The sequence below is a fragment of the Rhizophagus irregularis genome, chromosome 3 (genome assembly GCF_026210795.1).
Source record: "Rhizophagus irregularis chromosome 3, complete sequence".
In the NCBI taxonomy this organism is placed as follows: domain Eukaryota; kingdom Fungi; phylum Glomeromycota; class Glomeromycetes; order Glomerales; family Glomeraceae; genus Rhizophagus; species Rhizophagus irregularis.
This window is the reverse complement of record NC_089431.1, coordinates 323,165-467,343: the sequence shown is the minus strand read 5'-3', so window position 1 is coordinate 467,343 and position 144,179 is coordinate 323,165. Positions and strand designations below refer to the sequence as shown.

Here is a 144,179-nt window from a genome sequence, read left to right as displayed (position 1 = left end):
TTCGTTCAAAGAAAGTCTTCCGCCATACATATAACTAAAATATAAATAATATACATTATTAATAAAAAGAATATTATGAATATAATTTGTTTTTAAAATTATTACCTTAAAATTATTTGGAATATTTTAATATTTTAGGTGATATATTAGGTAATTTAATATGTGTCAAAGTTCCATCATTTTTCTTTTTATTGGTTGAAAAATTCTTTGCAAATAAAGAGATTTTATCATTCAAAATTTCAAGTAAATTTTGTGGTAAAAATTGATTTTCACCCATTTTTTATAAATTTTTAACGTTAGCGAAAGGAAAGAAAAATTTAATCCAAATTCGTAAATGTTCAATTATATATAATTAGCCGTTGTATTCTGTGCGACATTAAGTTTTTTAAAGCAACTGACTTTGAGGTCAAATATAAATTTCCGGATTTTTGATAGTCAATAGGTTTTTTAAAGAGGCTTAGTAGTTTATTCAAAAATCATGTTAATCATTTAATTAGATGTCACAACTCACAACTCACAACATAATCGACGATTTGCCGCAGGTCCATAAATGTCGATTGTATATATTAAAGATTTAAGAATTATCAATAATTTGTTGCATATTTTATCTACATATTATGTCGATACGTTTATACAATCGCATAAAAGTTTCGCACCAAATTTTTTCTTTTCTGCAGATAATTGACTCATAATTCTCCTCTTAAGAAAGATCTTGAACGCATATTTTAATTTAAACTAAATTAGCCACTTTACTGTCAATGCATACAGTACAACTACCCTATTATATTCAGGTTCTGTAATAGTTGGTGATATTCCGGCTATTATACTAGTTCAATTTATATTAAAACATTATGTTGTAAATTATATATAATTTACACAAGTGAAGAATCCTATCATTATAGTTTAATAGATATGGCCGTTTTCAATCGATTTTGGTCAAGTTTCAATGAACCTACATATTAGTACGTTTTAATACTAGCTCTAAACCATATATCCAGCATATCTCCCAATTGTAGATCTCTGTGTATTGTGTATTGTGAGTATGCAGATCTGTGAAATCACTCATATTATACAGTCGGCCGAACCTGAAACTTGTTGTGCTGAATCAAAGTTCCCCAGAACGAATTTCTTATAATTAATTACTCTGGTTATACCGAATATTCATAATAAAATGCTTTTACTATATACCGAACTCACCTTAACAGCCCAGGTAGCATGCAAGTTCGATTTTTTTATTTTTATTTTTATTTCACAAAGTGAACGAGGCAACAGTACAAATTATATAGATTTTTAGAGAAAAATCGAAAACAATTCTAAAACTGAAAACCAAATCGCTACAGGGGCGATGTCACCTTTCTAAACTAAAGGACGGGTGATCAACCGGATTGTAATATACGAAAAGTCATGTGACTATAGTCTACTAATCCTGGCCAAATTTATAGTGCTGACCAGAGTAATTAACGAAATACAATTCTGGCCTGCACTACAAATTTGGCCAGAACGGAAAACTAGTTCGGTATATTATATAACGAATTCACTTTATATCGAACGAAAGCGGAGGGTTGTAAATTTTATATTATGTGATTAATAATCTTGATTTGATTGGCTAAAATCTGTATCACGTGAAAACGAGACAAAAAAACCAATTTCTTTTTACAAAATTAAAATCCATTTACAGGATCGAATTTTATTTAAGTTTTTAAGTTCCTATTTTAGAGGTTCTGCACTGTATATTACGCATTTTGCGTAAAGGTAGTACTAATAAGAACTTATACATGGATGGACACGAATTAGATTAATTAGATTCATATCATACCAAAATATTATGGTATCGAATTATTTGATATGTAGGTGAATGAATGGTCATTCAATTTAGTTTGAATAAGTTGTACTATTTATATAGCCCCGACCAAAACGATGATTACAATAATAATGGCGAATTCTGATTACAATCAGCTAGTAATTATCGTTATACTGTATTTCTCATTAAGAACACTATATATATATGATGTTGTAAAGTGTTCGTTCCTGGCCACCAGATCCCTTATCTAAATTCACAATAATTATTGAAAAATAGAAAACAATCGCGTGGGTATGTATTAAATATATGTATCATATAAATTATATACAATTATGAATACAAATAAGTCCGATTAATTTAATGGATCAAAACATATTTCATTACGGATATTAATCGTCGTAGACATCCAATCGGGGTAGGAGAACATTACTAAAGGAAGTGTAATTAAAAATGTTAATTTGTATCTAAAAACCGTTTAAAGTATTTGCATATTTTGGGTTTGATGAAACTTGAATTATTTTTTCTTTTCATAATAAAAAAAAGTTGACTCAAAAAATTCAAAATTAAAATGGAAATCGTTTTCTATTTTTGATTTATTATTTCTTTTGTAAGTGTCTCAGTTTTTATTAGAAAAAAAAACAAATAAGTGAAGTAAAATTATAATAATCATTAAACATAATCATAATTACATAAATACATAAGAACGACTATATCATAGATAATAATAAAAATTGGTAATATCTTATAGTGGATCATAATGGATGGAATAGAAAATCAGGGGAAGATACATACAATACATAACACAAGATTTTAGGGTTCCTTTCATTTTTATTCCATTCCCACTTCATCTTTTTCGTTCCTTTACACTATCCTTTATCATTTTCATTTTTTTTCCATTCCCACTTCTCTTTACACTACTCTTTGTTCCTTTCATTTTTTTTATTTCCTTTGCTCCATTTTGTCCCCCTCCGTTCTTTTCATTTTTTTCATTCCCACTTGATCTTTTTTGTTCCTTTTGTTTCTTTCACTCCCCCTTTGCTCCATTTCGTTTCTTTTATTCCCTTTTACTCTCCTTATTTTTTCATTCACCCTCATTTTTTTTGATTAATAATAAACTTTATAATTATTTACTTATTTTATATTACATCAATCTTAAACTTATAACCAACTTAAAAAAACTATTTGAATAATTAAATGTATTAGAATCTATTCATTTCATATATTATTATTCTTTTGGTAACTTAATTTAACTAAACCAGAATAAAAATCTTTACTCAAAAATCTGGTAGTTATTTAGAGAATTACGGATATGGATTTGGTTATAATAATCTATTATTAAATCAACAATTTCTTCAAAAAAAAAATTGATATTTTTACATATTTTATAATTAATTGATTGATTTTATGAATTTGAAAATCAAACTATTTATCCAGCGTTCAATTTAATTGAAAAAATCTTACTCATCTTTCTATCAACGTCGGTCAATTTTCCTATATCTGATATATTAAATTGATTTTTTTTAAAAAAAATAATATTTTTATTTAATATTAAAAAAAAAAATTAAAAAAAATTTGAGGGGGAGAAAAAGGATGAAGAAAGAAATCAGTTTAAAAAAGGGAAATTTCTGAAAAAAAAAGGAATCCGAAAAAGAAATAAGTACGAAAAAAATTCTGAAAAAAAAAGGACAATAATCCGATCCAAAAGAGCGAAAAAAAAAATTTTTTTTAAAAAAAATAACAATACGGTCTAAAAAAAAGATCGAAAAAAAATAGTTAAAAAGACCAAAACAATGGGGATTATTTAATAAAAAAAAATATAATTTTTTCAGTTTGGGAAAAAAAATTAAACCTAAACGGGAAAAGAATGAAGAAAAAACAAATTTTTCAGGTTAAAAAAACTAAACTGAAAGAAAAGGGAGAAAAAATTTTTTTGAAAAAATTTTAAAAAAAAGGAACCAAAAAAAAAAATATTTGAAAAAAAAAATCGGATAATAATCAAGGTAAAATTTTATTAACTAAAATTAATAGTTTTTTATCAGGCGGAGGCATGTCACGCCGTCACGGGTTTTAATTATATTGGCATGGGGATTTCAAGTTACACAATTCAAATTATTTATGCAGATGCGTTACTATTACTAAATAAAATAATATATACGTTTACCAAAAAAAAAAAAAAAATTATTTATGCAGAGACTAATCCAAACTCCAGACAAATTTTTTTTAATTATATAGGTTAGTCTATTATTAAGTTTGATACAAAAATGATATTACCTATTATTAATAAGAATCAGCGCCGCAACATTCATCTGATCATCGATCCAAACCTAAATAGTGAAAGAATGTATTTTGGGAAAAAAAATTCGGTTTGAAAGAAAAAAACCAAACCGAAAAAGGAAAAGGAAAAAAAAATTTAGATCGAAAAAACCAAAAAAAAAAAGTATTTAAAAAATTCCGATTAAAATTTCATTAACCTTAGATGTACAACATGACTTGCCGATCAAGAGAGTCTAGAACATGGATCAGCAATTCATCTAAACGTTAGTCACACAAACACTTTTTTTTTAATTATATAGAATATAGATATAGATTACAACATGTATCAATATAATGTTTTTACATTTACAATATCTGTGTTTAAAATATTAATGTTTTTATACGTTTTTACATTTATAAAAATAATAAATAAAAACCTTTTTATTAACCTTAATACAACAATTACAATGTATATCTTAAAAATGTATTTATTGCATTGGTTACATCTATATGATCAAAAATAAAATTAAAGAAATAAAGGTTAATTTATTTTCAACTAATTTCCTAAGACAAAGCACTTAAAAAAGAATTAGTAAAAGTTAAAGGAAAAAGAGTGAAAAAAGAAAGGCTACTCACTTTATTCAAATCAAAGGGTCGCGATTAACTCACCGACACCGACAATCATTTCACGACAACCGTTTCACCGACAAATATATATAAAATTAAATATAAAAATTTTATAAATATTTTTACATATATTTTTATATGAAATAGGGAATTTTTATTGTTAGTAACACGTATTTCTTTGTTAGATTTAATAAAATACAAAAAAACTACTATAGATTTCCTTAGGGGAATAGCACGTACTTTTCACTATATTTTTTTTTAATAAATGTATTAATGTTGTGATGATCAAAAACTAAAAAGGTTAATATATATATGTTTGTTATTTCTTTATTATTTTAATGAAATTTATAATAATTTATATAAAAAAAAAATAAAAAAAAAATATAATAGATATAACTATATGTTATTCTATCTACTAACCCATCTATGATGAAATAACTCATATTCAATATTTATTTTTTATTTCGGTGAAATGATTGTCGGTGAAATGAACCAGACCCATAATATTAATCTTTTCGACTATAAGGTTAAACGACGTTTCGACGTCAGTTCCATTCTTCAATATACGGTTACACCTGCGCTATCAATTCTGAATTCTACAACGCTAGACACACCTTCATTGTGAAAGATGTAGCCAAACAACTCAACGCTGACATGCAATACGTAATTTCAACCAAGGATAAAGAAATTATCAACAATACAAATATGTTTTTTCGGAGAACACCACCTTGGACAATGAATCCAATACCATAATGAGTGACTGATCATACATATCTGCTGCCAAATCCATAGCAACTGTCATAGCCGTGTAGGACATGACTAAATCACCTCCATCTTCAAAAACAACAATAGACCTATATATACGCCATCATTCCACATCTGACAGTATTTACGTGTGGCATCAGTCAACAAAAGAAAAATACGGGCGTTTAAATTAGTTTGAATTAATTTTTAGATTTCTTGTTCGCTTTTTTATTCATTGTCTCTTTCTGGTGGTTAATCCGGCTATGCTAGGATTCTTGTGAATAATGGGCAGGGCGACTCCTTTCCCAGTGCTTTGGGGTTAGACGAACTCGCATTTTGTATCGTTTTTCTTTGAATTTCGGAGAAACTCCCTATTTATATAAAATTATGTGTCTGTATGTCAGTGATATAATCCGCAGTTCGATCAACTAACTTCTTCAAATTTTTTTTTTTTTACATTTTTTTTCATTCTTCCCTTTCCTTCGTTTGCCCTTTGTACCCTTCCTTCGTCTCTCCCTTGTTTTTTACTTTTCCTTTCCTTCCTTTTTCCCTTTACTTTTTCATTTTCCTTCTCTTTCCTTTCTCTTTTCCCGCTTCTCTCGCACTTTTGTTGAAGAAATCTTAAGCGTTTCTCTTCTTAGGTGCAAATTTCCGGTAAGTTTGTCTTTTTTTAAAATTTTTCATTTTAACGAACGATTTCTAATAGTTATTTTTCTTACTTTTTTTTAGACTTCGAGTATTTTGACGTGTGGGAATATGGTGGAAAAATTTTTTCTTAATAATCTATTTTAATGAAACATTTTCTAACATTATTTCAAATTTTTTCTTTTTTTTTAGATGCTTCTTACGGTCTAATTGTTCGTTTTCTTAACTTTTTTCAGATGACTTGGTTCTTCGGCTACTTTGACGAGTAAGAAAAATTTTTTTTTTCCTAATTATCTATTTAACGAAACGTTTTCTAATGTTTCAGTTTTTTTCTTAGGTGGTTCTTTCGGTCTTTTTGGACGCGAAATTTTGGTAAGCTATTTAACTTAATTGTTTTTGTTTTTAACGAACATTTTCTAACAATTCATTTACTTAGGCGTTTCTCTAAAGTCACTTTGAGAAATGGGATTTTGGCATGGTAATTCTTAGTTTTTTTTCTTTGATTATTTTATTTTAACGAACTTTATTAACAGTTCGGTTTTCTCAGTTTTCTCTCCTTTTAGGATTTGCCGATTCTCCCTGAAAATGGAAGTGGGTGTCATTTCTTCTGGTCTTTTTGTCTTCGTTATTAACTTTCTCCTTTCTTTTTTTGTAGGTGTAGGTTTCGATTTCTTTTTTCTTTTAGGTTTTGGCGGCTCTTTCGTGTTTTTTTTTAGGTTTTGTCAATTTCTGGGTGGGTGTTCTATTTTATTCACATTTTATCTTGTTGTCTTAATTACTAACAGTTGTCCTTTCTTTGTAGGTTTCAGTGCTTCTTTTTTTTGAGATTTTGGCGGAAGGAAGGTTTTTGTCTTTTATTGTATATTTATTTTTTATGACGTCTTTGATACCAATCTTTCTTTTTCTAGATTTTGACTTCATTTCACCCTTCGGACACGTGGGATTCAGTGAGAAATCAGAAGTGTCTATGCTGCTATAGATTTTAATGAAACGTATACTAATGTTTCAATTTTTTCTTTTTTTAGATGACTGAGACTTTGGACGCATAACAATTCGGTAGGTAAGAGATTTTTTTGAATTATTTTTTTGACGAAATGTTTATTTAACGAAACGTTTCCTAACGCTTCAATTTTTCTTCTTTTAGGCGGTTCTTCAGTTCTTTGGACGCGGGACTTTGGTGAGAGTATTATTTTTGTTTAATATCTTTATTCCGTCTTTTAAAAATGGTTACTTATTTCTTTTTCTTTTTCAGGCGGCTTTTTGGTCTCCTGGACGTGACACATAAGTTTTTAAAATTTTCCTTTAATATTAACGAGCAGCTATTAATAGTTCTTTTTTTATAGATATTTCTTTGAGTTTTTTTGGATGTGTAAGATTTCGTTATGGTAAGTTTTTTTTTCTGTCTTAGTTTATTTATTATAATGAAATGTATGTTGACGTTTCAAATTCTATCTTTTTTTTTTAGATGGATCTGGACACATGGGAAGGAAATCGGAACTATATTTTTTTTGAATTTAATTCTTTTAGCATGAGAGTTTTTTTTTAAATAATTTTTTTTTTTTGGCAAAATGTTTTATTAACGTTTCACTTTTTTTCTTTTTGTTAAATACCAATGAGGTACCGTTTTTTGACTTAGGAATATCGAAGGGTGTCATTAGAGTTAATTTAATCCAAGTCAACCTCGGCTGTTGATTGGACTAAAGACGAGTACCCTCTATACGGTACACTTGTACTATTGTTTAAGATCAAGACTGAATTCAACAATCTATCTTTTGATATTTCAAGTATGACCTGGACGATGGCTGGACACTGGACGCGTGGGATTTTGGTTAGAAATCGGTTAATTAATTTCTCTTGTTTTTCTTTAATAAAATGGTAGAGAAATAAACGCTTATGGGAATGCAAAGTGACGGCACGAATGTATTTTTACAAATTAAATTTACAATTTATTTATAATTAAATTTTACAATATATTTTACAATAATTTGCTATAATTTATATAAAATATACATGAATAAATTAATATTACAATTGATGTTATATAACTATTGTACGATGTCCCTACAAGACCAATAACGAGTATCTCAACAATAATGTACTGTAATATTAATTTACAATACATTTAAAAAATTTTAAGTTGTTAGCAAAGTGTTATCCCGGAATATCTAAAAAGAATAAAGGACTACATGGGAACTTAAAAGATATAAAATGAGTGAATTTTGGAATTAAAAAGAGGCGTAGTATTTTAATAGCATATTGGGAAATAATCGATAAATATTAGTAAGTGGGAAAATTAGGAATATTTAATAATGATTTTATTGTTCCGATAGCATTTTATTAATGACTGCATTGAAGCTGCAATGCGAAATAATATTTACTTAGGGGAAACTATCGAAGTTCGAAGCATGAACTCGGGTTATTAATGGGTTATTTTGTTTTTTGTTGTTATTAATACAGATTAAAAATGTTCAAGGTTGGATGGCAAACGTGATTCATCACGGACTCAGCCTTACAGTACTAATTCAGTCGATCGTTTACAAAATAATCTCACAAAATTCCCCTTACGTTTTAAATCTGATTTTGTCAGAGGATTCATAATCCGGATCGGGACCCGTGAAATTGTCATGTGATTTTGGTAACACCTAAATCTATTTATATTCTAACCCCCTATAATTTTATATATATATACACGGATATCAATTATTGTTAAATGCGACCACAATGGACACTTATTTGCGTATTTGTACAATTAATAGTTCTTGATAATATGTACTCAAACGTTTAACCCTATTTATGTAATAACTAAAAAGTGAATAATACGATACTTGAAACGTGTTTCATTTTCCGTTATAAATATCTATTACGATAATTATGAAAAACAAAAAAAATCGAGAAATAGAAATATTTAATATATGTGATTGTATTTTAAGTGAATAAATCCAAAAAAAGATATCAAATCAAACATTTTTTGAATCTTTCGTGTTATATTATGACGTTATATACTCTAAATTGGATTCAAACTCGAGAACTATCTATTATTCTTCGATATTGATTTTAAAATGAATATGGGTTTATTATAAAATTTATTTTTAAAAAAATTCTAAAATTAGTTCTTTTATTATTACAGTATTATTATTATAAAACCTCGCTTGACCCAATTCTCATTTAGACGTTTCGTAATCATTTGAAACGTGTGTGTTTCATGATTGGTTTTATAATATACAGTATATATTAGTTATTACTTATGATTTTCGAATGTTCATAATTAATCAGTTCACCAGATATGTACATACCAACATTTTTGATAATATTTTATCCGTGTTGAATCAACTTTAGCTAAAAAAAAAAAATTTTTGTTATTATTTTAAATTACCGAATGTAAAATCTACAAAACAAATTTAATTATATGGTTTCTTTGGTTCATTTAATTCGATTTTCTAAAGCATAAATAATGATATATAATATAATTTGATTATGACCGCTTGATTTATTTATTTATCAATAATAATAGTTCTATTTGTAAATAACCTAACACGCAAAATTTTAATTTCTCAAGCATTTAATTTTTCATTCCTCCAAAGAAGGCTACGTACTGTATTGACGATTTACTTCTCTATGGTTAATACTGTAAATTTGATATACTTTAAAGCAACAAATTTGCTGTAATATGTGAACATTTGTGTCAACTAAGAAATAATAAGCCATAGACCTAACTTGGTAATTACCAAAAAATTCATATGCATGGAGCAAGACTATAGTATCTATTGGTAGAAAATTTTTATTTTAAAATTACAAAATTATGGTTCTCTAAAGCATAAAAGAGAGATTAAAATAATATAAATTTAAAAATTATTAATATTGAAGGCATGTCTGAAATGTGTGCCAGGTTAATGGCGCAGTGTGGCGCTGCGATTTTTTCCAAAAAAATTAAATTGCAATTTTTTTTATTTAAAATAAAACCTTTAAATTCCTGCATTAGGTGTATTTTTGTCCGCTCTGCAAATTTACTTAGAGCATATACGGGTGGTTTAGAAGGCCATTTTCGAGTTATTTAGTAACAAAAACTGTTCTTTCGACAAATCCAATTTTGGAAATGATCGGCAAAGACGATAAAATCGGTTGTTATATACTAAAGTCAAAATCTACTTCCAAAACCTCCTTCCATTTATAAGTGAATTTTGTAAAACAGATGAAAATACATCTAATGTGTAAATTTGAAAGCTTTACATTAAAAAGAAAATCTTTAACTTAAATCTTTTTGAAATTACTGCGCCACACTGCGCCGTCAACCTGCACACATTTCAGACGTGCATATTGAAGTAATGATGACGTCACATTGATAATCAAGGCTTACATCACTAATTTTTAGGGTATTCAATATTGCACAAATACTTATATTTCTCAAAATTTATGCAGTTAACAATATTATACTGTATATCAGATATGTAATTTTTTTGTGCAAATTTTTTACAATATATCACATAGAAAATTATTCAATATACATATTATATATATTAAATATGCAAATAATGTGCATTTTCAGGGTGTGCAAAACAGATTTTTCATGCACGAAATTTTGCATATTTTCTACACAAAAAATTTCCTGATGTACGCTCATAAAAAAAACATCTTTTAATTTATAAATTTACGAGCGTAATATTCATTTAATTTATCCACGCAAATCAACTTTTTTTCGAATAAATGACTGAGCGGTTGTTCCTTTCATTAATAAACGCAAATATGTAATTATTTAATTATAAAATTTTAAATTCTCTTTTGATAACTTAAAACTTTATCATTAAAATTTATTATGGGTGAGTGACCAACCAATTTCTGCATGTAATTAGGTTAAAATAAATAAGGTTCATTTTCCTGTTCATTTTGATCACTTGTGAGGTTCGTTCATGATGGTCAATTTTTATTTATTATCAATATACCCTATGAAAACACAATTTCCGTAAAATATATGTAAAAAAATGTTATTTAACCATATATTATTCGAAATATCATTATTTGTTTATTATTTAAACATAATTTTATTTAATGCAATATTGAATATTCGTAAGTTGTATTGTAAATATAAACAAGCACTAATTTAATGTACAAATAACGTTCAAATAACATGTTTAAACATAATGCGAAATGCAATTGTTACATAATAAGGTCAATTTATGTATAGTAAATTCCTATTGTAAAAGTTATGACTTTTATTTCCTTTTATATTGTCATTTTTTGGCAGGTTTGCTTGAATTATTACCTTCATCAATTGGACGTTTTTCAACATTTGTCCTTTTACGAGAAGATCTACGAAGTGTTGGCTGCGGTGTTGATTTTCTAATGTTAACAGAATAAATATTAATAAAATCAATTATTTATTACACATTTAAAAGATACATACGAATTTGAAGATTTATTTGGCAATTTATTCTGTTTTTCAATTTGCTGTTTTTCAATAGATTCTTTATTTCTATTGTTTCGTCGTGGATTTGATTTGACATTCCTAATATTTAAAGAAAATATCTTCATTATTCCAGTTAATTATTAATCAAATAAATTTATTTTATACATACACAGAAGAGTCATCCAATTTATTAAATTTAGTTGAATCACGTAGTACTAACTCATCATCATTTTGCTTTTCATGATCTTCACATTCTGAATTTCTTGCTTCGTCATTACTATTAAAATCTTCTTCAGACTGTTCAGACTGCTGATAGGTATCTTGTATTTTAGGCTCTTCAGTATTATTGCCAAGTGTTTTTGCGTATATAACATTATTTTTTGCACGTCTTTTATTAACTGGTTTATTTTTCACAGCTCGCCTTTTGTTCGTATTCTGACGGCGGATATTATCACCTATGAAAAAACAATTCATTATTTAGTAAATTATATTTATTACAAATGTAAAAATATTAATTATGTAATATAATACATACGATTAAAATTTATTTTACGACGCATAAGATATATTAAGGCCCAATCACCAATGCAATTTGGAAAATGAGGATTATCTTTCTTAAACTTGCGAATAATACCAGCTTTAGTTTTTTTATCAAGGTTTTTATATTGTACTTCAGCAGAAGTATGCCGATCAACAAGGTTATAGAAAGCAGTCTAAATTAGAAAAAAACACATTAAAAAACAATTAATTAATATTTGATAATTAATATTATACTTTATTAAATTCACCTTATAACTTTGATATACATTCTTTTCTAAGTTCAATTTTGAATGCAAATTTGTAAAGTTGACAGGTTTTGGAATTGGTAGATCATCTTTAATTTTACAACCTTCATGTGAAGCATCTTTAGTCATACAATCTTCGTGTGAAACGTCTTCTTTAGTCTTACAATCTTTATGTAAAATATCTTTTTCATATACTTCTGCTTCTGTATCACTATCTGATTCTTGTTCAGAGCTTGATTGTTCTAAGCTGGATTCTGCATGCTTTTTGGACGTCAATTTAGGCACCACCCTATCCATTTTTTGAATAAATTTATTGGAACCGGACTTTATAATATTTGAAGTTTCTTTATTTCTTGAACTTGAAACTGATGATTTATTTTTTAATTCAGCTTTCAATGTCTTATTTTCATTTTCTAAGGCAGTAATACGAGTTAAAATTTTTGATAACATATCTTCTTTTTGATTATCATTATTATTATCTGAACTTTCAAGGTTAGAATTGTAGTCACTTTTATTATCAAACTCTTTTGAACTCTCTTTAGTAAATTTTTTTTTTGGATATTTTTGAATGATATTTTTGGACATATTTATAATTAAGAAGATAATTAATTAGTAGTTTTTTAATTAGTTTGAAAAGATTACTTAAACTTTACGTATTTATATCTTTAAAAAGTTAATGTAAAGTTAATCAGGTATATATATAGATAAGTGTATTACATCATAATATTGTAATATTTATCATTTAAGTCAATTATATACATTTAAGTATAAATATGTAAGACAATTAAGCTATTTAACAAATTGTTTGTTTTTTCAATTGGATTGAATTTATATTAAACATGTTAAATCAAACATCTAAAAAAGTTCTTTGTACATGTTTAAAATGTCGTCAAAATGACACTGAAGGAGTTGGATGTTTAATTTCAAAATCTACAAGAACTAGACATCGCAAACAAGAAAAAAAAACAGCAGAAATAAACTCAACTTTAAGTTCAACAACCTCAAGTTTAAGTATTTCAGATATACGTTCTAGTTCTGAAAGTGAATCTTCTATTCTTATGGATCAAGATGAAAATATTGATTTTTTGCATTCTAACGCTTCTGAAGCTAATATTATATCTACAAGTATCGATAGGTATATTTTTTAATAAATTTTAGTACTTCAATTTTTAATTTTTAATAAAATACAATTTTAAAGGCCGGAAGAAAATGGATTAAATGAATCATCAAGTTTATTGGATAATATGGAAAATTTATCTTCTGGACGAGATGATTGTTTTTTTAATATTGATGAGTCTGATATAGAGCAAGAATTATCTCCAAATGTAACCGATGAACTTTCTGAATTAAGTGAATCTTCTGCAGATAATTCAGGTACAAAAAATATATAAGGATTAAATAATTTGAAATATTTACTCAAATCTAATTCATTTATTTAATTTAGATTTTGAAGGAGAGATACAATTAACTGAAGAATTAATTTGTGCTTTAAGATTATTTCGAGTTAAATCTCAGTGTAACTTAACGGATAATGCATTTCATCAAACCATGGTAGCAGTTAATGGTAATGATATTAGTTTATTTCAAGTTAAAAAAACACTAGAATCAATTGTTCCAATAAAACCTACATGGGTAGATACTTGTATCAACTCTTGTTGCGCTTATACAGGAAAGTATAAAGACAATGATTTTTGTGAATATTGTCAAACATCAAGATTTCAGACTAGAAAACATGTTTCACGACAACAAATGGCCTTTTTTTCCATTAAAGACCGTCTTAGAATTCAATATCAAGATCCAAAACGTTCCAAAGAGTTGAGATATCGTGCAAATTATACAAGTCATCAAGGATTTGGTTTAGATGGAATAATTGGAGATATATTTGATGGCGCTAGATACCAAAAACTTTTATCTAATGGATATTTTGAAGATGATAGAGATGTTGCATTAATGGGTTCTGTTGATGGCTACCAAATCTTTCAACAAAAAACAGATGATTGCTGGGTTGTCCTTATAATTAATGCCAATATATGTCCTGAAGAACGTGTCAAAAAAGAAAATCTCTTAATAGCAGCAATTATTCCAGGCCCAAAAGAACCCAAAGACTTTAATTCATTTATGTATCCTATAATTAAAGAATTAAAAGAACTGGAAGGTAATTTTTCTTTGATTTAAATTTTTTGATTTTATAATATTTAGTAATATTTTATTACTTTTAGATGGGATAGATTGCTATGACGGATTAAAAAATGAAACATTTTTATTACATGCCCATATTTTATCATGGTCAGGTGATACTCCAGGATTGACCAAACTCATGCAATTAACTGGCCATAATTCATATAAGGGGTGCCGGTTTTGTGATATTCGTGGTATTTACTTAAATCATGTGTATTTTCCTACTAAACCACCTATGGAAAAAGAAAATGAATATGAAAGATATGATCCTGAAAATTTACCTTTGCGAACTCATAGGCAGTTTAAAGATCGAATTTTTCAATTAAACCAAGCAAATTCAAAAAGAGAAAGAAAAGAATTAGAAACTGAATTTGGTATATATAACTCTTAATTAAATTTTATTGTTTTAGTAATTTTAATAATTATTTATTTATAAGGAATAAAAGGGCGTAGTATACTCTTTAACCTTAAAGCAATTCATTTTCCAAATTCTTTTCCGATTGATCTAATGCATCTTATATATGAGAATATTGCCTATTACATGTTTAAATTATGGACTGGAACTTTTTTTAATGATAATAGTGATCAAAATATTGGTGATTATATTCTTAGCCAATCTGAATGGAAGATTATCGGTGAAGAAATGCATCAAGCACGGAAAGAGTTTCCAACTTGTTTTGGACGACCACCACGCAATATAGTATTATACCATAAAGGTTATAAAGCTAAAGAATGGGCTGCCTGGATTACCATGTATTCATTGCCTCTTTTGAAAGGTAGAATGCCACAGAAACATTACAAAGGATGGGCAAAATTTGTTAATGCTGTACGTTTATGTCAAAAATTATCATTAACATCTCAAGATATAAATGATATTAGATTTTTATTTCAGCCTTTTTATGATTATTATGAAAAGTAAGTAGTTTATTATCAATTTAATTTCAAATTGTATAGTATAGTCTTGATATTTAATTTATTTTTTATTTTAGAGAATATTATCAAAGTTTGGAAGAGTGGCTAAGTACAATGAAATTATGCTTTCACAACCTTTTACATATTGCCGATAGTATAGAAAACACAGGTCCATGTTGGGCTACATGGCAATTTCCGATTGAAAGAGTCTGTGGAATGTTACTTCCTTTAGCTCGTTCACGGTTACACCCTTACAAGAATATAATTAACAATATACACGTATGGGAAATGTTCAATCATTTACAATTTTATCAAAATATGCATACAGCAATATTTCCTTTACAAGAAGTCAAGCACAATTCAAATAATCTTGCATATTCTCAACCTGATTCTGAAGAAGTATTGCGATCTCCATCAAAAAGGCATAATCTTAGGCAGTCAGAATTAAAAAAAATTAAAGAGCATTTTTCCACGACTCACAATGTTAGAGGCCGAAAGTTAATGGTAATTTCAAATTTTATATGTGAAAATTTGTTTAAAGGACTTTTTTTTAATCAAATAATTTATTTTTTTTAATTCATAGTCCTTTTCTTCATTTGGCATGAAATATGGACGCCTACAGACAAAAAAGGGCCATCAGATTGGATCCAAATGGGCAAGACAAAATCAAGATTGGGCTCGCAATAATTACTCAGTTTTGGTACATGTATTATTATATTAATTTATGTTATGAAATTGTTATCATTAATCTTATCTGCTATGATAAATTTATAGGTAATTATGGAAGTGGATAGATGGTCTTCATTTCCTCGGAAAACACCAGAATTTGTATTGAAAAAATTTTATGGACAGGTTGAATATTATCTTGCTTACGAATTTGACAAAGTAACTTATATGTTAGCATATATTCATTAGACTGCAGATGTTAGAGAAGATAGTGCAGGTCTTATTTCATTTCAAAAATTTGGAGCGCATGAATTCATTGATGCATTTGCTATAGACCATTGTGTAGGGTTTTTTCAGATTAAAACTACTTATTATGTAATAGATAAGGATGTAGATTATACAGATGAATAACTGATTGAATGGGTTAGTGAGAATAGTACATTTAATAAACAAATAATTTACATTTAAATTTCAAACATAAAACGGATGGGCTCATTTTTCCGTATATTTAACGTTTAAAATACATATATAAAATAGTTAAATTACTAGACAACTATATGACCATTATTTATCAATTATTTACTATTACATTTTACGGACAATTAATTTTTATAGGGATATATATATACACTATTCGTTAGTAGTTCTTTCATTGGTAATAATAAATAATATTTATGATGAATGATCCTTCGACTATAACCCATTATTTAAAAATTCATTGATGATTCTTTGTGAAATAAAGTTCATTGGTTCGTTTCCTTTCATATTCTTTTTCTCACCCTTTTTATTCAATTTTTTGTTGTAAAGATAAGATAAAATAAAGTTCAGATTCATTTATTTACCATTAACAAATTGTAGATCTTCTTCAAATGAACGTCTTAATCGTACTAATGTATTTTCCAAATATGAGGCAAATAAATAGCTTATATTTGTTATATTTGGTTAATAATTTGTAGACCATTATCGTCTATTTTTTTGAATCAGAATAAAGTCCGCATCGATTTCACGATATAAAAAGATGTCTTATCTCTCAGGGAACATGTGTTCAATCAAATTAAGCGCAAAAGAAAGGTTCTCAAGCCAGTCTTACTGTGTACATGTGAATTGATGGAGCTATTGAATTTTAAAAATATTCGGAAATTTTATACTGTACATGCCGATTACCGCAATCGTTAATACAGCAAGGTTCGTGCTCACGTGGATGTCAATCATTGATTTTCCATAATAAAAATAATAAAAGAAATTATCAAAATGAAACCCAAAGGATACTATTCTTTTTTCTCATTTTCATTTTCCTTCACGAGTTTGGAACCATGAAAGCGAGATTGTGCGATATATAAATTATGATGGATTTACAAGTTATCAGTCACCGCGCATGTAACATGTAGATCAATTTTATAATAATAAAATTTTGTGTAACCATAATTGAATTACATCATTTAACAATTAATCATCAATTATAATATACAACACCATACCAAATAAAGTAATTTAATAGATTATCATGTGCTCTATCAGTTTCTTAAATTAGTTTTTCGTTTTACTAATAATTTTTTTTTCTTACATATACATGAAGTTTATTTTAAAAAACACACTTTTTTTGAGATCCTTTTAAAGGTAAGAAGAAAAATGTAGTTTTAACAACAGAAATATATGTAATTTTGCGAGAAAAGAAAGTTTTTCTAAGCTTCCAATATTGGTTATTCAAACAGATTTTACATAAACTTTAAAAAATCAAAATTTTATATTATTTCTTAAGTACGCAAATTTTTTTAAAGTAGTAGTTTTAGCAATTTTGACATAAACATATCACCTTTATATATTAAGTAAAAATTGTTCAGCGATATCAAAACTACTTGCAACTCAATTTTCATTAAATTTCATTTAATAGTTTGTTAAGTTATTTGTATTTTTATAACATTAAATTTGTTATTTTTTCCGTTTAGTAATTTTAGAGCGCATTTAGGCACTTTATTCATAAGCAAATCGCCTTTGTTTATTAAGTGTAAATTGTTCAGCGAGGTCGAAACTACTTGAATTTCAATTTATACGAAATTTTAGCCAATATTTATGAAGCTACTGATGTTATTCATAACACAATTAATTTCAATTTTTTGCACACAATCAGTTACTTCAGAACGTAATTTAGACACTTTGGTCATAAGATAATCACCTTCGTGTATTAAGTGATAATTGTTCAATGAGGTCGATTCCATATGTATTTCAATTTTCATAAGTTTTTAATCAGTACTTATGGAAATATTAACGTTCATTTATTATCTATTCATTTAATACATTCAGAGCGTAATTTAGGTACTTTTGTTATAAGAGAATCGCCTTTGTGTATTAAGTGAGAATTGTTCAGTGGGGTCGAAACTAATTGTGTATTGAATTTTGTTAATTTTCGTTTGATATTCGTGAAGCTATTGATGTTTTACGTAATGGTATAGATTTTCGAAACTTTATTTTCTTTTATTTGTAATATAAAAAAACATTAATTTCAAATGAAGATCCAACTTGAAAACTTAGTTTGAGTAATGAATTTTTTTTTAATAAATCTGTAGAAATGATCAATAAGTTTATTTTGCTTTTTAAATTAAAGTGTTATATTATATAAATATAATGTTACATTTGACATGTATTTTTCTAAATTTAATTAAATTTAGGCCGGAATTATGGATTTGGCCAGAATTAAGAAAATTTTGGCCGGAATTACAATTTAAAAATCATCAATTTTAACCAATTAAAATTAATTTAACCGATTTTAATATATATATATATACTATATATTCAATAAGTAAGCTGTGTCACAATTTTTATTATATCAATCATAATAACAAAAATTAGGGTGTTACATGCGTACTGGTTGTTATATATGTTGTGCGATTTGCGTCAGCTGACAGTAACGTCATCTGATGGCTGGCCTAGTAATGCTGGCCAACCAACTTAAGGCATTATAATATTGGGCAAATAATGTAGGCCGGCGTCATCTGACGCAAATCGGAATAGTATATATTTATTGCAGTTCATCGATTTTAATTATTAATAATATAAATATTTTATAAGTTTTTTTAAATAATAGTACTATTAAATTCTTCTTGGACAGTAATAATAAAGTAAATATAATTACTTTAATTTTTAATAGTAATATCATCATTAACTATTATTCATAAGAACATTGATTATGTAAAACGTTGGTAATTTCTGGAAAACTCCGTGAATATGATACATTTACGGGAAAATAACTTAAGCGACTTGGATAATTTTCAATGTTTGAGGCTATAAATTCCGTGAATATGATACATTTACGGAAATAATAAAAAAACACGGAATAAATTTTTTATAGGGGTAATAAATTGTCTCTAGTAAATTATTACATATTTAGATTACCCTGTATAAGTTAATTTTGAGTTGTATTACTGTAACGTGTAGCATGCCTCCGTAATTTATACGGATTGTCATCTTAAAATAGATTGGGTTTAACCATTAATGATGTTGATTATGTTGATCATGAAAATCAAACAATAGGAATGTCTCATGTTACAATGATGCCCTTAACGTTAACAATACATTTTTTATGCTGTGTTACCGTTTCTCTATCATTGTTTTACACTAAATTAAGACAAACTTTTATGCAATACTCATCAGAGTTGTCTATGAGGAATAATTCATTTGTTTATTGCGCAATTTTGTATCCAGTAATCATAGAAAGATAAAAACATAGCAGAGTGATAGAAAAGGAGTAATAATATATGTCAAAAATTGTCAGCTTTTCTGCCAGTAGTGATATCATAATTTTATCACTAAAACTATAATAAATTTAATAAATTTGAAGAATTTAATATTTTGTTCATTATATAGCTTGTCCCCAGAATATTATTTGTGTGCATAATTTACTATATGGTTCAAGTTTATTGATCTCAGTGCAAAGCAATGGGCTGTTGCTAGTATGTATTAAAAAAAAATAAAAATTAATACATATCTAATTGTATAATCCAAGCTAATGTTACACATTTTTTTATATGATCCTAATTTTAAATTTTGATGAATGATGAGGCAAATCATTATCATTTTCATACAATTATATTCATCATAAATTAGGCATGTAATGGACGTTTCACTAGTAACTCCTTTGATACTATGCATGTGCATATATACCAAACACTTGTTTATATTGGACAATATTAGTGTCAGAAAATTTTCAGGCATTACATTTGTTGCACGTTTTTTTACACATATGAATAAAACAATGCAGATCAGTTTTTGAAATACAAATTTGGTAGTATAATTAATATATTTTTTTATTTTGAAACACATTCTAAATGTTTGATTAAAAGAAAAGTTATTAATAGTTAGTTAATAAATTACAATGACAAATAACATATATAAATATTCTGTAATCCCTCTGAGTAAAAAATTTAAAATTTTTCAAGTCTCTAAGTTTATTTCCACATTTTTCACACATATTACCCACCAAGTCTCTAGTAAAAATGTTAAAAATGTTCAATTTGGCAAAGATGTTGACCATCTTTATATATTTAACCTCCATCTGTTGCTTTCTTGTTTCATCTCAAAATGTATTATCTCGAGATATATTATCTCAAAATGCATCATTTCCAAATACACCACCCCAAAATACATCAGATCAAGATATATGGTACACTTATGAAGAACCTATAGAAGGTCTTAAACTATATGAAACTTACACACTTTCAGAAGGTACTTTGATGATTTGGATGGCCTTTGAAGATAAGGAAGATCCATCATGCATGTTACCTTATTTTCATTTACGATTGATAGAAAGAACAGGACGAATAACATATATAGACCTTAATTACACTTTTCCTCCAGAAGCAGTTTGCCCCATTAATATAACTTATATACCTTTAGGTTATAATTACATAATGATAATTTATGTTAAATCAAACAATGGTGTTAAGGGAAAGTATGGCTTGATAATTAATTATAATAGTGAGATTATAAAGTAAGTTTAGATGTTGTTGTATCTTCATTTATAAAGGGCAATAATAATTTATTTTATTTTTTTAGTGAAATCTACTTAGGAAATGTTAATGACTATATTATAGATAGTGGAACATCGGGAAAAGGTTTTATTCGTATTGAAGAACATGATAAAAGAGGATTAGCAGCATGGCATTGGCTTAGTACCCCGTAAGTATTTTACAAGTAAATACTTTTTAAATATTTCATTGTTCAGTTGAATAACTTTTTCATCTTTATTTTAGAGATATTACAACAGGAAAAGTGGTGGAACTTGGAAGTGGCGAGTTTAGTGTACCAAACCTATTATCATATACTTTTGTAAATAGTTTTAATTTTAGTTTAGTTGATGGAGGGATTGGATATGCATATATTCTAAAATACGATGAAATGGGATCATCAGCAACAAATGATCCAAATATTCAATACTGGAAAATTTATGTTTCATTTTTAAGAGAGGAAACATATTCATCTACAATACCTTCTCTTATCTACCAAACTACTACAAAATTAAATAGTATAGCATTTAAATCATGTTTTTATAACAATAATGCAGGATATATATGTATTGTATCATTAAACAATACAATTACAAATAAGGATCAATCAAGAACTGAAGTGAATTATTATCAGTTAGAATTTTTAACAACTGGATCCTTTGTACAATTTGGTATGGTCCCTAAAGAAATAAGTAATACAGGCAATTTTGATTTGTCAAGTTTAATTTATGGAGGATTTCTTGTAGAAAAATATTATACAAATACAAAGGCAATGAACTTTTATATTTTAGATAATAATGGAAATTATAAATCAGGGGGATCTTTTGGCCCAGAGTTTGTTATTATTAGTTATTTCAGAAAAAATAGTACTTTATTGGGAGTAAAGGAAACTGGTAATAAATTAGAATTTTTATTGAAACCTTTACTAAGATTGAATAATCAAGGTAAGTTTTTAATTTATTTTTTACTTTTTAATTTTATTTTTTTTTAATAAAAAAATTTTTTGATTTATAGGAGCTGGATATGATAATCCTGCAATTGAATCAACAAAGCCAGCTATCAATGAAGTTATTGATCCTTTATTAATCAATGAAATTATAATTAAATATAGCATTCCAGTAAGGTTATCTACTGCAAATATTTCGATATTTCAGTTAAATGATGACCCATCCAAGCCAAGATTATTACGGCAAACAATCTCAGGAGATTCCAAACTATGTACTATTGGAAGTGATAATCATACTGTGCATATTCCAATTTTCAGTAGTACATTTAATCAGCCAAATTCCTCTTATAATGTGGTGATTAATAATAATTTTGTCATTTCTCAAGAGAGAAATGAACCTTTATTAGGAATTAATAAGAAAATTTGGATGATTTCAACAAGTAATATATATATTTTTTTTAATTTTTAATTTTTTAATTTTTTAATTTTTTACTGATCAAATAAAAAAATTTATACTTCTTTATTATATTTAGAGCCATTTAAGACCGGACAACATTCAGCTTCAGTCACAGGGTTACTTCGATTGAATGAAGAAGGGAGTTCAAAATTTCTTCAAACAAATCAGTCGGAGTTTTTCAACAATATAATTCAAGAATTTTCCAAAATAATTCCGGTAGATGAACAGAGGATAACAACAAATGGTAAATGGCAAAATGACCCCACTTTCCCCAAAAAAGTGTTGTTATCATTTACTATAAATGAAGCTAAAAGTGCCATGGAACCAAGTTCCAAAACAATCTTTGATAATTTGGGCACTTTGATTGAAAGAAAAAGGTTTACTGCACTTTCTAATAATGAATATTCTTCATTAATTGATGAAAGTGCATCCTTTACAATAACCAGTAAGTGTTGTTCATTAAATATTTTTGATATTTGTAAATAATTAATATTTCATTAAATTTTTAATTCTATTATTTTACAGGTTATTTTGGAAAATTTTTGCCACTAATTATAATATTTTTAGTAAGTATGGTAATATTAATAATATTATATTTTTTGGCACGTTGGAAAAACCCTGAAGGAAGAAATATTGCCATATTTGAGACTGCATTAATAATGCAGGATTTTGCTGTGGATTTAATATTCACATTATCAAGGGTTAATAATACTCCACACTTGGTAATTCCAAAGTAAGAAATTTTGTTTAATGTTATGTTATTTTTATTATTTCAAAGATTCATTAATAATTTTCTTATTTATTATTATTTAGTATGGTATTCCTTGTTGTTCCACATGTAGTCAGCTTCTTATTGGCTATAAATATTCTTTTGTCTGAAGTAGCTATGAATCCAATGTTCTTTACTTGGTTTTCAGAGCTTCCAACACTATTGTCAATTTGTACAATATTTTCAGCCATTGATATACTAGCAATAAATACTTTGACATCAAATTTATTTGGTTTCAAAATATTTTCAGCCCCATTATCACAAAGGTCAAGAAATATTATACTTTGGGGTAGTTTCATAAATATCTTTGCTGAAGATATACCACAATTGATTATTCAGATATTATACTATAATAGTGTTGTGACGTATGATCTTATTCCATCACTTGTAATTATATCTGGTGGATTAGTTATAGTGAATAAACTAATTTTAAGATCGTTTCACTTGTTAATAAGATGGTGTAATCGGCATGATGAAATTATAGATTTTAATAGAAATAGACATTTATCAGCCGGTTCTATAAGATCAATTAGGTCAAATGTTTAGCATTTTACTACAGATTTTTATATGTAAATTATGATATTATTTTTACCATCAATTTAATAAAATATAATACTTCAGACTGTGCCATAAAAATGTATTTGTTTTTTTTTTTGAATATCGTTTATTGGATGAATATGAAAAAGATGATAATCATTAATTTCTCTGACCCAACAATAAATATTTTTCTTTTTGGTAAGCTCTAGTTTTAAGCTTTCAGACAAGTTATATTATGTTAAAATTGATGCATTATTGAAGGTTTAATAAAGAGTTTTCGGAGGTCAATTTTTTTCTTAACACACAGTAAATATGTTTACTGTATAACCCAGTAAAATTATTTGCCAAACGGATTTATATGCAGGAATTATTGATTATTGTAATTATTTTTTCGCGTACTGTATACTATTCCGTTGCAAATAAATAGTATTAAATACTTTATCATCGAATTTAGGCGACACAAAGTGGTAAAAATGGTTTTCATAGTCCGGCCGGGTCAGTTTTGTTAAGTCTTAAAAAAAAATTTTTTTATATTATTACTATGCCGGGTGAGAATTTTTTAAAAATTGAAAAAAAATTTTGCATATAAAATTTTAGAAAAAAAAAATTAAAAGCCTGGTTGCCGGGTTATTGATGAAATTTTTATATTATGAAAACCATAAAATCAAGTTTGTATGGCCTTATTTGGTCTCAAAATATTTTCAGTTCCGTTAACTCGAAAATCAAGAAAAATCCTGCTTTTAGGTGGGTAGTTTTATAAATATTTTTATCGAAGATAATTAATTATTCAAGAATTATATTTTAATAGTGTTATAAGTTATAATATATGATTTTCTAGTAAATTAGTTATAGGAAATAAGTTAATTTTAAGATTGTATCATGCGTTAGTGAGATGGAATCATTGACACAATGAATTAGAAATTTTAATAGACATGGACATTTGTCTGTTTATTTGTTCTTTATATAATATTTGTCTATCATTTCTCAGAGTATCCAAATATAAACAAATATCAAATAATATCACCATTTTATTAGTTGCAAAGCACAAAATTACATCACAATTAAATAATCATTGATCAAATAAACTTTTAACTAAATAAGGAAATGACTCTAATTCTCAACTACCCACAAAAATTTACAGTGGGAACTCACTTGGACCTGCTGTTAAAAATAAAATTTTACGAGCAGAACCACATAATAAAGATATATCCTTCACTCCACTTAAAATTATGTGGTCAAAGAGACAGAAAAGAACTATAGCATGCTACTCTATAGGACTTCCTCTGTGCTCATAACACTCTCAGGATGGTTTATGCTTTATAACCGTCGGAGGAGTTAGGAGAGACTTATGAAAATTGGCTGCAAATGGAGCAGTCCGTTCTCAACTCGCGGGCCCTTCTCCTTGATACTTTATCCTTTAGTAACGACCTGCGTAGGAAACTGGTCCTTAGGAATATCTCTGCAAATTATAAAAAAACCTAGTAATTCAGAAAGAAGTGTCGCGCAAGAGCCATCGAGGTTTGAGTCTGCGGCACTCACGATAACCGCTGGGTTAGAGTAGCCATCAATGGGCCGGGTCCCTGGCAAGAATTTTCGCGCAAAATTAACCAGACGAAATTTCCCATATAATCATACCAAATACTATAAATACCAGGTGCAAAAGTGTTTCTTTTTCAGAATGATTTCGAGAGCTATGTAAAGAAGATTTCCATTAGGGTAGGGAAATAACCTTTATAAAAAAAATATCCCGTGACAATCTCAAAAATTAATTTTAATTAATCGCACGGGCGATGCATCATCGAAACATCACTAAATTGCAGTGGTTTTGTATAAACTTTTATATTCAATTCCATTAAATATTATTATTCAAAAAATATTTATATTTTAATAAGTTATTAATAATAAAAAAAATCTATATAATATAATAAAAAAATACATGTCGATCTTCTAACGTTTAGATTAAGTCTGTATAAATAATCTTGAATTGTGTAGCATGATTCAGTGCCTGATTTAAACTTAAAAGTTAAGGCCATTTATTTGATCGGAAAACGTATAGATTTTTTTAACTTAGCTAATTTTTGATCGGTTAAACAAAATTTTATTGCGAAGATATTTTTCAAAAAATTTTTTTTGCAAACATATTTATTCAAATAATCTTATTAAATGAAATTTTTAAAATTTAAGTCACACATTTTCGATTTTAAAGAAAAAAATCACTGTATTTATTTTTAATGAAGTGATACAATAAAAAAAACAATAACAATAAATAAAAAAGATAAGTAAATGACAATGATCAAGGAGAAAGATGCTAATAAAAAAAATGAAATAACAATGGAGTAAAAAGGGAGTAAAAAAGAGTAATGAGAAGTGATAGGAAACAAAAAAGGAAAAATAGGACATGATGGATGATGAAAAAGAGTGATGGGAAACGAAAAGGAGTGATGGGAGATGAAGAGGGGTGATGGGAGACTAAAAGGAGTGATTGTAGACGAAGAGAAGTGAAAAGGAGTGATGGGAGACGAAGAGGAGTGATGAGGGACGAAGAGAAGTGATGGAAGACGAAAAGGAGTGATGGGAGACGAAAAGGAGTGATGGGTGATGGAAAGGAGTGATGGATGACGAAGAGGAGTGATGGGAAACAAAAAGGAGTGATTAGAGACAAAATGGAGTGATGAGGGACGAAGAGGAGTGATGGGAGACGAAAAGGAGTGATGGGAGACGAAAAAAAGTGATAGAAGACGAAAGAAGTAATGGGAGACAAAAGGAGTGATGGGAGACGAAAAGAAGTGATGAAAGACAAAGAGGAATGATGAAAGATAAAAAGGAGTGATGAGAGACGAAAAGAAGTAATGAAAATGAAAAGAAGTCATTGAGAGACAGATGAAGATGTAATAGAAAATAATGGGAGACAAATAATGAGAAGTAGTATAAAGCGAAAAATGATGAGAGACAAAAATAAAAAAGTGATCATGAGGAAACAAAGTAAAAAATAAACCATAAAGTAAACAAAAAATGAAGTTAGTAAGAAATGAAATATAAGATAAAAACGAAATAAAAAAAAATAAAAAAAAATAAAAAAAATACCTTTATTAATTGTAGAACTGAAGAACTAAAATATCTGAAAAATAATAAAATAAATTAGTGAAAAACGAAATATGAAACAGAAACAAAATAAAAAATAAAAAAATGAGTAAGAAACGAAATGTAAAGTGAAAAACTGAACCTTACTGGAAGAACTAAAGGACCTAAAAATGATGAAATAGAATTAAATATGTAAATTAAATAAATTATATAAATTTATTAGTCTAATCTTACCATATTGTAAATATTTATTATCAAAATACTAAGAAGTTTTATCCCCGGCGCAGCGCGACGGGTTACACCTAGTTTATAATAAAATTTTTTATTATGTAACATTCTGACCCGATATCTTTATATTTTTCAATTTAATCTGAAACATTTTTCAGGTTACAGGTTGGGTCAAGTCAAATATAGTAACCTGATTTGGCCCAACAATTCGGACGAATCTTTGTGAGAGGTGGGATGGTGATGAAAGTATGAAAGGTACAATAATAGGAGATGAGATGAAGAGAGATTATTATATGTTCTGTCATAAGGTTGAGTAGTGTAGCGTCTGAACTCTGAACCTACCTAGTGAATTTATTAATTGTGGGGCGTTGTATTATATTTAGTTAACCCTCATATCAAATAATTCGATAGATTTTTTTGTGCCAAAATGATGATCATATCCCGGAATGCATTAGATCATTGACAATCATATCTTAAAATGAAAAATTATGAAAAATTGTGAAAAATTGTGTGTTTTTATGGATTAGTTAGTGCATTTTTATGGATTAGATTTTGCATTTGATCTAACCATAAGTCCAAATTTGGATGAAAAAGTCTCAGATAATTTTATATATATGTTAGTATAGCGAAGCTAACGTTTTCCTAAATGGAATGGTGTACCAATAGAATTAAGTTTAAGAAAATTTTTAAAAATATATACAAATATTTTTAATCTGGAACAATTTTTAAATCTTAATCGAAATTATAAATATCGAAAACTACAAGTAGATTGGGAAATTACATTTTATCTACTACAAGGAGACCAAGGTACTATGCATACAGATTTTTATGAATCTAAGTTAAAGCGAAAAAAGGTTCAATTTCTTATTGAAGAAATACCTACAATAGAACATATTAAAAAATCATGTTTTTCAATTTTTAAAGATCGTTTTTGTCCAATATGTAATATAGAAAAAGAAGAATTTAATCATGTTTGGACATGTAACCAAAGATCAGAAGACAATTTTATATTAATTCAACAGATAAAACAAATTTTAATTGATAGTATTAATGATCATATAGAAAATCAAGCATTATATGTAGAAGATATTGATTTGCCAGATTTACCTTATATTTGGGATAATTCAATTAGAGAAGATTTTTTTACAAGTATTGATATAATAAAAGGAATAATTCCTTTAAGTTTATGTAAATTTATTAATGGAAAATTAAAAAATTATAAAAAAACAAAGGAAATTTTATATAATTTCCGGAAAATTTCTTTCAATTTAATTAGAGATTTTTGGAATGAACGATGTTCTGTCTATCATGAAATTAATATCGCATTAGGAATTACAAAAAATGTTTTAAAAGAACAATATGGTAAAGAAAAATGTATAACAACAAAAAAACCTCCTACAGATAAAAAATATAATGATACAGAAGGATTAGTTAATTACATTAGATATGGAGGAAAAATAATTGATTACTATAATTGTTGTGTACCATAATAGCGTAGCTCTTTGTTATTATGTTTATAGAATTTTTAATTTATTAGTAGTAGTGTAGTTAATTAAAGGTGCAGTAGGTGTTAGTGTAGTTTATAAACGCTATTAAGGTTGATACGTCTTCCAGTAGTCCATCAAGTAGATGGGTGAAAGTTGTTTATGGGTCGGCAGTGGGATTTAGATCATCTCGTAGAGCAATTAATTCTTATCCCCCCCACAACTATTTAGTAACTAGTTAGCTAGAGCTTTATTTTTGTAACTCGCGTTTTGTATCTTTATTCTAAAATTAATAAATATATGAGTTGAACCTTAAAAAAAAAAAAAAAAAATAGCGAAGCTAACGTTTTTTAGATTTTTTTTTGATTGAAAAAGGAAATAACTTTCCATTTTTACTTTAATTTTTTCTCTTTTCGTAAAAAACTTTTTTTTTGTTGAAAAAAAAAATCAAAAAAATTTATAAAAATAAAAAAGGAAATACCCTACCATTTTTGATTTACTTTTTTCTCTTTTCGTTAAAATTTATTTTTTTTTTATGAAAAAAAAAATCAAAAAAAAATTATAAAAATGGAAAAGGAAATGGGTTTCCTTTTTAATTTATTTTTTTTCTCCTTTTGTAAAAAATTTTTTTTCGTAAAAAATCAAAAAAAAATTTATAAGATGAAAAAGGAAATGGGTTTCCTTTTTAATTTATTTTTTTTCTCTTTTGTAAAAATTTTTTTTCGTTGAAAAAAATTTATATTTATTTATTTATTTTATCTTTATATATCTTTTTATCTAAAAAAAATTTTTATTAAAGAATTCATAAAATTTAAAAAAGGAAAATACTTTCAAAATAATTTTTCTTAATTAATGATTTTTTGATTTTTTTTTTAATAATAATTTTACTCCATTAAAAATATTTTACTAATAGGAAATTTACAGTAACTTTTAAATATTTATTAATATAAAAAAAAAATATTATTATATTTTCAAAAATTTAGGTTATAGTACAATTTAGCATTAGTTTATTATTATTTTTTTTAATAGATCACTAATATCACTGATTTATCGTAATAATAATAATTTTTTTTTTTTAAATAATTTTATGATACGAATTTGCAGATCACTATATCACTATTGTAGTTTAAAATTGTATATCAAATGGTACGAAATGACGTTAAACTATATAATAAGGAATCAGGTGACTACGTCCTGAATTATCTGTTATTTAACCAGGATAAATCAAGTGATTAGAAAATCAGGTGATTAATTGGTAGATCATGACGAAAGAATCTATAATTAGAATACTTATATTAAAAGAAATGGTTTGAAGGTCAAAAATGAAGAAAAATTAAAAGTTTAAGAACATGAAAAATAATATGTACCAATACTTGTAGTTCGTATGAGCAGAAATTTTATGAGATAGGAAATTACAGGTTTTTCAGTAAAACATAGTGTTAAAAGGCGCAGAATGTTTCTTTAGGAGACTATTTATAAAATCATATATAAAGGCGTAAATATTGAAATTAACATTACAAATTTGGGAATGTATTTGAAAATTAGGATATTAATTTAATTACTATTTAGTATTATTAAACCAAGTATATTATTGTATTTATTTATATTATTAATAAAGTGTTATTTTGTTAAGTCCTAATAAGATACCAAAACGTTTCGTTATACAGGCTTAGGTCTTACACTATTTACAGCTGATTTATCGTTCTTAAAAAAAGTGATTAATCTTAATAAGGAAATCATTTTCTTATTTCAACCTAGTAAAAAAATTCTTTGAATTTATGAAAAAAAAAGATTGTAATAAATTTTAAAAAAGGAAGACAAATATCAAAAATCAATATAATATATATATATAAAATCAATAATCTTTTGATTTCGTTAAAAAAAAAGAAAATTTTCATAATTATAAATATTATATAAAAATTTTCTGTCATCTTTTTCATAAAAATAAAACAAAATTGTAAAAATGGCTGCTACTATGAGCGTATTCTGTCTGGTAGAAACCAAGTTTAATGATTCAAAATCTGGAGCAGAGTTTGGGGATGCAGTTTTCAAAATAGGACCACAGTCTTATGAAAAATTTAAATGGAAAGTTTTTTATAATACACGCAAAGGACCTCATTCAAAACAGTGTCAATCCTTTAACGAAAATGACATTGTACATATGTTTGGAAAATTTACATTCATCAAAGTAGAGGGTATTGAAACAATTGCAGTTAGTTATCTACTTTATTTTGATATCTATTTTATAAAAAATTTTTTTGCTTAATTTAAAATTTAACTATTTTGCATTTTTTTTAGTTGGTCTTATCAAGTGCTTATACATTTAAACGAAATGAAGGTGGGAATATGCGCAAAGACCTTCCTGATCAAACTCCTGTGATGTCTTTTTTCTCACGACCTATTCCAAACTCTCACCAAATTATTGACACTGTGAATTCCCTTAAATCAACTACAGATATCTACAGTGCATATAACAATGAAAAGACACGTCTTCATTTTGGCATTTTGTATAATGTTATAAAACAAAGATGGGCAAATATTGCAGCACAATGGAATAGCGATAAAGTGTTCAATATAGTTGGCCACTACGCAGCGGCCAAACAGAACTACATCATAGTAAATGCCACTGAGATAGACTATGAAGATATTAGCAAATCTCCTAATACCTCATCTGATTCATCAAATGCCGCCTCCTTAGATTCTCAGGCTAATATTATTAGCAGATTTTATGATTCTTTGAATCTACAAGAATCTTCACCTACTACAACTACTCATAATATTAACTCTAATCAAATTGCTCCTGCAAATTCCTCTCTTTCTTCTCTTGAAACTTCCAATTTATCTTTATCACAACAAGTTATTTCTAATCATATTACTCAGGATGTAACTTCCAATCCATCAATTTCGTTAACTCCACCATCACAATCTTCTACTCCTATTTACCATCAATACCCCCAATCTTATCAACCTAATTCTACAAATTCACCTAATTTAAATAACACAACTCTTTTACCATACCCTCATTTTAATCAAACACATCCTATGCCCCATCAATTTTCGCCTAATTTACAACATATTCCACCCAGAAATACATCTCATGAATCTAATTCATCACAACTTAACCCTTCTTTAAATAATAATAATTGCATCGTAATTGAAGAAATTCCACCAATACAAACTAAAAAATCACCTAAGAATCCAAGAAAACGTGCTGCCCCCCCAAAAAAACCAAATCTGTCTAGTACAAAAAAGGTAAAAACCCGTAGTGATACAAAACTTAATCCAAATTCAGAACAGGGAGTTATGGGTTTAGCAGTAGCAAGTTTATTAGAAAATGATGAATCGAATGATTCTAGTAGTAATGTGGCTAGTACGCCATAAATCTTTTAACACTATTATATTCTATTTTTTAAAACAGAAAATATTTTATTCTTTCTTTTTATTTTGTTTAACACACATTAATTATTAATAAAATTATATTTTTTTATTATTAAAAATTTAAAAAACAAATCAATATCGTAATAAATCAATTATTATTAAATAAAAATGGAAAACAATGATAATTACATCATGCAGATCATTTTCGAAATCCTGCTAAAAAAAAAAATATTTTATAAAGTCTGTTATAATAAATTATATCACCTTTTTTTTAAAACAAAATATTTTATTCTTTCTTTTTATTTTATTTAAGACATATTAATAAAAATTATATTTTTTTTTGTTATTAAAAATTTAAAATATAAGACAAAAAATCAATAACGAAATAAATTAACCATTAACTAAGAATGGAAAACAATATGCAGATCATTTCCTAGATTCTTTTAGATTTATGTAAAACGTATGAAATCATCTTGCTAAAAATAATCCGCCTGTTTATAATAATATTTTACAAAGTCTATTATGATAAATTATAATAATTAACAAACAAATGAACTCCTTTTTCCAAATTTGAATAAACAAGATACCTATTTTATTAATTAAATTGCGTTGTGTATTTATCACGTAAAATAATATAGTAAATAATTTGGTATATTGTTTATGATATTTAATAATCTCTTTATATTTTACTAACCTTAACCATTAATAGAATTTTCAAATAAAAATATTAATAATATTGTACTATATAATAATTAAACAGGAGAAATATTTATATTGCAACAATATATTACGCCAAATGTATTATATCATTTGAAAATACACTTCCTTTACCGTTTATTTATTTTGTGCAATTAATAAAGAAATGTGAAAATTATATGAGCTTTATCTTGACTTTTATCCTTCGTCTTAATTTTTTTCAATTTCTTATTTTTTAGAAAACTATTATAAAAACGCATCATCAAACTTCTAATTTTTAAAAATATAAATAAGAATGCCTGCCACCTTTATTAATTTAACAGCAGATCATTTTACAAATAATGGGTCTCAAGAGTTCGACTGGACATTTCTAACAGGAACTACAGTTAGATTTAATGCTAATTCAAACCATAGTCGACTTCCTACTATTAACAATACTACCCTGACATCAAGCTTTCCTGTATCTTATAGCAGCTATGCTCCTTGGCGACCTTCTAGAACCCTTAAAAATTTAATGGAAAGATTTGATAATTTAATTTTATACCAATACCCATGTATCCCATGCAGCTATTGTGCAAAACTACTTCATCCTGTTGAATGTAAATGGGAAAATTATGATCAAAGTAAAACCTATCCTTTGGAACATTATCGTTATAATTATCCAAATATCAAATTGATTTTTCATCCAAAATCTGCCCCTACACTTAGAATAGCTGTTTGTTCTTCATGCAAAAATCCTCACACTAGAAGAAATCCACCAAAATACGATCCTATTCCTACTGAAATTCAAAATATTCCCTCATATCATCGAATCTATCTATCCCCTGTTCATTTAAGCTGCTCATTAGGTAGATCTCCAAATAGTAACAACTATACTACATATCGTCATCTTAAAGGATCAATTGGGATGTCTAAAAATATACATGCTTTATCTCTTTATTCAGGTACTATTGGGGCAATCCTTACTAGTGGCCAACACAATTCTTGGTACCATCCTTCTTTAGATGCTGCAGCCAACTGGTTAAGATTAAACAATCCATTTTTCAGACAATATCAACATTATTACAATAGAGTGAATCATCAGGGTCCACCAATAATTATTCCTACTGCAACACTTTCATCTTTAGAAAACAATGTTATTTTACCAGAAAGTTCTCAGATTCGTCCAACTAATATTGTGGTACCACCTTTTGATCTTGATCCTGAGATTCATAACGAAGATTATCATTATGACAGATTAATGGCAGGGTTCATAACTAATCCTGAAGATAAAATGTTACCTATATCTTATTCAGATCCTAATCTTGAAGCTCTTATTTTTCCTGATCTATTTCCATTAGGTAAAAATCACTTTGGGGATATTAACAACTTACCAAATAAACGTCCAATGATAGATACATATGGTAGTTATGCACGATTATTATTAGGGGGAATAGACCCCAGATTTAGGCTTTCCTGGTACTGGCCTTTTTACACATATCTTAATCTTAAACTTAGAAATCACCAAAACAGAAATAGAATTTTGAAACAACGAAATGCAAATCGTGCTGATCATCTCACACTTAGTGATCTTCTTGCTCTTAGTGCTTATACTGGTAGACCTATAATAAATGAAGTAGAAACAACAACTATACCTTCATATATTCGAACTGGTGATACATACTGGAGGAAAAAGGAACACCAATTAAATACAATAATGAAAACATTTGGTTTACCCCAAATATTTTATACTGTTACAATGGCAGAAGGGAAATGGAAACATTTACATGAAATTTTAAAGAAAACTGATGATGGTAATACCATTCCAACAAACCGTCCCTTTCATGTATATCATCATTATCACAATAGATTAAAATCCATTCATCATTACCTTTGGAGAAATAAAAATATATGTAGTTGGGGAAAATGGCATCATCATTGGGAGAGAGATGAATTTCAAAATAGGGGGGCGATACATACTCATGGTATAGCATTTGTCGAAAAATCAATAGATGAACTTGTATTAGATAATGTGATAAGAGCTGACTTGCCCGATCCTGTTCTTGAACCTGAACTTTATCAGAAAGTTCTAGCTCATCAAATTCATCATTGTCAAGAACGTCATTGTGGTGGTCCTCCTGCACCTGGAAAAAGATGTTCCAAGGGTTTTCCACAACCACTCTCAGTCAATACTTATGAAGATGAAAGTACTTTACGTTATATTTATAGAAGAACAAAAGAAGAAGACAGATGGGTAGTACCATACCATGCTCCCACACTAATGTTATGGGATGGTCATATATGTTTCCAATATGTCACTTCAGCTCACTTGCAAAAATATTTAATAAAATATGTATCTAAAGCTGAACCATCTGAACTTTTTGAACTTTACGAACATGATGCAATGAAATCACATGTATTAGGAAGACGACTAGGATCCATGGAATTAATGCTACTCTTATTGGGTAAAACTGTGTGCAGGTCCTCTATTGCTGTTGAATATCTTCCAACACTTCCTTCTAGCGAGAGAATAAGGTCAATTAAACCTATTCATATATTACAGGAAGAAGATATGGATCCATATTGGTCAGATGCTGTGGATAAATATTTTGAAAGGCCTTTGGATCCAATATTTGATGAAATCACCTATCCTATATATCATCGAAAATATCGACAAATATCTAGACCTTCAAATAATAATACTAACTATTGGATTGATGTAAAAGGAAGATATATTGTAGCTCGTAAAAAAGAAATTCTTGTAAGATTTCAATATCTAACTGCACAGAATGGAGAATCATTTTTCTACCAACAGCTATTGCTCAAACTTCCTGTGAGAAATGAAGATCAAATCAAATTAAATTTTCCGAATTATAGAGCCAGGTTTTGTGCAGAATTCCCTAATGAATATAATAATGCCATTAGTCATTTACATCAAACTTCATATACAAGAATAGTACAATTTACTGAATCCTATCTGCAACATTTAGATAATCTTTTATTTGCATTAAGGGAAGACCTTCAAACTATTGGTACTGGGAAAACTTTTATGATCTTTCAAATTATTGAACTTTTAAAACAAAGGAGACAAGATTACATCTTGATGGCACCAACAGGAGTGGCAGCTGAAAATATTGGAGGAAAAACAATTCATTCATGCTTGAGAATTAGTGATGTTCTTAATAATAGGCAATCATTAGCTATATATGATCAAAATTTGCGCCAAGAACTTATGAAAATAAAAGCTATAATTATAGATGAAATCTCAATGGTTTCAGCAGATATGCTATCATTCATTAGTAACTTATTTGCAAAACTACATAATAAGCCCATAGAATTTGGAGGAATACCTGTTCTATTAATTGGAGATCTATTTCAATTACCACCAGTTAAAGGTGCTCAAGTATTTTACTCACCTGTGTGGAAAAGATTTTTCCCATTATTTTTAACATTTTCAAGAAGGCAGCAAGATGATTTACCTTTTTATTCTTTATTACAAAATGTAAGAATGAATACAATTACAGATGATGATAGAAAAATGATTCTAGAGAAAGTGAAACAGCCTCCAACTGCTTCCACTCCATTGGATACTACATTTATAACTGGGTTTAAACAACTAGCATATAATATTAATACTGCTATTGCTTTGCAATTACCCTCATTAGAACCTAATCGATCCCCAATTGTCTCTAATGCAATAGACTATTATAATGATGAACTTAAAAGTATTAACGAAACTGATAAAATGTTCAACAAACATACAAATTATCCATCTGAAGTCATCTTAAAGGAAGGATGTCGAGTCATGTTCCTCAATAACAAATACTTTTCTAAAGGGATTTATAATGGATCAATAGGTGTAATATTGAGAGTACTAAATGAATCTCTTGTAGAAGTTGTATTTCCTATTTCTACTGGAATGCTAATTATGAAGGTAGAAAAAGATACCGCATATTTTGTATTAAATGGTGCTCCAGCCAGACGTACACAATTTCCTCTACAAAATGCATTCTCCCTTACTGTTCACAAAACGCAGGGCCTAACATTACCCCATGCCACAGTTTCGTTAGATGCTTCTATGTTCGCATATGGCCAAACTTATGTTGCTATGAGCAGAGCAACATCATGGAAAAATCTAGATATTACGTACTTTGACCTTAATTCCATCAAGGTGGATAAAAATGTAATCAAAGAATATGAAAGATTACAGGAGGAGAATAGGGTAAGATTGCAAAATTATCTTATCAATGTTTAAAATACCTAATCACGAAAATTTTACAAATTATATTTCAAATATTTTAAATTTTCCTTTATAATCTATACTATATTCTTTTTATATAATTTTTCCATATATTTATTTAAAATTATTGTTATATATAAGTATATTATTGTTTATTTAGTTTTTTAGACTTGAATCTAGGTCAGTAATCAGATTAACATTATGCCATTACACCGTTATCATCAGCGCTTTTTTTTTCTGATTGTTATTTTTAATAATAATTATTTTCCTAATTACCATATTTTTTTCCTAAAATTTTTTTTGTTCTTTCAAGTAATATAATCAAATAAATGATTTTTTTTATTTGAAAAAACATGTTTGCATAATTCTTTAGTTAGGATAAGTATATTTTTATTATTTAGTAAAAATAAAATTAGTTAAATTGAAAATTAATAAATTATAATTTTTAAATTATATAGATGGTTTTTTTATCTAAATGATTAGTATAATAATTTTTTTAATATTGTTATTTCTTTTATTTCTTTTATTAATAACAAGTTATACTACAATAAAAGCATTCAAGAAAAAAATAAAAAATTATTTTTATCCAAAAAAACCTTAACCAATTAATAATCAATTAACTAAGTGCTCTAATAAATACCTAATCACGAAAATTTTACGTGAATTAAATCAAATGGCAGCTCCCCTGCTCCCCTGCTAATAAGTCAATTTCTTGTTTAAGTGTATAAAATTTTTTAAGTATTTTATTTACTGCGGTCCGGAATGACCTTAAAAATTGGGATTGAGATTATGGTCACTATGGGGATCAATTATGGTCCGTAATAACGTAAAACTATTCTTATTATTCTTATTGGTTACTTATTTGATATTATTTATTATAAAACTCGGGAACTGCTATAATTTTTATCAAATTTAATAAAGGTTTATTTTGTAGCTAGTGGTAGCAAACGTCTTAACGATGGGCACTAGCTCTACAGTCTACAGTATGACTGACAGTCTGGACCAGAACGATTTATATTGTTTATCTAATAAAAAAATTGCCAAATTTTATCTATGTTTATCTACATATATTTTTCAATAATTAACGAAACTTTAATAAAAAAAAATTTTTTTTTTTGTAATTTCGCTATCATGTAACTTACATATTATATATATTACTTTAAATTACTATTTACGCAACTACCATAACAAAGTCCTTTGGTCTAGTAAAAATTAAAATTACAAAAATGTTAAAACCAATCATTTTTTTATTTTTTATTTTATTATCATTGTTTTATTGTTACTCCATTAGCTTAGTATAACTTGGAATGATTGACGATGCTTGTGTTTTGAAATGATATTAATATCATCATTTTTCATTTTTTTTAAAGACGCACTTAAGAATACAATACATGAAATAAATTTAAAGTTTTTCTCATTTGAAAAATGCAAATCTTTCTGAATTACTCAAATTTTCAAATCCGTCTATTATAGTATAATCAATAGTCATAAATACATATAGAATTTGCCACCCGGTAGGTATAACTACATTGTGTAAATGATGCCGATCAGGAGGGAATGATTTATATATTTACTGATAATGCTTTTTATGTTTCCAATTTTTCTTTTATTATTTTTTTTTTTATAAATGTCAGGTTCTCTAAATTTCTTTATCATAAGTATGTGATACATCATTATTTATCGTTACACAAAGAAACCTTTAACAAGGACTCTTATAACCTAAAATTAGAAATCGATTTGCTTTCTTTCAAAATAAAAAATACTATTCTAAAACAAGATAAAAATCAAACACAACAAAATAGATTGACAAAATTTTTATTTTCTTTATTTTCCTTTTTAAACAAAAAACGATAAAAAAAATACTAAAACAAGCTCAACCAATCACTCATCTAAAAAAAACAAAGCTCGACTAAATTAGTTGTCGTTATATTAAAGATTAAAGAATGTTTGAAAAGTTTTATTCCAATTATTTATAGATAAAATACATTGTTTGTATTTAATTTGGGAGAATTCTTTATTAAAATTAATTTCGGTTTGGGTAAATAAATTCGTTTTGTTGATCATTTAAGGAATATAGGCCCAATTGAAAAAAATCAATATATAAATGGCTTCTCAATTGTTAAGAACTACACTAATTCAGAAAATCAAAATTTTTTTAAAAAATAATTTTTCAATAAAAGAAATTTTAAATATTCAACACAAAATATCCAAACACTATAAAAATGAATTCACGTCAAATCTTCTTTGCTCTCTTGATTGTGCTTATGGCTACTATCGTAACAGCCTCTACTTTGAATTTAAATCAATTAACTAAGAGGTAATACATACAAATACAATATTTATACTTTTTAATGAAATTTATTAATTTATTAATTTAATCATTAAAGAAGAAATGCTCAAAAAGACAAAAGTCCATCGAAAGAAAAAAACGGTGAAGTCAAGATTGCCCTTGGCCAACCTGACCGAGATGGTGGTATCTAAGCTATTAATTTTGCATATTAGAATCTTTTTATTAGGCATTATTTATTCTCATTATTTCACCTATTTAACATCATTTCAAAGCATAGCATTAATAGTTAGACGTACCATTATAAAGAATGTGTTAATATAGATTATTTTAACAACATAAAAAACACAAAAAAAAAATCATTCCTCTTCAATTTCATTTTTTTTTTCATTTCTTTTCTTTTAGAAATCATAAGTTTTTGAAAAACTTCGATATTGTTTTCTTCAATATTTGTACCAATTTCTTTTTTAAAAAGAATTAAATAGAAATGTGCTTTATAAAATATCTTTTATCTTCCATAACTGGATAAGGATATTGTCATTTCGAAATTTAGTAATACCAAGTTTGGTATGCAGTTTCGTGTAAATTTTAAATAATATATAATTGGACTAACCGTTTAATCATAGTTGACTCTACGCGGAATTACATCGCTAGTATCTGCTATATAGGTAGTATTATCTGGGTGTTACGGAAAAGTATTGGTATCCTACTCAAAGTGATAAATAAAAAACTTGCCAAATTATACACCACTTGCTCTTTTTTGTCTTACCCGAGTTATCTAACTACAGTTAAGAATTAAAAATAATTAAGATTAACTTTAAAAAAATATTTTGAAACTCATCATTGCTATAACTACTACTATTTATATTGTATGTTCGGTATTATATATTTTTTACTCATTTGATAGTTCATTGGTGAGGATGTAATAATAGCAGTATAAATTGTAATTAACATGACCCAAAGAAATTACATTGATGATTCCACGTCTGCACTTTGTACTTTATATAAAATGTGTGTTTTGTTAACAAAAAAAAAAAGAAATATTTTTATATATAATAATTTTTTCTTACAAAACAAAAAATAACTTAGTATTTGATGTTTAGTACTTCTCTTTCATATACTTCTTTGTTCATTCATTTGATTCAATGCTGACAAATAGGCACTTCATTGCCAGCTCTTTCACCAAAATGAGGTACGGTAAATACGGTAAATAGTTCTTCGGCTATTAGTATTATATCATTATACAGTAGTTATTTAATTTAATTTTACTCACCTTAGGAACTGAACGACTTATACTCTATTTAATCTTTTTTAATAATTACCTAGATTATATTTTATATTTATTCTTGAGCTGCAGAAAAAAAAATTTATTGTATAACTAGGTAACGGTGACCGTTAAACGTCCGAAGCGGGCGTCACGCTGCACAAAGTGAAATCTTATTAGTGTTATATTTTGCAACGATTTGTAGACATTAAAATTACAAATTATTTAATTTCGGTATTTGATTTATAATTATGTTAATAAAGATAGACTATTTGTAATAATAAATAAAGTTTCGTTAAGATTTAATCATTGAAATTTAATCGCTTTTCTTCAGACAATCTCTCTTGTAACCTCTTACATTTTTTAATGCGTTGTAGTCATTCAAACGAAAATGGCTTAAAAAGTACATCATTAAGAGCACGGTCCCTAGAAATTGCCACAATTTTCATTAAGATTTTAATAACGAAAATAAATTACACAAGATATCGTTTTTTCGTTTATTATTAATGAATCTTAAAAAAAACAACTAAATTTATTATATAATTAAACTAACGTTTAATAAGTCTAATTCTAAGCTAATAGTATCGAAATTATTAAGCTAATAGTATAAACTTAAATGAAGTACAATGCATTGTTATATATTGTCACGTGTATATAATTCACGTGTGGGACAGACCATTGCATAACCACCCTAGCGTCACCTCCAAAAAATGGTAGCCGGATTCTAATTTGCCGGTTGCACATGATTTCGGATACTAATTTTTGGTAATCTCATGAGTATTTAATAATTTTCAAATTTATTTTTTTAAACACATTATTACACATATTTCAAATTGCCAGAATTTTATTAAAGCATAACATACATATATATTTATTTATTTCAAACATGTTTCTGAAATTTAATACTACTATTCCCAATATCTTGTATTCTTATTAAAATCTTTCCAAGTTCTCGGCATAGTTCTACGATTTTCAAGTGCTACAATATCATTATTCATTTTTTCCAATGAATTAAAATTAGAACGAACATTTTTTAACCATAAATGCCGTTTTGGCTTGTTACGTGACTCTTCTAATAATTCTTTGGTCTAAGAATTAATATTTACATCAATAAAAATTAAAAATTACTTAGTTATATGCAATATTCATGTATACCTTATTTAGTATTTCTTGCAAATAATTTAAATCAGTTTCATACATATGCTGTTCATCGTCACTTTCAATAATATAATTATCTTCATTTTCAGTATCTTGAGTTATTGGAATGTTTAGAATTGTATGATCTGGTGTATTCTCTAAGCAAAATACATTTACCAATTTACCTTCATAGGAGGAAATTAATGGATAATTTCCATTTCTCTGTACCTTTAAATAAATAATAAATATTAGATATAGTACTGTATAAATATAAAAAAAGCAAACCACTTACTTTTTTAAAAAATATTCCATCAACTTTCTCAACAGAATTAACTAAATGTTTACACAAAAAAAACCGGCTTTTTATATATGCAGGACATGAACATATCCACTTAGCTGTATCTGTTAAATATTTGCCATTTAATTGAGTAGGTTTTTTTTCATATTGTTTCCATTCCTTTTTGAAATCTTTTCACCATGGTACAGAATAACGTCCTTGCTGTAGTAATTGAATTCGATATAACTGCTGGTTAATGACTTTTTTAACAAGAATAAAACATAAATGATCAACTCGTGGCTTATGAAACTTGTATAAATGATCATGCTTAATATGCCGCCAATGAGATTCAACAACCATTGTTGTTTTAATATGACTAACATTTTTGTTAGCTGCCCGCGCCCATAAAATCCATTTGCCTTTAGAATACCACTCCTTCCAAAAATAAATCCACAATCGAAGCAAATCATTGTTCTTACAAAATTGTATCATTTCTCCTACACATTCTTTCCAAATTTCATCTGCATTTGTAGTAAAAGTACCATCAAGCTTTGGTAATAGCATATGACGATTAGAATGATCTTTTATAAGATTAATTACAGTTTCTCGTAAATTTAAAGGGCAAAATGATCCAGAATTTGAATTATTTACAATTCCCCAGTTAGGATCTATTGTTGAACACTCTTCATGTGCAATCTTTGGATTATAAGAATGGTAAGAACTTGTTTTATTGGATGATAAACGTTGTTTAATAGCATGTTGAATATGCCAAACACACAATTGCAAGTGAGCTTCAGGCCATACTGTTTGTGCTGCATTGATTTCTGCAAAATCTTTATCAGTTAAAATGTAAGGAATATCTTTTAAATTTCATTCTTTTAAAGCTTGCATCCACTGTATAAGAACTCCAGTTATATTTCGATTTTTTCCAGTTGAAATTAGAAGATAGCTAAGAGGAAACCCAGTACCATCAATTACTCCCATAATAGCATATAGTTCCCATGCCAAATTATTGGTATTGTATGTTGCATCAATCTCAATTGCATCAAATTTATTATAAAGTAATTGGTAAAATAATACTGTTAAAAATCCTAGAGCAGGCATAGAAGTATTGAGATTATCTAATATAATTTCTTGATTAAATTCTTCTAATAAATATTTTGTTGACAATAAAGGATCAGGATCACGACAGTATGTTTTATGAGATTCAATGGACCACCAATAATAGGTTTGTTGAACTGTTATATTCTCATATCCATTAATATGATTTTCTTGAATCTGGTGAAAAATTTCAGAAACGGAACAATTAAGATTATCTTGGATAAAGTTCTTAATTTCAAGTGTTGTCTTAACATGCCTTGGTCGGGAATGTAACATTTTGTGAGAATATTCAACATTAATTAAATTCAAGTTTGAAAATATTTCTATATTAATTATTCCTTCACAATGATAGCGTTCTAAATATGCAGGTGTATCTCTTTGTTTGTCTAAATCAGGATGTTTTGCTCTTCGTTTTCCAAGTTCAATTCGGCAATTACAGTAGTATATTATATGAAAAGAATTTTCTTTTTGAATTTTCTTATAATAAACCCATGAATAGCCATCACCTTCTGAAATAGAATTTATTATACGATGACCAATTTCATGTTCAATGTTTTCTTTATCAGATTCATTGTTTTCTAAAATAGCATCATGAAAAGATGATAATTCCACTGGTCAGAATAGTCCATTTCGTCCAGATTTCAAATTGACGAATGTTGGACGAAAGTTGATCTAACTTTGGCTGATCGTTGCCAAAAAAATCGTCAAAATTATTATGGACGATTTGCACAGTTCGCCTGCCACTTGGCAATCACAAATCAGCAAAAATTCGTTATTATCGGCAAAAATTCGTTATTATTGGCAAAATTCGGAAACAAAACTATTCGTCAAACTTTTAGTTATAAAATGTACACAAATCGATCTCGAAACACATTTACGAAAGATTACCAATTTATTTCTTTTGAAATGCCGGATTTAGTTTATTCATAATAATAATAACCGATTTTATTCAATAATAAATCAAAACAATTAATTATATATTTATTTTAATAAAATTTATTAAATTTATTACCAAAAAGCAGTCAATAATAAGAAATTAATATTTCGCAATAAATCTATTATAAAATGATAAAATTAATCAATCATTATGTTCGGTTTGAGTATTATCATCAGTTTGTGACTGCGATTCACAATTTTCAGCCGGAGTATCAGGACCAGAAAAATCCGTATCGACGGGCATATTTTGAGTTTTGTATGCCCATTCTGGAGCATTTTTAGGGTGTCGTGAGGTGATACAATAGCTTTCGTCATTATAGTTTCTCCTCCTCGTTAATTGCGCCGTCTGTAGAGAAAATACGTGAATATCCAAGACGTTTCAGAGAAAATTGATAAGCTGTAAAGTCATAAAGTCATTAAAACAAATAAAATTAGTTGATGTTTTTAATAAAATATGATAAAAAAAAGATTATTATACCTCATCGGAACGCCAACTAAGGTTATAAACGATAATTTTTCTTTTACTATCCGGTTGTTCTTTATCCGTTTCTGAGTCTTCAGGTGAATGGTAGCGAGTATCTTTCAGAATGTTTAGGACCTCTGTCTTATCATAATCCTTTACTTGATCGTCATTACGTTTAAAAAGGGAAATAGCACCCTTGACTCTACGCGATTTTTTCTGAAATATAACGAATGTTTAGTATCAATTTCGAAATGACAGTAAAAAGACAGATTCTACCTCGCTCAATCTGTTGTTTTTATGCAGTCTTCTGTTATCTTTATCAATTACACCTCGCTCAACATATAAAAGTCATGCTCTACGATGCTTGTGTAAGGCAGCTAACCAATCGTTTATCTGCTTATACAAAGGACTAAATCGAGGCTTCATGGAAGCAATCAATCGTGGTATTAATTGTCGTAAAATGTCCGCGTTCATCTCATTTGTAAATTTTTCGTCGTATCTTAACGTTAATTCGGGAGGCATCGTTTTTAATATTACCTTCATTTCAGTCTATAATAATTTATAAAAGATTCGTAAGAAGGATATTCAAATCGTGTAAAATGCAAAATCTGTCGATCTCTAACGAACTCTAGCATTTTCTTCATCAGTTTCAGAATCGTCGTCTGATTGATCAATTTGACGTCTCGCGACTTTTCTTTTTTTGCCAGGTCTATTATCGTTGTCGTTACTTTCACTTTCCAATGATTCGACATCGGCATCATCTTGGCTCGATATTTGTGATTTGAGATTATTAATCTCAGCTCGAAGAACTTCATTTTCGTGATTGATATACTTATTATGGGAATGTAATTTGATATAATCTTGCCGAAGTTCATTTAATTCACCTTTAATTTCTTTTAACTCTCTATAGACTTCGCACATTCTGCCTTGTAAATAAGCATGCTCGTCACAGAGCCGACTATGTTCTAAATAACGTAAAATATTTGATAAAAATTCGTTAAGTACATTAAAATGTGTCACAGTTCATTACCTCTCTTCAACTTTTCATAATCACTATTATTGTATCTATACGCCAATGATTCTGATGGTTCAACGGAACTCGAAGAAAAATCATATGGTAAAAACTCTCGTGATAAGGAATCCCTGTGCGGCATTCGAGATAAAGACAATTCTTGTGGTTTAATAGTTCTGGTATGTTCAAAAGAACTTTTCGGAAAATGCGCACTGGCCATTTCTTTATCGGTATGTGATTCTTCCAGATCTTGACTTGTTTTTGACTTTTGACGAGATTCCATTAGAACTTGACTTATATCAAGGACAAATAGATCTCGATAATTTTTTTGGTAAACTTGGCCGGTAGCAGGAGTAGTTGATGTTTGTCCACGAGCCACTTTGACGATTTCTACTTCATCAGACAGTTCGTCTCTATTTGCTGCGGATTTTTCGTATTGATTCGTTTCTGTATTAATAAATTTTTTTGATATAGTAAGTACACCTTTGAATAACGGAACGGAATAACGCAAAACAATCAATATATCGACTTTTTTTGGGGGTAGAAGTTTGTCCGGTATTAGGAGTAGTTGAAGTTTGTCCACGATCCACTTTGACGATTTCTTTATCGGATGGTTTATTTTTTGCTGCGGATTTTTCGTATTGATTCGTTTCTGTATTAATAAATTTTTTTTGATATAGTAAGTATATATGATACACCTTTGAATAACGGAACGGAATAACGCAAAACAATCAATATATCGACTTTTTTTGGGGGTAGAAGTTTGTCCGGTATTAGGAGTAGTTGAAGCTTGTCCACGATCCACTTCGACGATTTCTTCATCAGGTGTTTTATTTTTTACTGCAGATTTTTCGTATTGATTCATTTCTGTATTAATTAATTTTTTTGGTATAGTAAGTATAAATGATACACCTTTGAATAACGGAACGGAATAACGTAAAACAATCAATATATCAACTTTTTTTGGGGATAGAAGTTTGTCCGGTATTAGGAGTAGTTGAAGTTTGTCCGGTATTAGGAGTAGTTGAAGTTTGTCCGGTACTAGGAGTAGTTGAAGTTTGTCCGGTATTAGGAGTACAGTCAACTCCCTCTATAGTCACTCCCGTTATAGTCACATTCTACTATATAGTCACACCAGTTGAATGTTCAAAACACTTTATTATTAAAAACTATCCTATATAGTCACAATCTATCTATAGTCACTATCACACCTATCCTCAAAAATCTTATATTAAAAAAAACCGTTTATAATCACAGTTATATAAAAAATATATTAAATAACTTGGCATCTAATAATCGTACAAAGATGTATCATAGCTTGTTAGAATCGTCTCACTGAAATGAATCGAATGGTGGTAGTTTTATCCTTTTGCGATCACTGGCTGATGAGTTATTCAACAAAATGTTAAGCATCGGCATTATTATATTTCTTGATTTACGTTTACTGCGCCATTTAACATTTTGCTAAATTTCTCAGTACCTAGTGATTGTAAAAAGACGATTAATAGCTCGTTGGAATCGCCTCATCAAGACGAATCGAATGGTGGTAAGCTCATCTCTCTGTGATCAATATTGACGGAGTTACTACTTAAAAACCATTTAATATTTTTTAATTTCGGAAAATGATCTAGTGATTGGATTTCGATGTATTTTATACCATTAGATTCGTCGCATTAAGACGAATCGAATGGTAGTAAGATTGTCTCTCTAGGATCAATATTGGCAGAGTTCTTACACAAAAACCATATTTTTTAATTTCGGAAATTAATCCAGTGATTGGATTTCGATGTATTTTATACCATTAGAACCGTCTCATCAAGACGAATCGAATGGCGGTAAGATCGTCTCTCTACGATTAATATTGGCGGAGTTACGATACAATAAAGTTTTAAGTATAATTTTGGCTAAAATTATGTTAATTTTTGGCCGGAATTATGATATACTAATATAAGAAATTTTTTATATAGTCATATCTGTTTATAATCACCAAATATGAACTGTCCCAAATGTGTGACTATAAAGAGAGTTGACTGTAGTTGAAGTTCGGTCCCGGTTCACTTTCTTAGATGCTTTGTTAAGTTTTCTTTTATTTGACGATTTTTTCTTGTTTTGGCTCATTTCTATATATCAATAAATTTTCTTACGGTTAAAATAGGAAATTGCAAATCAAAAGTAATTATATATCATATGGTCGAAAGTTACAAATTACCAGTTATTATGAAAATGAAATAAAATTATCTTAAATTTCAATGAGATGAGAAGAAAAGAAAAAGAGAACGTACGAGTTAATGATCAGACGAGTTTTTATAGAATTTATAAGTTTATTATTAAGCTTTTGACAAACTTTCACAAGCTGATTTGATAAATAAAAGTTTATTTATCGTGTCTTCTGAACCGAAATGATCATCGATTTTAATTTTTCAACAAAAATGATTTATCAAGTACAATATACTTTGCAAATTTTAGTCGATTTAATTTATCGAATTGATATCAAAATATTCGATTTAGTATGACCGCAGTTAAATCAATTAATTAATTAAAAATGATTTATCGAGTACAATATACTTTTGCAAATTTTAACCGATTTAATTTATCGAATTGATATCAAAATATTCAATTTAGTATGACCGCAGTTAAATTAATTAATTAATTAAAAATGATTTATCGAGTACAATATACTTTTGCAAATTTTAGTCGATTTAATTTATCGAATTGATATCAAAATATTCGATTTAGTACGACCGCAGTTAAATCAATTAATTAATTAAAAATGATTTATCAAGTACAATATACTTTTGCAAATTTTAACCGATTTAATTTATCAAATTGATATCAAAATATTCGATTTAGTACGACCGCAGTTAAATTAATTAATTAATCGAATTGACGTTAAATTTTTACAAATTGTAGTAAAGTTTTAAACGATTATTTGATTTATTGAAGCGATTAACTTCAAAACTCGTCAATTGAAAATGACAAGAAGGAGATCGGTTTCAAGCATTCTTGGCAATCAAAAAAAAAATGAACGTAGACATTCGTTCCAAAAACCTCGCAAAAGGAAGAAAGTTCCTTGTTATTGCAATAATTGTAATGGAAAATTGGTATTGGAACGAACAAAGCTTCTACACGAGACAGGAGGTAAAACGAATGATTCGAATGAAGACGAATCAAGTGAGGACGAATCTCTTTCGATAATTCAAGAAACTAGTGAACAAGACATTACCGAAAATATTGAATTACCTCAAGTAAATGTTGACGTTCATCAGACTTTGACATCAGGGTCAGATTTCGGGGATACACCGAAAGTCAAAGGTTACAAATACCCAGGAACATAGATGTTAATTGTTCTTTTTTACCTCGGAGGCGCGTAAGATATACAAGCCATCCTATGCCTCAATCAACAAGTTTGAATATCGAATCGGACGTATATAATACTAGCGAACAAAACACTGAAATGTCTTTGGGTAGCGAATCAAATAATGAATCTTACAACAAAATTTTTGAAGATTATTCACCTCCTCCGTATCAAGCCAACATGGATGCCGAAGAAAATCCGATCGATGATAAATTTTCATGGATTTTATTATGGATAATGAACTACCGTATAACATACAATATCCCAGAAACGGCAACCGAATCTTTAATAAAGTTCATGAAAATAGTTCTAAACGAAATCGGTGGTGAAAATTTTAGAACTTTTCCAGATTCTCTTTACCTAGCGAAAAAAGTACTTGGCCTAAAAGACCGATTTCAGAGATTTGTTCCATGTACAAAATGCCACAAACTCTATAATAAACAGGATGTAGAAAACTTTCGTCAAAACGAGAGTTTATCGGTTATGAAATGCTCGTCTCACCGAGGTACACGCACTTGCGACACACCTTTATCACGACAAATCGATGTTTCAAGAGTTCAAGCCGAATCAATATACCCATTTGCTGGATTTCGACAACAACTTTCTGATATGTTTTGTCGACCTGAATTTGAGAAATCCCTCCGACATTGGGCAAATCGATCAAATTCGGATAATATTTTATCCGATATTTATGATTGATGAATATGGAAAGAATTCAAAGATACAAACAATGATGATTTGTTAAATTTTTTCCGAAATGAGGTTGCCGACTCGCATCTTGGCCTCATGTTGAATGTTGACTGATTTCAGCCATTCAATGGAACTAATCATAGTACCGGAGCCATTTATGCAGTTATATGTAATTTGCCGTGTAACATACGATTTAAGCGAGAAAACTTGCTGCTCCTTGGAATGCTACTGGATCCAAACGAAGTGAGTCTACATAAAATTAATCATTACCTTGCACCAATCGTTAATGAGCTGATATCCCTCTGGGAAGGGATTATTCTAAATCGAATATACGAGCATCAGTTAGGAAAAAAAATTCGTGCAGCGTTGATAATGGTTTCGTGCGATATACCTGCTGCGAGAAAAATTTGTGGGCACGTTTCTGCATTGGTTTCTTGTCACCGATGCCAGAAAAAGGCAAATTATGAAAATCATCAGCATAATTTTGCTGGAATGGGAGATATGGAGGATTGGTTTGTTGCCAGAGATTCAAACGAACATCTCCAAAACGCACTTGGCTGGCGACGGTGTAATTCGGACGCATCAAGAAAGAGATTCGTTAAACAGACTGGAGTAAGATGGTCAGAACTACTTTGCTTGCCTTATTTCGACCCAATTCGTTCACTATCGTTGATCCAATGCATTGTCTATTTTTAGGCATTGCAAAATGGATTGTGAAGCGAATTTGGGTCGATCAGGGAATCTTAACTTCAAGTATGCTCAATGAAGTTCAAAAACAAATGAATCAATTTCAAGTTCCGGTCGATTTGGGTCGAATTCCTAGCAAAATCAACTGCGGGGAAGGATTTTCTAACTTCATTGCTGACCAGTGGCGAAATTTTTTCACAATTTATGCCACAGTATCGCTTTGGGACCATCTCTCAGCTAAAGATAGAAAAATTCTGACTCATTTTGTCAGAATTTGTTCGATATTGGTAAGTCGGATTATAGAATCCAACATGTTGCAGGAAGCCCATAGACGACTTGTTAAAATAATAAAGCTCATTGAGGTACAATACGGCAGGAATAAAATTACGCCGAATCTACATCTCTCGCTTTATTTGTCTAAATGTTGTTATAATTTCGGCCCATTGTATGCGTTCTAGTGTTTTTCATTCGAATGCATGAATGGAATACTCGGTAAGATACACTGGCCTTTATTATTATTATTATTATTATTATTATTATTATTATTATTATTATTATTAGTTTTAAATTTTCTTTTAAATACAACCCTTAGGATCATTACCGAACAGTAACAGAAAAATTGAACCAGAACTAATGCGTCGATTAATGAATGATAACCGAATCAGAGATATCATTACTTCTAGCGCTCAGATGAAAGGTCTTGAATTACTTGAAAATCATCCTACCGTTGGATCACTATCAGAAAATGACCAATTCGCTTCAGATGAAATGGAAAGGTTTTGGCTAAATTCAAAAAATATCCAGGAATCTACTGTTACTAGATGCGAAGCGTTTCCTGGTGAAATGTTAAGACCTACTTCCGAAAATGTAGTATTATCACAATCGATGCTTGATTTAATGATCGATTATTATATTGCTACATATGAAATGTATAATTTCCGAAAACCATCTGATGCTATAGAGCAAGATGCGATAACTATTCGTGTAAAAATGGATAAATTTGGGAGATGTCATATTGGATCTGAGGTGTTTGGCTCCGCGTTGTCATTTTGACACATAAAAAGTTCATATGTATTAGCCAAATTCATAACGACTGATGGAGAAGTCGATCATTATCCTGGACAAGTCCAGTATTATTTCAAGCATGAAATTGACTTGCCAAATGGACCTACTGAGCATTATTTGGCTTTTATTAAATGGTACCGACCAGCAAACACAGCAAATATTCAGTATCATTTTAGTATTGATGATACTGAAGAAACGGAAACATGCAATGTTGAATTATGGAAAACAGATTTTTTTCCTGAAAGTAGGGATTGTATTATTCCAGTACACAACATTCTTTGCCGATTTGTGCCCGCTAAATATAAAATTTCTTCTAACCGCAACGCAACTGAATATTTAGCGATAAATCCATTAAATCGCAAGTTTCACATTCAGTAATTTACTAAAAGCTACAGAATTTTTCTTTACAATAATTGTTTAACGAATTTTATGGAATTGATTATTTAATAATAAATAATACGAATAAATTGATTTACAATAAAATTTGACGAATCTTTAACTTCAGTGTTTTCTTATTTTACTTATATGTCATTATTATTTATTGATATTAATTAAAATTAATTAAAAAATCGGTTAAAAATTGTCAAAAAAGTTTTAAGTCGATCGTTGTTATTAATAAAAATCGATAAAAAAGAAGTATTGGTCGATTTATGGTTTTTTTTTATGTTACAGCTCAACCAAAAATTGACCAAAAATCGACCAGTTGATTTATGCTGAAATTTTTCTGAATTTTGTAATTAGCCGAATGTGTGACGAATCACGTGACGACAATGACGAACTTTTGACGAAAGGTATTAATGCCGAAAGAAATGATTTCGACCAGTGCACATGTTGTATACACTTCATTCGAAATATTTAACGTGTTTAACATATCAGCTTTTGAAATATACTTCTTTTTTGGCTTTTGTATAAAACTATGTGCCTTTTAATGATATATTTAAAAAATAAATAAATAACTTAAATAATTAAATACAGTAATAATAATAAGGGCTTACAACAACAGAAGTTATGGACGATGACGTGGAGGCTCTTCGCATACTCGCTGTGAATGATGTGGAAGGGCTTACAGCAACAGAAGTTATGGACGACGATGTGGAGGGTCTTTGCGTACTCACTGTGAATGACGTGGAGGGTCTTCGCATACTCGCTGTGGAGGAAGGCCTTTGGAAACTTAACGCTGTAGAAGGTCTATTATAACTTGTTATTGTTGTGGGAAACGAAAAAGTACTATCCAGAGAACTGAAAATAAATTTTTTTTTAATAAAATTTATGAAGAGTTGCATAAAAATCCTTATTTTTCATACACATACTTTATTTTTTCCAATAAAGCTTCATTTTGTTTCTTGATAAGGTCCAATTGTTCTTGGAGATCATTATTATTGCTCATAGTCACGTAAAAGTATCGAACGTATCGTAAACGTATAAATGTTAAAGAGAAAAAAGTAGGAAAAATACATGGATTTTTATGATGACTGGGGTTTATTAACATCAGGTGATAAATTAAAATCACATACATCCCCCGTGTAAACAGATACGTGAAACAATGTGAAACATGACCTGCCTATATGTAGCGATCATAGGGGCACAAACACTTTAAAAGAACAGATTTCAGCCCATCATTTATTGTCGGGATTGTCGGGTACTCGGGTTACTCGGCTAGTCAGGTTATTGTAGAAAAGATATATAACACAGGACATATATACACATATATATGATGGCGTAGTATAAAGTATAATTGTATATACTATATAATATAATTATGTTATACGTTAATTTTAGAGTTTATTTTGAGCTTTACCGAATATTACCGAATATTTTCGAGTTCTTTAAAATTTGCTAAGTCCCGTACATTATGAAATCAGTTATAATAAATTTCAAGATTTTCATTTCGATATTTGTATTTCGAGCTTATTAAGTGTCAGGCTTATGAAATGTCGGGATTTAGATTTTAAAGTGTCGGGATAATATACCAAACTCTCGAATATATATATAAAGAAAGCAAATTCAAAGAAAGTACTAACAAATTATATGTGATAAAACTCTCCAAATACATATAATAAACTTTATTAAATTAAAAAACCATTAAATAAATATATTTTTTTCCTAATTGAAATTATGCCTAAGTGTGAATGTAAACATTGTTTAAATTTATCAAATGGTAAGGGAAGAGTACTTCATAGAACAACAGTAGCTCGACATTTATTAGAAGAAAAAGAGGCACAAGCTCTAGAAGATGAATACCAAAGACTTCATCCTGAAGAAAATTTTTATCATTCTGAAGAGGAAAATTTATACGAAGAAAACTTACGTGAAGAAGACTTGTATGAAGAAAATGAACGATCATTTATGGTGACAAGTGATAATGAAGAAGAAAATGAACGATCATATATGGAAATGTGTGATAATGAAGAAATTCCAGAAGAAACTAATGATGATTTTAGTTTCCAAAATGAAGAAAATGAGAAAACTAATAATTATGAAAATGATCATTATTATTATTATGAAAATGATGATTCAATTTCTGATTCTCAAAATGAATCAGAATCTGATAACATAAATTCTAATGCTGATAATGAAGAAGGTGAATTCCAAAATAAATTATTAATAGTATTTAAATACATTAACTATTTATTAACAATAATGATAAATTTTTTAGATAATACAATTATTTCTGATGAATTGCTTGAAGGATTAAGGCTTTTATATGTGAAATCAAATTTTAATTTTTCTGAAGCTGCATTTAATAATATATATAAAGCTTTCAATAGAAATAAAATGAGCTTAAATAAAATAAAAAAATACTTGGTTCGATAGTAGGAATTGAACCAAAAATATACGATATGTGTGTCAATTCATGTTGTGCGTTCGTAGGAGTTTTAGAAAATGAAAGAAAGTGTAAATTTTGTAAAGAGGACCGATATTATAGTAATGGTAAATCAAGAAAAAATTTACCTTTTGTCTCTATAATTGAGCATTTAAAGCTTCAATTTAAAAACTCTAAAAGATCCAAAGAATTATTATATAGGCATAACTATACTAATAATATAGGAGATCTTGTTCATAGGGACATAGGTGATATTTTTGATGGGCTGATTTATAAAGAGTTATTAAATGATGCATATTTTCCCAATCCTAGAGATGTTGCATTTACTGCATCTTGTGACGGTTATCAAATATTTCGACAAAAAACTGATGACTGTTGGGTATTTCTTTTTATAAATAATAATTTGCCTCAAGAATTAAGGGTAAAAAAAGAAAATTTAATGGTAACATTAATAATCCCAGGGCCAAAACAACCTCAAGATTTTAATTCATTTCTCTATCCATTAATTCAAGAGATGAAAATGTTACAAGGTATATTAAAAAATATGAAAAATAATAATTAATATAATATTTATTAATCATATTTTTGTATTTACAGATGGGATATTATGTTATGATGGAAACAAAAAAAAATATTTTACTTTACGTGCTCACATATTAGCTTGGACTGGAGATCTTCCTGCTCTTTCAAAAATTTTATATTTAACGGGACATAATTCATATTCAGGTTGCAGATTCTGTAACCTTCGAGGAACTTTAAATGAAATGAATAGACATGTATATTATCCATTACAACAAAATATTGATCCTATACGATTACCAATTCGAACACATGATGAGATGCTGACTAGCATAAATCAAATAGAACATCTGAAAGGAGATCGTAGAGAAACTTATATACGTAACTGCGGTTAGTTCAATATTTTAAATAAACTCATAGTGAAATTGATTAATATATTTTCTGAATTTTTAAAATTCTTGTTTAATAAAAAAAAATTAGGAATTAAAGGAAAGAGTATATTATTTGAGTTATCTTCTATAAAATTTCCGCGTTCATTTCCAGTAGATATAATGCACCTTTTTTTCGAAAACATTGCACCTCACATGTTTTGACATTGGATAGGAAAATTCTATCCAAAAAATGATGAACAGAATTCAAATAATTATACAATAAGTTCTAAAACATGGATTGAAATTGGTGAAATCATGGAAAAAAATAGATCTAATATGCCATCTGATATTGGACGTCCTCCACGCAATATCATTAAACATTCGGCTGGGTTTAAAGCTGTGGAATGGGCAAATTGGATTATTTTATTTTCTTTACCATTATTAAAAGGAAGGCTGCCACATACAAAGGTAATAATAAATAAAAAGAGTTAATTGTAAAAAAATTGATAATATAGGAAAGCTTATTTAAATAATTTAAAATAATAGTTACTTCTTAGGATGGTCAAATTTTGTTGAAGCTGTTCAGTTATGTATTCAACCTCGAATAGATTTTGAAGATCTAGATAAAATCTGAAATTTATTGATACAATTTTATAATCATTATGCAAGGTATCATCTTTATGGAATTATATAATAATATTTTATACATTAATTAACATGTCTTTTTATAATAATAGTTCATACGGGTTAGAAGGAGAAAGATTGCCGGTGTATTTAATTTCTTTTCATTACTCTCTGCATATAGGAGATTGTATTGAAGATCTTGGTCCTTGTCGTGGATTTTGGCAATTTCCGATGGAAAGGTATTGTGGAATGTTAATTCCACTTATTAGCTCTCGAAAACTTCCATATGTGAATTTAATTAATAATGTGTTGCTGCAAGAAAGGTTTAAGTATCTACAATTTTTACCAACGTATGATGAAAAAGTTTTTTCCAATTTCAAAGAAAAGGAAAAAACATGGCCATCGCATAGGGTAAAGTCTAGTATTGTATATGATAATCAGTATGAATTTTATTCTCCGTGTGTTAATTGTAAACTAACAAAAAATGAGGCTATAAAATTAAAGCAATGCTATGCAGCTATATTCCAAAAAAACGCCAGGGATATTAGAGTAATTTTTAATTATAACTACTTTGCATTGTATATTTATTTATTTTTGAATACTTTTACAGATGTAATATCATTATTTATTATTTAGGACATTGAAGAAAGTTATATGAAGTATGGGAAACTTCGTACAAAAGATGGCAATATTGTATCTTCTAAATGGTGGAAAAAAGAAAATGATAGTAGTCGAAATGATTATTGTGTCGCTGTAAGAAATTGATAATTAGATTTTATAATTATTATAAATATCATTCAAATATTAAACAGAAAATTTTATTATAGATTAACTTAACTATTGATGAACAAGAAGAGAAGACTTTTGGACAAGTTGAATATTTCATGCTCCATAATATGCAAAATCAAGAACGAATGTTTGCATATATTCGAAAAATCAAAAAATTGGAGAAAAATATTGGAAATTTAAAATTTTTTGATTGCTTCGGTCCTCTACAATATGTGGAAGTAATTGGTATTGATAGAACTGTTGGATTTTTTGAAGTGTATGATAAAAAAAATTATTATATAATAGACAAATATGCAAACTGGTAATAACTGCAAGCTGATAATAAAATAACATTTTTTCATCTTTATAAGAATAAAGTTTTCGTAAATTTTTATTTATTTTGATGATCGGGAATGTCAATTTACTTTTAACTTTATAAAGGCCTAAATTTAAGGAAAATTAAGTTTCAATCGCTAATATTTTCGAGTTCAATAAATCTTTATATTGGTTTTATAATAAATAAACGATAATTTCAAATTTTTTTTTGTCGTAAAATAATAATTTTTTTGACGTAATTGAACCAGTTGCGATAAACATACATATGATTGGTACTACGGTTAAATGTTATGATTTTATACATATAGGTATATGTTACGGCGGGTACACAGATATAAATATGTAATCATTAAATTTGCGTGTCTGATAATAGTAAAAATTTTGGTTTTTGGCCAAATTTCGTTAAATTAATTGAGATAATGGATATCTTGTTAACAAATTTATGTTTTATTTATTCAATAAATATTTCTTTGTCATTGTTTAATCAATTGCTTTAAAAATAAACAATGGTATACTTTGAACAATGGCAAGAAAAGTTCGCGCGAACTTTTCTTGCCATTGTTTAATCAATTGCTTTAAAAAAAAACAATGATATACTTTGAACAATAGCAAGAAGAAAAGTTCAAGCGAATTTTTCTTACCATTGTTTAATCAATTGCTTTAAAAAAAACAATGGTATACTTTAAACAATAGCAAGAAAAGTTCGCGCGAATTTTTCTTGTCATTGTTTAATCGATTGCTTTAAAAAAAAACAATGGTATGCTTCGAACAATAGCAAGAAAAGTTCGCGCGAATTTTTCTTGCCATTGTTTAATCAATTGCTTTAAAAAAAAACAATAATAGACTTGAGTTAAACAATGGCAAGAAATGTTCGAGCGAATTTTTCTTGCCATTGTTTAATCAACTACTTTGAAAAAAAAAACAATGGTATACTTTGAACAATGGCAAGAAAAGTTCGAGCGAAATTTTCTTGCCATTGTTTAATCAATTGCTTTAAAAATAAACAATGATATACTTCGAACAATAGCAAGAAAAATTCGCGCGAATTTTTCTTGCCATTGTTTAATCGATTGCTTTAAAAAAAAACAATAGACTTGAGTTAAACAATGGCAAGAAATGTTCGAGCGAATTTTTCTTGCTATTGTTTAATCAATTACTTTGAAAAAAAAACAATTGTATACTTTGAACAATGGCAAGAAAATTTCGAGCGAACTTTTCTTGCCATTGTTTAATCAATTGCTTTAAAAATAAACAATTGTATACTTTGAACAATGGCAAGAAAAATTCGCTCGAAATTTTCTTACCATTGTTTAATCAATTGCTTTAAATAAACATATTAATATTAGTTACGAGATCCGATTCACTATCACTAACAATTACAGGAGGAACACAATGTTTAACATGTTGAGTATATCCAGATTTGGAGAAAAATGTTCTTGAGCAATATGGGCATTCCTGGGGTATCATTTTAAGGTATTTGTATAGGATTTGAATTATTTACTTGCTATTGCCTTTGGTAAAAATGACCGTATTTATACACAAATTTTTATTTCCTTCAGTAAAAATGGCCATATTTACATATAAAATTATTTATCATATGGCCATGAATCTTATTAAGATCAGCCGATTCACAAAAATTTGTTACTTTGATCTTTTTTTTTGCACATAATTAATAAAAAATATGTTTTTTCACCACAAAATACGTTTTTATTTTATTGTTTTTATTTTATTGAAGTTTTCTTTAAAAATCTTTGGTCCCAGATCAGCCGAATTGAATAAAATTTTACTAGAATTGGATAAATGATCGGCTGATAAAAGCCGATCATATTTCGATTATTTCCAGAGATCGGCACATGAAGTAAAAAGTCAAATTTGCCTTAAATTTATTATTGAATTGAAAATTTTATTTGGTTTGTTACAAAAAATTTGCAAATTTTTATATATAAAATTCTTGCTAAGCCCTTTACTTTAAAAAAAACATATTTCTATCAGCACCTCCCCCATTCAAAATTGAAAAACATGCACACTTGTTAAATTTAGTAATATAGAAAAGAATTATATTAATTAGTCAGAACCTTTAAAGGAAAAAGGATATAATATTATCGAAAAAGAAGAATTTTTTTACTTACGGAATCAATATATTTTTTAGTTTTTGCCGTCTGTTCTATCATCATCTAATAAATTCTGACCGTTATAAATTAGTTAATAAATAGATACCATTATTACAATTTAAGTTCAAAATTATGAAATTTACCATATAATATTCTATTTTATTTTTCATTGTATTTTCATTTGTTTGTATTGTTTTAGACTTTGAGTCCAATAATACTGCGAACGTGGCTGTTACGAAGGTGAGATGCAAAGAAGATGGATATTCTCCAGCGAATACTCTTTCAAGTATTCGCATAAGCATGCCAAAACTTCCATTTTGATTAAAAAGTTTATTGTAACATTCAGCCACTGCAGGATGATTTTTCCATTCAATTATCCCTGCTGATGAAGTGTTAGTATTGATGGGTGGCAAAATTACTTCTCCAAAATAGCTGAATAAAGCATCTCTAGCTTTAGTTGTCAAGCAACTTCGTAGGGATCTTTGTTTTGATAGAAGCTTTTATTAAAAAAAAAAGATTATTATTATTTATTAGTTTTCTAAAACGTAAATATTAAATATAAAAAATTTACTTCTGGACAAATTTTGTTGTTAAAATATGAAATCCACTGCGTTTTAGTAGTGAATTTGTTGTAAAAGTCTTGATGTCGAATTTTGAGAAATTCCTTAGTTGCTTCTCGTAATTCTTCTTTGGTAGGGTATATACTTATATTAAATGTTGCTTTGGCAACATCTTTTATTATGATCTAAAGAAATATAATTTGAGTTATAATATGTATATGACTTTAAAATTTAAAAAAGCTAGACTAACCTTTATGAAGTTATTATCACCGGAATTATCAGATTCGACCATCTCCTTCATTCTATTGCATAAAAATTCCAAATGTTTATTGGTTTTTACGTTCTCCTCGATTAATTTAATGTTGAACTGTTTATTTTGTTCTATCATATTATCAACCTTTTTGTTGAGTTTTATGAGTTGTTCTAATAAAATAAATTTTTGTTATAAAATATAAATTATCATAATTTTAAAAAACGATAATATTCAAATATTTGCATACCATTAAAAACTTCATAGCTATTTTCACTCATGCTACTCGTGCTACTCATACTACTTTCAATACCTCGGCGTTTGTTTGATGTTTCTTCACCCGCCGATAGAAGTTTTTGAATTTTATTTCGAAATTCTGATCTATCTCCGGACATGTTTGTAATGTTGATGATAATAGAGAATTATAAAATTTATAAGGTAAGAATCCTCACGAAAAAAAATATTGAGCAAGTCTTTATTTTACGGTATTTATGAATATTAAATGTACATACGTGAATATAAAAAAATCTAAATTAGGAAAAACTTAGAAGTTGCTATAAATGTATCCACGTGGAACCAATATCGATGTATGTGAAAAAGCTTAATATTATTTAATGGTTATGAATTATTATGAATGTACATACGTGGATCAGGGACTAAAATAGTACTGTAAAAGTCAGAAAAAACAATAAATTTTGAAAATATACGAAAATTTTCATTTTTCCTGCGACCTGTTAATGCCAATATAAAAAATAAAAACAAATCCCCTGAGCTCAATCAATACTAATGGTTACGAATTATTAAATATATATGTGGATATAAAAAAATCTAAGAAGAAGTATAAATCATACCCAGAAGTTATTAAATGTGCATACGTGGAACCAATATCAATGTATGTGGATCAGGGTCTAAAATAGTACGTGGAACAAATATCGATCAGGGTCTAAAATGGTACGTGGAACAAAGATCGAAACCCCAGAAAAATATGATATATTTAAAAAGTATCCAAAAATTTTCAGTAAAATAAACATAATATATAAAAACCAATAAATTAAAGCCCGTCAGCAAATTTTTTGTACCTACGTGGAATCAAATCGATGTATGTGGAGAAGGACACGTGGATTTGGGTCTACATTAATCATACTCGGGTTATTATAAATGTACCTACGTGGAACCAATATCGATGTATGTGGAGAAGAACACGTGGATTTGGGTCTACAGTCAACTCCCTCTATAGTCACTCCCGTTATAGTCACATTCTACTATATAGTCACACCAGTTGAATGTTCAAAACACTTTATTATTAAAATCTATCCTATATAGTCACAATCTATCTATAGTCACTATCACACCTATCCTCAAAAATCTTATATTAAAAAGAACTGTTTATAATCACAGTTATATAAAGAATATATTAAATAACTTGGCATCTAATAATCGTACAAAGATGTACCATAGCTTATTAGAATCGTCTCACTGAGACGAATCGAATGGTGGTAGTTTTATCCTTTTACGATCACTGGCTAATAAGTTATTTAACAAAATGTTAAGCATCGGCATTATTATATTCCTTGATTTACGTTTACTGCGCCATTTAACATTTTGCTAAATATCTCGGTACCTAGTGATTGTAAAAAGACGATTAAAAAAAACTAAACTAACTCTCTCCCGTTGCCCTCATGACATTATTTACATAAAAATAAAAAATTTTTTTTCAAAGTTTTTTATTACTTTTTCTTTTATTTTTATCTTTTCTATTCTTATTCTGGCCTATGGCCTCTTCTCACGACTTCTCAACCTTGAGTTGGGATGAAGTTCTTTCCAAACTTCGCGAAGTTGAGGACCTTTGCGCTAAGTGCGCCCTTAAACAAGAAACTCTTTTTGCTCGTTACAACTCTCTTCCTGACAACTCTTCCGCCAAGTCACGTGCTTACCTCGCTTTTGGCCCTCTCCGGCTACTAGACGACTCTCTTTCTGAACAAAAATGCCTTTTACACTTGCGTTTGGACTCTCTTTCGTCTACTGCGGATTCAAAAAAGGATTTCGCTTTCCCCCCTGTTGACGATTATCCATCACATGATGATTCAATAAATGATGATCTACCTCCTCTTCCATTAACTATTTGGGCTTCTAAATACGAGGCTGATCCCAATATCATCTTAGATTTATGTACCCCCTCTACACGACGCACCAATCGTTTACGTCCTTCACGGCGTACTCCTAAATTTCTTTGTAAACGCGTATCTTCTATGATTTCCCCTGCATCTTTTAAACGCGCACAGAAAATTAAGACAAAATTGTCTTTTACGCGTCTGGTTTTATCCCCTTCTACAATACGTTTATTGGTTCCACCTTTATTACGTTCTTCCGAACCTGAAATTACCTTCCAAAATGAATTCCTAGACTCCTCTTTCATTACTCCTCAAATTTCAGCTCTTGTAGATACTGTAGAGTATGACAATAACGTTCCTCCTCCGGTCCTTTCTTTAAATAGTACTCCAGCAGATATTTTTCCTGCAACTCCTACTTCAGCCCTCCCTCTTGATCACATGCGGTGTTCACCTTACATTTTTACAATACGTACCATCTTGGATGGACGGATACGTCCTGCTTGAAATGTTGGCTCTAACCGTTTATATTCTATTCGACGAGGCAACTGTTACTTCCTTTTGGACCCCACTCCTGATTCGGATAATTGTTATTCGATTCATACCAATTCTCCTCTTCTTTCAACTATTGATCCATTTCAATTTACATCTGATCGTCCTTCTCCTAACTTAAAATTTATTCTATCTAAATTTTTAACCTTTTTCTTTTACCGACAAAACCGTATTCCCTCTCATGCTCGACGAAAATATTTTAATAGGTTACGCTAGCTTTTATTAACACAACATGTTACTTCCCTCACTCGTTGGTCATCTTCTCATCGTAATAATAGACGTACTCGTACTTTTATTCAATTTCGATATCATCAATCTTGCTTTTACCTTGGCCTTTATTTTGGTTGCCCGTTTTGCAAGACTCCTGCTGCCTATGTTATGTCTCAATTTCGTCATGCTTGTCATATTCATGACAAAAAACTTGTTCATACACCTCCCCCTCCTCCTTCTCCTCCTTTCACCTTACCTTGTAACCGTGTGTCTAAAAGACACGCTGATGGCTTTTATAAAGATGTAACTTCCCGACGCCTAGGACTTTCCTACCGCAAATCTTATGCTTTTCACCATGTTCTTGAGGACGATAATGGTTCACTTTCTGCACGAACCCTTATCACATATTCTGATCACGAATCCATCTCCCACCCTACGAAGAAACAACTTGCCCGTCAAGTACGCCATAAAGACCTTTTATCAGATCGGAGCAAATTTTCACGACATGTTGTTCACCCTGATCTTCTCGATTCTTCTATGTGGATAGCCACCAAGGATCCTGCTATAGTCATTCCTCCTACCTCTTATAATTTGACTATGTCTACTACTGATTACTCAATTGTTCAGAATATACGTAATCTTGTATCCTCGCGTCCTGACGTTTCCTTCTGTTTGAAAGAATGTTCACATCACTCTTCAGTTGCGTTTGTATCTTCTAAATTTACAGGTTCTATCCAAAAAGTGGTTTTGAATCCCTCTTCTGTAGTTGGAAGTCATTTTATTACTGACAAACCCACCTCTGGTCCTTTTGTTGGTCCAAACTGCCCTGCTATTGATTATCAAGATTTCAAAACTCTTGGCTTTAGTCGTTCCATTATTGATATGGTTCGAAGGATACTCTCGAATAGTGCTTCTATTTATGTACCTTCTCACAACTTCCTCTGGTTAATAATTTCCAAGCACAACACTTCATCGGTATCGAAAAAGTATCTTCGAGATGCCATCCAATCTGTTATCACCAAATCGGCCTCCTCTTCGACATTTTCACATTTTTGGAATAGTGATACACGCTTTTCTTTCAAACTAGGTCGTGTTAAACCTAGTGATATCTTAATATTATTGGATGTTTGTGTACCTTGGTTTGATTCACATCCTTATCCTGTTCCTTCTGATTTTCGATCACAGTGGGTTTTACCTGCTGATTTTGTTCATCCTATTTTTTTAATGCGCTAATTGCGCTGGTTCCTTTTAATTATAATTACTCTCTTTTATTTTCTTTTCCTTATTCTCCTCTTTCACTTCTTTCATGCTTATTTTAAGCTTTCCTATTTCCCTTCTCTCTATGAATACAAATTTTATCATTCTGTATCGGAAATTTACATACAGCGCTTTAGCGATTGATGAATTTACCTTATTGAATTACAAATTTTTACAACATTTTATGTCAGCCAGAATTTACACATAAAACTTCAGTTAAAGATTAATTCGACTAGCTTGCTAGTGAAAAACTTTTCCATGCTTGGGAAGAGTCGCAGGGTATCTCAGCTGCTTTCAAATTACGTGGCCCTTCTACAACATCTTCTTCTATTGCTATTTCTCCACAAAAACACAACTCTTCTTTGGCGACAGTTTCTCAGGATTCCTGGATTTCTTGGATATCCTCTTCTATAATTCAGGGTGGATCATGGATCTCGCACTTGGATTTTCTGCGCCGCTTAACAGTTCAACCTCTTAGGGTCTCTTTCTGGTAACGGACTGGATTTTTGGATGTTGGATAGTTGATTCACACTGGCCTTCGGGTAAAGTTGGGGTATGCGATTCTGTAATAGTTTAGTTTTTCTTTGCTTTAATTTATTTTAGTTTAGATTTCTTTACTTGTATGAGTCGTGAAGCTACTCTTTTTATTTTTTTGTTTATTTTCTTATTTTTGTAATATTGTTCGATTATATTTTCGAAACTTAAAATAATAATAAAAGATATAGTCATAAGACTGTTTGCACAGTAAAAAGACGATTAATAGCTCGTTGGAATCGCCTCATCAAGACGAATCGAATGGTGGTAAGCTCATCTCTCTATGATCAATATTGACGGAGTTACTACTTAAAAACTATTTAATATTTTTTAATTTCGGAAATTGATCTAGTGATTGGATTTCGATGTATTTTATACCATTAGATTCGTCGCATCAAGACGAATCGAATGGTAGTAAGATCGTCTCTCTAGGATCAATATTGGAAGAGTTATTACACAAAAACCATTAATATTTTTTTAATTTCGGAAATTAATCTAGTGATTGGATTTCGATGTATTTTATACCATTAGAACCGTCTCATCAACACGAATCGAATGGCGGTAAGATCATCTCTCTACGATTAATATTGGAGGAGTTACGATACAATAAATTTTAAATATAATTTTGGCCAAAATTATGTTAATTTTTGGCCGGAATTATGATATACTAATATAAGAAATTTTTTATATAGTCACATCTCTTTATAATCACCAAATATGGACTGTCCCAAATGTGTGACTATAAAGAGAGTTGACTGTACATATGTGGATATAAAAAAAATCTAAGAAAAAGTATTAATCATACTCGGGTTATTATAAATGTACCTATGTGGAACCAATATCAATGTATGTGGATTAGAGTCTAAAATAGTACGTGAAACAAATATCGATCAGGGTCTAAAATAGTACGTGAAACAAATATCGATCAGGGTCTAAAATGGTACGTGAAACAAAGATCGAAACCGCAGAAAAACACGATATATTTTAAAAGTATCCAAAAATTTTCAGTAAAATAAACATAAAATATAAAAACCAATAAATTAAAGCCCGTCGGCAAATTTTTTGATAAATCTGATTAAATCCTGATGCGAATACTAAAAAAGTATACATATGTAGTTATTCAGTAAAATTTGAAGCAGATATCACATATACGTACCAGGGACGATGATTTTTTGTTGTGATAAAATTTATAAAATATGTTTGTAATAAACTAGTATTTTGATTTTGTTTATTGGTGATATTTTGTTGGTTAATTAGCTTAATAAAGCAAAAAATATGAAAAAAAAACTAAATTAACAAAAAATTAGCTGTAAGTAAGAATCAAGATGCTGAAGTCGTGGTCAATAAAGGGGAAAATAGGCGAATTTTTTTGTTGAAAAAAATCGAGAGTATGAACAAATTCTTTTGAAAAAGGTGAAATAAAATGAAAAATGGTAGTAATTACTACCCTGATGGTAATTACCCCTTTGTTGATTATCTTGTAAAATAGCATGAATTTTCGCTATTTTTTTCATTTCTGGTATTAACTCGCAATTCAGCTTCATATAATCTTTAGCATAAAAAATCAGTCGAAACTAAGAATTCCACCGTGTTGCATTAGGTAACGGAATTTTACGTGGTGATGCAATTCCATGTTCTTTTAAGTGAACTGTGTACATCTTCATGTAGGAGCATTAACAAAAACGTTCTTTATATCTTGCAGAAAGCTTTTTAGATGTTAAATTGGGAAAAGTCTCGCTGAAAAAAAATTTTTTTATTAGTAAAGACAGGTAAGATTCAAAGATTAAGATTATCATGAACTATACCCGATTTATGCGCACAACATGGCGCATGTATAACTGAGCATAACACTTTTCATATAAGCCGCAGAATTAGCGTATAATTTTAACTTTACCGAATATTTCCGAGTTCTTTAAATTTTGCTAAGTGTCCCAACCTTTTTGAAAAATCCGAAAGCATCCAGTTTATTCATATCTAATCCAGATTTAAAAATAAATCTGGTTTGAAACTCTAGGTGCGAAGGATTTCGAGCGTAATATTTCGTAATGATTCCGGTACGTACATTTTCATAGGATTTCGAGCGTAATATTTCATAACGATTCCGGTACGTAAAACTTGCGAAGGATTTCGAGCGTAATATTTTGTAACGATTCCGGTACATAAATTTTTGAAGGATTTTGAGCGTAATATTTCGCAACGATTACGGTACGTAAATTTTCGAAGGATTTCGAGTGTAATATTTTGTAACGATTCCGGTACGTAAATTTTCGAAGGATTTTGAGCGTAATATTTTGCAATGATTACGGTACGTAAATTTTCGAAGGATTTCGAGCGTAATATTTCGTAACGATTCTGGTATGTAAATTTTCGAAGGATTTCGAGTGTAATATTCCGCAACGATTATGGTACGTAAAATTTGCAAAAGTATATGCTATAATATTCTGGAAGTTTACGATACCTGTAAACTTACGTATGTTTACTCCATAAATTTACGGACATCGTAACTTACGTAATATTATGCCCGATTAAATTTGCTGATGACTACTTCGAACAATAGCAAGAAAAGTTCGCGCAATGGTAGATCAAGTAGTAGAATATAAAGATTTTAATATATTGTTATAAACGTATGATTTAATATACCGTATCTATAGCAGAAATGAATGATACGTTATAGATGTATGAATTTAATATACCGTATCCATATTTTGCAAACAGTATACAAAATACCGATATACAGTAGAAAGATATTTATACAATATACATTACAAATGTATAAAATTAAAATACCATATCATACAGTCTATTTACTGTATACTTTGTTACATTTTTTATTATTGGCATTTTGCGAACAGTATACATAATACTGATGTGCAGTATATAAAATTGCGAACAGTATCAAAGATATGAATATACAGTATATAAACAGTGTGCATATTTTTTATAGGGCGGTAGTTGTGCTTCATCATAATGGTCTAATAGTGAAAAGAGGCTGGCTGGTTGGTTTCCTGATGTCCATCCACCAGGTTTCCAGTTTTCATAGGGGAGTAGGATCTGGAACTTTCTATCTGGAAGTCGCGCCTGGAGAGTCTGACCGAGTCTGGCGATAGCTCCTCTGGAAAAGCGGGCACCGGAATACTGAAGTTTCTTGATGTCAGATCGTGTTGGTAAAGTGCGGGCGATTCTTGAGTATTGCATTTTTATGTATATGATTTGTCTTCAACTATAAATAATATCTTTCTATATATATACGAAAAAAAGAAATAATCTCGAATAGCGCTTACAATAAGTCGTTGATAGCGCCTTCAGTATCCTCTTCATCCCAGTCGTTGACAATTCCATTGGCGGCTTCCCATTCACATTCCATATTAGTCTTTAGACGTTCCTCAGGGATCTCTCGCGCTTTACCCTTATCTGCCCTCATAGTTTCATAACCAGAGGGGGTGAGGATAATTTCAGCATCACGATTATCCTTGTATACTCTTATTAAATCCGTGAGTTCTTTACGGCTAGGTGTTTTAGATAAGTATCCATTATATTTGATCCAATCCTTGAAGCGGTCTACTACTTCCCTAAGATAGTACTGGTACTTGTCCTCAATACATGTTGTGGGCATTCCTCTACTTCAAACGTGAGTATTTCCCAGTCATAGTCGTCTGATGCGTCTTGGTACTTAGCCCATAAATCCTTACCTGTATTGTAGAGATCATTGAAGACCTGGTCCTTTGAATTTTTAACCCACGGTTTGCGATCTCATCGGTGTCTTTCTTGCCAAGCCCAGTGCGTTCGAGTGCCTTCCTTTGGTTCAGGATCCTGGTCGACTTCTGGTTCTGTATCAGGTTCTGGGATAAATTGCTCTTCAGGAGCCAGTTCTGGGTCAGGCTTAGTGACAGATGCAGAAGATTTTGTGGGAGACTCGGGTTGTTGTTCAGGAGTTGGGTCCACGGTTGTAGAATCCGAGTCTGATAATAAGTCGTCTAAGATGTCATAGTTATCTGGCTCGGGAGCAGATGGTTTTTCAGGAACTGGGTTTGCGGTTGTAGAATCTGAGTCTGATAACAAGTCGTCTAAGACATCATAGTCATCTAGCTCGGGGCAGACGGTTTTTCTTCCCTTAACTCTTGTAGACGTTCTTTTAAGTGGCCAGGCTTGGGTGGAAGCGGTGGAGGAGTCTTGCGAATTACAGGTGCGGGTTTTTCCTCAGCGGATTTCTCTTGTACGTCTTGTGGATTGTTAGCTAGATTATATATATTTGCCAAGAACTTCTCCAAGGCTTTGGGGTCTGATGCGGGTTTCTTAGAAGTCTCTATATCAATTCCTTCTATGTCTATCTCGTCTGTTTTGTAAATCCAGTTTTTGCCGAAGAACTTCTTGTAGAGGTCCTCCCTGGATATGCTGTAAACCCATGGTATTTTTCCACCCTTGCGTACTACTTTGCTATTTATACCCAACTCATTTGATAGGATTCTAGAAGCGTTTATTTTTGATAGGGGTGAAATGCAATAAGTTTCGCAATATGAAGTATATACCCTATAAAATTCTTGAACAGGTAGGTCGGTCATATAATTTTTCACTACGAAGTATGTGTCCTTTATAAATTGGAATAGTGGTGGAAGAGTCGAGATGATATGTTCCTGTTTGGATGTTGTCATGGGTGGCGGATTTCCATTGAAGTCCGGGTAAGCATTCGCGATGGCTCTCAAATAAGCATAGAATGCCTCACTGGCACCTGGGTATTTCATAGCATCACCGAGTTTTTTGAAGTAGTTGAGGTCTCCCTTGCGGGATGGTGACACGTCCAAGAACACTGTGCGCCTATCGTCATTCTCTACTCTAAGAGCATTTTCGTTAGTAAGGACAATAGTTGACATAAAGTTCTTGTAATGTGTTGGCGTCTTGTATTTTTCATGGATTTCCATTATATCACTCGTTACTTTATCTTTCAAAGAGCGATACAGAGAATTCCACTGGCTTTTTTCTGTGGGCATTTCCTCGAGAAGAAGAAGAACCTTACCCTGTAATTGCCCATTGAAACTTCCAAGAATCGTCTGAGGATCGCTGGTCTTATAAACGAGTTGAGTGCCTAGGACGCTGCGCTGAATGAAATCTGTTATAATACCTTTGCCCCAACCCTGTCCAGATTTTAGGTAGAGAATCAAGTACATTTTCCTTCCAGCTGCCACACCGGCTAACCATTTGATGATATACTCAGTGAGATTCCAATCACCCGAACACCAGATTTCCTGAATGTGAGAGATGATAAATTTAACCGCAAGGTGAATTGTAGACTCAAAGGTGGATATCAGACGTAAGACGTGGAGGAATCCTGGGAAGATATTTAGATAGAGTTGGCCAGTTAAGGATCTGAAGATTCGCTGTTTATGGGGATCACAGGTTGCATTACATACATCGGTATTCTCGACCATAAACCACTTGTAGATGTTGAACTCGGTCTTTTGAGAGGGTCCTTGTTCAGGTTGTGTGTAGAATGCCTTCGTGATTGGACGGATAAGTTTACCAATATTTTTATCAATAACGTGTTTCAAACTTTTACTATCCGGGTCCCACCAGAAAACCCCATGAGGATCTGCACAGGGAATGAAATAACTGCAAAGATACCTCTTGGCTTGATCGAGATCACTCATACTCTTTGCAGCGACAATAAACTGTTTAAGCTCATTGATACTGAAGGCTTTCGTTTGTTCACCGAACTTGGGGATAACTTGAGCTTGAGTGGTCATTTTTTGTTCTATCAAATCGAGTACTAATTTATAGTTACCTAATTTTCAATTGCCGAATATATTTTTTCCAAAGATCCACGCTCCTACCCGATTATTCTCCTGTGGTTCTACATTCCTTCTAGGGGTTATTAACCTATCTGTTTACTCAGTTTGCTATCTTACTGCCTCCAATAAGAAAATGAATGGAATTCTGAATCTGTTTCAGATGTTTCAGAAGTTTCGGATCTGGGGGTAAAATCAAAACTTTTTCTGGGGGGTTGTCCTCACCTGACTTTTACCAAAATTGCCGAAACATCTGAAACATTGAAACACCCTCTCTGATTCTCTCTTATTTTCCTCTCTTTTCCCTTATTTTATCCTTTTTTGCTTATATTGTTATGTTTCAGATCTTGTTTCATATTGTTTCAGATATATAGGGATTCCCCACCCCACGGAGGGGGATGTAAGTACTGCGAGGCTGTGAGGCCGAGGTGGGGTGAGCGCAGCGAGACACACTACCAGCCCGACGACATTGGGTTAAAATTAGACAATGATATTTATCACTATTTAACAATATCGAAATTACTCGATGAGTGTGATTATTATTGATATATATCACATGAGTTTTTCATCGGCATATACCCCTTAAAAAATTTCCTGATGAAGATCAAGAATTGGCGATTTAATATATTACGATACACCATTAAGATTAAAGAGAATGTTAAAAAAATTAGGTATAAGAATAAAAAGCAATTTAAACATCAAAGAGTATGAATCTATATAAAAAGAAAACCTTAAAAGTAGAAATAGTGAAGGGAGGAGTATAGACTTAAAGGAGAAGAGGGGATTACAATTATCCACACAAAGAGCTATATGGAAACAATTTTTTTTTAAAAAAAAAGAGATGATGAATTTGCACGTTAATTTTCACTATTTATATGCAAAATACCAAGAAATTAAGCAAAGAATCTAGGGTATTATCAGACGCAGGCTTTAGTCTTGTATAATAAGGTTCCAGTATACTTAGCAGCAAAGGAAGTTTCACAAGAAATACTTGAACTTTATTAAAAAATAATCCTTAGGAAAAGATACCAGAGGTGGAAAAAGTAAGTATAAAAGAAGGTGAAAAGTATTTTATTGTTGAGAAAAAGAAAGGGGAAGGAAAAAACAAGAAGATGCATTAAATAGTAACATATGCATAGTCATAGATAGCCCAGTTTCTTTTAGATAGATAAAATTAGTTTAATATAAGGACTAAATGTTATTTAATTGCTGTAATAATTATATGAACTACGCAATAGTTTCTACATTATTATAAAGGAATGAAAAAAATTTTTATAAGAAATATGTTTATCGAAAAAATAGGACTATATTTATATTAAATTATCACATGTATTATGTAATTTAATATTAATGATACTTTTTTAAACAAAAAGTCTAAAGTTTAAAAGTTTAAAAAAAAGTTTAAACTCTCATTCTCACCTTTCCTTCAATTTTGTAATCTCTTTCATTTTTCTCTTATCTCTCTCTCTCTCGTACTTTTCCTTTCCTTCACTTTTTTTTTCTTTTAGACAAACATAAATTTCAGTATTTTTTGAAAATTCTTGGTAAAAAGGAATGTTTTTAGCCTGCCTCTTGAAACAATTATTAATATTTCATTTCTTTTCTTCTCTAGGCAGCTTTTTGGTTCTCTGAACGTGGAAGTTTGGTGAGTGTATTATTTTTTAAAAAAATTTTTATTTCGTCTTTTAAAAAATAATTACTAATTTCTTTTTTCTTTTTTTTATTTTAAATGGCTTGGACATATAGGATTTCAGTGAGAAATCAGTTCAGGTTTTCTTATTTTAGAAACGTCTGGATATGCAGCAGCACAGAACAGGTAAGTTCCAAAGAAGCACACCTTCACTAACCAGATACGTATTGGTATCTAACCTTTGAATAGAGTGGGAATGATTATTTTCATTACCAGATCCTTCTGCAACTCGAAAGTTTTATTGATGTCAAGTTGACTGCTTGTAGGCATTTATTTTACTCTGGACGTCATACTAACAGAAATTTGAAACTTTAAAAAGTTTTCTTTTTTCCATTATTGTAGGGAAATCAGCTTCGGCTTGGAAACTGAAATCCTATTTAGTAGTAAGTTTTGAAAAAAAAGGAACTCAAAATTTCATACAAAAGACATTTTTATCATTTTCTTTTTTTTTTTAGGGAAATTAGCTCTAATGTGGCTTCCCAAGTGAGTTTTTAAAAAGGAATTTGAAACTATAAAAAAAGTTTTTATAGCTTTTTTTCCCTTTTTTTTCCTTTTTGAATCCCAAATACTTGAGTTTCGAAAAAAGATGTTATAAACTATAAAGTAAAAAGTTTTTTTTTAACGGGTTTCCCTTTTTGTAGGGAAATTAACTTCAGTTCATTGTGGGTACTGGATTCTCAAGTGAGTTCCGAAAAAAAAGTTTCAAAATTTTATTAAAATACCGCTTTTTATTAATATTTTTCTATTTTCTTTTGTAGGACTTTTTATTTCAGAACTCTTGTGAAAAGTTGTCAATTACGGCAACTTCATCTTTTACTTTGTAGGTCTCCTTTGATTCATTATCAGAATTCGCAAATTCCCTGAAGCACAAATTAATTAACGAAAAAGACAAGAAAAATCAAAATATTTTTATAATACAATCGTTGCATTATTTTATTATTATTGACACATGACTATTTTATTATTTTGTTATTATTACTCTGTCTTTAATATATTTTCATATATAATCATTATAAAATTAAATATCTATTATATTATTGATACATATTTGACATATGATGGCCATATATACCGGTGAACTTTAGCAATCATATTCATAAAATTATTATACAGTATACAAATTAAAATAAGTTAAGGGTTACACAGAGATGCAAAATGAGGTCAAAATGACGTATAAAATATGCTTCAATTAAACTTATTAGTAAGCTATTAATAAACTCATGATCATATAAATACAGTAAAGTTATTTTAAATCTTCTTTTCATCACTATTCAATTCTCTCTTTTTCATTTAATAACCTTTTTTTACAATACAACTATTAAAAATAATCATGGCAGATATGGAAAGATCTAGTAAAAAAAGAGGAAAGGGAAGAAAAACCAATTCAAAAACTCAAACTACTCGTGTACCTCTTAGAAGTCTTAGAAGTCAAAGGCAATTTAATGATGGTATTTAAAATTTTTTATTAATGATAATTTCTTTACTGCAAAATAAACAAAGAATTATTAAAACTGTGGCTAGTGGAACTAAGTAATAAACTTTCTCACAATTATTGAAAAGTTCATCAGGATAATCCTGAAAGAAATAGTCAAGATCAAGAAAGTCTTCAAAACCATGAAATTCACGATCAACAAATTCATGGTAAAATCAATTTTATATATATAGATATATAATTAATTTGTGTACTATAAAATGCTAATTATTTTTGCATATTAATTTCATTTCTTTAACAACCCCTTAATGAAGTTCCTGATAAAGAAAAGGTTACCAATGAGGAGGAAGAAGATAGTAGTGATGGATCCTAGGAGAATGAATCAGAAACTCCAAGAAAATATAGAAAAAATGATACTGATAATTTAATGCCAAAAGCTAAAAAAACTACTGGTGCGTACTTCCAAAATTTGAATGTATATTTTTAAGGTTTACATTTTCCACTTAAATAGAAAGTGAAAAGGAAGAATACTATATAATTCCCATGAAGTTTCTTGAAAAATTAAACAATCAAAATAAAGTTTTATGGAAAAACTGATTGAAACAAGAAAAGAGACTTGAAACAAATACTTTTACGTGAAGAATCCTTATCACCCGCTTTTTTTAAAGTAAATGTTGTTTTTAGTCCTAGATTTGTAAATATTTTTGACAACATTTGAACTTTTTTTAACAGAAAGGTATTGTTACGATTACTAAAGAAATACAAAAGAAATCCTTACCCCACTCCAGAATTATTCAAGGAACATTTTGAGGTATATATTGAAAAAGGGTCTAAGGGATATATTAATGATATTGGAAGACATCGTTGGGATTCTCGATTTTACTCTGAATTTATGCCTATCGTAAGTGTCATTTATTTTTAAAGTCTTTAATATAATAATTTTTATGAATATTAATCTTGTTGTTTATTTGATAATATACTAGTGTCTCGACAAGATGAAAAATCGTCGAGGTATACTCGCAAAAGAAATAAGAGCTACACTTTTTAAAACATGCAATATTCCAGAAATTAAAACAAATTCAGGTGCGAAAATTACTGATTGGAAAAAAAGTCTCTGTGTTACAGAAGCATACGCGAATTTGTGGAAAGTAGACAATACTGGACTTTTCGTAATTAATGGAATTATTATGAAGGCAATGCCAAAAGAATCCAAAGAAAATTGTTTAACACCTTCAATAATTTCATTTGCAATTGCCGTCTGTTGTATTGTTTTAAATCCACATAGTGACGAAATAAGATGCACAGAAGATGCCATTAAGCAACGATCATCTATTTTCTTGGTATGTTTTATAATTTAAATCTATAGAAATGATGATCAGGATTATCATTAATTTGTTACTTTGGTAGGTATTATTAAATGAAGATACATTTCCAAAAGTCGGAAATTCAGGAAGGATCAAGAGAAATGACAAATTATAATGATAATGTTGAAGAAATTTCTGAAGATGATGATGACGCGAGATTATTTGAGTAGTTATTTTACTGTTCAATTCATAATTGTTTGTAATAGAATATAAATTTTATTAGTAAAGAAATGCAACGAAAAGATGTAAAATTTATTATTAAATAAATGCAAAAAATTTCATTATTAAAAAATGCGAAAGTTTTTATTATTGAAAAAATATGAAAATTTTATTTTAAAAGAAGCGCGAAAATTTTTATTATTGAAAAAATACGTGAATCTTTATTATTGAAAACATATATAAATTCTCATTGATAAAAAGATACGTAAAATTTTATTTTAAAAAAAATGCGAAAATTCTTATTATTAAGGTTATTCACTATTTTTGTACACCCGTATACCCCCGTAGGTGGTGTGAATTTGCGTAATTTTTTAAAGACGTAAAATTTTGCAGATCCACGCCTTGTTTTAACTCCTGATGTTGACTGTACAATACATTTAAAAAAATTTAAGTTGTTAGCAAAGTAAGTTATCCCGGAATATCAATTAAGAATACAGGACTACATGGGAACTTAAAAAATATAAAATGAGTGAATTTTGAAATTAAAAAGAGGCGTACTAGTATTTTAATAGCATATTGGGAAATAATCGATAAATATTAGTAAGTGGAAAAATTAGAAATATTTAATAATGTTTTTATTGTTCCGATAGTATTTTATTAATGACTGCATTGAAGTTACAATACGAAATAATGTTTACTTAGGGGAACTATTGAAGTTCGAAGAATTTGGGATTTTATTAATGGAATAGGAAGTTTAGAATATAGGATAATGTTTTATTTAATTTTTTTAGTAGAACCAAGCATGAACTTGGGATATTAATAGGTTATTTTGTTATTATTAATAAAGATTGTTAGGTGGCAAACGTGATTCATCACGGGCTAGCAATACAATACTAATTATTCAGTCGATCATTTACAAAATGACGAAAAGCTGGTCTGAAATCTGTGCCGAATATACTAGCTTTAGAGTAAGGGGTGATGTTTAGCGTCATTTAGCGTCACATGATCACGTGCAAGCCCGAGTTCCAAAAACACTATTTATCTGAGGGACAAAAATTTTTTTTTTTTTTTGTGGTCCAAAACTTATTTGTCACCTGTTATTTGTCACCGAACTCGGCGTAACCTGGCACAGATTTCAGACAAAAATTCCCTTACGTCGTAATCCGGATCGGGACCCGTGAAATTGTCATGTGATTTTGGTAACAAAAGGTTAACCTAAATCTATTTATATTTTAACCCCCATAATTTTACATATACTGTATATACACGGATATCAATTATTGTTAAATGTGGCCACAATGGACACTTATTTGCGTATTTGTACAATTAATAGTTCTTGATAATATGTACTCAAACGTTTAACCCTATTTATATAATAACTAAAAAGTGAATAATACGATACTTGAAACGTGTTTCATTTTCCGTTATAAATATCTATTACGATAATTATGAAAAACAAAAAAAATCGAGAAATAGAAATATTTAATATATGTGATTGTATTTTAAGTGAATAAATCTAAAAAAAGATATCAAATCAAACATTTTTTGAATCTTTCGTGTTATATTATGACGTTATATGCTCTAAATTGGATTCAAACTCGAGAACTATTATTCTTCGATATTGATTTTAAAATGAATATGGTCTATTATAAAATTTATTTTTAAAAAAATTCTAAAATTAGTTCTTTTATTATTGCAGTATTATTATTATAAAACCTCGCTTGACCCATTCTCATTTAGACGTTTCGTAATCATTTGAAACGTGTGTGTTTCATGATTGGTTTTATAATATACAGTATATATTAGTTATTACTTATGATTTTCGAATGTTCATAATTAATCAGTTCACCAGATATGTACATACCAACATTTTTGATAATATTTTATCCGTGTTGAATCAACTTTAGCTAAAAAAAAAAATTTTGTTATAATTGTAAATTATCGAATGTAAAATCTACAAACCAAATTTAATTATGGTTTCTTTGGTTCATTTAATTCGATTTTCTAAAGCATAAATAATGATATATAATATAATTTGATTATGACCGCTTGATTTATTTATTTATCAATAATAATAGTTCTATTTGTAAATAACCTAACACGCAAAAATTTAATTTCTCAAGCATTTAATTTTTCATTCCTCCAAAGAAGGCTACGTACTGTATTGACGATTTACTTCTCTATGGTTAATACTGTAAATTTGATATACTTTAAAGCAACAAATTTGCTGTAATATGTGAACATTTGTGTCAACTAAGAAATAATAAGCCATAGACCTAACTTGGTAATTACCAAAAAATTCATATGCATGGAGCAAGACTATAGTATCTATTGGTAGAAAATTTTTATTTTAAAATTACAAAATTATGGTTCTCTAAAGCATAAAAGAGAGATTAAAATAATATAAATTTAAAAATTATTAATATTGAAGTAATGATGACGTCACATTGATAATCAAGTGGTGCTATTAGGTTGCTTACATCACTAAATTTTTAGGGTATTCAATATTGCACAAATACTTATATTTCTTAACAATATTATACTGTATATCAGATATGTAATTTTTTGTACAAATTTTTTACAATATATCACATAGAAAATTATTCAATATACATATTATATATATTAAATATGCAAATAATGTGCATTTTCAGGGTGTGCAAATCAGATTTTTCATGCACGAAATTTTGCATATTTTCTACACAAAAAATTTCCTGATGTATGCTCATAAACGATGATCTAGAAAAACATCTTTTAATTTATAAATTTACGAGCGTAATATTCATTTAATTTATCCACGCAAATCAACTTTTTTTCGAATAAATGACTGAGCGGTTGTTCCTTTCATTAATAAACGCAAATATGTAATTATTTAATTATAAAATTTTAAATTCTCTTTTGATAACTTAAAACTTTATCATTAAAATTTATTATGGGTGAGTGACCAACCAATTTCTGCATGTAATTAGGTTAAAATAAAATAAGGTTCATTTTTCTGTTCATTTTGATCACTTGTGAGGTTCGTTCATGATGGTCAATTTTTATTTATTATCAATATATATATATATATACACTATTCGTCAGTAGTTCTTTCATTGGTAATAATAAATAATATTTATGATGAATAATCCTTCGACTCTAACCCATTATTTAAAAATTCATTGATGATTCTTTGTGAAAGAAAGTTCATTAGTTCGTTTCCTTTCATATTCTTTTTCTCACCCTTTTTATTCAATTTTTTGTTGTAAAGATAAAATAAAGTTCAGATTCATTTATTTACCATTAACAAATTATAAATCTTCTTCAAATGAACGTCTTAATCGTACTAATGTATTTTCCAAATATGAGGCAAATAAATAGCTTATATTTGTTATATTTGGTTAATAATTTGTAGACCATTATCGTCTATTTTTTTGAATCAGAATAAAGTCCGCATCGATTTCACGATATAAAAAGATGTCTTATCTCTCAGGGAACATGTGTTCAATCAAATTAAGCGCAAAAGAAAGGTTCTCAAGCCAGTCTTACTGTGTACATGTGAATTGATGGAGCTATTGAATCTTAAAAAATATTCGGAAATTTTATACTGTACATACCGATTACCACAGTCGTTAATACAGCAAGGTTCGTGCTCACGTGGATGTCAATCATTGATTTTCCATAATAAAAATAATAAAAGAAATTATCAAAATGAAACCCAAAGGATACTATTCTTTTTTCTCATTTTCATTTTCCTTCACGAGTTTGGAACCATGAAAGCGAGATTGTGCGATATATAAATTACAATGGATTTACAAGTTTTATATGACTGGCCTAGTAATGCTGGCCAACCCACTTAAGGCATTATAATATTGGTCAATATTGGGCTAATAATGTAGGCCGGCGTCATCTGACGCAAATCGGAATCTGACGCACAACATATTTACTAGTATATATTTATTGCAGTTCATCGATTTTAATTATTAATAATAAATATTTTATAAGTTTTTTAAATAATAGTACTATTAAATTCTTTTTGGACAGTAATAATAAAGTAATAGGAATAAAATATAATTACTTTAATTTTTAATAGTAATATCATCATTAACTATTATTCATAAGAACATTAATTATGTAAAACGTAATTTCTGGAAAACTCCGTGAATATGATACATTTACGGGAAAATACTTGGATAATTTTCAATGTTTGAGGCTATAAATTCCGTGAATATGATACATTTACGGAAATAATAAAAAACACGGAATAAATTTTTATAGGGGTAACAATACATTTAGATTACCCTGTATAAGTTAATTTTGAGTTGTATTACTGTAACGTGTAGCATGACTCCCTAATTTATTACGGATTGTCATCTTAAAATAGATTGGGTTTAACCATTAATGAATGTTGATCATGTTGATCACGAAAATTAAACAATAGGAATGTATGAAAATTTAATATAATGATGTCTTAACAATACATTTTTTATGCTGTGTTACTGCTTCTCTATCATTGTTTTATGCTAAATTAAGACATAACTTTTATGAATATTCTTTTCATTCCCTTACAATACTGCTCTGCCTCATCATAGTTGTCTTACAAATATATGAGAAATAATTCATTTGTTTATTGTGCCATTTTGTAGCCAGTAATCATAGAAAGATAAAAACATAGCAGAGTGGTAGAAAAGGAGTAATAATATATGTCAAAAATTGTCAGCTTTTCTGCCAGTAGTGATATCATAATTTTATCACTAAAACTATGATAAATTTAATAAATTTGAAGAATTTAATATTGTTCATTATCATATAGCTTGTCCCCAGAATATTATTTGTGTGCATAATTTACTATATGGTTCAAGTTTATTGATCTCAGTGCAAAGCAATGGCTGTTGCTAGTATGCATAAAAAAAAATAAAAATTAATTACATATCTAATTGTACAATCTAAGCTAATGTTACACATTTTTTTTATATGATCCTAATTTTAAATTTTGATGAATGATGAGGCAAATCATTATCATTTCATACAATTATGTAATGGATGTTTCACTAGTAACTCCTTTGATACTAAACGTATGTGTATATATACCAAACACTTGTTTTTATTGGACAATATTAGTGTCAGAAATTTTTTGGCCATTACATTTGTTGCACGTTTTTTTACAAAATAATGAAGATCAGTTTTTGAAATACAAATTTGGTAGTATAATTAATATATTTTTTTTTGAAACACATTCTAAACTGTTTGATTAAAAGAAAAGTTATTAATAGTTAGTTAATGAATAAATCAAGATTACAATGACAAGTAACATATATAAATGTTCTGTAACCCCTCTGAGTAAAAATTTAAAATTTTTCAAGTCTCTAAATTTATTTCCACATTTTTTACACACATTTTCTCACCAAGTCTCTAAATTTATTTCCACATTTTTTACACACATTTTCCCACCAAGTCTTTAATAAAAATGTTAAAAATGCTCAATTTAGCAAAGATGTTGATCATCTTTATGTATTTAACCTCCATCTGCTGTTGCTATTTTGTCTCATCTCAAAGTGTATCACCTCAAAATACACCATCCCAAGATACATCTCAAGATATATGGTACACTTATGAAGAACCTATAGAAGGTCTTAAACTATATAAAACTTACACACTTAAAGATGGTACTTTGATGATTTGGATGGCCTTTGAAGATGAGGAAGATCCATCATGCATGTTACCTTATTTTCATCTACGATTGATAGAGAAAACAGGACAAATAACATATATAGACCTTAATTACACTTTTCCTCCAGAAGCAGTTTGCCCCATTAATATGACTTTTATACCCTTAAACTATAATTACATAATGATAATTTATGTTAAATCAAACAATGGTGTTAAGGGAAAGTATGGCTTGATAATTAATTATAACAGTGAAGTCATAAGGTAAGTTTAGATGTTGGAACATCCTTATTTATAAAGATCAATAATAATTTTTTTTTTTTTTAGTGAAATCTACTTGGGAAATGTTAATGACTATATTACAGATAGTGGAAGATTAGAAAAAGGTTTTATTCGTATTGAAGAACATGACAAAAAAGGAATAGCAGCATGGCATTGGCTCAGTATCCCGTAAGTAGTAAATACTTTTTAAATATTTCATTATTCATTTAATTAACTTTTTCATCTTTACTTTAGAGATATTACAATAGGAAAAGTGGTGGAACTTGGAAGTGGCAAGTTTAGTGTACCAAACCTATTATCATATACCTTTGTAAATAGTTTTAATTTTAGTTTAATTGATGGAGGGATTGGATATGCATATATTCTAAAATATGATGAAATGGGATCATCGGCAACAAATGATCCAAATATCCAATACTGGAAAATTTATGTTTCATTTATAAGAGAGGGCACATATTTACCTACAACACCTTCTCTTGTCTACCAAACTACTACAAAATTAAATAGTATAGTATTTAACTCATGTACTTACAATAATGGTGTAGGATATATATGTATTGTGTCATTAAACAATACAATTACAAATAGGAATCAATCAAGGACTGAAGTGAATTATTATAGATTGGAATTTTTAACAACTGGGGCTTTTATTCAATTTGATATGATCCCTAAAGAAATAAGTAATACATCAGATAACTTTCAATTGTCAAGTTTAATTTATGGAGGATTTCTTGTGAGAAAATATCATACAAATACAACTGCAATGGACTTTTATATTTTAGATAATAATGGAAATTATAAATCAGGAGGATCTTTTGGCCCAGAGTTTGTTCTTTATAATATGTTTCCAAGAAATGGTACTTTATTGGGAATAAAGAGACAAACTGGTAATAAACTAGAATTTTTATTGAAACCTATATTTAGATTAAATAATCAAGGTAAATTTTAATTTATTTTTTTACTTTTATTTTTATTTTTTTTTTTAATAAAAAATTTTTTTGATTTATAGGAGCTGAATACGATAATCCTGTAATTGAGTCAACAAAACCAGCTGTCCATGAATTTATTGATTCTTCAATCAATGAAATTACAATTAAATATGGCATTCCAGTGAGATTATCAACTGCAAATATTTCCATATTTCAACGAAATGGTGACCCATACAAACCAAATCTATTACGACAAACAATATCAGGAAATTCCAAACTATGTACTGTTGGAAGTGATAATCACACTGTGCATATTCCAATTTTCAGCAGTACATTCAATCAGCCAAATTCTTCTTATTACGTGGTGATTGATAATAATTTTGTCATTTCTCAAGAAAGAAATGAACCTTTATTAGGAATTATTCAGAAAACTTGGATGATTTCAACAAGTAATACATTTTTTTTTTAAATTTTTTAATTTTTTAATTTTTTACTGATCAGATAAAAAAATTTATATTTCTTTATTATATTTAGAACCATTTAAGACCAGACAACATTCAGTTTCAGTCACAGGGTTACTTCGATTGAATGAAGAAGGGAGTTCAAAATTTCTTCAAACAAATCAGTCGGAATTTTTCAATAATATAATTCAAGCATTTTCCAAAATAATCCCAGTAAATGAGCAGAGGATAACAACAAATGGTAAATGGAAAAATGACCCCACTTTCCCCAAAAGAGTGTTGTTATCATTTACTATAAATGAAGCTAAAAGTGCCATGGAATTAAGTTCTAAAACAATCTTTGATAATATGGGCACTTTGATTAAAAGGAAAGGGTTTACTGCACTTTCTAATAATGAATATACTTCATTAATTGACGAAAGTGCAGCCTTTACAATAACCCGTAAGTGTTGTTCATTAAATATATATTTTTGATATTTGTAAATAATTAATATTTCATTAAATTTTTAATTCTATTATTTTACAGCAGATTATTTTGGAAAATATTTGCCACTAATTATAATATTTTTAGTAAGTATGGTAATATTATTAATATTATATTTTTTGGCACGCTGGAAGAACCCTGAAGGAAGAAACTTCGCCATATTTGAGACTGCATTAATAATGCAGGATTTGGCTGTGGATTTAACATTCACATTATTAAGGGTTAATAATACTCCACATCTAGTAATCCCAAAGTAAGAAATTTTATTTAACATTATGCTATTTTTATTATTTTAAGATTAATTTAATTAATTAATAATTTTCTTATTTATTATTATTTAGTATGGTGTTTCTCATTGTACCACATATAGTCAATTTCTTGTTGACTATAAATATTTATTTGTCTGAAGTATCAACAAATCCAATGTTCTTTACTTGGATTTCAGAGATTCCAACACTATTATTATCAATTTGTGCAATATTTTCAGCCATTGACATACTAGCAATAAATACTTTGACATCAAATTTATTTGGTCTCAAAGTATTTTCAGCCCCATTATCACAAAGATCAAGAAAGATTATACTTTGGGGTAGTTTCATAAATATTTTTGCTGAAGATATACCACAATTGATTATTCAGATATTATACTATAATAGTGTTGAGACATACGATCTTTTTCCATTATTTGTACTTATATCTGGTGGATTAGTTATAGTTCATAAACTAATTTTAAGATCGTATCACGTGATAGTGAGATGGTATCATAAGCGTGATAAAATTAGAGAATTTATTAGAAATAGACGTTTATCAGCCGGTTCTATAAGATCAATAAGGACAAATGTTTAGCATTCTACTACAGATTTTTATTTGTAAATTATGATATTATTTTTACCATCAATTTAATAAAAATATAATACTTCAGACTGCGCCATAAAAATGTATTTGTTTTTTTCAGAACATCGCTTATTGGATGAATATGAAAAATATGGTTGTCTTTAATTTCCCTGACCCAACCATAAATATTTTTCTTTTCGGTAAGCACTAGTTTTAAGCTTTCAAACAAGTTATATTATGTTAAAATTGACGCATTATTGAAGGTTTAATAAAGAGTTTTCGGAGGTCAATTTTTTTCTTAACACACTGTAAATATGTTTACTATGTAACCCAATAAATTTATTTGCCAAACGGATTTATATTGCAGGAATTATTAAAGATTTTCAACATATTTTTATTGTAATTATTTTTTTCGCGCATTGTATACTATTTACTATCAGATCACTAATATTTAGTGTCAGGCACGTGATGATCTAGTGTTGTGAAACTATCGATAACGAGGTCGTAATATATTTAACTTAAATAGGTGATAAATAAGTGTTAAAATTATCGAAAATTGACCAAAAAACCAATATTTTTTCGATACATTAAATACTGTTTGACAACAAATTTACCAATTTTTTTTTTATTCATTAATAAATATATAAAAAGAATTCCATTATGAAAAATCGTTGTAATAAATATAATTTATTTATTTATATATCGAGATTTATACAACTATGTGAAATTTATGATCTGATGGATTGGATGTGATTTTAGGATTGTATTAGATTGTATTACAAATGAGTTATAGTAGGTTTAAGAAATGATTGTGCTCGTTGGTTGATATTGGGCAGGATTTAGGATTTGAAGACTCTGTAATTTTGAAATTAGACATTAAGCATTTGAGGTCGTTGAATAATTTGTTGGCATAAATAGCCTTCTTTTTGGTTAGTGACGCGAAGCACGTCTTTATGTTTGCACGGAAAGTGATATTATTGTAGAAAAATTAAAAAGATTTTTTATTCTATTGGATTTGTAAGCAATTCGTTCAAGAAATTTATTTCTGATTAAGGGAAAAAACTTTATTTGTATTTTTCTAGGGAGAACTTTTGTAAAAAATGCGCGAGCAATATTGTACTGACTTTGGAATTTGTTGTTAATTTGTTTGTAGATTTGTATCCAAAAGCGGAAATAAATATAATAAAAAACATTGTCTATAATAATTGTATGTTATTGAACGGGCGTCAAAATATCGGCCGAAGGCCGATATAGCCCCGTTCAATAACAATATTATTATACGCGATATTAGGATTAGTACAAAAATATCGGTACAATGAATTCCGCACAAATAATCCTAATGAGCGTGTAATAATATCAAATATCAAATTATCGCATATATCACACCGCACCTTGATTTAAACTTATTAAGCTTTTTTAACTTTTTTTGACTTTTTTAACTTTTCTCCCCTTCATTCATTTATTTTCTTTCTTTTGGTTTGTTCTTGGGAATTGTAAGTTTCCGTATTTTTTTCTTAAATTTTTATTTAATTTTAACAAGACATTAACCAACGAATTTGTTTCTTTTTTTTAGGTTTTTCTTGAACATGCAGGATTTTGTGCGGTAGTATTTTTTACTTTAATTTGCTTTACTTAACAAACTGTGATTTTTCTGGTCTCTTGAGCACGAGGGAAATTTGGTGAAGAGGAGTTTTTTACACAAACAGTTACTAACAGTTCGTTTTCTTCTTTTTTTTTAGGCATACACTTCTAATTTTGAAGCATCCAAATTTCAGGCAAGTTTCCGAAAATATTTTGAAAACTTTATAAGTAAAAAAAAAAAATGATTTTTTTAATTTTAATTTTCGTAGATCTCTGACTTTGATTTCAATAGTTAAGTTTACAATAATACTATCGAAACTTTTTTTTCAGTATTTCAATATGCGAAGAGCTTTAGAACCAGGGTTGAGTCTGCGACACTCACGATAACCGCTGGGTTGTAGTGGCCATCAATAGGCCAGGTCCCTGGCAAGAATCTTCGCGCGAAAAATTCGTTGAAAGTGTTCCCTAACCAAAAATATTACATTATGAATTTTATTTTATTCCCTATTTTTTTTTTAGATGGGAAAGCACGTCAAATTATGATTTTCACAAGTATATTTCAGAATCGATATGTTGTGCACGGACGCAAAAAAGGTTAGCTTTAGCACCAGTAGCACCGTAAAAAAGCTCGGGCACGTGATCCGTGATGTGGCGACTGAGTTTTGATTGGCTTTATCTTGTATAACATTCGAGTTTTCGGTTTTTGTTTAAGATGGAACTAAATTATCATAGTAAAGATAGTTTGTTTGTATTTAAAAAATTTTATTCTGAGAAAGTTTACACTTTTACACATATTTTACATATTTAACGTTAATAATATTAAAAGTGATAATAAAATTCTTATATATATAAATAAAAATATATATGAAATATGAAATATAAGTTTGTAATGCTATAGAAATGCTTATAAATTCATCCAACGTTTATAAGAATACTTATATAGTCCATATCTGCTAAAAAACTTCATTTATAAATATTTATATAAATTTATGTGAAATACGGTAATGTAGATTTTTAGAAGATCAAAATATGAAATAAAAATTTAAGACAAAGTTAGATGACCGTTGCGAGAAAAAAATATATATACCCGCCACATCAGTCACGTGCTTGAACTTTTTTAAGTTACATTTAATCAAATAATATGGACTAATTAAAACTTGTACTACGTTACTTAAAAATTTCTTCTAGAATGATTTATATATTTACTGATAATGCTTTTTATGTTTCCAATTTTTCTTTTATTTTTTTTTTATAAATGTCAGGTTCTTTATCTTTATTCACATAAAACTTTGTTATAAAAAATTGTACTATCATAAGTATGTGATGCATTATTATTTATCGTTACACAAATAAACCTTTAACAAGGACTCCTATAACCTAAAATTAGAAATCGATTTGCTTTCTTTCAAAATAAAAAATACTATTCTAAAACAAGCTAAAAATCAAACACAACAAAATAGATTGACAAAATTTTTTATTTTCTTTATTTTCCTTTTTAAACAAAAAACGACAAAAAAATACTAAAACAAGCTCAACCAATCACTCATCTAAAAAAACAAAGCTCGACTAAATTAGTTGTCGTTATATTAAAGATTAAAGAATGTTTGAAAAGTTTTATTCCAATTATTTATAGATAAAATACATTGTTTGTATTTAATTTGGGAGAATTCTTTATTAAAATTAATTTCGGTTTGGGTAAATAAATTCGTTTTGTTGATCATTTAAGGAATATAGGCCCAATTGAAAAAAAATCAATATATAAATGGCTTCCCAATCGTTAAGAACTACACTAATTCAGAAAATCAAAATTTTTTTAAAAAATAATTTTTCAATAAAAGAAATTTTAAATATTCAACACAAAATATCCAAACACTATAAAAATGAATTCACGTCAAATCTTCTTTGCTCTCTTGATTGTGCTTATGGCTACTATCGTAACAGCCTCTCCTTTGAATTTAAATCAATTAACTAAGAGGTAAATACAAATACAATATTGATACTTTTTAAAGAAATCTATTAATTTTATTAATTTAATCATTAAAGAAGAAATGCTCAAAAAGACAAAAGTCCATCGAAAGAAAAAAACGGTGAAGTCAAGATTACCTTTGACCAAATTAGCGAAGACGGTAAAATCTAAGCTATTAATTTTTCATATTAGAATCTTTTTATTAGGCATTATTTATTCTCATTATTTCACCTATTTAACATCATTTCAAAGCATAGCACTAATAGTTAGACGTACCATTATAAAAAATGTGTTAATATAGATTATTTTAACAACATAAAAAAAACACAAAAAAAAAATCATTCCTCTTCAATTTCATTTTTTTTTTCATTTCTTTTCTTTTAGAAATCATAAGTTTTGAAAAACTTCGATATTGTTTTCTTTAATATTTGTACCAATTTCTTTTTTAAAAAGAATTAAATAGAAATGTGCTTTACAAAATATCTTTTATCTTCCATAACTGGATAAGGATTTCGTCATTTTGAAATTTAGTAATACCAAGTTTGGTATGCAGTTTCGTGTAAATTTTAAATAATTGGACTAACCGTTTAATCATAGTTGACTCTACGCGGAATTACATCGCTGCTATATAGGTATTATCTGGGTGTTACGGAAAAGTATTGGTATCCCTACTCAAAGTGATAAATAAAAAAACTTGCCAAATTATACACCACTCGCTCTTTTTCGTCTTACCCGAGTTATCTAACTATAGTTAAGAATTAAAAATAATTAAGATTAACTTTAAAAAAATATTTTGAAACTCATCATTGCCATAACTACTATTTATATTGTATGTTCGGTATTATATTTTTTTTACTCATTTGATAGTTCATTGGTGAGGATGTAACAATAGCAGTATAAATTGTAATTAACATGACCCAAAGAAATTACATTGATGATTAAGGAGAATTGGCTGAAATCCACGTCTGCACTTTGTACTTTATATAAAATGTGTGTTTTGTTAACGAAAAAAAAAGAAATTTTTTTATATATAATAATTTTTTTTCTTACAAAACAAAAAATAACTTAGTATTTGATGTTTGGTACTTCTCTTTCATACACTTCTTTGTTCATTCATTTGATTCAATGCTGACAAATAGGCACTTCATTGCCAGCTCTTTCACCAAAATGAGGTACGGTAAATACGTATGTCGAACAAAGACAACAAAATCTAAAAAATGACAAAAAATAGTTCAAAATAGTTATTTACTATCATAAAATATGTTCTAACCTGTAAAAATCTGAAGAAACAATAAAAAGCATTGTTTCCAAAGAAATAACTGGTAGATTTCTTCTTAAGTCTTCCATTTCCAGTATTTGCTACTACAGCTCTAATGTTTTCACTTGACTCTTTAGAAACCTGAATCCACATGCCGCTTATCGGTTCTGAGGATAATGGTGGAAATATAGTAAAGATATATAATAATGGAACTGATTAGAATTATAATGAATATAACCATTAAGGGAATAAGTGGATTGAGGACTGGAAGAAAGGTTTGATATTTTCCAACAGATGGCTGGAATAGAAATTTGATTAATGCGGCTATTACATTAATCGAACCAGCAAGAAAAGATATTGATAAAATTTTAACAAATATATTAAATAAAAAGTTTTCAGATCACGATATGATAAAGGGAAAATTTTCGCTACTCTAAAAAACGAATCCGCGTTTGGACCGATTATCATATGTAGTAAACTTTTTTGGCGTCTTTAAGTGGGTTATTTTATATAAATAACCACAAGATTTCTTTTTTTTTTTTGCAACGCCCACCGGACCCAGACGCAAAATAATAACTTCTTCAAAATTTTTGCAAGTGAAGGTGTTACTTTTCTTGAGAGACGCTGCTTCTTTTTTGATTAAAATATCAATTTGATAAACAAAAAATGCAAGTACTTTTTATTAATATTTCAACTCTGTTCCTTTTTTTTTATATTACAAGTGTTTTGGGATTGTAGAATATTCAGTTATGTTTAGTTATGTTTACCGGACGAATTCAAGGCTTAACATTGAAGAGTGGCTTCATAAAATAAGTGATGTTCCATTCAATAATATTGTCAAGAGAGAATCCATAGGGTAAACATTTTTTGCCTTACAATTTTAAATGTGATCGTTTGTTAACAAATTTTTGTTTATTTGTAGTTAGGAACTTCAATCAACAAGCATCTGATAATCCTCCTCCTTATAGCAAGTGAATATGTTCCAGTGAACGAGTGTTAAGGTATTTATTTTGAGGATTAAGTTTCATTTTTTCTTAATGCTTGCTCACCTTGGAATTTATCTTTCTCTATCTGGTATTGTATTATAATTTTTCAGATATTTTCTTTCGTCCTTGACTATTTACGCACCTGATTTTTCGTAATTATTGGTTTTATTGTTGTCATGTGAAGATATTTTCTTAATATAATTTATATAAAAAATGTAAATTTTCGTTAAATTAGCTTTTTTAACCATATATTGACCATCTCTGCTACTATGTCGGGGTCATTGAGGGGTGAAGCTTGCATTTGGGTCTATTTACGGATTCCATAGATGTCTACAAGATCGAGTCCAAGGTCTTCGGCAAGAGAAGTGGCTGCGTGCAAGTTTTATGTATAAATATGGGTATAACAGATAAGAGATTTTAAATTTTAGGTTTTTCAAGAATGAATATTATAGCACGTGATCGTAAATTATTGTTTCCATCAAAAAATAAGATCATTAATCGATAAAATATATTTGTATATTGCTTTATTGCTAAACCATAAAGGCAAAATTTTCATTACTCTGGAAAAATTATTAACATCATTATATTAACATTTAAATGTTAAAATTTAAAAATGATAACGGCAATTACATTTTTTATTATAAAATAATTTATGTTGTTTCAAAATGTTTTTACATCAACAAGAAATAAATTCACTTTCCCAAATAGAGATTACTTCATCAGCTTCACCATGAATTAACAAAGTTGGGAATTTGATTTTATGTAAATTCAAGATGCAAGTAAATTGTTTGCTTAATAGCTCCCTCTATCGTTCGTTCTGCAAATTAATCAAATTGTTATTTCATTTGATCATAGTAAAAAATTTTTAATAATTATATACAGACCGGAAGACTGAAAGTCTATCAAACACTTGCCATAATTTTATTATATTTCTATTATTTTGTAAATTTGGATTTGATGACGTTGAAGTTGATGAAGTTGACGAGTTGACGCCAATTTATTTGATTAAGTTGACGCCAACGTATTTGATGATGTTGATGTATTTGATGATGTTGAAGCCAATATATGTTATTTGATGATGTTGACGCTAATGTATTTGGTGGAGTTGAAGCCAATGTAATTGATGATGTTAGCGCCAATTTATTTGATGAAGTTGAAGCCAATGTATTTGATGATGTTGAATCCAATGTATTTGATGGAGTTGAAGCCAATGTATGATTTGAATGATTTGATGAAGTTGAAGCTAATATATTTGATGAAGTTGAAGCCAATGAATTCGGTGGAGTTGAAGCCAATGTATTTGATGAAGTTGAAGCCAATGAATTCGGTGGAGTTGAAGCCAATGTATTTGATGATATTGGCACCAATGTATTTGATAATGCTGAAGGCAATGTATTTTTGAGCCAAATATATGTTGACGCTAATGTATTTGGTGGAGTTGAAGCCAATGTAATTGATAATGTTAGCGCCAATTTATTTGATGAAGTTGAAGCTAATATATTTGATGATGTTGAATGATGTCGAAGCCAATGTATTTGATGATATTGGCACCAATGTATTTGATGATGCTGAAGGCAATGTATTTTTGAGCCAAATATATGTTATTTGATGATGTTGACGCTAATGTATTTGGTACAGTTGAAACCAATGTATTTGATGATGCTGAAGGCAATGTATTTTGAGCCAAATATATGTTATTTGATGATGTTGACGCTAATGTATTTGGTGCAGTTGAAGCCAGTGTAATTGATGACGTTAAAGACAAGGTATTTGATGTTGAAGTCAATGTATTTGATGATGCTGGAGCCAATGTATTTGATGATGTTGACGCTAATGTATTTGGTGCAGTTGAAGCCAATGTATTTGATGACGTTAAAGACAAGGTATTTGATGTTGAAGTCAATGTATTTGATGATGAAGTTAACGCCAATGTATTTTGTGGAGTTGAAGCCAATGTATTTGAGGATGTTGAAGCAAGCGTATTTGACGATGTTGGAGCCAATTTATTTGATGATGTTGAAGCCAATGTATTTGATGATGTTGACGCTAATGTATTTGATGAAGTTGAAGCCAATGTATTTGATGATGTTGAAACCAAATATATGTTATTTGATGATGTTGACGCTAATGTATTTGATGAAGTTGAAGCCAATGTATTTAATGATTTTGAATCCAATGTATTTGGTGGAGTTGACGCCAATGTATTTGATGATGCTGGAGCCAATGTATTTGGTGGAGTTGACGCCATTGTATTTGATGGAGTTGAAGCCAATGTATTTGATGATGTTGAAGCCAATGTATTTGGTGGAGTTGGGGCCAATGCGATATTGAAGCTAATATATTTATTTGATGATGATAAAGACAAGGTCTAAGATGCTATGAACTTCTATTTAACAAAAAATCTCTTCAAACGTATTAATGATTTCAACCTTTTGTTATTGAACGTTTCTCGGGAGAACAAGTTCCGATAAGTTTCAAAGATCTGAACTATTAGGATTTGAACTGAACTTTATTGATAATGAAGAACGTAAATAATCTCATAAATTAATCAAAAACATTATACATACCTTGAACAAATAATCAGATTTCCTATCTTAAGATCTGATGAAACATTGAAAGCGATATGATAGTACTTAATATATCAAAATATAATTAGGATCATTAGAAAGAATTTTAATTATTCATATTCCAAGTATTACCAACCATAGAACATTCCAACACGTTAAATTGTTTCAAGTCCAATATGTTTGATTAATGCGATTTTCATCAAATTAATTGAGATCAGATCACTCATTCCAGATTATAAAGCAACAATACTGATGAATAAAGAATTTGAAATTAGTTTTTTGAATTTAAACATGAATGAATAAAAAGTACTTTTATTGATTTTGACCAAGTCTAATAATGATTTTAAAAGTTACAAGTAATTTAATTATTTTCAACAAATAATAACCCTTACAACCCAATAAATAAAAATATCTAATAATTAATTTTCCTTCCGGGCCCATAAAATATCCAACTTTAATTAAAATATTCGATTGAAAATTAAAAAATAATAAGAATTACGTTCACCTTATTCCAATTGCTTAAAAAAAATAGCATATACTCGCAAACCAATTATTAACATCATTAACACAAGAGGAGGCACATTTCTAAACATTTCGAAATGTGTTGTTCAAGAATCTTGTACGTAATTCTTGAGCAATTTCCAAGAGAAATTTCGACTTCGCATATTAAGATGGTATCAAACTAGCCATTTTTGACTACGGTCACGGATCGGTCGGATCGTCTGATTTTTCACTTTTTAGAGTCTCAGTAAAATTATGATAATAATTCTGGTAGGAATTACAAATCAGCTTAGCGCAATTAACGTATGCACAATTACAAACTCTACAATGGAAGGTTACTATTCAATTATTCTCAAATTTATTTATAAAAAAAAATGAACTTTAATTATTGTAAAGAGCAAAAAAGGAAATTTTAATTTCAATTTGCATAAAATACAATATAAAATTTTTTCTCATTCATTTTTTACTAACGTCACTAATAAATAAGTAATAATAATATTGAAACAAAAGGGATTTTCTTTTACTTAATTAATTATTTATTTATTATTTTAAAAGATACCAATCAAAAATTGAGAACATTAATTTTTGATTTCTTGGGAAATTCAATCTTCGTTAAAAGATAAATTAAAAAAAATTAATAATTTTCAAAAAAAGTATAATATGTACAATTTTTGTTTATACAATTGAGGATTAATAATTTCTTTAAATTGGGTAATTTATATATACAATTTAATTTAACAAAGAAAAGCACAGGCCACTACTAATTTCGAAATATATTACGCAATTAGGGATACCAATCAAAAAAAGTTCAAAAAAATGTAATAATAATATAATTTTTTAAAAAGTACAATATCTCATGTTTATCTATTTGTTCTCACGATAATAAAATTTTGGTAATTTTGGTAATTTTTATTTTTGATAATTTTTTATAGAAAATAAATTATTAAAAATAATAAATAATAAATAACTAATTTTTTTACAAACTTTATTGACATAATATTATTACGTAAATGAAAATTTCTTTATTTACTTATCAACAATAGGAAAAATTTATTATATTGAAAAAATTCACCCCGAAAAAAAATATTAATTCCGGATTATTAGCAAATACAGTATAACAGATAAACAAGGGTAATTTATTATTTATGTTTTATTTGTTTTAATATGTTGAAAACTAGTTTAAGTATTAAGATTTTCCGGTACCTGATAATCTTTTGAGAATTCCAAATATGGTACATTAATATTTTCTTATATTGTTCATAAGAAATTTTTTACTTGTGAAAAAAATTTAGTAAAATTGTTTAATGACAATGGTTTATTTTGTTTTACATAATAAGAAATTTTTATCCATTAACGAAAATGTTGTACAACTCTTTTAAAAAAAAACAACGGTATTTTTAAGACAAGGTGATTGAAAAAAAAACAAAGAAATTTAAAACGTCGGTTAATAAGGGAAAATAATATTATTAAAATAGAAGGTTGGAAAAAATTAAGAGAATTCCCGCCAAAAAACTTGTTTAATATATATTCCCCACACTAAACTAACGCCTTATTTTATATCACTACATAAAAAAAAAGAAGCCACAATATTGTGTTACAATACGGAAACCCTAGCCTTGCAAAAACTAATTTTAGCAAATTACAAGAATTTTTCAGCCGTGTTTCATGTAACACATCGCGTGACAAGGTCATGAATTGCGTGACAAGGTCATGAAGTGTTTGAGAATGGGAACGTTCCAGAAGTCGTTTCACATGTTTCATACTTTTTAATTATTTACTAATTGGGGAATTTTTCAAGAAAATCATGATGATTATATGCAGGGAAAACACTGGAACCTTGTCACGAGCAACTTACAACTTACATAATAATTCATGATAATTACGACTTATTTGGAACTATTGATTTTTTTCACTTACGAAAGGTATTAGTTGGTCATGAATGATGAATAAATTTAATAATTCCCGTCCAATTTTAACAAAATATCATTGGCTGTGCACATAAATAAACAAATAAGAAGCTGAAGTTGTTGTTATTGTTGATAATGATGAATGAATGAACGCTAAAAGATTAAGGATTAATATAACACAGCCGTAACACTGCCAAGAATAATTATAAAACTTTGGTAAAAAAATATGATGATAATGATTCTTTCGCCTTTCGGTTTTTACTTGAAACGAACATATTATGCAAAGCAAAAAATCGGTACAAACACTTAACATCATTGTCTCCGCATTGTGTAACTATTTGCCAAGCCACAGTTTTAAGCTATCATCCGTTTGGTAAAAGTTTGAATTAGTACTGTATTTGATTTGTATATGATAAAAATGTACGCCACACATTCACTATTTTTAATATTTAATTCATTCTCCATAATAAGTAAGAACTTATTATTTATAGGTTAATATAATATATATTTTTATAATATAAATAAATAAATACTTAAATAGTTCATTGTATATTGTAAAGTAGGTAATGACGCAAATTTGATTGCATTATTGCATAAATGGATTATTTGTTATACTTTTATGCATTGAGAAAGTATGTTGCAGATTATCATCACTAAATAAATAAATTATTTATATTACGATACTACTTTCTATTTTGTGAAATCCTCCTCGCATTTATGTTACCATCAAAACATGATTTAATCCGCCCATTTTTTACCTGGGTTCGAAAAAAAAAAATTTTTTCTCTCCTTTTCAGCTAATTAATAAAATACCTATTTTTTTATTTCGGAATTTTATTGAGAAAATATTTTATTATATTTTCTCTTTAAAAAACCGAAAATAAAAAAATATTGGGAATAAACAAATAAAAACTTTATTTTTTTTTTTATCTTGTTACCTAAATTAGTCCTTTTTTAGTCTATGTTAATTTTTTAGATATAAAAACCTTCGATTTCTTAACAACGAAATAAAAAAAAAAAATATTTTCTCACCCTTTTTGTAAATAATTGTATATAATCCTTTATACCTAATATAATAATTTAAATATGTCATCATCTTCTTCTTCACAATATAATTCATCACAAACATCTAATTGCGAATGGACAATAAATGTATCAAATTGTTTCGGTCAAGAATATTTTCAAGTGGTATATGGAGTAACAACTTATTTATCACTTTTTATATTCTTATGTTCTATATGGTTATTATCATGGCGTCTTTATAGTAGACCGGATACAAAATTATTTAGAATAAAAGGTTTTTTAACGTTAGAAGGTTATTTACTCATACAAATATTTTGGGGTGGTGGTATGTATAATTTATTATAGGTTTTTTTCTTTTCGGTTTTCGGTCGAAACAAGATTAGCTAAATTAATATTTTTCTTTTTCCTTTATTTAGCTCGGGTCTTCAGTTGTGTTATATTAATATATAACTTATTCCCAGAACAATGGATAGTACGTGAAGTAGTGTCGGATTTTTCATGGTTCCTTGGATTAGTTTCTGTCGTAACATATCTAGCGGGAGTATTACGTACAATTCCACGCATGTATTTCTATAGACAGAATCCACATTATAAACACGCTTTACACCTTCCAAATTTACGTGGTATAGCTGGTGTATACATTTCTTATATTTTAGTACTTGGTGTGATTAGAGTTACTTGTGCCGTGTTTTCGGGTTATTTTCGTCAATTTCCAACTAGTAATTCTAATGAAATGATTAGCATTATTAAGTCCATATATTATTGCACTTGTTCTATAAGTGCTATTATAGTAGCTATTGGATTTTTAGTTTATGGAAATAAATTGGTTGGAATTGCTAGTGAAGGTTTACATTTATTAGAAGGTGTTAGCGGTTATCCTTCAAGAAATTCTCGATCTCGTAATACTCAAAGCAATTTTACTATGGGTGCTGAATTGGAAATAAAACACAGAAAATTGCAACGTTCCGTAAGAAAGGTATATATATTTCTATATTATAGATAGTATTTCTATAATCATCTCATCCAAATGTATTAACTTTTAAATTTATTTATATATTTAGATGCGTTTAATAAATTCAGCGTTTATTCTAAGCTTTGTAGCTTTGGGTATTATCTTAGGGGTATACGCCTTCTTGAGCGACAAGATCATAAATAATATCGAAACTAGCAAAGTATTAGCTTCTGTTACAAATTGGATGCCCATGATATTAAACATCTTTGTAATGGCTGGAATCGCCTATGGGTATGTACCTTAATTATTTTAATTATTTTAATCTATGTTAATTTATGTTAATAATGTGTCTAACTTTTTTTTTTCATCATTTTGGTAATTATAGTGAGATGCGAGTACCTGATAAATCAGAACCACGATTGGAAAATATAATAATTCCAACATTATCAAACTCAATATCTGACGCTTCACAATCTCCAATTATGGAACAAGTATATTCAGACGCGGAAAGTTTATACCATTCACGTGAGAATTCTACGGATTCTGATGTTCCTTTGTTACGTTGGCCCGCTCCTGTTGTTACAGCTTCAACTCGTAGAGGTTCGGCACAATTAGATTCTCCTATAAGTATTACATCACCTACATCAGGAAGTTTTGCATCTACTTCTCCACCACAATCTCCATTTTCTCCACCACATATTTATACTTCACATGCTTCTACATCACATACTTCTACACATACTTCTATACCACATTTGCCTACACTATATACGACTAATCCACATGCGTCAACATCAGATAATGATGATACATCAACGTCCGCTTTTCCTTAAAAAATTCATACAACCTACGTTTATTTATGTAGGATTTGATGTAATATTTATGTAATATATTTAAATTTTTATTTTTTTCTTTATTTTGGACATTTAAAGGACTTCTGGGTAAATAAATATATATTGGAAAAAAAAATAAGAAAAATAGAAAAAGAAAAAAAATAGAGGTTTTTTTAGAGTTTACTTTATTGTAGATTAGTATATTATATTTTTTTTGGGATTGAGTTGAGAAAAAAAGATGTGAATTTGATATTCCTTTATTTCTCTCAACTTTGATTCTTTATTATTATATATAGTTTTAAAGTTAATAGTTTTTGCTTTTTTTTTAAAAAAAAAAAGTAAGCTCTAATTTAGTTCCTCATATACATTCATTTTCTGAGAACGAACAATCTTTTGAAAAGAGAGAGAATTTATTTACTTTTTGAGATAAAATTATCATCGATCCCCTCTTTATTCACGAAAAAAAAGACAATCTTTTAAAAAAAATATCTATAATTATCTATAATTATCAATAGTTATCTATAATTATCAGATCAAATATCCCCCCTCTTAAAAATCAAAATTTACTATCGAATCGAAAGAACAATTTCAATCATTTATTTATCCTATTTAAAAAAACAAAAATCTCATCAATATTTCAATTAACGAAACAAAAATTTTTTTTTTTTAAAAAAAAAATTAATATTACCAAAAATATTTTATTTTATTTTATTTTATTTTATTTTTTTATTTTTTATTTTATTATTATTTGTTACTTTAGTATACTTTAGTTTAATTTACTTAGTATAATTTGAAAATTTGTCCCCTAAAAAAAAATTACGAGAAAAAAAAAAAATTTTTTTGAAAAAAAATATAAAATAAAATAAAAATTTTAGGTACTATTAATTAAATTATTTTATTTATTAAAATTATTGTGAGTTATAAAAAAAATTTCATGATGTCAAAAATTTTGTTTGATTGGTTAATTGGTTATAAATTTATATCTTTATCAAGTGAATTCTATTTGAGTACTTGGGTACTAATATTTTAAATTTCAAATATCGTGGTGATTATTGATTGAATGGTTTCAATCTCGACATTATACTTGTAGTACATATTTTGAACGTATAATTTTTTTCTCATTTGATAGTTTAGACAATGGTTTTATCGATTCTAAATAAATCTACTTTAGGATTTCAACGCCCGCTTTGAACGTTTCCATATAATTCGCTTAGATTTTCACGTTAAAACATATTGACTATTTGGTCGGACGATGATTGACCTTATCTCTCGCGGTTTATTCATATACAAGTTTTACTAATGCGTAAAGGAAGACTATATACTATTATGAAAGATGAAATGCTTTAAGTAAACTCATGCGGGCATATGCATGTTCTGCATATTTTACAAAGTTATCATTTTTGATAATTTTTGGTATTGGAAATCAATAACGATACTTCGGACTGTGTAACGGTACCCGTTCCTTGTCAAATGGTCTAACATTATTATTTAGTAATCGTCGTGACGTCTCGTCTCAATGAATAAATATAATAATTTTTCGATTTCAATCACTTCTAAGAATTACAAATAATAAAATAGATCGTTCAAGAATTCAAGATTTTTTTATAGTTTATTTCACATCTCGATATTTTTTACGTTAATCCAATAAAATAATTAATCCAATAAAATAATATTTCTTTATTAATATATATATATATAAATACGCTAAACTGATACATAATTATATAAATAAATAATAATTCAAGATATAATAAAAATAAAATCCATACTATTGTAATAAACTAATAAAAAAAATGTCGAATTCAATACCTTTTAAACCTGAACTAATTTAATAATTCCGTAAGATTTTTAAAATTTAAAATTCTATTGGTATAAATTGCTTGTGGATGTGATTCAGGTTTCTCTTCATTTGATTTGTTTTTAAATTTTTTCTCTCTAATTTCATCACATTCTTTTATTTGAGAACAAATTTCATTATCTTTATTACCTTTAATATCATCATTCCATTTTTTTAATAATTGATATAATTCATCAATAGTTGGTCTATTTTCTATTTTATCATCCCAACATTTAATAATCAAATCTTTAAGGAATTTTGGTGTATCTTCTAAAATCTTTGGTCTAAATCCTTTACATATTTTAACAGCCAAAGATTCATCATGAGGAATATCATTAAAAGGAATTTCTTCAGAAAGAAATTCATTCATAATTATTCCAAATGAATAAATATCTGATGCTTTTGTATATTGATATTCACGTAAAACTTCTGGTGCGATATATGGTAATACTCCATAAATTTCTTCTTTTTTATCTGATTGTGCTGGTTGACACATTCCTAAACCACTTATATATGCAGTCTTTCTAAATAGTATATTACTAGAATGAAGATTATTATGAGCTTTTCCAGCACTATGAATATTTAAAAGTCCTCTTGCAATTCCTAATAATAAAAAAATTTTTGTTCCAAAATTCATATCAGGTGAATTTAAATAATAATTTCTCAAATCTCCATTTTCACAATAATTTAAAACCATTATATACTCTTTAGTATTTGGATCTTGTGTTATTCCATAACAATGAACGACATTAAAAAGATAAATTTGAAGATAAGTTTTAACCTAAAAATAGAGCAAGTTTTTTTTAAAAAAAAAATAAATAATAAATAAATATATAAATAACAATTTTTGTAACAATCTTTTTTAATACTTAAAAAAAAATTTTTTTTTTATAATTACCCTATTTAAAAGATTCGTAACTATATCAATATCATTAGAATTATTCAAACTTTTTAATGCAACAATTTTTGGATTTCTACTCCATTTTTGTTTTTCAATATCCCAATATCTAATACATCCTTCATTCCATTTAGCTGAATAAATTTTACTATTATTACCTTTTGTAATATAAGTGATATTTTGAAATTTTTCAAAAGGTATCCATTCAAGTCTTGATTTATAATAAACAGCATTAAGTTGTGATAGTTGTATTAATTCATCAATATCATTATTATAACTTGTCCAATTAATAAAATTTTTTCTTGATCTCTTAGAATTACAAGGTTGACACCATTTCCATCCTGTACCAGGTTCTTTACATTCTCCACATATTCCATATACTTTTTTTCTTTTTTCTATATCTTTCATATAAACTAAACTTTCTTCTGATTCTGAAGTTGAATCAAATGAAATCGTAACATGATTCTTTATTAAAATAAAAAAATTATTATTATTATTAATTATTATTTATTATTTAATTAATTAATTAAAATTTAGAAAATTTTTTTTTTTACGTAAAATTATTAAAAGATAACGTTACCTGATATTTTTCATGATCAACATCATTCCATAAATTCTTTGGTTCCTCCATACTAATAATTTAATTTTAATTTCAAAAAAAAAAATAAATTATATTTTTATAAAAAAAAAAGTAAAAAGTAATATACTTTTTTTTTGAAATTTGAGATTCTAAATATTCTAAATATTCTAAATATTTTAAATAATTCAAAAATACAAACAAATTTATAAAAGAAACGGTAAATGGTCGGAATTCGGAGTTAATCAAACCGTTCTTGTACCACCTAAGAAAAAAAAACAATCCAATAAAGGTTTAATGAAAAGCCAAATTAATAGAAACAATAACGATTTCAGGAAATAAATATTCTTTATTTGGGATTTTCTAAATGATAAAAAAAAAATAATAATAATACAATCAAAAAATCGGAATTCGGAGTATTTATTTAATTATGAATATAGGCCGTATGGTTGGTTAATAATCATCTCAATAAAATCCTCGTGTTAGCTTTATTATAATACTAGAAAATGAAATATAAAGCGTGTCACGCAAAAATTTCATATTACGATTGTCATATAAAATTTTTGTGTTTCGATAACTAGAACAATCAAATAAGTTGTTCATAACAAAAGATGAAACTAGTACCTAGCCAAATTAATAGGAACAATAACGATAATAATGATTCTATATCATTCAAATTCCGTTTATAAGTAAATAAAAATTAATTTCGAAGCATATTTCTTTTATTCCCACTCAGGCATATGCACCAATCTTGCTAATTATTAATTGAACTTCACATATATTTTTATACAGTATATTAATATCTAATCGTAGACTCGAGATTATTCAAAGATTTAATGTTCTATTCCTCAGCCTTCTGCCAACCTACTGCTCCTTCTATCTTTAGTTCAGTATATTCTCCGTAGTGACGTAATGATTTGTTCTATGTATACTTATGGTGGTTGCGACGGCTGAATGGCTGAGTCGATGCTCGATGATGGCAACATATTTCAAAAGCGAATAGATTTCCTCAAAATATTATTAACAATTATTCTCATCGACAGTAAAATAATAGGCCGACAACGACGGCGGTACCTTATTTTTTCCGGCATGTAACCAGTCGGGTTTATTTGTTATTTATTCCTTTTTTTTCTCATAAAATTCAAATATTAATGTGACGTTATTAACTAGAGCTTACACGGCTGGTTATTCCTGTATCCTAACTAATTTAGCAGTAATGGAAGTTATAGCGGTATACGCTATAATCTTTTGACCGTGATGACTTGTAATAGTATTTGATCGAGTGATCAATAATTTGGGAATCCTGGTCGTTTAATTATTAATTAAAGTATTCATTTAATCATAATAATCAATCATACAGTATCCGAAAATAATTTTTTTTTTATTATTAAAAGATTCAATATTAAATGTAAATACTGTATTGTATATAATAAACCGAAACTTATTTTGTGATGATGATGATGATAACGAAATACTAAAGTTTATTAACAAATAAATTATGGGATTTTGTTTAAGAGCTAACATTTTTAAGTATATTTCAAGTATAATGATTGGGTATTTGATAAAAATAATCAGATTAATGGCGGCTTATATTGTTGCTGACTTAGCCAAGTCTTTAAAAAAAAACTTGTTGTCACCTGATCACCAACGTTGAGGTGCAGCAACATTGATCAGGACCTCGAAAAAAGGGAAGGGGAGGGGAAGGGAAAGAAAAAAGAGCGAGGGAAAACAAAACATACACCACACGTCACACTCTCCCACACACACCACACACACCACATACCCTCCCACACACACCACACACCACACACCCTCCCACACACACCACACACCACACACCACACACCACACACCCTCCCACACAACCACACACCATACACAAACACATAAAAGACGAAGGGAAGTTAAAGGTATTTATATACTTTTTTTTGAATGAAATTGATTAGTCATGAGTCATAGGTTATAACTAATATTATAACATACCACAACTCCTTTTTTTCATGTGGACCGCAGTCGTTTATTTTTAGAGGATCTACTAATAAACCAATTATTCTTGTGTTGTTTTCGTCATAATTGCTGATCAACAGAGTGCTATTTTCGTAACAATGAAGATCTTATGAAATGCCTTCAGATATTTTTGTGTTGACATATTGATGAACTTTCCCCAGCGCCAAGCCGAAAGAAGTTCTGGTATGTTCTATCTCGCTCATTACGCAGTTCTGAGTTACTAATAAAAAAAAACATCCTTAATTTACATTTTGCGGATCGTAAGACAGGGCGTCGTTAAAAAGAAATTCAAAAATGGAAATAGAGCAATTAGAATCTATGAGGGGTATATACATGATATCATTTTCACAATTATTTCAGGCCTGTATTATTTCGACGCGGGTTCTCTCTTCTAATTATACTAGCATTGATGGGTGATTCTTTTGGGAACCTTGCTGTGGAACTGATTGTAAAATGTATAAAATGGGTGTGGATTCACCTTTAGCTTCACTAGCGATCGGACGGAATATCATGCACAAGTAAAAATCCTCTTAATATCCGCTTTACCGAGTCTGCCTTGGAAGAAGGTTCGGAGGAAGAAAAGGAGTTGTGTAAAAATGTGAAGCGGGTGATGGAGGTTATCGTAGGATTATTAAAGGATAGGGTAGACGTAGAGAAGGAGCCGGTGATGAAGAAGCAACGGGTTCAAGGGTATTTCAAAAAAGAATAATCATATATAATAGTCCGCCACCATTAGCATAGAAAATTTATGTATCCCGGGCTAAGTCCCGAACATTTGTATTTATTTTTCGCATGTAATAATAAAAAATTTTTCTTGATCTGCGTTCCAAATTGGAACGGACACGTGACCGAATCTTCATATCAACCGCACCTATTCCTTTACCACATGCCTCTAATTCTCTAGGTGAAAAATCATAGACATCTATTCATGTTTCTGGCAAGAAGTTCAAAACCTTCCAAAGCAATTACAAAGTGATCAGTGCTATTGAAAGGGAGTCCTGAACATGCAGAGGGGTAAATCGTTTCAAAGAGCTCAATTTATGCTTATAATTAATCTTTGGCACGATAAAAGATGTGCATCAAGTAGACATTTACAGAAAACTTCGCTCACCTTTATACAAAAAATATCATGAGGATCTGATTTGTGAATGGTGGATCGGTAGTCAAGAAAATAAAAAATGTTATTTGACTCGTGATAATATCAAAGCACCGGTAAGTCCGGGAACTTTATTTGAGGAGGTATTAGAAGCATATTCTGAGAACACAAAGTCTATCCTTTGGAGTTACGCTCTTAAGTTCTCTGATAATAGCAGGTAAAGTCGTGAAAACATAATTACATCAGATATAGGGATATCATGTGAGTTACTTTATTTCATATACAGTATTGCAAGAGGCAACATTTATTGCACAATATGTAACTATGATCAAATTTTCTTAAAAAACGTTTCGTAAATATAGTATTTTATTTGTAATTTTAATTTTAATACATTAAACAGATTTATCGATCTAAGCTAATATACTTTGCATTACCAATGATTTAAGTTTTATCATACATAGTTTCGCACAATATTAGTATTTTCTTTAAAAAACTAAATAACCTCAATATGTTTACTACAAATTCATCAACACTTTCCTGAAATTTATGAGCGCCATCTATTAATTGCCTTAAAGGCTTTTTTCAATGGTGGTTTATATACCTTTAAGTCATCAGGAAGTGTTTCAACATTAAGTTTCATTTCTGCATCCCTCGAAGTTTGCTTGTTCTTATGAAACATAACATTACTAGTATCTCTCACTTCTAATATGAACTTTATATCAGTGAAATCCAATCCGATATCCTTATTCTCATCTTTATTTAATAAGTTCTTTAATTGGTTGAGACATTCAGATTCCTTCGCTTTTATTGGCTCGTTACGATCGATATAATTAAGACCAGTTTCTACCTTATTCCAATGATCTATTCCTCCCAGCTTTTCTATTAACAATTGCATAAATGTTTTTGCCCAGTCGTGATAGTCACTAAAAAATTTCGTATATTTTATTTGATCTTTTAACCTGTTCACTTCCTGGTTTAACTCATTAACTTTCCGCTCTAACTCATCTATACGATCATAGAGACTGTCCACTAACTCATAAGTTTTCTTTAGCGTATTCTCTAAAATTCCCAAACTTCTTAAACACTCGTTCGTATTTCCGTCACTGACATATCCTACAATTTCTTCCATAAGGTTAGAAGTTTCGTCTTTTAAGGCTTTAATCCTAACCTTCAGCATTTGGCTAGGATCATTCATGGTGTCGCGTTATGTCGAGGGGAAATTTTAATTTAGAATTTACAGTGACAGATTATCTTTATTTATAAAATAAAAGAATATTATTTTTTTACAGTGACAGATTATCTTTAAGCTTATTTATAAAATAAAAGAATATTATTTTTTTACAGTGACAGATTATCTTTAAGTTTATTTATAAATTAAAAGAATATTATTTTTTTACAGTGACAGATTATCTTTAAGTTTATTTATAAAATAAAAGAATATTATTTTTTTAAGAAACAACTGTAGAGAAAATACAATGGAATCTTACTATTTTTTTTCTTTTTTTTTCGCATTGTGGGAAAGAAAGATCAAAATGTAGAGAGCTAAGATGAGGGTATTTATATATATTTTCTGAATACAGTGACATGGACTCTTATGGCTTGTAGTGACGTAATACAGCAAATAAGATACTTCGATAAAAATTAATAGTTATGGTGAGTATAAAAAGTTGCGTAAATTTACACAAAGATGACTCATGATTAAGTATAAAATTTGTCTATATTATACTATATAATATATATTTATCATATTCATATAGCTAAATCGCCTTATACTTTTGATAAAGAGTGTATAAAAAACTGATATAATTGATATTTTATCTTGTACAGTTAGTTACGAGTGTTACGAGTAAAATACAAAAGACAAGATTCCGTTCAAAGATATCGATACGCAGTATATTATAATTACGTGATTTAAATCAAAATTATTGGCCGGTGTGACAAATTATATGAAGTCACGTGAAATCTTTACAGAATTATACTTCCTTTTCATTTGACAAATATAAACGACTTATTTTATTTTCATGAAAATTTTAATGGCATCGGTAGGTGTCGTAAAATGGGTGAATATGGTCAATCAGATGCTGCACAAATTTATCATATTCAATTATTATTAATAAATAAACGTAATACTACTTACATCTTTTTCATCTTTTTGATATATATTTTTGAGAGACAGCGTGACATTATCATAAATTGCCAAACTCAGGTACAGTTTATTATTTTATGTTGGCAATTCTTCACAGAATTCTTTTATATATCAGAATTTATTATTATAACAAGTTTTAAAAAATAATTCTTTGAAAATTCGATTTATAATAAAGAATAAATAAATAAGATTCTGAAATGTTTAATTATTGCAATTATTAGAAATAAAACACAAGGATTTGGTAAAGGATTGGGTTCATAAATTAAAGTAGTATTACATGGCCTGCCAAACGTGAATCTGCTTCATCGTATACTTAGGAAAATAAAAAAATGTTTTATAAACTAAGTTAGAATTAGAAGTTTAATTATACATAAAAAATTAATTCTTTATCTTCAACAATTTGTAAAATTTGTAATGTTAGAAGAGAAGCGACTCTTATGGCTAGACGCATTTTCACCATCCCGTAGTAACTCGATTGTCCAACTCCGGTCGTCATCCACAAAGAAATCCACATATCCACTTGACCCCCAGTATGTTCCAACATCTCACTTTCTCCGATACTCAAACATATGACCCTGATCCTACTTTTATAGGAAGTGTAGGTTATATTTCGTATTCTGTTTGTTGAAATAGATTCGTTTCCCAATATTTTAATACGTAGACGCCGTTTCCATAATATGATTTACGGAACCGGTGTCGGATATATGATTTAACGTAGCAATTAGTCCTTCAGGATCGCCAAAGCGATGCAACAATTCTATGTAAATGTCATAACTAAATTCTATACGGCAATGTTGACCTAAACCATAAAAAACAGGCGAATTAATTAAAGATGAAATGAAATGAAAATTATTCCATTAGTGACAATATTTACCTTCTATAACGATAATGCCCATTGCAAATTGTTATTTTTTTTTAGAAAGATTTTTTATTAAATCGTATATTAATTACACGTCAAGTGAGAAAGTTGAAAGATCCAGAAAAAACATAAAACGATTTTGTAGATTTATCGTCCATCAGGATATATTTTAAGTCGTATAAAGATAATTTAATAATTAGAATCATCAAAACTAAAATCCAAATCAACTAATCATTGGAAAAATAAACAAATTCATCGAAATCATCAAAATCGTCAAGTTTGTTAAATTCATCAAAATCCAAATCATCAAAAACATCATACTCCGAATCCAAATAATCCTGCACCATCATCATCAAAAAATCGCCACGCCATGATATCAAATTGTTTGCGCCGTGAATATCAATGATATTGTAGAACTATTGCCCGTTATAATAACGTTTGCCACTACTAGCTACAAAAATAATCCTTTATTAAATACAATAAAATATTAATATATCCCGAGTTACATTATAAAATAAGGTGATAAAGGTGATAAAGATTAATTCATAATTCTGAAACTAATTCCCATATTCTAAATCTCAAAATCAAACTGCGATAGTTTACCCTTATTAATAACTCCAATAAACCATTAATCAAAATAATTAATGTGGCGCTTTTTCATCATAAGAAAAAAGGCAAAAAGAATCGGCCAATCGAATATAAGATGAAAATTAAGGATCAAAAAAAAAATGGTCAGTCAACCCACGGATCTACCATATATTTATATCTTTCTTAGTCACACAATATTCCCCATAAAGTTACCCATATAAATGTAAATCAGAATAATGTGACCCCAAAGAAAAATAAACAGAATAGTTTAACGTCATATTTTTATACACTTAAACTAAATATAATACTGCGCCCCAAAATTAATAATTTCACTAGGTAATTTCGGCCACAGCACGGCCCTATAGGTAGGAATGGCAAAAATATTTGAATAAAAATTTAAGCATTTTATTATATAATAGATAATATATATTAATTTTCAATAAAATTTATTTTTTTCATCATTTTTCAAACAGTCTTTGCTAATATTTTAATATTTTCTAATTTTTTAGACACTTTATTATATTTTCTACAAAATTATTTAATTTTCATCAGTTCAATAAAATTTATTTAGTTTTCATATCTAATTCCTTTTGAATTCTTAAATTTTGATAGAGAGACACAAGTTTTTTTACTCTGTTATTATTTAATCGTGCATGGCAGTGGCTGAAGAAGTTGGAATTGAAAGGACCCGGCAGGCGAGCTCAACCACAATAGGAAATTTATATGTGAAATTTGACTTCCACCAACCAATTGGGCTTGAATATTTAGCAGATGCCCAGAGTAATGCTCCGGAAAATTCATCAGTTTTAGCAATATATTTTTGCATGACTCCATAAATCTTTAATGTAAATAAAGTGTATTAGAAAGTATTAAAAATTATTAATAAAGTATTCATAATTCTTACATGTGCCGCATTTTCAAATGTATAAACTTTTCCAAGATATGGTAAAATAATTTTTTCAAAATCATCAGGTTCCAAAGATTTGCCACAAAAACTAAAAAATAAATCTGTTATTATTTATAAAAAAAAATAAAAATTTTACAAAAAATATAATATTACTTTGGATCTAAAAGATTTGCAATTGCCATTGCAGGATGAGAAGCATACTTAAACCATTGGTTAATTAGATCATAAACCTTCATTTTGAAATCTAAATCTAATTTTTGCATATTGACCGAATTTGAAAGGTTTTGCCATTCATTATACACACCAGAAAGTAATGATGTATCAGATTCAAATAAGTGTATAAGCCTGACAAATGGTGTTAAAAAAGAAGATAAGGCATCCAAATTTTCCCATAAAGGATTGCCTAAAATTAGCTCTCGAAGATCTTGTGGAATCCTTGAACTGATTTCAGGTTGCACTACAGACATTTGAAGACCCAATTTATTCTTTAGAATAGATTGAATTGCATCCAAACAAGTTCTCCGGCGAGTATCAACAGGTTGAACTAAAGTAATCGCATTTAATTGATCTAGCAAAATTGCTTCTGCATGAAAGAAATTGATGATTTGTTTTACTTGCGTCATTAATCCTTCTACCCAATTAAGTTTAAGAATATCTTTAATTAAAAGATTCCCGATATGTGCATTACATCCCAGACAAATTAATTGTGGATAATCTTTATTTAGCAATCCCCAAGCAGCTCGCATTGCACTAGCATTGTCGGTTATGACACCAGCAAATTTTGAAGGACCAATAACTTCAATAATAGACTTGAATTCACAGTAAATAAACTCTGCAGTATGTGATTCTACTCCTGTATATTTTGTACCATAAAATACTGGCTTTGGGAGGCAAAGGACAAAATTTAAAACTGATTCTCGTCGAATATTTGACCGTCCATCCGACGCCAGTGTTATATTCGATGCTTGTTCTAGAATTGTGTTCAAGTCTTGCCGCTCAACTTGATATTCTGCATCTAGTAAATTGTTAGCTAGATTGCGACGATTTGGGCTAATGTAAGCTGGTTGTATTGCTTTAATGAATTCAAGCCAATAGGGATTTTCAACTACTGTAAAAGGAATACCAGTTGAATAAAAAAACCTTGCCAACTTTTTATCTGCATCCATTTTGTCCAATGGTTGCTCTTCTGGATTTGTTGAATCTGAAATACTGGTTTGATTTTTTGACATGATAAAACTTAAAGAACCTTTTAAATCTTCAGGAAAACTACTACATTTCATCAAATGTTTTTTTAATCGATCAATTAAATCAACAATGTCATTTTCACAATAATTACATTTTTGACGAGGTGTTTTTCGACCACGTCCATCAACTTTTGTAACTTTTTCAAAGTGCTTACGGACGTCTTCTAATGGTGGTCTTCCTCCACGAGACATAATTTTTAAAAAAAGAGATCATTAAATGTTTCTTAAAAATACAAAAAAGGTTGTTTATTGATTAAAATATAATTATTATAATAATCATGTCAAACTTAAACTGTAAAACAATAAAAAACTGATTTAAATTGTTTTATCTTGTTTTAAATCACGTGCCATTCTATCTATGCTGATTTTATTTGACCGATGTTTTCATCATCGTACATTTTTTTTCTTCTAAAAAAAAATCGATATTAATAGTTTGCGTACAATATTTATATCAATAAAGTAAGTTTTAATTTAATTTTTGTTTAAGATATAATTAATAATAATATTACCTAATATAATATACAGGTATTGACATATTGAATTAGCCATACGATATTGTTTGCCTTAGTTAACGTCACGAAGTGACGTTAACCATAACACCGTACAAATATCCATAAAAATGACAACCATTTGAACTTCTTTATTTTCATTTTTAAAGATTATACATTATGATCAACTTAATTGAATTAATCGTAGGAACTTGTATGGTAATTGTTATTTGGCGTGAAATTTTAGAACCGTTACTCTGGGCCTTATTGAGAATTACAGCAACTTTCCGTCGAATTCTTAATTATAAAAGCGAACCTAGCGATCCTGCGATACGGTAATTGTTAATTTATTCTAAGCACCTCGTTTGATGTTTTCAGTAGCCTAATATTTCATACTCTCTTAATATGGAAAGTTTTTTTGTGTCACCACATATTTCACCTGAGGATTTTAATCGACGTAATAATTAAACATCATTATTGTTTGGTTCTTTAAGATTGCGATAATTTCTTGCTCATTTATTTTTTTTTTAAAAAACAAAGTGTCCGTTAAAGAGCAGGAAGAAATAATTGACGATTTTACTAAAGATTTCCATAGAAAATTTCAGAAGAAATTCAACGTAATTATTTGTGATATTGTTCAAAATATTTGGTTTACTGGTTTATTCATCATAGATTTCTTTTGCATTTTAGGAGAAATTCAGGAGGGTACATTAACTGATGAAATGATGTTCGAGAACGGTAAACACTTTGAACCTTGTGAATTTTGTTCTCCCCAAGATTGCGATTGCACTTATGAACAATATCAATTAAAGATGGAAATGATGAAAAGGATGGAAAAAGAGGTAATTGTTACCTAGTTTCTTAATAATTAATAAACTTTTGAATTAATCTATACGTATTTTTCAAAGAATAAGTGAAATGAATATACTGTAATATTATATAAGTATTTAGCTTTTACCATAAATAAATATATTTTGCAATATAATGCTGACTAAGATCTGCATAATTTATCATAATGACAAGTATTGCTTTTGATATACCGCCTTGACATCGTGCATTGTTAAACTAGCCAGTTTATAAAAAAAAATTAACGTGATCATTATGGCAAAATGGGATTGAAAGAGATTTGTAAAAATAAGTTGTCCTAATTAAAATTAATGTTTCAGATAGTTTAGTAAGACAATAAAGTTAGATAATAACAAGTTAATATTGAACTCAAAAGGGAACTTAAAGTAATTGTTAAGCTTAATCAAAAATTAATAAAATTCGCTGTTTCCTGTTTCCACTACTGTTTCTATACCAAATTACCAATTACGTCAAAAAATGAGCGTTACTGTGTCTACTAGAGTAAGAAATTTAAGGAACAGTTGTTGATACTAACGAAGATATTCGGTTTGGAATATATATTAACACATACATCAGCGTTGTTAAAAACCTACTGAAGGGATATCTCACTAAACCCACAATTCGAAATAGTTGATAAGTGTCCCACATTCAGCAGATGAAATGGAAGTTACATAATTTTTCTATTTTTACCGTATTATCCCATTATTTCTCATTGTTGACATCGCCACTACCATGAGATTGCTTCCAAAATGATTGAGGGCGAATTATTATTTTGTAAAGATTTGATTTTAACTTTTCTAAATCATATTTTAATAAAATCCAAAGATTTCGAGACTACTCGATTTTTCTATTATATTATCAATTTACTTTGATCAAATAAAATTAAAGATCTAAACAAATAAGAAATATTTTAATAATATTTAAATATCATAATTTAGTAGATCAGACCGGGGCATAAAAATATGTTGTACTCTAATGAAAAAATCTAGACTTCTATGTGTAGTATTATTTTAATATTATTTACCTTGGCCACTAATTATATAATATTACTATAATTATTAATAATAAATGTGGATTTATAATACCTGATATTTATTACCATCAACTTCCTTCCATAACCACTTCGGCTCGTTTTCCATACTAATTAGTTTGAATTATATGAATTATAATTTTACATGTGACTAAGATAAATTTCAGAATTATAATACGTAAAAAAAATTTTAATGGTCGTGTATAAAAATGCACAAATTTGTACTACATTTATATTAAGCTTAAACTGTTACGCGGGGAAACAAATAGTATTAGACTAAATACGGATAATGCTTGTTAAACATTATCTAAAAATTATTTGTTCAATTTGATAAGATTACTCATCAAACCACTACATTCATGTACTGTATATTTACGTAAATTAAAGAGTGAGATAATTTATTTTAGAAAAAAATTAATATTTGATAACTAAAAAATTTTTTTCTATTTTCAAATATCATGGATTATTGCATGATATTTAAAAAAAAGTTCTTTTTTAATTGAAAGATTCAATATTAAACATAAATATAAGTATATACATATATACAGTATATAACCGAACCCATCGAAAAATGTATATACAAAAAAAAAATAATAAAGAAGAACAAACTCCCACCCATAAAAATAAAAAAAAATGATAATAAAAAAGAAGAATATAATATACTGATAATATACATTGATACAAATTAAAGTAAATAATTGTTTTTTAATATTTTTTTTTTATAAATTACTGTAAGTAATTTTGATAAAGTTTTCTTCTAAGAAAAGGTGATACCGACAGAACGTTTAGTTAACTATTCACGTTTTTCCATTGAATCTGATAGTCTTTTCTTTCATCAGCACTCAAACGATCATTTATATCAAGTTTATTCCAAAGAAGCTTTAGCGGATGCTTCCGCTATGGGACTTATTACAGTAGTAGTAGGTGATACTGTAGTACTAGCAGTATATGTGGTAGTTACTATTGTAGTAGAAGTTGCGTCAGATGTTTCTCTACTTACACTCGCACTATTATGATTTCTTTTTGTCATAATTGTTCGACGTGATCCATCAGAATTTTCTTCAGCAATTAATCTCTTTTGAATGATTTTTGATGTTTAATATGTCCTGAAATTCTTCTTATACCTAAATTACTTGAAGAATCATTATTATTAATAATAGTATTCGTTCCTACACTTATTCTTATACTACTGCTACTTTTATTACTTATTCTACTACTCCCGTATTCTCTCCACTAATTCGCTTACCATTACCAACATTACTATTTTAACCTTTTATACGCTACATTACGATTTATTTTACTACTAGCTTATTTTGTCATTGAATTCAATCCATTTGAATTAGAATGATTAAAGTAATCAATATTATTGGTATTTGTTGATGACATTGTGTTTGTTACTGGTGGAGTTGAAGAAACAAATAATGACGTCAATATGTTAACGTGGCACCACCACTTCCTCTTATCAAATATTCATCATCACGTCCATTCTTCTTTCATCTCGTCTTTTCTTAATCATTCGCTAGTGCAAATCTATTCGTCATTGATGTGTTTAGTGTTTTGTTTTCGATTTTATTGCTCTAAAATAAAATAATGATTGTTAATTGTTATTATTGTTGATATAAATGAGTTAATATAACAGTATGATAAGTAACTTACTTGCATATGAAAAAAAATTGATGTAAAATCTATACGATTACGTATGTAATATTCATATTATAATTGAATAATGTACGTGATAGATGAAATACCCATTAATGAATGACATTATTAAAAATATTGTCATAATTATTACTAATGAAGAAATTGTCAAACACAACCAGGAAGAAAGAAGTGATGAAATTTTGAAATTTCTGTTAAAAAAAAAATAATAAATTTTCTTTTTAATATTTAAAATTAACATGTATTCACTAACATAAATTGCGGCACGTCTTTAAAATTGAAACATTCCGTTGCATCAACCAATTGAATCTTCTGTAAGTTCAACCCAAGTCACTCAGTAGTTGCCTAACTAGCTATTTTCATTCAACAAAATATTAACGTTAATATTTTTTGTCCAATTTTTCTGAGAAAATTTTCTATAGTTCGCAAGAAACATGTTGAGCCTAGTTTACCGCAAGACACTTTCGCATGATGGAAGAACGAAGTTACCAGAAGTACTACTGTACTAGCAGTTTCTTTACGTTTTAATGCTTTATATAAATAATTTATACAAATTATAAATCAAAATTATTAATCACCCATATTACCCAAATTAAATTATGTATTCTACGGACTCGCTTTATCTAAATCATTAATATCTACACAATGTCCTGTTCTCCATGCGAATGAAAATAATGTTGATATTGGCGATATCAATAATAAAAATCTATTATATCTACTAATCAATTTGGTGGACTTTTTTATTACTATTATTTGTATGTTCATTCTTTGATTATTTATTGGAGTTGTACATGCTAATAAGAAAAAAAAGGAAGAAAAGATTAAGAAAGATTAAAAAAAGAAAAAAACATCTTTCCTCATTTTTTAATATGACTTACTTATAGGATACATTAACTCTAATCCAATGGCTAATTCTCTACTTAAATCTTGACTATTGATCGATCAAAAAAAAAATCAAAAAAAAAAAGATTTCAGCCATAGTATAATTTGATACGCGTCAAAAAATACGTCTAATATATAAATCACAGGATGATGACAATCCCTGGCCCTTATGGAGTGGACTATGGTAACGTACCACCAATTCTTTAACAATGGGAGACAATGGTGTGAGCTGAAATAGTCCCGGCAAGAGGCCATGCTATATTTGAAATTTTCAGCGTATGGCCTCTGAGGAACCTATATTTGACCGAGTTTACAAACGCAATCCACTGTCATTTATTTGGTGGAGATACTGAAGTACAAAAATTAAAAATTAAGAAAATGATCAATTACTACACCTTACAAGTCACGGCATATTTCACTTTTTTTTTTCACTTACACAAATTAGTAAATATGATTGGATGAATTCTTGAAGTTTTGCTCTTAAATAACCTGTTGAAGATAACCAGAAGGATTATTTCAATTATAATTTCTACAATATAAAAATCCCATCGCTATTATAAATATGTACTGTACAGTATAGTGTATCAATGTCCAATGTAATGCCATTAATAAATTTTCTTCTTTACATCCTCTAAGTATTATTAACTAGTAATGATGATGATATTAATATAGTATTCGTTAAATTTTTCGTTTCTTTTTTGATATCATAAAGTTTTTACAGATTAGGACTATCTCTGTTAAAAATAATAATAATAATAATAAATTTTTTTAAGGGGAATAAATTATTTTTACACCGATATTAGCGTTAGTACACTAAATAATCGAAATTCAGGAAAAAAAAGAAAATTCAGGATTAAAAAAAATAAATAAAAAATTAAATATCTACCTTTATATGCTTAATACAAAGCAAAATGTGGTGAAATGATTTGATCCTTAAAAAATTATCATACCAGTTTATAAAATGAACCAATTTTATTAGAAAAATCGGTATATCATGAACGGTAAATGGTATTTCGTAAACGATGATAATAAAGATGCAAAATAAGGTATATTCTTCAAGTTATCGCGAGGATGGATTTATAGTCAATTTAGGGATGATCTCAACATTATCACTTATATAACCTGTAGAGTATCATGTGATTCATTGCAAATAACTTTTTTAGGAAAAGTTTGAAGGTGTTCAAAATTTTTTAGGAATCCGAAAGATATGTCGGTAAATTTTTTTAAATTAAAACTTTTCATCATTAAGCGAAATGGCACTTCGGTAAAACATTCTTCGGCGAAATTGCTTCGGCGAAATGGGTTTCGGTGTAGAGGTTGGAACCGACCAAAAAAACCTTAATCGATTAATAATCGATTAACCAAGGGCCCTAATCGATTAATAATCGATTAACCAAGGGCCCTAATCGATTAATAATCGATTAATATTAAAATATTAAAAAATTTTTTTTTTTTGACCGCAGATTGCACCAAATTGTTTTTGATCATACATTTAGTTATAAGAAAGTCTTATTTATTATTATTATCATTAAAAAATTAATACAAATTCTTCCAAGTTCGGAGAACACGAGACCAAAAATTCACAGCTCTGGGACGCATTAGATAATTTGACCAGAATTATGGGTTGATAATTTTAATCGATTAACCGATTTTTGAGATACCTTAATCGATTAACCGTCTTAGTCGATTAATTAATCGATCAACCTTAATCGATTCCAAACTCTATTTCGGTGAGATGAACTTCGGCGTACCCGTTCCTTAATAATTCAAGTATACTTTAATATTCAAAATGTCAATAAAAATTTTCACGTATCAACAATTGTGCTCCGTAGTTACTTTTTAAATTGATCGTCAGAATTTTCTAAATTCTTAATTCCTAAATCTACTAGTTTAACGTCATCTCGGATACAATTTTAAAATACTAAAAATTTATACACTAATTCTAAATATAATACTACGCCTCATAATTAATAAATTTACTTAATATATTACGGCATTACACTATGAATTAAATTGTGAAATGGGAAAACGTATCAATATATAGAGTATTCCTTGGCTTTTTAATTTTAATTTTATTATTTATTATAGATTATAGAAGAATATAAGATTATAGAGGCTATAGAAAATGTAGTTTTTTTTTAAAAAATAAAACAATGTCAGGAAATAGCATAATAACCTCAATAACAAAGTCTGCACAGGATAGAAAACTTCAGGATAATATGATCATGGCTTCGGTGGATCTTAGGTTTAAAAGTAATATTTCTCCTTCATATAACTTACGTGTTCCTAGCTGACTAGTTCATGTTTATGACATTACTTGTTGGTTCTTTAGGTATAAATCTTTGTTCTTGCAGAATTTAATATAGCAAGATTAATAATAATCTGTCGTATATTTTTGGCATTTTAGCTTAATCAAAAAAAAATATGTATATAGCGAATCATTTTCTTGATATAAGAAAAAAGATCGATTAAGTGATTCAGAACTTTATTAACCCTTCTTTCTTTAACAAAAAAGTTTCATTATTTTAATAAAAAAATTCACTGTTGTTTTAACGTTCAATTTTTTATTTAAAGACAAAATAACCTTTTTTATTAAAAACAAACCATTTTTATATGATAGAAACGGCCATTAATGAGTCAATTAAAATCAAATGAAATTTACAAAAAATTTGTGCTTGTTTAAGAGCTAACATTTTCAAGTATATTTCAAGTATAATGGTTGGGCGATTTATTTACATTTTTAATTTAAATAATTATTTGATAAAAAATGATCACGGCTTATATTGTTGCTGACTTAGCCAAGTCTTTAAAAAAAACTTGTTGTCACCTGATCACCAACGTTGAGGTGCAGCAACATTGATCAGGACCTCGAAAAAAAGGGGAAGGGGAAGGAAAGGGAAAGGAAAAAGAGCGAGGGAAAACAAAACATACACCACATACACACACACACACACACACACCCCTCCCATCACACCACATACCACACCCTCTCACACACCACACACCACACACCCTCTCACACACCTCCCACACACCACACACACATAAAGGACGAAGGGAAAGGTAAAGGTATTTATATACTTTTTTTTGAGATGTACGTGAATGAAATTGATTAGTCATGAGTCATAAGTTTCCAACAAAAAAAAAAAAACATATTTTAATAAAATCCAAAAATTTCGAAGACTACACGATTTTTCTATTCTACTATCATAATACGATTATAGAAAAGCTTGATCAGAAAAAATATTTATTATTTTACTTTGATCAAAAAAAAATTAAGGATCTAAGCTAACAAATAAGAAATATTTTAATAATATTTAAATATCATAATTTGGTAAAAATCAGACCGACGTAAGAATATGCTGGTAAAATATGTTGTATGAAAAAAATCTAGACTTCTGTGTGACAACATTTTTTCATATTATTTGTTATTATTTAATATGATTTACTTTGGCAATTAACTTTCTATTATATAATATCATTTATACTCAAAGAAAATGTATGTAAGTAAAATTTGGACAAATATAAATTTCTAATTTTTTAATTTACCCAAAAAATCAAAATTACATAAATTTTTTTTTGGCGTAATATAATTTACGCATGATGCGGGATATTGTTGTTAATCATTTAGTATCACTCCGAAAAATTTCGAGACATGCTTATTTAATTTTACTATTGTTCATTAAATGTTCTCATTAGACATTATTTATAGGAAATGATTAACATGAAACATAAATTAAATCACTTTCTTTCACGAGATACAGTATTCTTTTTTATTGTCCGTATATATACAATAATAAGGTTTGGTACAAAATTTTTTTCGTGAGTAAATGGACGACAGTATGGTACATACTATGCAACATTTATATTTATATTTATATTTCACTTCACCTTTTACAACTAACCAAAATATATCACAATATCATACTTACATATTTAATTATTATTAGCCGATATATTTTTTTTTTAAAAGAAAATTTATTTGAATGTTGTCGTCAATATAAATTTTTAAAAAATCAGGCGTATCTGATTTTGTTATTAAGTACTATTTTTAAAATCGGGAGAAAATAATTAGTACAGATGGATTTTGTACATAAATTTATAAAAATAGACGTATTACTTACCATGCGTCATCAGTAATGATTCTGATAGTTCTCTTTGAAATAAATACATGACTTAATATACAGTATTTAAATAAATTGGACGTCTTACGTCTCGAAAAAATTACTTATCGTATGTTAAATAAACTCAGATAAATACATTATTCGTAAAACCATACTGTAAATTTACATTTTTAATCTTAGATTTGTATGTTACTCGATAAATTAAAATATTTAGAACATCTTAAAATTGCTTAATAAAATTTTTCAAATATTTAAAATTTTTTACATATTCCTTTAAATTGAATGATTATTCATTAATAATTGAATTACTATTTGATTACAATTTATCTTTCTTCAAAGCTTATGAAATGAAGTTCTGAATAGAATTTTTTGTGATCAAGAGTCGATATATAATAAATTAAAAGATATGGTTTCGATGCCATCAAATATTATATAGATTAGTGATAGTGGTGTACATTCAATAAATTTAAAAAATTAACAAACAAATATAGAAAATAACGAAAAATTATTAAAAAAATTAAAATAGATAAAATAACAAATTAATTATAAAATTATGGAAATAGATGCATCGGTACAACCTTCGCAACACCCATACTTTTCATTGTCTTTGCAACTTCATTGCATTTGTAGCAAATTTCCTTCTCCTCCAAATCCTTTAACGTGATCGTTAAAGAGTTCAACTCAACGGAGCAATCTTCTCCGCGCAGGGCTTCCCATGGTGTGGCTTCTGAGCAATTTCCCCATGGGTGGCCGCATATTGATCCGGGTGGCATTTCAACATGAGTGGAACCTTTTATCGAAGGTATTACATCTACTCTTGCAGAAGCCGCTGACGCGTTGTTTTGTTGTATATTTTTTCTTGTCAGTTTGTGTTTGGGTATTCCAATACAAATTGAGGCTCCAAACATAAAGCGATCCTTAGAAATTGTAAAATTTGTTGTTGTTGGAAGGTTACATAACGCTTCCATCAACTTGAACTTCACAGCAAGGTTTCTTAAGTCTTCTATGAGTGATTCATTTGTTATATTTTTCTTTTCCTGTACATAGCACATCCATAGAAGACATAACGCATCCCAAATAGTTATAATCGGAATTGGACGTAAATCAGGGGGATTAATTATTTTCCCCTTTAGTACCAAAAGGTGTGTGAATTTTTTCTATTGACCTACGTAAAAAAAGTAGAGTCTACTGTATGTATATCTTAGTGAATTAAAACTATTTCAACAATACAATGTTGATATTTTGTTTTAATTATAATTCTGTTAAAGCTTGTCAGTTAGGCCAGGCCAATAGGATTTTCTGTTTAACAAGAATTTTATAGAAAAAAGAGAGGGGGGGAGAGGACAAAAAATAATTTACAAAATTTTTTTTAAATTATTTTTTACTATTTAAATTTTGAAAATATGAGGGGAGGGGAGGAAAGAGTAAAAAAAAAAGAAATCTAAAAATTAGATTTCCATGGGAATATTATATAAAAAAAAATTTTTTTTTATTTTTTAGGGGGAGGGAGGAGTGATTTAAAAAAAATTGATAAATTTGTTTTTTGGAGTCTATCTAAATTTAAAATTTTTGAAGGGGATTGTTAAACAGGATTACAAATCAAAAAGTTCCAGATATTGATCAATCGGACCCGGAATTTAGTATAGCCCTAATCAGATTCATTTATCTTAGAAAAATCAAAGAAATCAGTTACAAAATTTATTGTAAATTTAAATTTTTTAAAAATATCATTTAATATTTTTTCTTTTAAAAAACGGCGTTAGATAATTGTATTTTTAATAAAAAAAGCTATACTTTAAGGATGAGTTTAATATACTTTAAAGAAATGTTTTCTATGTAAACATTATGTAAACTTTTTATGATTAAATAATTTAAACTATTAGCACGTGCAATAAATCAAAATATATCCTTTATTGTACATATTATTATTAAAAAAATTTTTTTTTAAAAGGTTTTCAATAAAAATGGTATTCTATTATACATTTTAGTATCAATAATTATTTCAACAATAGAAAAAAATAATAAAAAGGAATTTATGGTGAAAGACGAAAAAATTAAAAACAACTTACTATGTTTTTAGTGAAATATCACATCTATTCTCATGATAATGATATAAACATATTATTTGTTAAACTGGAATATCGTTAATCTAAATATGTACCTTAAATATCTACATTTATCGCACGGCCCTATAGGATCATATTTTCATTATCGTACAATATTGATATCAATAGTTTATTTGCGTACAATATCGGATATTGATAGTTTATTTGAGTATGATCTGCATTAGCCGTACGATAATATAGATATTGACATATTGTATGGTGGTATTTATATTGGTTAATGTCACTTCGTGACGTTAACCAATATAAATACAACACAATATCTACAAAATATATATATTGTATACTCTATTGTGTTACACCAAAGCAAAATATGGTGGAATGATTTGATAGGTTAATGGATAAAAGAAAGGGAATTAACCGTAAATTATAGTTGAAATCAATTAGACTAATTGCAGAAATCAAAAAATAAAGAAAAAAATAACATGATCGCTTATTATCGTTATAGGCTGTGGTTTAAATAGTTTCTAATGTAGTATGAACTACGGTTATTTGTTCAATAATAAAATGTAGACTTAATAGTTGCAAGGCCAATAATTAATTGTGAAATGATTAAATGATGTTTGAAACCATTATGATATTACATCAAAATTTCTCACTTCTGAAGGATTATCAGCTATATTAAGAACCATATTCAATATAAAATAGCTTTTCCTTTAAGTTTAACTATTAGAGTTAAACTCATTGTTTAAAACATCAATAAGTAATACTAAATTTTAAGTACACAGTGTATGAATAATAAATAAAAAAAGGTATTAAAATAAATTCGTCGATTATTTAAACCCCTTAGCCAAAATACGTTACGAATTTTTTACAATTATAATCATAAGGATTTGCAACGGCTAGTAAAATATATTCATTGAGCAAAGCAATATAAGAATACATTGAGTGGTATATTGGCAGTTGCATATTTTAAACGATCAAATAATAATCATCAAATGAGCATAAAAAAATTTTTAAATCTTTTAAATCTTTATTTATATAGAATATTAAATATAAAATCCAATAATATCATAATGTAAATAAAAAAAACTAAGATAAAAATTTAAAAAATAAAATAAGAGAGAAATAGAAATAAACTAACTTCGATACTCAAACTAGTAATTTAAACTATTTGACTTCGACTTTCACATAAAAAGAAACTTCATTCAATATTATTTTCACTATCTTGACAAATTTCGTTTAATTCTATAAAAAAATAAATAAATTAGATAGGGAATATTAATTAATAACTAAAATTATGAATAATAATAACTCACCTAATTCGCTTAATTGAACATCTAAGCATTCTGAAACTGCTTATTATATATCCCATAGTGTTCAAATGTTAATAAATGTAAATAAAATAATTATAGTAATAATAATTAAGAAAATACTTACTTGGATTTGCTGATGTTGATTGAGTAGCATCTATTAAGAAAAAGAATAACATTAATGATGTAAAATGGATAATATGATAAAGTAAAATTAAATTTAATTACCTGAACTGAACTGAAAAGATGATAAATCTGAAGAATTTACTGGTTTTGGAAAATTTTTGAAATTTAATAGTCTACTAGTATAAATTGCTTGTGAATGTGTTTGAATATTTTCGGATCTATCATCATTTGACTTGCTGTTTTTAAATTTTTTTCTTCTAATTTCATCACTTTCTTGTGTTTGATAATACAATTCGCTATTTTTATCATATATTTCCTTATTCAATTTACTCAATATCTGATACAATTCTTTAGTGGTTGGTCTATTTCCTATTTCAGCATCCCAACATTTTATTATTAAATCTGCAAGTAACTTTGGTATGTCTTTAGAAATTGTTGGTCTAAGTCCTTTACATATTTTAATAGCTAAAAATTCATTATGAGGAATATCATCAAAAGGAATTTCTTCAGAAAGAAATTCGTTCATTATTATTCCAAATGAGTAAATATCTGATGCTTTTGTATATTGGTATCCACGTAAAACTTCTGGTGCCATATATGGTAATACTCCATAAATTCCTTCTTCTTTAACTGTTTTCTTTATATTTGCTGGTTGACACATTCCTAAATCACTTATATATGAATCAAGTGTATCAAATAATATATTTCCTGAATGAAAATCTTTGTGAACTTTTTCAGCATTATGAATATTTAAAAGTCCATTTGCAATTTGTTGTAATTTATCAACTTTAAATTCATAATTGATGTAATTTTTAGATTCATTTAAATAATTTCTCAAATTTCCTTTATCACAATAATCTAAAACCATCATATACTCTTTATTATTTGGATCTTGAGTAATTCCAAAACATTGAACAATATCATGAAGATTAATCTGAAGATGAGATTTAATCTAATTATCATCATTATAAAGGAAAATTTCATTAATAAATAAATACAAATAACAAACTTTTTATATAGGATAAAATAAGTTTTAAATTACCTCATTTAAAAAATCTGAACATATATCAGAAGAATTATTCAAACTTTTTAATGCACATTTATCAAAATCTTTGCATCTATCCCATTTTTGATTTTCAATATCCCAATTTGTAATATATCCTTCAGGCCATTCTGCTGAATAAATCTTACCAAAGCCACCTTTTGCAATATAAGTGACATTTTGAAATTTTTCAAAAGGTATCCATTCAAAACATTTTTCAAAATGTACAGCATTAAGTTGTGAATGTTGTATTAATTCATCAATATCTTTATTTCCACTAGTCCAATTTTTAAAGTTATCTTTAAATCTTTTAGCATTACAAGGTCTACACCAATATTGTCCTGTACCAGGTTCTTTACATTCTCCACATATTCCATATGCTTGTTTTCTTTTTTCTAAATCTTCTATATAAACTACTCTTTCATCTATATTTTCTGAGTTAATAGTTGAATCAATAGTAGAAATTGTAACATGGAACTTTTAATAGACAAAAAATTATTAATATTTTTAACTACAAAAATTCAATAAAATAATTATAATTATTAAAAATATTAAATTGCTATTACCTGATATGCAGGAGAATATTCTTTCCATAAATCTTTTGGCTTTTCATCCATATTAATTAATTTGAGTTGTGGATTATAATTTTAATTTTAGTTATATAAATAAATAACTACGTTACTCAAAATAAATTCAGAATTATTATGAGCAAAAGAAAAAAATTATGTTCAAATAAATTGTGCACATTCGTATTACTATTTGTGTTACTATTTGTGCTACTATTGAACTATTTTTGTTACAAAGAAGATTCGTAAGCAGCTGATCATCAGTAACCCGAAATGGTTAAAATGATTTTTACATAAGGAGATCCAAATTAAGTGCGAAGTAAAATTGTTTACTACCTGAATTTATTTTTCGGTAATGTACTTTCAAAACAATAAAAATAGTAACAAGCCTATGATAAAAGCTTTATATTAAAATCATTACCAAATTATATATCAAAAATAAATTTGATTATTTTTCATTAGGTTTATTTGTCTTTACGCTAGGAAAATAATTTTTAGATTAGTAATAATATGATTGGTTAAATGAACCTTCTCTAGTAAATATAGTAAATAAAAGAAATGTAAGGTATTTCATATTATCTGTATGGAGAAAATATTATTACGAAGATGACCAAAATTGAAAAACTGAAAATTTTATTGTATATACGTGAACCTTGAAAAGTTTGTCATACAATTTTTAAATTGGGTAAATTTAAAATTAAAAGAAAATTTATTTATATTTTTATCTCACAACATTTTATTTAATTTTGTATCGATAGATAATTGAGACCATGGCAATCGTATCTTCTATATTACCTTTGCATTAGTCTTACTAATCTTTGAAGAGTCGCAAAAAGATTAAGAACGAATAAAAATTATGATCAAATAGTTCCAAAAATATTAACAAATATTATTAAAAAACAGAATAATCTAACAAACTTATATTAAATATTATCTTTAATAAAAATTGTTTATGGATGTGTTTTATTTTAGCAAATCTTCAAAGTTGCGCTACTTATGGTGAAATAGTTATACCCATAATATTAAATTTATTTTTTCTTAATTATAATTTTTCTTTTAAATGTATTTATTTTATATTAAAAAATTAAGGAAAATTTATAAAATGATTAAAAAAATCAATTTACTTTTTCCTAAATTTAATAAAATTCATTGGTTGCTATAAGAGAACGTTTTAAATTATGCAATTAAAATATTCCCTTGACTTATTAGCAGCAAGTGTGAACATATCAATATATTTTGAATTTTTCATTCGCTGCTGTTGTTTACTAGTTGTTGATTCCAAAAATGATGACATTTAGAAAGTGTAGTGGACGATGCAAGTTTTGATTTTGGCGACCCAGATAAAGATTCTTCACATTTCTATAGTCAATATATTCAGAAAAATCGTCATTCAGTTCCGTTAAATAGTCACTTTATAAAGATGCAATATAAAGCAAAGGTTTGTCTATAAATTTTTCTTATGAAGTTATTATCGAAATAGTAATTAAATATTTTATGATCTACATTTTTAACCGATTAAATTGATTGAGGTACCTTAAGAGTTAGGACCCCAAAATATATATGTAGAGGTCAGGTGATTTTAGAAATTACTAAAATAGGTAATAAAATTTTGACTGGCATTATCAAAAATTCTCTAAAAAAGGAATGATCTGCATGATTTATATATTTGAACTATTATTATATAATAAAAGTATAATTAATTATAGGCTGCGCCGTAAAAATCATTGATATTCATGACTCACAGCAAGCTTTTTCATGAGTCATAACTTATATTTATTCTAGAAAATTTGCAATAACTCATTACACTACCACACTACCAATATAGTTTCTGATTAAATATATCAATAATTGTTGTCGCGTCGCGTAACAATTTTTACTTTTACGCGAAAATTTTTGCACAAACTTTTACATCATACATCATAAGATCATAAGATACAAACTCAGTCACAGTTACTAATAACAATAAGAGAAAAGTCTACATTGTTATCTTGTACAACTAAAAATATTATAAAAAGACCCATTCTTTTATTAAACTTTCACAATAATTTTTTTATCCTAATTTTTTTATCCCTTTCGCAATAATATTTTATAATATTTTTTTATCCCTTTCGCAATAATATTTTTTTTTTATCCCTTTCACAATAATTTTTTTATCCCTTTCGCAATAATATTTTTTATCCCTTTCACAATAATATTTTTTTATCCCTTTCGCAATAATATTTTTTTATCCCTTTCGCAATAATATTTTTTTTATCCCTTTCGCAATAATATTTTTTTATCCCTTTCGCAATAATTTTTTTATCCCTTTCGTATTTTTTTATCCCTTCTCTAAACTTTCACAATAATTACCCCGGCTACTCCCACACTTCCACTCCCACTCAACCCACACAAAGAAAAAAGTGAGAGACGAGAAGTGAGAGGTATGTTGAACCGTTTTCGTAAAGCTAAAGAGTGGCAATGTGTTACCCTCATTTCTGGTGAAGGTGAACAAGTGGATGCAATGATCAAGGAAGTTACAGCAACCTTGTGAGCTGGCAGGTCTATCTATGATAACTCTGTTAACTGACGGACCTGGCTGAGATACGAATAAGATCTTCTCAGTGTTGAGGTCTACTATTCCGCAATGAGGAATAGTTATGCATCTTCCTCAACTTTGACATCATGCAATTGATTTGTTCTCATTGAGGACTTTTGGATTCAGAGAACTGGAAGCGCTTCGTGGCCACAGTTTTACTGTGAACGTCCTTCTCTGTTTTCAGAATTTCTGGATGATAACATATCATCTGTGTGTCCAGGAGAGATGTCAGTGAAAGAACGCAATAACCTAAAGCTGTGTTTTTGTAAGTTCTTTCAAACAGATACTCGTAGCTATACCTTTTATTGTGCAGTTTTCAGGAACGGACGGTGAAAATATCGACACTAATATATAGGAAGAAGATCCGTACTGCTTCGTTATATTACCTGATACTTTAGAAGGATACTGCCTCACGTCACCCTACCAGATGGCGGGACGAAATTCTGAAGTAGAGTATTTAGCAAAAGCTAACTCTCTTTTACTTTTATTTCTACAGCAAATTTTTCGTGCTTCTACCACTTCTCCTGTATTTAAAGTGATAAAGATGAAAGTAGAACAAAGTAAGAGACCTGTTCCTTACTGATAACACACGCGTCATCTCAGGATACTGAATCATTATAATTTAATGGTTAAATTATAACAAGGGTGCCGCAAAATCTTCTCTTATTTCCGGCTCTTACCATAATTTTTGGTTGAAAATTTTGTTCTATTCTCTATTCTGCTTAGAAAAATCACCAAGTCACCAAATGTTAATCAATTTTCCAACGCTCCCTACCCAAAGAAAGATTGAAAAAGAGAAAAGTCATAAGTAATAACCAAGAAAATCCCAGTTAAAACTGCGAAGAGATGTCTGCTTGGTGTCTTTTCCCTACTCAAGCAAGAAAATGAAAATTTTACTAGTCCAAAACTAATGACAACTAGTCAATCTTTTTTCAAAACTCAAAAATATACTTTTATGTGTTTTTTGTAAGCTTAAAAAATAAAAGGAAAGAAGCTACTTCAAATAAAGGAGAAAAAATGTATGTCTTCAAGAGTATATAAGTGGAAAGGAGACGCAGATGCTGCAGGAATATTTAAATGTGACGCAAGTGCGCCAGTTTGTGAACGTGAAGCGGATGCAGAAGGTGAAAATGTGACGCAGATGCAAGAAACGTAACACGGATGCAGGAACTTATAAACGTAAAGCGGATGCAGTAATCCATAAACGTGCGGTGATATTTTTCTTTATTATGGTAAAGTTTTCAACTGCGCAACTTAGATAATTGTTCCCTTATAAGGATGCCATAGAATTATTTGTTTTTTAGTAATTTTTAATTTTTATTTTTGTTTTTCGTTGCAATTCAGTTTCTTTATCATAATTAATCATTTACATACTATTTACATTTTAATTAATTTTCATGATCCTTATTTGAAATTTGAGATATACGAAAAACGTGAAACATGTATACAAAAAAAAGATTATTTTTCAAAAATATATAGGCTTCGTTGAGTAATCCATGTTCTAAGAATAAGAATCAGCAATCGTATGAACTGATCCAAAACTTAGTGAAAATTTATAATAAACGCAAATATTAATAAAACAGTTATTTGTTGCATTGTGAAATTAGCCTTTTATACATAGAGGGGCCTAAATAAATAAATAAAAAATAAAAAAAATTCGCAGAATTACTGTATAAAATGAATTAAAATAAAATTTACTCTCTAATTCCTCTAATTCATGATGCAATTTTTCAACCGTACCATAAAGTTTCACAAACTTGTCAATTGTCATATTGTTATACAACACGTTAGCATACTTCAGAATCCTTTATATATAGTAAATAAACTAGCGGGCATCGGGACCAATGAGTTTGTTTAAATATAAAAATTCAGTATTATGATGTAATACTAAGTAAACTAGGAAACGGGAACCGTTGTAAGTCCGGAACGAAAAACTAAAATTTGCCGATTCATTGGGTGACGATCACGTGGCGGACAGAGAAACTCACGTGATCGATTTTTTTTCATAGTTCGTAGACATATATTGTCCTTCGCTTCGCTCCGGACAATTAAAGATGGTTACAGTAGTTTTTGTTTATAATTAGAAATTTAATATAGTTAACAAAAATTAATAAAATAATATGTATATAAAAATTATTATCAATAAAATTGATTAATTATTTAGAATTATTATTTTCGAAAAAACTTTAATATTACGAAAATATTACAAATATTTTTATTAATTAGTAATTATAAATTTTATAATTATTTCTTATTATTTTATATTACGTCAATCTTAAACTTATAACTAACTTAGGAAAAATATTTGAACAATTAAATGTATTAGAATCTGTTCATTTTATTTATTACTATTCTTTGATACTTATTTTACTCGATAAATTATTAATTTAACTAAACCATTTGAATTAAAATCTTTATTATTGAAAATCTGGTGATTATTTAGAGAATTTCGGATATGGATTTGGTTATAATAATCTATTATTAAATCAACAATTTCTTCAATTAATTAAATATAAAATATTATTGTAAAAATATCAATTTTTTTTTGATTTTTATGAATCAAACTATTTATCCAGCGTCCAATTTAATTGAAAAAATCTAATCATCTTTCTATCAACAGTCAATTTACCTATATGTTATAATAATTTTGTAAATATATTTAATATAATGTTTTATTTTTTTATTTAGTAATAATAAAAAAAAGAAAAAAAAATTAAAAAAAAAATTTGGGGAAAGAAAAAGGATAAAGAAATCGGTTTAAAAAAGAGAAATTTCCAAAAAAAGGAATCCGAAATAAAAAAATAAGTACCGGAAAAATTCTGAAAAAAAAGGAAAATATTTCAGTCCAAAAAGAGTGAAAAAAAGATTTTTAAATACTAAAAAAAAGATCGAAAAAAAAATAATATAAAAAAAGTCAGTCTTAAAAGACCAAAAATTAAACATAAACGGGAAAAGAATGAGAAAAAACAAATTTTTGGTTTGAAAAAAAAAATCGGACAAAAAAAATTAATAATCAAAAAAATTCCGATTAAGGTAAATTTTCATTAAATTGGATTAGTTGATTCCGGATCGAATAATTTTACAGTAAAAAAAAAAAATATTTCCTTTTTAATATTTTTAAATTCGCTTATGTAAGCAGTCTACTTTTTGTACATTCTAGAAATTTTTTTTTCAAGCTATGGGAAAATAAATAAAATTATGTCGCATATATGTCGCATGTCTGTCCTGTATGATGAAAATTCAATTAATAAAAGGATTTCATAAAGTAAAATCATCACATCCGCTAGTGGTTTTTTACGTCATGTTTAGTGACGATCTTTTGATCAGGATCAAAAAAGTAGTGATCAGAAGTTTTGGACCTTTTTGACGTTTAGTTAATTTAAATGTTCATTTTATTGTTGTATGTTTTAATGTTATATATAACGATAAAAAAAATCGAGCATTGGCTTTGTACTGATCAATATCGGGCATAATTGGCTAAGAGAACGTCAATATATTTAAAAATTTAAATATTATTGATTGCAATATTTTTTTCGATAGAGCAGTGTTGATGATCAACATTATCAAATTAGGAGATTTATCAATTTTCTATGATATTATCATCTCGTGCAACAGAAGACAAACAATTCTTTTTTTCTCTTATATTGTACAAAATACAATATATAAATAACACTACGGATTTGATACTATTGATGCAATACGTTCTTTAAATATTTTATAAATTGCATAAATATCTTCCTACTTCATAAGTATCATATGTAACTTTACTTACCCTTCTTAGAATTCAAATTTGATTTTCGTCATTTAGACTAGAGCAGTTTTCATTTCATTGATCCTGATCATTTGTATCACATTCAATTTTATCAGTCACATCTTTGGTTCAACATTAAGTCTCGTAGAACTCGCTAATGATGGTTCTTCAGAATCTGACATCATCTACAATAATAAAATTAAGTTTAATAGGTGAAAAATTAAGATAGAATAAATTTGTTTCAACTGACCTAATTATTATTGTCCAATGAAGAATAAATTTTGGAATTTATATCTTGATCATGGGTAGTGATGCCGACTTAACTGAAACCAAATGTTAAAATTGATTTAACATTTTTGATTTTAGTTTTAGCAATTGTTAAAGCTATAATAAAATTTAAATATTAGTTTGTTAAAACTTTATGTTTCAGATCTCTATTTCAACAACGCTGGTTTTTTGTTTTAATTATAATTCTGTTAAAACCATCAGTTAAGTCGGTTTCACTTTTGAAGGTCATCAGCTACCAATAATTAATATGATTTTTACACTATAATCAATTATTAATTATAAATATATTCATTGAGCAAAGCAATATAAGAATACATTGAGTGGAATATTGGTAATTGCAAATATATTACAAACTTACATTTAAACAATCAAATAAATTCATCAAATAAGCATAAAAAATCTTTATTTAAATAGGTATACTTACCCAATAAATCTATATGTACTATATTATAAACAAATGTAAATAAAAAAATTTAAAACATAAATGAAAAAAAAATAGTAATAAACTTAACATGTAAATTAGTAATTTAAAACTATTGGACTTCAACGCACTCATAGAAAGAAACTTCATTCGATATTATGTTCACTATCTTGACAAATTTCGTTTAGTTCTATAAAAAAAAATAAATTAGATAGGGAATATAAATAAAATTATGAATAATAATAACTTACCTAATTCACTTAATTGAACATCCAAGCATTCCGAAACTGCATATTATGTATTTAAAGTATTTATATATTAACAAATGTAAATAAAATGATAATAATAATAATTAAGAGAATACTTACTCGGATTTGCTGATGTTGATTGAGCAGTATAACTAGTATCTATTAAAAAATAAAATAAGATTAATAATGTAAAATGGATTGCCGTAGTATGATAAAAGAGGTGATAAGGCAAAAGCGAAATTAAATTAAATTACCTGAACTAAATTGAAAAGATGATAACTCCGAAGAATTTACTGGTTTTGGAAGATTTTTGAAATTTAAAAGTCTACTAGTATAAAATGCTTGTGGGTGTGTTTGGAAGCTATTGGGTTTATCTTCAATTGACCTGTTTTTGAATTTTTCTTTTCTAATTTTATCATATTCTTTTATTTGAAAATATATTTTACTATTGTCACCATCTTCACCATCTTCACTATCAATATACTTAATTTCATCATACCATTTCTTTAACAGTTGATACAATTCTTTAGTGGTTGGCCTATTTTTTATTTTGGCATCCCAACATTTTATTATCAAATCTACAAGTAACTTTGGCACATCTTTAGAAATTGTTGGTCTAAGTCCTTTACATATTTTAATAGCTAAAAATTCGTCATGAGGAATATCATTAAAAGGAATTTCTTCAGAAAGAAATTCGTTCATTATTATTCCGAATGAGTAAACATCTGCTGCTTTTGTATATTGATATCCACGTAAAACTTCTGGTGCCATATATGGTAATACTCCATAAATTCCTTCTTTTTTAACTGATTGCTGTAAATTTGCTGGTTGACACATTCCTAAGTCACTTATAAATGGACGAGAATAATTAAGTAATATATTGCCTGAATGAAAATCTTTGTGAACTTTTTCAGCATTATGAATATCTAAAAGTCCTCTTGCAATTAGTCGTAATTTATCAATTTTTGTTCCATAATTTATATAATTTTTGGATTTATTTAAATAATTTCTCAAAGTTCCATTATCATAATAATCTAAAACCATCATATACTCTTTATTATTTGGATCTTGAGTAATTCCAAAACATTGAACAATATCAAAAAGATAAATCTGAAGATGAGATTTAATCTAATTATCATCATAAAGGAAAATTTCATTAATAAATAAATACAAATAACAAACTTTATATATGGGATAAAATAAGTTTTAAATTACCTCATTTAAAAATTCTGAACATATATCAGAAGAATTATTAAAACTTTTTAATGCATATTTACCAAAATATTTATTTCTATACCATTTTTGATTCTCAATATCCCAATATTCAATAAATCCTTCAGGCCATTCAGCCGAATAAACCTTACCAAAGCCACCTTCTGCAATATAAGTAATATTTTGGAATTTTTCAAAAGGTATCCATTCAATATAATTATTAAAATGTACAGCATTAAGTTGTGATTGTTGTATGAATTCATCAATAACTTTATTTCCACTAGTCCAATTTTTAAAGTCATCCTTAAATCTTTTAGAATTACAAGATTGACACCAATTTTCTCCTGTACCAGGTTCTTTACATTCTCCACATATTCCATATGCTTGTTTTCTTTTTTCCAAATCTTCTATATAAACTACTCTTTCATATACATTTTCTTCAGTAGTTGAATTAACAGTAGAAATTGCAACATAAATCTTTAATAAATAAATAATTATTAATATTTTAATTACAAAAATTCAATAAAATAATTATAATTATTAAAAATATTAATTTTCTATTACATGAAATTCATTTTCATCAACATACTTCCATAAATTTTTTGGCTTTTCATCCATATTAATTTACCCGAGCTGTGAATTATAATTATAATTTAAGTTATATAAGAAAATAGCTGTTACTCGAAATAAATTCAGAATTATTGTAGCGAAAGAAAAAAATTGTCAATAAATTGCGTATTTGTATTACTGTTTGTACTACTATTGTATTCAAAAATTTCTTTTTATGATCAGCAGTTGCTCACGAAATTTATAAAAGAGAATAAATCTAACCCGAAATGGTTAAAATAATAGTTACACAAGGAGATTTAGGCCAAACTTAGACAAATACAGGAAAAATGCGATCATGTTAGGTAAATTTAGATCGATTAAATTAATGCTGGCCAAAATTATCATAGTGGAGGGAAAAATGTAGTAATAAAATTTTTTTTTAAATCTAGTTAACGTCACAGCTTTCTAATACGTCACATCTTTCTAATATTTGAACTTTATAAATAAAGATTTCCGTTGTAAATAAATCAACTAGACTTGCCACAAAAAAAAAATAAACCGCCGTAAGTTACAGAGGATACTCATTAGTCAGAGTATACTAAATTGGTAAAATTTGTTTATTTTATTTAATTTAAAGTAAATCGAAATTACTATTAAATATAATAATGTAAAATCAATTTAAGAAAAAGACCGAAGAAAAGATTAACTTCAGTTTTTAATCCGATCTGCTGCGGCTTATTTTTTTCTTTTTGGAGAAATACGAAAAAATTATTATATAACGGAAATAAGTTTCAAGAATTTTACTTCGATTAATTGATTGATCAAAAAATTAGTTTTCTTTGAAATATTTATTATTTTTTTTTTTTAAAAAAAAATTGAATTAATTTCATTTAACCTCAATAGTGGCTGTCTTAAATAGTTTCTGATTATTATTTTTTAAAATCAGTAGAATCACGGTTATTTGATTAAAATGTTAACTTAATATTTGTATGGCTAATAATTAATTATGAAATTATTGAATCAAACTATAATGTGTGTTAAAATTTCCTCGTCCTATTATTTATTTATTTCTTAAGAATCACATTTAATATAAAATGGCTATTCCTTCAAATTTAACTATTAAAGCTAAATTCATTGTTTAAATCATCAATGAGTAATACTAAAAATTTTGAATATAAATAATAAATGAAAAAGATAATAAAATAAATTCATTGATTATTTGAACCCCTTATTTATTACGCACAATACTTAATATGACTTTTTTACATTATTATCAAATGAAATTCCACTTGCTTATCAGTTATCATTTTTACCAGTACGATCAACAAATTTATTAAAATAATGCTACGATTGAAGCTTGACACATCACACAGGCTTTCGGTATTCTTATCTTCAAGCTAAATATATCGTAACTTTATACAAAAATTTTTATATCGATACTAATCTACACGCTTTTATAAATAAAATTTTCATAATGTAATGATAATTTGATATACTGATATTTTTCTTATGGAATTTAGGATTATGAAATTTTTATAAACCTTGGATTTGTATTTCAGTATTATAAAAGTATCAGGATTTTTATTATCAAGATTATAAACTTCCTGGTATGATATTTTGGGATTTAGATTTTGTCAGGAATTTCTGTTTCAAATATCTCAAATATCGCAAAATAACGCAGATTACATGATACAATATCTGAAAAAGTTTTTTTTTAATTTATAGATTCAATATTTAAACATAATAATTACATGTATTGTATAACTGAAGAATTTAAAAAAATAACTGTATCAAAATTTATAAGTTTTATATAAACGATTTTTGTATATTAATATAAAGATAAAATCTTTGCATAGTCGTTAAACTCAAATAAAGAAAAAAAAATAATAATAATATAAATCATTAATACAAATTAAAATAAATATTTTTTTAATCTTTATTTACAAATTGGATAATTTCAATATTTACGAGATGTTTAGTTAATTGTACACGTTTTTCTATTGAATCCGTGATCATTTCTTTCATCAGTATTTAAATTATCGGTTTTAAAAAAATTTTCAAAATTTTTTTTTCAAGTAACACAAATCGTAACACGTCTTAAAGTGGGAATTGTCCGTTGCATATCAGAAGTACAAATAACAATTTCTTTACGTTTTAATTCTTCAATATTATTCCATATAGTGGATAAGATCGTATTCTCTGCTTTATCTAAAATCTAAATCATTCATCCATTATATCTATTATATATTTATATATTATTACTATTCATGAGTTCATTTTAATTCCTTTGATGATAAGAAACAGAAAAAAATAATTTTTTTTTTTACTTTAATTTTAATAAAGAATACTTTTGCCTATTGCGATGGCTAATTCACAAAATAATATTAACTAGTGACCAGAAGAAAAATATTAACCATCACATATAATTGATCATGTGCTTACTAAATAATTAATCGAAGATTTGTAACGTGTAGTAAATTTTTGCTCGCACTCTGATAATTTCGGCTAGCAATAGGTTAATCGATCGAAATTTATTAACATAATCGACCAATCGATTGATCAAGTTTTCTTTATTATTTTAAAAAATATTGAATTAATTTCTGCTTTAGTATAATTTAAAATGCGCGTCATCACATGAACTGTTCTATTTTCTATTTCAGCATCCCAACATTTTATTATCAAATCTGCAAGTAATTTTGGTACATCTTTAGAAATTGTTGTTACATATTTTATATTTAAAAATTCTATCAACAACTAACAAAGATACTAAAAGAGATATATTATAATTCCATAACTAATTTAACCCAAATAAATACTTAATAAGTTTAACATACAAGTACGTCATGAGGAATATCATTAAAAGGAATTTCTTTAGAAAGAAATTCGTTCATTATTATTATTCCAAATGAGTAAATATCTGCCGCTTTTGTATATTGATATCCACATAAAATTTTTTGTGCAATATATGGCAATACTCCATAAATTCCTTCTTCTTTAACTGTTTGCTTATTTGCTGATTGACACATTCCTAGATCACTTATAATTGGCCAACTATTAAGTAATATATTACCGAATGAAAACCTTTATGGATAAATCCAGCATTATGAATATCTGCTTCATAATCTATATAATCTTTAGAAATGTTCAAATAATTTCTCAAATTTCCATCTTTACAATAGAATAAGACCATCATATATTCCTTAGCATTTGGATCTTGAGTTACGAACAACCTCATAAAGATAAATCTGAAGATGAGTTTTAACCTGATTGTCGAAAAGGAAAAATAAATAAATACAAATAACAACTTTTTAAATAAAAGACAAAATAAATTTAAATTACCTCATTTGTACTTATTTCAGAAGAGTTATTTAAACTTTTCAATACATATTTATTATATTTAGTATATTTATTAAACCCATTTTTGATTTTCAAATATAATCCTTCAGACCACTCTGTTGTATAAATCTTACTAAAACCTCCTTCTGCAATATAGTAAGTGATATTTTGAAATTTTTCAAAAATTATCCATTCAGGGCATTTTTCATGATGTATAACATTAAGTTGTGTGTTGTATAAATTTGTCAATATCTTTATTTCCACTAGTCTCATTTTTAAAGTTATCCTTAAATCTTTTAGCATCATAAGGTTGACACTATTTCCACCCTGTTCTAAGTTCATTACATTCTCCGCATATTCAATATACTTGTTTTCTTTTTTCTAACTCTTTCATATAAATTAATCTTTAATTCACATCTTCTGATTTAACAGTAAAAATCATGACATGACGCTTTTAATGTTTAAAAAAAAAAATCATATATATATACACATATATTATTTAACTAAAAATATAATATTGCTAAAATTATCATGATAACTAATATGAATTAATATTAATATTACCTGATATCTATTAGAAACAAATTCCTTCTCTAAATTCTTCGGCTTTTTTTCCATACTAACCAGTTTGAATCCGTTATATATGTGAGTAATTTTAGAATTATAATACGTAAAAAAAAAAAAAAAAATTAAAAACGAATAAGTTGGTTGGAGTATTAAAACGCCACAATTTGTACTACCATTGTAACGCTCAATCCCGTGGTATGGGTTCCTTACCACGTTGAGACGTTGAGTCGTTAACAAAATATTCCTTTATTATTCTATCATAAGATAAATCAAAAATATAATAATAAATAAGAAAATTCTTATTCCTTTAATTGAAATAAGATCTTATTTATACTTTTCTAAAATATGAAACTGTTTTCCTTAATTAGAAACTTCTTCATTTTCTTGATCTCCTCTGAGCCTCCAATTTCCTAAGCCTCAATTTTCTTAAGCCTCGTTTAAATATTGACGATTATTTATTCACATGTCCAGTTTATACTCATGCTCATTCTAAAAATCTAAAAATAAAAAATAAATTTATACACTTAAACCATGTAAATATAAAACTACGCCTCATAACTATTAAAGTTGCTAGATGATTCCGGCATTACACTATAGCAATTTATTCGGATAAACTTATTAAAGATCGTCACAAAAAAAAAGTTTATTATTAAGCCATGAAGTATTGTGATTTGTAACCCTTTTATCAACATACTTTATTTATAGTTTAAATAAGCTTTTTGTAGCGCTTAAACCAACTATTTCATATATAAGGCAATATATTGTACAGCAAAAAATAACATTAAAATATATTAAATTTTTAGATATTGGTGAAAATGCAGGAAAGTATTCTTAATTTATAGAGATTAAATAAATAAAATGAATATTAAAAAGATTTACAAGGAAAAAAGTCAATAATTTATTGATTTCAATGATATTAAATATTCGGAGAAAAAATATATAACTATTGAAAAAATTAATAAATTTACAATCGTTTTTAATAAATTCCGATATAGTGGTTGATCTGCCATAGTGTGATGGTGTAATATTTTGTTACACCTAACTGCTAATTTAATCGGATGCTGATCAACGAAACTAAACCTTCTTTTTCTACAAATTTCTTAATTTATAAAAAGATAATATAAGATTGCATCATGTCTAATATTCGAAATGAAGTAGTTCAGGCAGCACTTAATAGATCATTTGCATTATTAGATATGTACTATTATTTATAATAATATACACAAACATTTTGAATTTCGAAAACAAACACTTCTTGCTGATAAATCTCTTACAGAAGATGAAAAAACTAAAGCGATAAAAACGCATTTCTTTTAGGAAATTACTTGAAAATGTGACAGGTGATAGTACTCAAAATGTGTGAATTTTATAATTTATTCAAATCATACACTACAGCTTCAATCTAAACCTAAAACAAAAACGGCTAAAAAAAATATCTTATGAAAAAAAATTTTAATGTGAAAAAAATATAAAATAAAATCGGCACTTACAGTATCATTCCGATCGTTAAACCTGATCAAAAAATAAAAGTGCGAGAAAAATTTTTACGAAAAAATTTAACAAGAAATTGATTTATTAGTGGGGGTGCTGCTATTTGATTTATTTCACTGCATAAGATAATAAAGAGGAAGTTTTATTTACTAATAAATTCATGTAAAATTTTATTTTAAATATTAATAAGATATTTTTGCAATTTAGTCCTATAATATGAGAAAATCAAGAAAGAAAGTGTTTCATCTAGCGAAATAGTATATGTCAAAATTCTGAAAAAAGTTATAAGAGAAAGAAGAGGCGCTAAACCAGCTGATTGTGAATCTTGAACCTACAGCTTTGGATATGACTAGTCGATTTCGATGGTGTAGCTTACTATCTTTCAACTCCAGAATCTAAATGTTACAGAGAGAATATGGCCCATATTGTGTCCCTAAAGAAGATATGGTGTTACTTTAGAATTTAACTTGTAAAAACTACCTGAAGATAAAAGTCAAAGAGAAGAACTGGTAAAGAAATTAACTTTAATTAAATTTGAACGTGCATTTGAACAACAAGCTCGATTTGAAGATGAAAAACAACCCAACCTAAAACCTGATCTCATGCAAATTCATTATAGAAATCAGGAAGCTATTTATATTCAGGCCCAATTTGATAGAGTCATTGTAATCTTTACTACATTATTAAAGGATATTTGACAAGGTGTTTTTAAGGAATTTGTTGATGCACGTCGTCATTCAGCTATTCAAAATGCTCCACAAGTACTATACTCAAGCAAGGAGAGAAATTAGATATTTACAAAATACAAGTAAAAATGAGGATATTGGATATGTCACGTTTGTTTTGTTTCCTCGCCACTTTGCTGAGGGAGTTGTAAGAGAGAAGACGATCTCTCAAATTCAATTATTTCGAAATTATCTATTATCACATTAGGCCTCAATGCACTCTAGAATGCGTACTCATCTGCAAGCGAGAAAAAAATAGTAACAGGAAAAACCGTTATCCGATCTTAAATTTTAAATCGTATTAAAGGTAATCCATCATTAGCAGAAACAGTGAATTAATTTATTATTTTTTCACTTTTTTTTGGCCATGTTTTAACATTTATCATAATCAATTTATTATTATATATTTTGTCTATTTTTTTTATCTTTTTAGTTTTTTTTTCTATTTCTTATTTTGTTTTTAGTCGAGAATGAGCAATGGAGGAACTAGGGTAACATAGTTGCAGCACGAAGGATAAGCGAACATGATCAAAAAAAAAATTCGGAAAACTTAGTTCCGTGAATCCTAAAAATATTTACGACGAAGTGATAAATTATGAAAAGTTAATCATGATAAGTGAACTAGAAATTTATTATTTTTAAGCTTTTACACTTTAACATGCAATTTTGATATGAAAATTTTAGAAATGTATAAAGAAATATTTGAACTACATTATATTTGCTTATTACCTAACGAGTTGTTAATTTATCGAATCATAATAATTATAATTCGTTGGGAACGGTTGACTCGGACAAGATAGACGGCCGCTTTGAATGGGCGCTTGATGATTTGGAAGAAAAAAGGAGAATGAGTTAAGGAAAGAAGTGATACGTCCGTTGGTCAGACCTGAAAAAGTCGTTAAAATTGTGGTCGATCTCTAAGGAAAGACCAGCAATCACGTGACTTCAAGGAGTCAAAAAAGTAAAAACGAAGACGAGGATTGGAGAGATAAACCGATCGTAAGACTCTCAACAAAAAGAATTCTCTGACAGAGAAGGACGTGGTTGACTATAAAAACTGTAGTCTGTAGCTCTACATTCATTAATATAGACTGAGAGTTTACGGATTCAGCAGATAATCGTCATTTTGGGAATTTGTTAACAAAACAATTAAAGGAGGACTGTAAAGTGGACAAAAACGTAATTCCCGCTTTCCTACCTTATAATTCAAACAAGTTTCCAACAAAGGAAGCGATAATCGGATATCTAGTAAAAGAGGACAAGACGAAGAGAGTATATACGGATAACATGGAAGGACGACAAAAGGTTCATAAGAATTCCGGAAGGAAGGAATAGTATTATCGTTTTAAATCAGGATAAGTATATTTAGGATAGATTTCATAGGATAGTTTCGTGCATGTGGGTTTTTTGCTGCAATAGTAGATAGTAATGTATTGTTTTGATGACCAAAATCTCTTTGCTCTACTCTTCATATATTCAGGTACAGTATATGACTTTCGACCTAAACTTGGCTTGTGCATAAGTTTAGATATTATAGTTCTTATTAAGATAATTTAATTAATAATTATAAATTTCTATTATGTGATGATAATCCCAATTAAATGTATCACGCGAGTTCGAACTTGAGAGTCCTTTTTATAACGTATTTGATATAATTAATAATTTAAACTCAGAATTTGTTCATTTTTAAGATGAAATCGCTGAATTTCGTGGCAATCTTGCGGTTTGACCATTTTTGACGTATTATAGCTTTTTGGACTAACAAATCAAGAATAGATGTTATGCATAAGTAATGTAATCAGTAAAATAAATATGAGTATAAAATGAGTATAAAAGTTATAACTTACTGTACTAGTAGAAGAATATATTTGCTGCACCTTTGGGTAATTCTGTGATAGAAGGAATCTTGGGTAGAAGATTTGACAAAAAAAGTACAATATGGCTGTTATGCGATTTCACCTTGTCGATTTCACGACGTCAAATTTCAGATTGAATATTCTTTATTGCGATCAGCCAGATAAATGCGAAGTTGACGTAATGTAGTTAAACAATGTTCTATTGTATTTGTTTGGTGACGGTGATGGTATAACTAAATTTATATTTTTCTTAAAACCTAAAGAAAAGAGAAAACCTAAAGAAAAAGAAAACCTAAAGAAAAGAGAAGACCTAAATAAATGAGAAGACACGACTGAAAAGAAAATACTTAAAGAAAAGAGAGAAGAGAGAAGACACGAAAGAGAAGACGCAAAAGAGGACACACAAAAAATGAATTTTTTTTCTGAAACAACTTATTTAATAAATGAATGTGATATTTCTTGCGAAATACAATTTTGTTTTTTTTGTTTGGCTAAATTTACACAAAAGATGACTCATGATTATGATATGAATAACTATTGTATAACAATTTTATATACTTTATTATAAACTTGCGTCTATATCGTCTATATTACAGTATATATATTTAATTTATGCATACCTATTAAATCACTAAACATCAAGACGTGTGTGATCACGTGATGCGATCACGAAAAAATTGAAACACGTCAAAAATATAATACACGCAGTAAGTCTACCAAGTACTACCGATCTGATTTAGTCAAATTTTTTATCACTCATACAATATATCAGCTGAGAGCGGGAAAAAACTATAGACTAGAAATATTTTTAAATATACTAAACTGTAAATCTTCTTGTCATATTTAACTGATGAAAAAAAAAAATATCAATTATTTTAGCCATTAACAAAAATATCAGTCCGTCAAAACCAGCATGATCCTAGACTGACCAATATATTATGTTTATCATGATATGTATTGAATATTATTGGGTTTAAGTATATAATTCTTAAAATATGTTTCATTTCGTCCAAATGAATACCTATTATTATTGGAAGTGTCCTACGCTTTCGCTTCGGACAATAAGCCGTAAAATCTTGAATATGTACCAAATTTAGATAAATGTAGATGAGTTCCACTGATCTAATAGATGAAAATTCTTTTTAATCATGATTATAGATAGATAATGTCCTATGACTCATTAAAAATAACTGATATTTTACCAATTGTTTTGTTGACAATTCCAGAAAAAATTACCTTATATTTTATTTTTAATTGATTTAATTAAAAAGAATTTTTTATTTTAAATTAATCATCTTCAGAAATCACTACTGTATTAGTCATCATTAAGCTAACTCATATTACTAGTTTAGGATAAATAACTATAAATTAATTGATGTAATAGATGTGACTCATGCATGATCTAAATTTTTTTTATGAATCATAATAAGTTACTCTATTTCATTATTAGCTACTAAAGGTTTTTAAAAATATATATATACCCTTAAACTTTTTCAAGGAAAAATTAAAATTCAAACTTCAAAGCAAATTTATTTTCAACTTTTTCAAGCAACAAATTTTACTTTCAAGTCAAGCAACAAATTTTCTTCAAATTTTAAATTTCTGCTAAAATCTAATAATACAAAATGTCTTTCCAAATGTGTCCAAATTTCATTAATACTCCTCTTAATAGCATCCCTATTGACAAATGTTTTCCTTCTCATCTTCAAACTGAACCATTTACATTTCAATACTTACCATTTTTCATTACTTACTTATACATTCTTTTTGCTCTTTTAATTATATATACAAACCTTCTCAACCATATACTTGTTTTATTCTTTATTATGATAAAATATATAATTCAAATATTCTTTTACCTTTCCCTAAATTTCTCTTTTTCAAATCTTCCTCTTCTCCTCCTATCAAATCTCTCTCTTTTTAAATCTTTCCTTATTTCAAATTTTTCATATTATACTTTATCAATTTTTCTTTCATTTCTTGATTTTATTCTTTATTTTCTTGATTTTCTTTATGAGTTTACTCATTATACAATATTATTTCTTTTATCTTTACTTTCTTTTTACAAATATAACATTGAATTAATAGTTAATTTAAAAAATACCCTTAATTCCCAATAGTTTAGAAATTATTATTTAATTAAATAATTTTATATTACGTAGCTAGGTCCATTGCTTACCAAATATAGCATGGAGACGTAATCTTTACCCTTTGGTCAACTCGGGAATACTTGACCATTCTTAGATAGATAATTTTTACAAGGGGATCGTTTGCATCGCCCATGAAGCATTGCACTGTGCTGATTGGTGTCAGAGAGATCCTTTGTCTTGTAAAAATTTACCCTTTTTTGATCATTTGACCATTCTTAGATAGATAAATTTTACAAGGGGATCGTTTGCATCGCCCATGAAGCATTGCACTGTGCTGATTGGTGTCAGAGAGATCCTTTGTCTTGTAAGATTTACCTTTCTTGATCATTTGACCTATCTCATGTGATTTCCTTCTTCACATGTGATATCCTTTATTTCATTCCTTTGTTGAGTTCTTTCCTTAATAACTTATCAACTCAACAATTATCCATCACCGTTGGTTCCACAATTTCTGTGTCCAAGTTCAATTCTTGGAGGTGATTTTCTTATTAATTAGTCTGTCTTCTTTTTTTCCAGTTTCCCATTGGGTTTGTATAGTGTCTTCCTATTTGTTAATTCATTTCTCTGATTATTACAAAACAAATGATCACAACAATAAGGTCTGTGCAGCGAAATGGTCCATAAGCGATATTATTGGGTAGGGGAGTTGAAATATCACTGAACTGTTAACCCCCTACCTAATAACTGTGTTATTATGCAGACGTCCAAGATCATGTTTCATATCTAAAAGCTGAATTTTTTGTGCAAATAATTTATTTTTTAATCCTAATAAAAAAATGTTTATGATTATTATGAAAAGTTAATCATAATGAATAAACCAGAAATTTATTATTTTCAGATTTATCTTCTACTTTACATACTTTTCTGATTTTTTATGCGAAAAATTTGAAATTATGTCTACATTAAATTTATTTATTCTATAGCGAGTTGTTATTTGTTAAATAAAGATGGCATACTCGATTTGTAAATGATAAGCGTTATACAATATGTTAGTATGTATTGCATTAATATAATTAGAACATAATGAAGGTAAAATTTGAGGAATTCTAGAAATTTTTGAACAATCTATAAACATGAGATTTTTAAAGATTTATGGATTATTTTCTCAAAGATATTTGTACTAAACCAGATATATTATATTATTTAAATCTGATAAATTTATTAATTTAGAGGTACCTTTACTAGAATTACTTTTAAAACGAGATGATTTATAATTGGACGAAATCGATATATGGACAACTTGATTAAATGGTGTTTTTCTCAGTATCCTTTTATTCAGCAAGATGTTAAAAAGAAGAATAAGGAGAAATCATAGTTATGGAAAGAGCCCTTTGTAGATTTATCCCTTAATTAGATTTTATCATATAAATTTCGAAAGATTTTCTTTTAAAAGTATAATATTACCTGAAGATTTGATTAATAATGTTCTTGCATTTCATATAGTACCAAATAAGAAATTGTTGCTGCTGATATACAACCCCTTAGGAAACCAAAATGTGTTTATGATTCATAGCCGATTTCTTTTTATAGTACTTACTTTATGAGAGAGAGAGAGAACTTTTTGAGAATAATTAAAAATGAGTTTGAAGTTAAGTAATTTTGAAACTTGCAGATAGACAATTTTTATTACATATGAATTAGTTTATGTTCTCTCACAAACTCTTCTGCACTTCAGAAAATCTATTTATGCTTATAAATACTAAGACACCACTCCTAGAACAGTCAACATTATGTGGCTTCGTATGAATCGGATACGTAGGTACAATATCAATCTGTTTTTTTTGTAATAATTTTTGATTATTAACAAAAGAAAAAACGGCCCTTAAAGAAACTACATTTTAAAATAATTTATTGAAATTTGTGTTTTAATATGAAAATATTTCACAACAATTAATAATTCTTCAATATATATGTTACATTAGAAAATACATCATGAGAAAACTAACATCCTTTAATGATCAAGAAACTATTA

At 28.0% G+C, this 144,179-nt stretch overlaps 26 protein-coding genes across 26 annotated transcripts; 11 read left to right on the top strand and 15 right to left on the bottom strand.

Annotated features, from left to right (window-relative positions):
• Positions 1–11,295: 11,295 nt before the first annotated feature.
• On the bottom strand, positions 11,296–12,841 carry OCT59_020139 (uncharacterized protein; the record flags this gene model as incomplete). The annotated part of the gene is made up of 5 exons (XM_025309791.2): positions 11,296–11,404; positions 11,469–11,570; positions 11,641–11,926; positions 12,007–12,184; positions 12,260–12,841. 5 exons carry the CDS (start codon positions 12,839–12,841, stop codon positions 11,296–11,298), a joined length of 1,257 nt encoding a protein of 418 aa, XP_025189219.2.
• Positions 12,842–20,502: 7,661 nt separating this feature from the next.
• OCT59_020138 (uncharacterized protein) lies at positions 20,503–23,730 on the top strand (the record flags this gene model as incomplete). The annotated part of the gene is made up of 7 exons (XM_066148978.1): positions 20,503–20,996; positions 21,062–21,184; positions 21,259–21,956; positions 22,027–22,398; positions 22,492–22,860; positions 22,941–23,148; positions 23,229–23,730. 7 exons carry the CDS (start codon positions 20,503–20,505, stop codon positions 23,728–23,730), a joined length of 2,766 nt encoding a protein of 921 aa, XP_065989934.1.
• A 6,747-nt stretch (positions 23,731–30,477) lies between these two features.
• Positions 30,478–31,895, top strand: OCT59_020137 (uncharacterized protein; the record flags this gene model as incomplete). Its single annotated transcript, XM_066148977.1, has 2 exons — positions 30,478–30,726; positions 30,813–31,895. 2 exons carry the CDS (start codon positions 30,478–30,480, stop codon positions 31,893–31,895), a joined length of 1,332 nt encoding a protein of 443 aa, XP_065989933.1.
• Positions 31,896–36,075: 4,180 nt separating this feature from the next.
• OCT59_020136 (uncharacterized protein) lies at positions 36,076–36,413 on the top strand (the record flags this gene model as incomplete). The annotated part of the gene is made up of 2 exons (XM_066148976.1): positions 36,076–36,314; positions 36,404–36,413. The coding sequence occupies 2 exons, from the start codon at positions 36,076–36,078 to the stop codon at positions 36,411–36,413; spliced, it is 249 nt and encodes an 82-aa protein (XP_065989932.1).
• Positions 36,414–45,288: 8,875 nt separating this feature from the next.
• Positions 45,289–46,149, bottom strand: OCT59_020135 (uncharacterized protein; the record flags this gene model as incomplete). The annotated part of the gene is made up of 1 exon (XM_066148975.1): positions 45,289–46,149. One exon carries the CDS (start codon positions 46,147–46,149, stop codon positions 45,289–45,291), a length of 861 nt encoding a protein of 286 aa, XP_065989931.1.
• Positions 46,150–48,256: 2,107 nt separating this feature from the next.
• Positions 48,257–48,619, top strand: OCT59_020134 (uncharacterized protein; the record flags this gene model as incomplete). Its single annotated transcript, XM_066148974.1, has 1 exon — positions 48,257–48,619. One exon carries the CDS (start codon positions 48,257–48,259, stop codon positions 48,617–48,619), a length of 363 nt encoding a protein of 120 aa, XP_065989930.1.
• Positions 48,620–52,046: 3,427 nt separating this feature from the next.
• On the bottom strand, positions 52,047–52,468 carry OCT59_020133 (uncharacterized protein; the record flags this gene model as incomplete). The annotated part of the gene is made up of 2 exons (XM_066148973.1): positions 52,047–52,320; positions 52,392–52,468. The coding sequence occupies 2 exons, from the start codon at positions 52,466–52,468 to the stop codon at positions 52,047–52,049; spliced, it is 351 nt and encodes a 116-aa protein (XP_065989929.1).
• Positions 52,469–53,196: 728 nt separating this feature from the next.
• OCT59_020132 (uncharacterized protein) lies at positions 53,197–53,895 on the top strand (the record flags this gene model as incomplete). Its single annotated transcript, XM_066148972.1, has 2 exons — positions 53,197–53,662; positions 53,738–53,895. 2 exons carry the CDS (start codon positions 53,197–53,199, stop codon positions 53,893–53,895), a joined length of 624 nt encoding a protein of 207 aa, XP_065989928.1.
• Positions 53,896–58,668: 4,773 nt separating this feature from the next.
• On the bottom strand, positions 58,669–59,839 carry OCT59_020131 (uncharacterized protein; the record flags this gene model as incomplete). Its single annotated transcript, XM_066148971.1, has 5 exons — positions 58,669–58,707; positions 58,778–59,131; positions 59,206–59,379; positions 59,445–59,617; positions 59,695–59,839. The coding sequence occupies 5 exons, from the start codon at positions 59,837–59,839 to the stop codon at positions 58,669–58,671; spliced, it is 885 nt and encodes a 294-aa protein (XP_065989927.1).
• Positions 59,840–61,216: 1,377 nt separating this feature from the next.
• Positions 61,217–62,059, top strand: OCT59_020130 (uncharacterized protein; the record flags this gene model as incomplete). Its single annotated transcript, XM_066148970.1, has 1 exon — positions 61,217–62,059. One exon carries the CDS (start codon positions 61,217–61,219, stop codon positions 62,057–62,059), a length of 843 nt encoding a protein of 280 aa, XP_065989926.1.
• Positions 62,060–67,000: 4,941 nt separating this feature from the next.
• Positions 67,001–67,300, bottom strand: OCT59_020129 (uncharacterized protein; the record flags this gene model as incomplete). The annotated part of the gene is made up of 1 exon (XM_066148969.1): positions 67,001–67,300. One exon carries the CDS (start codon positions 67,298–67,300, stop codon positions 67,001–67,003), a length of 300 nt encoding a protein of 99 aa, XP_065989925.1.
• Positions 67,301–67,382: 82 nt separating this feature from the next.
• Positions 67,383–67,718, bottom strand: OCT59_020128 (uncharacterized protein; the record flags this gene model as incomplete). Its single annotated transcript, XM_066148968.1, has 1 exon — positions 67,383–67,718. One exon carries the CDS (start codon positions 67,716–67,718, stop codon positions 67,383–67,385), a length of 336 nt encoding a protein of 111 aa, XP_065989924.1.
• A 5,187-nt stretch (positions 67,719–72,905) lies between these two features.
• On the top strand, positions 72,906–73,380 carry OCT59_020127 (uncharacterized protein; the record flags this gene model as incomplete). The annotated part of the gene is made up of 3 exons (XM_066148967.1): positions 72,906–73,023; positions 73,136–73,216; positions 73,322–73,380. 3 exons carry the CDS (start codon positions 72,906–72,908, stop codon positions 73,378–73,380), a joined length of 258 nt encoding a protein of 85 aa, XP_065989923.1.
• Positions 73,381–73,678: 298 nt separating this feature from the next.
• Positions 73,679–74,541, top strand: OCT59_020126 (uncharacterized protein; the record flags this gene model as incomplete). Its single annotated transcript, XM_066148966.1, has 4 exons — positions 73,679–73,701; positions 73,776–73,908; positions 73,991–74,347; positions 74,431–74,541. The coding sequence occupies 4 exons, from the start codon at positions 73,679–73,681 to the stop codon at positions 74,539–74,541; spliced, it is 624 nt and encodes a 207-aa protein (XP_065989922.1).
• Positions 74,542–79,985: 5,444 nt separating this feature from the next.
• On the top strand, positions 79,986–83,178 carry OCT59_020125 (uncharacterized protein; the record flags this gene model as incomplete). Its single annotated transcript, XM_066148965.1, has 7 exons — positions 79,986–80,440; positions 80,504–80,626; positions 80,693–81,396; positions 81,468–81,836; positions 81,922–82,290; positions 82,375–82,585; positions 82,674–83,178. 7 exons carry the CDS (start codon positions 79,986–79,988, stop codon positions 83,176–83,178), a joined length of 2,736 nt encoding a protein of 911 aa, XP_065989921.1.
• A 6,584-nt stretch (positions 83,179–89,762) lies between these two features.
• OCT59_020124 (uncharacterized protein) lies at positions 89,763–91,663 on the bottom strand (the record flags this gene model as incomplete). Its single annotated transcript, XM_066148964.1, has 7 exons — positions 89,763–89,774; positions 89,842–89,856; positions 89,941–90,525; positions 90,594–91,290; positions 91,387–91,464; positions 91,525–91,589; positions 91,661–91,663. The coding sequence occupies 7 exons, from the start codon at positions 91,661–91,663 to the stop codon at positions 89,763–89,765; spliced, it is 1,455 nt and encodes a 484-aa protein (XP_065989920.1).
• Positions 91,664–95,018: 3,355 nt separating this feature from the next.
• Positions 95,019–97,547, top strand: OCT59_020123 (uncharacterized protein; the record flags this gene model as incomplete). Its single annotated transcript, XM_025311542.2, has 4 exons — positions 95,019–95,280; positions 95,372–95,931; positions 96,017–96,198; positions 96,293–97,547. The coding sequence occupies 4 exons, from the start codon at positions 95,019–95,021 to the stop codon at positions 96,738–96,740; spliced, it is 1,452 nt and encodes a 483-aa protein (XP_025170610.2). The 3' UTR covers positions 96,741–97,547.
• Positions 97,548–98,563: 1,016 nt separating this feature from the next.
• On the bottom strand, positions 98,564–98,947 carry OCT59_020122 (uncharacterized protein; the record flags this gene model as incomplete). Its single annotated transcript, XM_066148963.1, has 1 exon — positions 98,564–98,947. One exon carries the CDS (start codon positions 98,945–98,947, stop codon positions 98,564–98,566), a length of 384 nt encoding a protein of 127 aa, XP_065989919.1.
• Positions 98,948–103,699: 4,752 nt separating this feature from the next.
• On the bottom strand, positions 103,700–104,350 carry OCT59_020121 (uncharacterized protein; the record flags this gene model as incomplete). The annotated part of the gene is made up of 1 exon (XM_025311541.1): positions 103,700–104,350. One exon carries the CDS (start codon positions 104,348–104,350, stop codon positions 103,700–103,702), a length of 651 nt encoding a protein of 216 aa, XP_025170608.1.
• Positions 104,351–105,467: 1,117 nt separating this feature from the next.
• Positions 105,468–106,197, bottom strand: OCT59_020120 (uncharacterized protein; the record flags this gene model as incomplete). The annotated part of the gene is made up of 3 exons (XM_066148961.1): positions 105,468–105,885; positions 105,959–106,100; positions 106,176–106,197. The coding sequence occupies 3 exons, from the start codon at positions 106,195–106,197 to the stop codon at positions 105,666–105,668; spliced, it is 384 nt and encodes a 127-aa protein (XP_065989918.1). The 3' UTR covers positions 105,468–105,665.
• Positions 106,198–109,567: 3,370 nt separating this feature from the next.
• Positions 109,568–110,244, top strand: OCT59_020119 (uncharacterized protein; the record flags this gene model as incomplete). The annotated part of the gene is made up of 3 exons (XM_025327578.2): positions 109,568–109,722; positions 109,801–109,844; positions 109,928–110,244. 3 exons carry the CDS (start codon positions 109,568–109,570, stop codon positions 110,242–110,244), a joined length of 516 nt encoding a protein of 171 aa, XP_025170607.2.
• Positions 110,245–112,128: 1,884 nt separating this feature from the next.
• On the bottom strand, positions 112,129–112,521 carry OCT59_020118 (uncharacterized protein; the record flags this gene model as incomplete). Its single annotated transcript, XM_066148960.1, has 2 exons — positions 112,129–112,338; positions 112,510–112,521. The coding sequence occupies 2 exons, from the start codon at positions 112,519–112,521 to the stop codon at positions 112,129–112,131; spliced, it is 222 nt and encodes a 73-aa protein (XP_065989917.1).
• Positions 112,522–118,479: 5,958 nt separating this feature from the next.
• On the bottom strand, positions 118,480–118,980 carry OCT59_020117 (uncharacterized protein; the record flags this gene model as incomplete). Its single annotated transcript, XM_025330696.2, has 1 exon — positions 118,480–118,980. One exon carries the CDS (start codon positions 118,978–118,980, stop codon positions 118,480–118,482), a length of 501 nt encoding a protein of 166 aa, XP_025170606.1.
• A 2,215-nt stretch (positions 118,981–121,195) lies between these two features.
• OCT59_020116 (uncharacterized protein) lies at positions 121,196–123,089 on the bottom strand (the record flags this gene model as incomplete). The annotated part of the gene is made up of 6 exons (XM_066148959.1): positions 121,196–121,239; positions 121,311–121,349; positions 121,432–121,461; positions 121,533–122,321; positions 122,622–122,949; positions 123,039–123,089. The coding sequence occupies 6 exons, from the start codon at positions 123,087–123,089 to the stop codon at positions 121,196–121,198; spliced, it is 1,281 nt and encodes a 426-aa protein (XP_065989916.1).
• An 11,552-nt stretch (positions 123,090–134,641) lies between these two features.
• On the bottom strand, positions 134,642–135,108 carry OCT59_020115 (uncharacterized protein; the record flags this gene model as incomplete). The annotated part of the gene is made up of 2 exons (XM_025332544.2): positions 134,642–134,836; positions 134,917–135,108. The coding sequence occupies 2 exons, from the start codon at positions 135,106–135,108 to the stop codon at positions 134,642–134,644; spliced, it is 387 nt and encodes a 128-aa protein (XP_025170601.2).
• A 174-nt stretch (positions 135,109–135,282) lies between these two features.
• Positions 135,283–135,691, bottom strand: OCT59_020114 (uncharacterized protein; the record flags this gene model as incomplete). Its single annotated transcript, XM_066148958.1, has 2 exons — positions 135,283–135,345; positions 135,422–135,691. 2 exons carry the CDS (start codon positions 135,689–135,691, stop codon positions 135,283–135,285), a joined length of 333 nt encoding a protein of 110 aa, XP_065989915.1.
• Positions 135,692–144,179: the final 8,488 nt, after the last annotated feature.